Source organism: Coenobita brevimanus, chromosome 71 (genome assembly GCF_032717465.1).
Source record: "Coenobita brevimanus isolate Jiangsu-jjx chromosome 71, ASM3271746v2, whole genome shotgun sequence".
NCBI classification, from domain to species: domain Eukaryota; kingdom Metazoa; phylum Arthropoda; class Malacostraca; order Decapoda; family Coenobitidae; genus Coenobita; species Coenobita brevimanus.
In genome coordinates this window covers 29,708,799-29,831,081 of record NC_137024.1, presented here as the reverse complement: position 1 = coordinate 29,831,081, position 122,283 = coordinate 29,708,799, and the positions used below count along the sequence as shown (strand labels likewise).

The window sequence follows — 122,283 nt, the reverse complement described above, 5'->3', positions numbered from 1 at the left end:
CAATAAGTACGGGCTGAAACTTTTAACACGTGTGCCTAATATGCGACGAACGGCTGTGTGTGTGTGTGTGTTATTGGGTACGTGGCCGAGTGCACTGTCTGTTCTTTTGTCGTCCGCTGTGTATGTGTGTGTGAAAGCTTGTGTTTATATTAGCTGAACTTCGAAACTATTGCTGACAGAAGTGGGAGAGTAAGTATACAAAGGCTACGTCAGCAATTAACCCCTCACCATGTCATTACAAAAGAAAGTTCAGTCCCTAAATGGCAACTTTACTCTGACTAACGCCCGGCGATTTAAGTTAGGGCAACTTCCTCACCACAGGAAAAAGCTTTCTTCGTTCAGTTGAAAACAACCGACTTTTTTTTCCGCATGTGTGAAGTAATAAAATCGTCTGATATGAACAATGAAAAATTAGATCTGTACGGGAAGAATCAACAGGTAACAATGATACTATTTAAAATATGAATATACCATACAAATAAGTATATTTCGTGAAGAAAGAACTGTGAAGGCACTAGTGGAAGTATGATTTGTTCTCTAGCTTTCTCTATGGATGTTACACACACCATCTGTAACAAAGCCTTCCATAAGAATATATTTTGTTTGGAAATTTAAATGAACTTTGTCCAAAACATACAGTCTCATCCACTTGCGCACACTTTGAGTGACATGTGAAATCGATTCTGCATTGTTGTTGATCAACCTGTCTGTCTAGCAGAGCAGACCCATCAACCGCAGACAAACAACCGCCCCTGCATGGCTGTCCCGTGCAGTGAACCGTTGTTACCTTGCGAATGACAGCACCTCACCACGGCAAGGCGCGGGGAAAAGTGTGGAGGATTGGTCCCTGGGTGGATGGTGTATTTGCGTCTCTCCACCAGTTAAAAGGGACATCACAGCAGGCTCCACTTCACCAGGTAATCTGGTTATACGGTTATCACCCAGCAATGTAAATGCTTTTTCTGGGTTACAGGAAACCATTCCCATGCTGGACAAAAATGGTTGGGCTCATGTGCTCATACACACTCAAACAGGCCTGAACCATGCACACACTAGCAGAACAGAAAGAATGGGATAATAAATCAATGTGGCTGTAAATCTAGTCATTATTCGCGTACACAGTACCTGTTTCTGCATCATATAAAAAAAAAAAAATGACACCTCGCCAGTTTGTCGCCATGAATATCATGATAACGGGTTCCTGCCACGCCAAGAAGTAAAATAAACGTGCAGCCTACTTTTTAACTGAAAATAGCTATAATAACCGGAGGCAAAGGTTGCAACGTTTCAGTACTCGTTCTTACAGTGTGCGAAAATCGATTTTTGAAATATTTATCTTTTACTTCTGTTCGTCATCTATGCCGTTTCAACGGTTGACTGCCGGGCACGGGCAAGGCTCGTTGGCCCCAGCATGGGAGTCCCGGGACGCTCGTGGCTGTCTTCTGTTGCCCAGTGCCATCACGCATCCTTTTGTATGCACACTGGGGCAGATCCGCTTTAGACCAGTCCCAACCAGTCTAATTTGTATGACACTATCTCACCAAAACAGCCACGGGATTTGACTAAACTGGTCAAGACCGGTCTGAAAGTCATATGAAAATGCGGCTCACAATAGACGTTATCGGGCTGGAGATTAAACTCTTCGTCCTCCATTAGCCTCACAGTCATCTCTTTGTTTACCTGGTTCTGTTCCATTTCAATTCACGCAGGTTTTCAAAATAACCATAGAAGCAAATAAATAAAATATGCATCCAAGTTAGGTTACTAATCGCCTTATCAACGCTACCCTTTAAGCCATCATACATGACATCAGTGAGCTGTACTCGACAATCCGAAAAAGCGCGAAACCTAACACAACAAAGCTCGATCAAATACTCCCTTCAAATCGACAGTGCATTGTTTCCCGATTAGCGACGGCTGCGTTGGGGGGTGGTGGGAAGGCATGGAGGAAAAAAAAAAAAAAAAAAAAAAAAAAAAAGCGAGGTTAAGCACGCAGTTTCCGACATTGCCCACATTCTCCCTTTGTTTGGCGTGGCGCTCTAGAAACTACTGATGGGCGTGGACTAAAAATATCGTACCCAAGTTGATGGGGAATATCCAAGTGCGTATTGGTGTAGTGGTGGTGACTGGTTGTGGTGGTGATTGTGGTGGAATCTGGTTCTATGCGGTCGCGGCAGTTGAGGTAATAATGACTCGGTGTGGTAGTGATGTTTATGAATGGCTGTGGTGATTGTGATGGCATAGTTACAGTAGTGGCTGTGGCTGGTGACTAATGCTGGAAACAGTGGTAAAGACGGTGGCTTTACTATGACAGTAGTAGTGTGTAGAACTGATACCTGATTATGTTGGTAAGTAAAAGGTCGTGCTGATCATGGAGGTAGAGTCTGGTTATAGTCGTGGGTGGTAACTGTCTTTGGTGGAAAAATGGTTGCTGAATCTAAAGTACTGGTGTTTGGCTATGACTGGCTGTAAACGGTGTTTAGTGGTGGTAGCGGGAAGTGACTGCTGGTGTGATGACTGGTGACAGGGACAATAGTAGTGACTGTGACTTATTACCGGTATGTGTGATCAAGTGGTGACTGTGGTGGTGTGGGTACTATAGTATGTAAAGATATTCACATGAAGGCAGTAGTAAATATTTTTTATGATAGTTGTATAAACTGTCAGAGAGAGAGAGAGAGAGAGAGAGAGAGAGAGAGAGAGAGAGAGAGAGAGAGAGAGAGAGAGAGAATTACTAAACGTGCGAATATTATGGTGCAATATGTAAACTAAATTTGGCTGATGTGCGCTGGAGCCTCCTACGCCTACGAGAAAACAGCCTGAGTCTAGCTAAAAGTGTAGAAAATGTGGGTGGATAGCATGCTTTGTCCCTCGCCCCACCCTACCCTTACCTATTTACCCCATAACCTTACCCCTCCAAACCGTTCCCTGTGAATTGGCATAATCTCTCTCTCTCTCTCTCTCTCTCTCTCTCTCACACACACACACACACACACACACACACACACACACAAATAAATAAATAAATAAAAAGTTTCGGGATGAAAATAATCCAAACATTATAATCCTTTCCTTACAATACTTTCGCCTTACCATAACCACTGAAGTTAACAGACAGACAGCCAGTTAACAATCTCTCAGTGTCAGTAACCAATACACAGAACAGTAAAAAAAAAAAAAAAAAAAAAAAAAAAGTCGATAAAGTGAAATCCAATAAACATCTAAGAGAACAGCTATGAGACAACCAGTGACATCCAACAGACAGCCAAAAGAACAGCCAAGAGATAGCCAGTGGTATCCAATAAAGAGCCAAAAGAACAACTATGAGACTGCCAGTGACACCCAATAAACATCCAAAAGAACAGGTATGAGATAACCAGTGACATCCAACAGACAGTCCAGGGAACAGCCAAGAGATAGCCAGTAATATTAAAGAGATAGACAATGGTATCCAAAAGACAACCAGTGAGAGACACGATAGCCTACAGCCAGTGATGCAAAAGACAGCCAATAACAGACAAGATCACAAGACACAGCTAGTAAGCCAGCAACCTCTATGTGACAGGTAACAGTAACACCTAAAATCCAAAATACGGCCAGTGACAGCCAACAGACTGTCAGTGAATTATACTGGCTTTTCGGTGATAGCAGCTCAGAGACTGCCGGTGAAAGTCAATAAACAGTTTGTGAATTTTAACAGCCTCAATGGCAGCCAACTGACAGCTACTGAATTATAAAGTTTCTCAATGACAGCAGCCTAGAGACAACCCGTGATAGCCAACGGACAGTCAGTTAATTTCAACATCCTCAGTGACAGCCAACAAACAGCCATTAAATTGTTGCAGCTTCTCAGGTAGTGCAGTGGATGTTGGAGCGACCCTAGTGAGAGAGGGCAGTGTTTGGAAACTCTCTGTACTGTTGTTTGCAGATGATACTGTGTTGTTAAGTGAAGACGAAGGAGAGCTGCAAGGCTTGGTGGATTAGTTTGGGAAAGTGTGTAAGAAACGGAATCTAAAGGTGAATATAGGGGAGAGTAAAGTTATGGTCTTCGAGAGAAGTGAAGTCAGTGAATGTACAGTGAGGTTGGATGAGGAGGAAATGGAAAATGTGAGTGCGTTTAAGTTCTTGGGTAGTGTGATGAGTAAGGATGGAAGTTTAGAGGGTGAGGTGCTTGAAAGGGTGCAACAGGGAAGAAAGGTTGCTGGTCCCTTGAAAGCAGTGATAAGAAATAGGAAAGTGAGCATGGAAGTAAAAAAGCTACTACATGACAGTATTGTCATACCAACTCTGACGTATGAAAGTGAAGCTTGGACCTTGCTGGATGGACACAAGTCAAGAGTGAGAGCAGGGGAAATGAGTTATCTGAGAGGAGCATGTGGAGTCACATGGAGAGACAGACTGACAAATGAGGACGTGAAGGAGCGTTGTGGTGTGGAATCTGTGGATGTGGATGTGATAGGAAGTGTTAGGAGAAACACACTGAGGTGGTTTGGCCATGTGGAGAGGATGGAGAGTGAGAGACTGACGAGGAGAGTGTGTGAATGAGGTGGAGGAGGGGAGGAAGGGGAAGGCAGAGGATGAGATGGAGGGATGGAGTGGAGAGGTATATGAGAGAGGTGTGAGCAGGGCAATGAAATGGCGAGGGACAGGGCGACATGCAGGCGATTTGTTTGTGGTCACCCCTTACGGGATTAAGGCGTCTGGCAATAGATAGATAGATAGATAGCTGCTCAGACACCCAGCGGATCGGGCGGCCACTGACAACCAAAAGAGCCATTTACAGTCAGCAGTCTCAAGACAGTCTCTGGGTGACAGCCAGTGGATTAGAAACAATAAGCTTAGTGATAGCAAACATATAGCTAGTGAATTATAACAGTCCCAGTGACAGCCACCAGACAACCAGTAAATTATAGCAGCTTCAGAGCCATAGCAGCAAAGCAGCCTTCAGACAGTCAGTGGGAGTCGGATCTTATAAGTCCCCTGAGTATGGGCTTGCGTGACCCGACTATTGACCCACCATTCCTTTAGCAAACTGTCTGCCCACCTGCCTTCTTAGTCTGTCAGTGTCTGTTAATCTTGTGCTTCTTGTTATCTACCCATCTTTCCAATCTAATATGTTTTCCTATATTTCTATCTAATTCATGTTGCTCTCTACCTTTTTATACTGTACTGTCACTGGTCCTGCCTGTCACTCGTCCTACCTATCCGTCTATCACTCAAAGTGGCTATATATCTAACTGGTTAATTACCCTTTGCTAATAACTCCCTTCATATCTTTACCAGTTTTATATCTTACTATCTAGGCTCTATCTATTGCCATCTATTCCTCTTTAATTACGATACCGAGTTATCGATGCATCTGCTTACATTCCATTACTCAGCAACTGTTGTTTTTGTTGTTGTTGCTGTTGTTACCAGCCGCGACATTGCTGCTGGTATTGTTTTCAGTTATTCTGTCTGCCTGAGTGTGTGTCTGTTAGCACGATAACTTCGCAACCGCTCAAGATATTACAAAATATTGCAGGCGTGTAGCAGGGATGAAAGTAGGTCAAGGTCAAGGTCATATTCCGAGCCGCGCTCGATATGTATCGGCTCGTGGCTGGGGTGATTCCCCCCTTGGGGGGGCCCCTCTAGTTGTTGCTGTTGTTGTTCTTCCATGGTCTTCTGGTCTAGCAGACTCATCGAGCACAAGCAAGAAATCGCATCCCCGTGACAGACAGCCCTCCGCAAGGATGTGAACAGGGTCCTTCCACAAGGCGAGGTGCAGTGAAAATGGAGGAGGCATAACTCCCAAGAGAATGAGCTGAGTATAAATATACAGGAGTAGTTGTCAGTTCGGACTTTGACTAAGGTACTTGGTACATGTGCTCTCTCTCTCTCTCTCTCTCTCTCTCTCTCTCTCCATTTTCATCTACATCTTGTAGGGATTCCTTTATTTATTTGGTGCGGTGCGTTGCTCGCTCACTAGTGTGTAGCACTTTAGGTATGTGAGCTAGTTACCTGTGTAGCACTTCAGCGAGTGTGGTAATACGCTACTTTATACGTTTGATACTCACAATGGGGATTGGTATTTAAAATGCAGTATAATGCCATGGAGGGTGACCTAACACCCCCAGAAAGAGCCCACCGAGGAGCAGCTACTGCACGCCGGGACTCAGGGCGACAACGACATAAGTCCATCTGGGCCGCGCGCCCCTATGACCCAGTGCTAGCCTGCTGCCACCATAGCAGGAATACAAGACTACCTTCCAGGCGAGCCGACCACAACCAACCATGGGGAGGAGCTGTTACTCCAGCTCTAGTCAGCACCCCTGAGACGGCCGGTAGCCGCTCAACCCTCCTACAGAAGACGGCCTGCAGCCGCTCTGGAGGAAAACAGGAGATAGCCTGCAGCCGCTCTGGAGGAAAACAGTAGATGGCCTGTAGCCATTCTGAAGGTGCTCCTAATGAGACGGCCTGTAGCCGCTCGACCCTCCTACAGGAGACAGCCTGCAGCTGCTCCGGAGGCAAACAGGAGACGGCCTGTAGCCACTCTCGCCTTCGTCAGGAGATGGCCTGTAACAGCTCCCGCCTTCATCAGGAGATGGCCTGTAACAGCTCCCGCCTTCATCAGGAGATGGCCTGCAACCGCTCTGAAGGTGCCCCTGAGTTGGCCTGTAGCTGCTTCCTCTCCCAGGCCATGGCCAGTAGCTGGGCCTTAGCGACGGCCTGCAGCCGCGCCCCCAGAAGGCCACGGCCAGTAGCTGGGCCTTAGCGACTGGCTGCAGCCACGCCCCCAGAAGGGCATGGCCAGTAGCTGGGCCCTATGGCAGGAGACGGCTGGTAGCCGCTCCTCCGTCAGGTGCTGACACCTGTTCACCAACCTATGACCCAGAGGAAGCCCCCAGCCTGGAGGAGTACTGGAGAGGCCCCGTGACTTCCACCGGGCTCTTTTTCCTGCAGCCGGATACGGAGAGGACTCGCCTGATGGATGCCGACGTAGGCTGATGCCGCAGCCCCCTCCTGACGGCGTCTCTGAACACCGGGGACCACAGACCTCGGGACCTCCAGACCGCCCCCAGGACCCCCATGCAGGACCTCCCTACATCCAGACACCGGAGATGTTCGTCCTCCGTCAGGCGCCTGAGCGAGAAGTTCAGGCAGCTATTCAGCCCCAGCCCCAAAGGCCGGACTCCTGCCCCAAGCCCCGAATTTGCAGGACCCTTCGCCACCAGCAGCCCCCGAACGAGAGAGGATGCCCCTACGCGTGGTCCCGTGGTCCCTGAAAACAGAGGCCCCCGGTGGAACCCAGTCCCGTCAGTTGCGAGGCTGAGTCACCTCCACCGCCCTTGTACCTGACCACCACGACACCCAGACCCGAAAAGAGTGACAGTGAAAGCACAGTGTCCGTGACCTAGTGAAGTGAAGGCAGAGCAGTGAATTAACAGTATAAAGGAAGTCCATGAGAAAAGCATCAGTGACAATATAAAAGAGTGGTGGAGTGAGTAAAAGTAACAGTGAAACCGTGAACACAGCAAGCCAGTGAAATACGGGTCTATTACAGTGAATATGCTACCAACTAATACGCCGCATTATACTAAGATCATACACAGACCCCAGTGTTAAAGCAATAATTACCAACAGTGAAATAATCCCACCCACTCCACCAATATATAAAACTTGGACTTCCTGCAGTAATAGTATATACCGGTAACCCCTCTGCCCTAAGTGTTATTCACTTTACCCGACTTTGACCTGAGTAGTATCCTGCGCGATACTAATAACCCATGGCCTACGAATTATAATTGTCCAGTGTATCTGTATTCGTGACATCTACCCGTTCCACCGTAGAATTTAGTAATACACGTGTAAGGTTATTGCCCAGAGTTTTTGTGTCCTGCCTCTCTCTTACTTTTCTAAGCTCCGGTCTAGAAAGAGACCCAGGGACGGGAAGCTGACCCTAAAACACCTAGCATTACAATATTAAACTCAGTTTGGGAGAGTGAGGAGTGTATTAACAAGATGTATTAACACTGTATCCAATACATTCACAAATGGTTCACAGGGGAGAATTACACAGTATTTGAGCTGGAGCAAGTACCGTGACTGCGATTATTGAGAGAGGGGTGGATACGTAAACTCAGGTGTCCGTGAGATGGATAGTTAGGTGAGATGGATAGTTGTAAATGCTTTAGAGTATCCGTGATGTGTATGTGTAAGCGAGGGGCACAACTGTTGCCTGGACGGGGTCAGGTGTGGAAAGAAGGCCTCAGGCAACGCCTCAAGCGCTTCTGTACACATGACGCTCACATAGGCCTTTAGTGCCGTGTGCACATGACTAGGTCGACTGTGATTCGGTAGCTAGACCTCTGGTCGTGGGCAACTGGAAGACGCACCTCACGGCGTGGCTTATATGTGACCTGATTGGATTAGGCACGAGCGACACCCTCGGCGTGGGTTTGCGGTTTTAGGAGGGTTACCGGGTCATACCAGCCTCGGTGCCATGGTGCCGTGTGCAGTGCGGAGGAAATGTGATGATTACGCATGGAGGCTGTGTGGTGCACAATAAGACTGTGTGGTGCACATATGCGCTACAATCTCCCCTAAACAGAAAACGGATCAACGCTGGCAGCCAAGTCCTATCCTGCGCTGTCAATACGTCAATAGTAATTTGAGAGGAAAGGCTTAGCTCTTTCTAATTACTCAGTCGATAGTTTAGCCAGTTACATATGACTGGCATGTGGAATATGGTTGAGACTAATTTTAAAAGGATCTGGCACGCAAACGCAAACACATACACGCGCATAATGGCACACACACCGATACGTACTGTACAATACAGTACATACAGGCGCGCACATATATACATACATACATAGCCTACATAAGCGCGCATACATACATACAAATGCAGTATATACAGTACATATAATTACACACATACTGTTGACATACCGGAACATACATACATAAAAACAAGCACATGCATATTCAGATACACACACACACACACACACACACACACACACACACACACACACACACACACAGAAATTTTGCTATAAAACCTTGCGCTTATATATATATATATATATATATATATATATATATATATATATATATATATATATATATATATATATATATATGCCGAGAAAATTTTAAAAAGGAGGAAAACCAACTTCGTGAGCAGGCAGGATTCCGAAGTGGGCATTCGACTACTGTGCTGATAATCAACACAATAAACTAGCTAGTCGAGAAACCTACAGGATAAAATAAACCACTGCGATTAGGTTTTGTCGATTACGAAATGGCTTTCGACTCAGTGGCGTACATCGCAATTATAAATTCATCGTGGGAACAAGGAGGAAACGATCACACTGTAATACTGCTCCAAAACTTATACAAAGAGGGAACTTAGTTAAGTTACACAGACTCAGGAGAGAGAGAGAGAGAGAGAGGGGGGGGGGTCAGGGAGATACAGTTTCACGAAAATTATTTATACCATGCCTTGAAAACATTTTCAGAACGCAAGAGTAGGAGAACAAAGGAATAAACATGTGGAGGAAAAAACACTGAAGATTTGGAGATGACTGTCACAGCCGAGACATTACATGAAATGTTAAGTAGGGCTAAAGACGAACAAGAGTAGAACTAATATTTAATGCAAATATACCAATAAGCGTCATCAAAATAAATGAAGAAACCCTTGACGAAGATGTGGAGTGCCGGTACAATTACTTGGGATAAATACTTAAAGGAATGAAGGACCACGAAAACGAAATAAAAAGACGGATGGAAAGCTTTTGATAAACGGACATCGTGAAAAGTAGCCTGCCAGTATGTATGAAACGAAAAATATATAACGAATGTATAATCCCAGCTATGACGTACGGTTGTGAGGCCTGGAAACTGACAAAATCAATGGACAACAAACTCATCCGTTCTCAAAGAGCAATGGAAAGTTCAATACCGCGAATATTTTGTGACACAGAAAGAGATTAACTTGGATGAGAGAGCAGACTAAAGTCAAAAATATTATTGAAATAATAAAAGAACAGAAATGGAGGTGCAAAGTCATGTAGGAATAAGGGACAACCGACAGAACAAGAGGCTGGCTGACTGAAGCGTAGCAGAAAAAGGCCTGGCGGATACTTCAGTCAGAACCCGGCAGAGACTGGCTCAGTCAACTTAGTCAAGGAATTCGTGAAGATGGCAGAAGGAGGTCTTTGTTCTGCAATGAACTTGCAAGATTGTGTGTGTGTGTGTGTGTGTGTGTGTGTGTGTGTGTGTGTGTGTGTGTGTGTGTGTGTGTACAAACAGTAAATGGTATCAAGACTCACTCTCTCTCTCTCTCTCTGACTAATGCAGCAACTAGGTGCGAGATAAGATAAGGGTAACCAGTGGTATGAAGGTCCTGTCAAGGTAAAACTGATAATCGATTCACTTTCTACTCAAGGTGACTCTATAGAATCCCCTTCCCCCCTAGTTATGAACATGCACCACCACCACCACCACCATCATCATCCGTCCCACTTACATGGGGCAGAAAGGGTCGCAGGGGTCCACGAACAGGAGCAGGAACATGCACAAGTGAGAGATCTGTCAGCAATGCGCCTTGTAAAAAAAAGTGAGCCACGCACCCACCCAGTCATCGCGTAGGCCTCCGAAACTCATGGCTCGACCTCACAGGCTGAACGATCCATATAAATTTGTGTTTCACAATGCCTGTGTGACGGTCATTTATCATCATCAAGACTCAATTTCCCATTAACCTCTTCACTACGATAGCGTATTAGTTTATTCTGGCTACTACCTCGGCAAGATCTCCCATCCTGGAGGGGTTAATGAAATGATAACCCCTCCGGCTCATTACATCCTACACTGAGCAAAATCGCCTGGCGATAGTTTTATTAAACTGACATTAGGCCCTCTGGTTGAGGGGGTTAGTAACTGGTGTGGGTGAGACAGCAGCAAGTAAAGCCACACCACAACAATAACAAAACAGTAACAAAGACCATCACAGCAACTACAAATGTCATGAAAGAATGGCAACTGTAACGAAACTAACAAATTTTACCTACTTGTACCATAACGCAAAATTTTCTGTATAATCTTGCTACCTTTGGATAGAGTCAGTTTCGGGGACATCTCTTGTAGTGAAGAGGTAGTGGTAAATAAAACACATATCTGATCTTTCCAGTTTGTACAATCTCTCTCAAGCTGGAAAAAACTGAAGCCAGAAAGATTAAAATATAAAGGGTGTAACTGTAGGGAAATGATTAAAACACAGTAACAAAACAACAACAAAGTTATTAGGATCCTAGCTGTCAAGTAAGTTCAAGATGAATATAATAGCTTGGTGGGAACAAGAATAAGCCAACAGAATGTCATAGCTTCACCTCAGTCATTTTGGTTTATTTTAGGCTGGCCGGTAAAAGCGAGGCGATGATGCAGTATCTTCAACAAGAGGAAAATAAACACGCTTTTATCTATAAACTCACCGTCTCACAGCGGAGATTACGACAGAGCGGTTTAGCTGAAACGTTTTTGTTTTGATTAAGAGAGAGAAGACAAACTGTTGGAGATTACGATAGAGCGGTAAAGCTGAAACGTTTTTGTCTAGAGAAGTTTCCGATTACGCATGCCACAAACTCTCCTATAGTGCGAAGTCGTGTGTGTGTGTGTGTGTGTAATTCACTGGGTCGGTCAGGATCACTTGATGGTCGTGATCGTCAGCTTTTACCCTCCCGGAAGGGAGCTGGGAGCTCATATAGTCCAATCTAAGGGCGAGGCTGTGACCTCCACACACGCACACACCCGTCCCCTTGCTCCAGGGGGACAGTAACCACCCACTTCGTCAGCGAAACTTTTTCGCAACCTGAGCGAGGCGCGAACTCCCGTCCACCAGTTGGCAAGTGAGAGCGTTACCACTGCACCAGCGAGCGGTGTGTGTGTGTGTGTGTGTGTGTGTGTGTGTGTGTGTGTGTGTGTGTGTGTGTGTGTGTTCTTACCTACCTTACCTAATTGTATCTTTACAGGAATGAGTTAAGCTCGTATTGTCCCGTGTCTTAGACCATATTTATCGTACATATCCTTAAATTTGTGAATTGTTTTGGCACACACTATTTCATTCGGTAGTGCATTCCATTGATCAATTGCTCTGTTTGGGAAACTGAATTTCCTTACGTCTTTATCACCTCTCTTCTTATGCAGTTTTTTGCAGTGTCCTCTTGCTGATGCTTCTCCATATGTTAAGTAATCATTTATGTCTATTTTCTCCTTTCCTGATATGCACTTATATAGCATTATCATGTCACCTCTTTTCCTTCTCTCCTGTAGTGTTGGTAGATTCAGTTTATTTAGTCTTTCTTTGTAGCTTAGGTCCCTTAAGCTTGGTATCCATCTTGTAGCGGCCCTTTGAACTTTTTCAATCTTGTCTATATGTTTTTCCCTAATGTGTGTGTGTGTGTGTGTGTGTGTGTGTGTGTGTGTGTGTGTGTGTGTGTGTGTGTGTGTGTGTGTGTGTGTGTGTGTGTGTGTGTGTGTGTGTGTGTGTGTGAGAGAGAGAGAGAGAGAGAGAGAGAGAGAGAATATCCGATAATTCTTCAAATCCTTCTAAATCCTCCTGCTACCTTACCTTCCACTCTTACCAATCTCTCTCTCTCTCTCTCTCTCTCTCTCCATTTTCCTCCCCGTCTACTTTTCCACACTTTTTTCACTCACTTCTCTTTCGCTTCCTTCTCTCTCCGTTTCCTTCCTTCTCCTTTTACTTCTGACCTGACTCCCTTGTCTCCCTTTCCCCCATTCCTTCTTCTTCTTCCTCTTCCTCTCTCCCATTTCTTTTTTCCTCTCCTACGCTTCCTCCCCCCCCCCTTTGCCCTTCACCCCTCCCTTATCACCACACCTCCCTTCTCCCACGAGCTTACTGTACACCCTTATCACCTCTCCTCCATCCCCATCCCCTTTTTCATATCCTCTGCTTCATTTCTTTTTGTTCTCCATTCTCTCCATACTCTCTTTTCTTCCCCAAGTGCATCTTCCTCTTCCTCACGTAACTTTCTCTCGTTCCTTCTCTCCACATCTGCATCCTCTCTCTCCTTCCTTATTGCTCAGTTCTTACATCCCCCATGTCCACTTTAACTCACCTTTCTCTCCCTTCCTTCTCTCTCACTTCTCCATCTTTCATATCCTTGTCTTATCCTCGTAATGGAGACGTAATATGGAGCTTCTCAACTCGCCCCCCTCCCCTTGCTATCTCTACACAATATCTTCACAATAAAGTTCACTGGCCATAAATCAAACATTCCACAACTAAATTAGGGTCAATAAACTTATACACGGTGTGCTTGATTTTTCAGTCTACTAAAAATATGGGTCCGTCCGTTCCTTTCACTGTATTGAGGGTTTTCACAAGCAGTCCAGGGGTCGTATTTATAAACCAGTGTAACCAGTTCATATAAGAAAGTCTCTGCAAAAGTTAATTATCAAAACTCGGCCTGTTTGGTCGTATATACTACTTTCATATTCGCCCTAATTCTGTGGTGAAGTGTTTGCCAGCTGTATGAGTGAGCATGACAGTTGAAACAAACAAACTTTTCCGTATTTTAATGAAAGATTAAGAATACGAGTCCTAAGCACCGGGCACGTGACACACAGGGCGTGGTCCTGAGGAATGACCACCTTCAGTCTTTGTTCAAGCCATAGGTATCGTGAGGCTACGTACTACTTATCATTTCTGTGATTTCCTACACCCGCTCCCCCCCTCCCCCACCCAATTCTCTCCAGTTCCCTTCCCTAATATCTTTCCTTTTCATCTTTCCTCTCCGTTTTCTCCTCCCTCTCTAACCTTCCTCCTTTCCTTTCCCCTTCCCTCATCTATCTCTTTCTCCCATTCTCTCTCTCTCTCTCTCTCTCTCTCCTTAGCAAACTTCCATCCTTCTTGTTTTTCTTTGTCTTTAACTCACTCGCTTTAAAGCCGCCCTCGGCGGCCTCCGCTCGATGTCAGAAGGCCAGAAATGAGTCGTAACTCGGGAACCGGAGGCCCGATTGGACTGGAAATTGTTTTATTCTTCAAGTTACAGCATTTTAACGGTACCTAGCTCTAACAAAAACTGCGCTACGTTGCCCCGTTTCTGCTGTGTTGCGGTAACAAACAAACCAACAAACATACAGAATCGTGTCATAATAATACAGTTTTGCTAGTTATAACCTTCCCTAGAAAGAACAGCAAAAAGAGGGCCCGTATGTCCCTCTCCTCCCCTTTCTTTGCCCATTTCTTCATGCTCATGGTAGACAGCACGTGGTGGGCCAGGAGTGTGTTTTGCCCGACGAGGTTACGGCTGTCTCGACACCACCACAAAATACACTCGTCTGACGACGGACCATTACAAACCAAGGTCCAGTGGAGTATTATTAAACCTTATTACCACCTATTCAACAAGGCAGTATCCTCGTGCCACTAATATCCCTGGCGTACTATAAGAAATTACACTCCCTTAGCTGTTACCTATGGGAAACTTAATGCCCTGGAGATGTCACTATGAACATCCCCTCCTTACCAACGCACCCATCGTAATTTCGACTATTCAGCACAGTGACATACTAATACTTTACTCTTACCCTCAAAAAAAAAAAAAAAATCCAAGATTTGCGATCTAGAGGATTTATAATTAAATATATATATATATATATATAAATATATATATATATATATATATATATATATATATATATATATATCCCATTGGATCCCAGGGGTGCTGGGCGAGGCATGGCGCTGGGAGGGTACTGAGCGTACCGACCTCCGCCTATCGGCTCATAGTCGCGAAGCTCGTAGGTCCCTACCCGGGGGTTCCCTACTTTATAAAGACTTGAAAAATCCCAGTTCTGTCCAATATTCCGGCCACCGGGCTCCAATGGGATATATATATATATATATATATATATATATATATATATATATATATATATACACACACACACACACATATATATATATATATATATATATATATATATATATATATATATATGTATGTATGTATGTATGTATATATCCTTCATTAACACTCACTGCAAGCGGTCATCCATGAGCTGAACAGAATAATTGGGAATCAGAAAGTAGTAAACTACAAAAAGACGTCCTCGGGACGAATGGGCTACCTCACAGGCTGTCATACACCGTGCCAGTGAAGTCGGACGGGTTATAATGAGGCACTGTCTTCATCGTCACAATCATAATTCCCAACTAGTTCAGCAAGATAACTGGAATTAAAAAAAAAAAAAAAAAAAAAAAAAAAAAAGAGAAGAACCAATGTCCCCCCAAAACGCGACATTTTTCAATATCCAGACCCATCTCCGGCTAATATAACAACAAAAGAACATGAAAACTGAAGATACACTGCGACAGTTCTGTTGGTTGGCTCACCCACGGTGTAGACTGTACTGTATACTGTGGGCAGCCTCACTAAACACTGGTGACAGAATGGTACAGCAGTGATACAAAACAACGATTTCCTTTATTTTATACTTACAGACGGTAAAGATAAATCGGGAAGGAGGGAGGGTAATGTCCACAGAAGGTAACGGCCGTGGGAATCTCAACAATGCGAATAACGTGGACGACACTAGAACAAAAGAACCGCCAACTCCACAACGCGCGCACCTACTCTGCGCTCACTCTCCTCACTGATTGACTGTCTCAGGGAATGGGAAAGTTGGGAAGTGGCAGGCCAAGCGCGAGGAGGGAGGGAAGGAGGAGGGAGGGAAGGAGGTGGATGAGAGGCGTGGTGGAGAGAGGGAGGGAATGGATGAAGATGGAATGGGGGGTAATGAATGGAGGGAGAAGGAGTGGGGGTGGAAGGAGTAGTTGATTCAGTACGATGACTGTTTTTTGCCTTGCTACCGTCACACGATTTAACTGAGCTTCGGCTAGGCAAGAGAGGCAAGATGGAAGCAAGAAGGGAGGACAGAAGGGAAAAAGAGGTTGAGGGTAGGGGTAACGAGAGAAGCTGGAAGAAATTGGAGTTTTTTTTTTTTTTCTTGGTAAACTGACAATATTATACAACTTATGCTAGACGTGGGGGAGATGATGAAGAGGAGTCAGCTAAAATAGACTAATACCTACTGATTGCACAAGGATCATTGTCTCATATCCACTAAACGGATTTATCACAACCCGTTCAGGTCAACCCTATCAGGTTGAGAATGTCTTTTCCATCCTAATCCTACTAACACCAGACGATCTTGTTAATTTTGTTCAGCCCTTCACTACTACTGTTGAATAAAATCGTTGAATTAAATCGTCTGATGGAAGTATTATATATATATATATATATATATATATATATATATATATATATATATATATATATATATATATATATATATAATACTTCTGTTATGATGTGGCAGGGGTAAACCAGCTGTGCTGTCGGGCCCTGCTGCGGATGTCACTGATTGCATTGCGAAGTTGACCTTTGTGCAGTGTGGTGCGGTGAGGATCTGTCCGTTCTCCCCTTTGGGGCTAAGATGTGAATGAATGTGTTTGAATGGATGAGTAAATGGAGTGTGTCGTCCTGTCTGGCTACCTCCCTTTCCTTGGGGAAGCAGCCTAGGTATATATATATATATATATATATATATATATATATATATATATATATATATATATATATATAAAGAAAACGTGATCTGATTGATGGGGTTAAGGAGGGTTGGTTCTGTGACCTCCACCTGCCTTCGTGAAGAGGAAGAGGAAGAGATGGAGCATTGAGAAAGTAGTGGGAGGGGGGAGTCTCATGGGAGGGGGTAGAGTCTTGTGGGAGGGGTGGAGTCTCATGGGAAAGTGTAGGTTAAATGTAAGCTCAAGGGCTTAACCTTTTACTCACTTTTCAACCATACATTCACGTCAGCACCGCAGGAAAAAAAAAAAAAAAAAAAAGGGGGAGGGAGAGAGCAGCTTGTGGGGTGGGGAACTAAGGTTTTTGTAAAGTTCACATCAGCCTTGGGAATGATATACAGACTCCTATTGTGTCTGGGAATTTTAACGATCATTTTCACTGATAAGCGCAGTCTTGCATAGCAGCAGAAGTTTTCATCGTTTCACTACCATGACGTGTTTTTTAATTATGGGTTGATATCGTCAGACGATTTTATTCAGGTCAGGGAAGACCTCTCATACCGAAGAGTTTGATGTAACTCCAGTGACTTCTTCCATACGATGTGTTCTGTATTAATACTATGTCCACATACTGGCATCGTGTTACGAGGTTACACCAGTTGAGTGGCTTGTACTATTCTTACTGTCCGTCAATATATCTATATATCTAAAATTAATCAGATATCCTCGACATGAAAGGGTTAGTATTTCTTCCATGCAGGTACAATGAAGCGCACAATAATATTAATATACTTGTACCCGCCCAGTTATGAAGCACACAAATCTGAAACGACTGCTATAGATTAGATTTCTAAAGTCATCGCTCACTGCCTGGTTATTTATCGTAATGGAGTGGACCAGTAATTGTGTCCGCAGTTGCCCGATAATCCTTCCAAAGCGTTCACGCATTTCCTTGAGCAGTATTCTTAGCACTTCTTAGATCTGTTTTTATTATGCTTTATATTACACTTCGATATTCTACTGTATCCTTGATTGTATCATAGTCACATCTTTTTAAACACCTCAGTACAATGACGTTCTTTTTGTTTTATTATTATCACTGCCTGACGATTTTAGTATATTTATTATCACTGCTTGACGATTTTAGTATAGTTATCACAATTTTTATAATTATAATATCATTATCATTATTATCATCATCATCATCATCATCAGACCCAATGGAAACTCTTCGCCGTGAGGGGACCGATGGAGCTTGTTTCCAACCCACCATCACGAATGATGCTCCCTAACGTAAATCAAACCTTTGATGGTTGGTGCTTTGGGGATATTCCCTGCGGAATATCCCCAAAGCACCCAGGAAGGAAAGGGGAGTGAGTCAGCTAATTCCACCACCCTTTAGCTCTGTCAAAACAGTGACTTTTTTTTTCATCCCTACTATCTTCAGACGATTTATTTAACGCTGAGGAGACTTTTTGAACTGGAAGGGATACATAAGACAAACAATGACACCAACGCTGCTAGGGTATTCTCACAAACTGAGGGGAAAATTTTAACGTCATAAAAAATAACTGAGGATGTACTAAAGCTGAAGAGATTAATCGATCGACTGATAAGATTTCTTTCAACAGTACAAAACAGTCTGCTGTTAGCCTAACAGAAACTGATGTGTGAAACAGCAGCCATCAGCGAAAAGGTCACTGGGAAATCTGGCAAAAAAAAAAAAAAAAAAAAGTGTCCTTTTTTATGATAGTGGATGCGCTTGCCAACCTGGATACATAACGTGTAGCCGGCGCCAGAAATTTCTACCCTACGCCCTTGCAGCTTTATCCGGAATATACAAGGTAGTGAACTTCTCATAATAAACGGGTTAACCACATAATTTTAATACCGCTAAAATTTTTCCTGTCGTTATGAAAAAATATGATTATGGTAATATAAGCCTCTGAAATTTGTGGTTCCCCTCGTTTATAAATTCTCAAGCTTTGCTTGTGGTTCTTATCTCACCCACATGTTCAATCTGAATTAGGGTTTTGATAATGAAAATGATGATGGTAATGATAATGATGAAAGACGAAAATGACGAAGGTTATGATTAATTTTTTCATGGTACATTGGTTGAACATACTCTCTGAACCTTCCCCGCCCCTTCCTGGCCAGTGACTACACCCAAATATGTCAACTCACCTACACCCAAACCCACACAGCAAGGCTACTTTCACTGCACTTGCCTACACCCACAGCCAAACCACTGCTAAATATGGCGTTAAGTACCCCGCTCCCTCCGACAAACACCATCACGCCACCCCGTTTGCCGACGATTCCATGTCTGTCTGGAATTCGTGAGTCCAGGCATCTTGAAATGAACAGTCCTTGATTTTTGGATTTCTTTCCAATTAAAACTCCCTCTGTGTGTGTGTGTGTGTGTGTGTGTGTGTGTGTGTACAGTCAATATCATTACATACTTGCGTTACGTGATGGCAGGCATACAAAAACAGGAAGTTATTAATGTTATTCTGCACTGCGAACGCTTTGAAATATGCAGTCACACGTCCACACCAGAAAACCTGGAACGCCCATCATCACAGGCTGTATTTTTATCTCCCCCTTCCCCCGCATAGGACTTTCGAGAGATATTTTGTTCCACAGCACCGTCGCCCCTCACACAACAGCCATTTTCGCAGGGTGTGCTCGTCTCGGCCTCCTCCAACACCCACCATCATCCCTGTCTAAAATCTATACCGCTCACCCCTTTCCATTTACTCCACTCATTTTCTACCCTCTCACATACCGTAGTGCTTTAAAAGAAAAGTTTGCTTCCATCGCCAATTCTGCTTCTCATACAATCCCAGCTCCGCAAGGGTATGATCATTCCACCTTGGCCGCACCACCCACCACCATCGTAAACTATCTCACCCACCTAATTCAATCCTTTTTGATATACCCAACTTATTTTTTGCTCCTCTATCTACACTTTACACCTTACCACCCTACCTACAATACTTATCTTCAACGCATACACTTGTCCCAGCATGCGTCAGTACACATCATCATGTCAGCCCATTCTTGTTCACGCACTCCACCCATTTTTGCTCTATTAAGAATATCAAAACAATGACTGCCTCGTGTACTAAGCGACGTTCAGCGGGTCCCAGGGTACTGTATATTCCCACACTGTGCCCCACCATCCACTATTATCCTAGCACATCGTGCCTGTTCACCTCCATCCACAGCCTAGAAAGACTGAAGTGATGTACGGTAATTAAAATTTTTGCACTGGCAGGGCTGATTTAGGCATTCGCCTCTATAATCATGACCTGAATCGATCTGCAATCATGTCCATCGATCTGACCAACTTAGAAAAGACCTGAGTGAGTTGAAATGTCATATCTTTATTTAAATCGGTACGGCATGCATAAAAATAACCTGAAAAGACCTATATTGATCCAAATAGTGCTGACCTAATCTGCGTGGGTCTTAACATGGCTGAAATCTATATTATAATAATCTGATTTCTGTATGTTTGTTGGTTTGTTACCGTAACACATAAAAAACGGCGCATTGTAGCGCAATCTTTGTCAGAGCAAGGTACCGCTAAAATGCTCTAAATTGAAGAATAAAACAATTTCCGGTCCAATCGGGCCACCAGTTCCTGAGTTATGATTCACTTCTGGTCTTTTGACATCGAACGGCTTCGGGGGCCTTTAGGTGCATCATTTTCTTTGTGGGCACAGAAGTTACCGTAACACACCCAAAGCTGCGCAACGTAGTGCAATTTTTGTTATAGCAACGTACCGTTAAAATGCTTTAACTTGAAGAATAAAACAATTTCCACTCCAATCGGGCCACCGGTTCCCGAGTTATGACTCAATTCTGGCCTTTTCACATTGAGCAGAAAGGCCGCCTTTGGCGGCCTTTAAGCGAGTCAGTTATAATGACAAGAATGGATCACAGGTGATCAGAATGAATTTGATGCACTAAATTGATATGTCTGGACCCGACTACACACGACGGCTCTGGATGGACCTAACTGGACTCATATGGACCTACAATAACTCTTAATGACTTGACTAGGCTGAAGAGGATGTAATGGACCTGACTGGATTGACAGCAGTATTGATGTGATTACAGTCGCTTTGCAGCTTATTCCGAGTGAAAAAAAAAAAAAAAAAAAAAAAACATTACTATGGTTCTACATACTTTCCATTCCATTCCTTTGTGACAAACAATTTTTCTCGTGTGGATCTATTGCTACAACTCAATAAAAAATTTATTTTATGGCAATTTTAGGTCGTTAAAGTACAAAGAATATATAGTTCGTCCTAATTGCACTTAACTAGTCCTAAAATAATCCTGCACTGATCTGACTAATAAAGAGCTTCAAGAATTTAAAGACATAACAATAAAAGGAACCGTAATGTTCCCGTATTAGTAATCCTAGTTTGCATGAGAACATTAAGCTTTTCTTGGCTGTGAGACGATAAGTGGACTCTCTCTCTCTCTCTCTCACACACACACACACACACACACACACACACTGAGCCCTCCCTGCATACATTATGAGGATGACACGTGCACGCAAACAATGGATACGCAGTCACACTATAACCCCCCCCCCTCTCTCTCTCTCTCTCTCTCTCTCTCTCTCTCTCTCCACACGCTTCCGACAAGTAATCCCTACACAGTGCTGTTCGTAAGTACCTACTGTACACACCAGTGATACCATGATCTCGGTTTCAAACCCCTCTTGCAACAGAGAATACTTTGAGTTAGAATATCGTTAACCTGAGAATACTTAAGTTTGAATATCGTTAACCAGAGAATATTTAGGTTAACCAGAGAATACTTTTAGTCAGAATACTGTTAACCCCAGAATGCTTTAAAATATCGTTAACCCTGGAATTTTTGGTACTAAAATATCGTTAACCTGAGCATATACTGTACTGAGTTAAAATATCGTTAACCTGAGAATACTTAAGTTCGAATATTGTTAACCTGGAATACTATGAGTATATCGTAAACCTCAGAATACTTTGTCGGAATATCGTAAACCTGAGAATGTTTTGAGTTAGAACATCGTTAACCTGAGATTATTTTAAAAAATGTCTTTAACCTGAGAACACTTTGATTTAGAATATCAATAACCTTAGAACACTTTAGCGAAAATATCATTAACCTGAGAATATTTTGAGTCAGAATATCATTAACCTGAGAATAAGTTGTTACAATATCCTTATCTCCTTCGATGTACTGTACTTTTTTTTTTTTTTTTTTTCAGTATTTGATTCTTTCTGCTCCCATGGGGGTTTATTCAACTTAAGAGCGGCGTTTTGCAAGGAAGTGCTTAATGAGGATTTTTTCTATGCTCTCACGCTCTACAAGTATATCCTAAGCTTCATAAAACTGTGAGGAGACAGCAAAATTATACTAGAAAAATAAATAATCGGACTGATGGGGTTAGAATAGTTTTCCATGCTTTAATCCTTCACTACAAACTCCTTTCCGAGTAATCGTCTGATATCAGAAGGAAGAATGAAGGTGTCATGCTACAGAAATGGAATGATGGAGACTGGATCTAAAGCCTTTCCCATCCTACAGTGAATAAATTCGTCTGACAGTCGCAGGAATAAAAATACTGGGAGGACATGGAAAAAGTCGAAGCAGCCCTGAGCTGAATCAACCCCTTGAATCTTATGATGTGCTGCCTTCACTTTGCTTGTTACCACCGAACGATTTTATTCAGTTCATGACAGACTTCTATATTTTCACCTTAACTTGGCCTAGATTTTTGTCACTGTGGGAGCTTATTTCACGTAGCTCAGTGGAAAAATGCTAGGACTCAACATTCTTTCCCTAGTACTTTTTGGTGAACGGTATTAAATGCGACCAGTCGAGCACTGATCTCATCATTCGAGGCGGAGAGATGGCACTTTCAGGCCAAGTTAGGGTAAATGGATTACAGAAGTGAAAAGATTAAAAAAGTAACATTCTATCCCTCCGTTTTCAAACGTCTCTCCAAAGATGAGAAATATTATCTTATGGCAGCAACAACAGCATAGGAAAAACTTCATCTGAGTGGGGTGGTTAAGTCGTGGCGAGAGGAGAGGCCCAGAATACAATAAGAACATCGTCACTGTTGTAAACAAAGGGTCAGTTGATGCACACAGACACGTTATAAAACACACCCAGCCAAACAACATAGTCTTCAGTGAGATAGACTTAGTAGAAGTAGTAGTAGTAGTAGTAGTAGTACCTCTGCCCAGGAGGTTATGTTTTCACCACTGTCCGTTTGTTTGTTTGTTGGTTGGTTGGTTTGTGAGCAAGATTACACAAAAACTACGGGGCGGATTTCCATGAAACTTGGAGGAAGAATGGGCTTTGGCCCAGAAGAGACTCCAATAAATTTTGGTGCGGATCCGGATAAAGGTGCGGATTCAGCATTTTTTTTTTTTTTCACTTTCTTTAATACTGCGAGATGGGGCGTTTTTTTGACATTTTCGTAAATGTTTCAGTGAATATTACATGGATGTTGATGGCGGAGGTATGCGCTCTACTGACTGCCTTTCTAGTTATTATTACCTCCGCCAAGGAGGTTATGTTTTCACCCCTGTCTGTTTGTTTGTTGGTTGGTTTGTGAGCAAGATTACACAAAAACTACTGGACGGATTTCCACGAAACTTGGTAGAACGATGGGCGTTGGCCCAGAATTGACTCAATGAAATTTTGGTGCAGATCCGGATAAAGGTGCGGATCCAGGATTTTTTTTTTTTTTCACTTTCTTTAACATTACGAGATGGGGCGTTTTTCGGCAATTTGGTAATTTTTTCAGTGAATATTGCATGGATGTTGATGGCGGAGGTATGCACTCTACTGAGTGCCAGTCTAGTTATTATTATTATTCTTAGTAGTAGTAGTAGTAGTAGCAGTAGTAGTAGTAGAAGTGGTAGTCTTCAGTGAAATGGCCTTCTTCTTCTTCTTCTTAGCAGCAGTAGCAGTAATAGTAGTAGTAGTAGTAGTAGTAGTAGTCTTTGTGAAATTGCCTTCTTCTTCTTCTTCTTCTTCTTCGTGGCAGTAGTAGTAGTAGTAGTAGTAGTGGAGGAGGAGGAGGAGAAGGACGACGACGACGACGACGACGACGAATAATAATAATAATAATAATAATAATAATAATAATAATCCACCTCACAACACACATGGCGGGTATCAGTGCCCCGTTAGTGGATGAGTTTCTAGACCTTGAAAACGGGCTTCCCATTCTCGTCAACTTACGACATTCCCTATACAGAGGGCCGGTATCAGTGCCCGTGTGGTGGAAAGCGTTGGTGAAAACGAGCAAAGACGCATTATCATCAGTTTAGGAGGGTCACTAGCACCTCCTCCCTACCTCGCTGGCATGGGAGGCTTCGTATCACTTCTCCCTAAGCAATTTATTTTGCACATTACACTTTGATGTTCTCTTGCGCATCACTCTGTTTTTCTAATATCGCCTTAGTTTGCATCAGTAATGTACACAAGAATATTAAGGTGTAACAGGCAAAATGAATCTCTTACGAACAGGTAATACGAAAGCTCTTATCCGAACAAGAGGCTACCCTAAACCGGTCTATGGCACTGTGATATTCACCTGTATGTCACTGATGCCAACTACGTCGTTAATTAGGGTATATAAAAGACAGGCAACAAAATAATATGGTGAAATACTCATAATCTCTCGCTAAGACAGAGGTGTTACAAAGCCTCATACCCCGCAAGTTATATAGTCCATGTACTTTAACCAATATTAGACATACTGGGTGTCTCGCATATACCGGTAATGTTCCATTTCCATTCCGTCGGGAGATTTTTCGTGTGTTGAAAGGACAGCTCAGTCAGTATTACATTTATTTCTTAATCCCACTGCTACACCCATCCCTACACTTGCCGACAGAGCCGTCCCCACAACACACAAGATATTACCACGTGTTTCCAGTGGAGTGTTAGATACAGACCATCCTATGTATTTCCAGACAGCCCACGGGGGAAGGAACACATTCAACACAAAGGTCATTTGTCTGTCCACATGTCGCAGATGCTATAAGGTAGTCTGCACAGCCATAAGGCAGGTTGGCTACCTACCTACCTACCTACATACAATACATACATACATACATATATACATGCAGTACATACTCGTACATAAACAATGAACATTACAAGATCCCTTAACTTGGGTATCTGTCATTATATTAGACATACGTTGCTGTCGGGGAAAGAAAAAAAAGGCTACCTGTCATCTGTGTCACGGGGTTTTTATAAAAATGACGATGTTTTTAAAATAAATGCTTATATATTATTTAAATTGATATTAATATTCAATAATATTGAAGAGCAGAGACAATGATTGTCTTGCTACATCAAGCAACGATTACTTTACGCTGGCTTGTGCACGATTCTCTGAGAACGAGAATTTATAAACTTTCTCAACAGTACACAGCAGAGACTAATTACTCATAATTGCTGAATTAGTACTGTTAGCCTCTGGAGAAAGTTACTTCACCCCTGACAATAAATAACTAATACTAACATCAGGTTCTTGCCGATGGTTAACTCCTGGCACAACGGATTTTAAGTTAATACAACAAGACTGGTCTAAGTACCAGTTATGAATAGTAAACGTCTATGCAAGCTAGGAGCTATGTGGGAAATAAGCTTAATTTGGAGAAATGAAACAAGATTTTACTTTGCATTAAGCTCAAGAAAAAGAACTGTTAAATTTATTGATTACAAAAAAATAAATTTAACGTTACATTTCAAATCAAATCAATGAGACCGCACTCACTCACTCACACAAAAGCTAAATACTTACGCCTAGGAAAAAAAAAAAAAAAAACTTAATTAAACTCTTAAGACTAGGAAAACAAAAGGAAATACTGAACGATGAATGCTTTGTATCACCAAGGGGTGGGAGTTTGGAGAAACTGTACTCTGTGGAGCTTGGGTGCTAGCTGACCTCTCACACTTCTGGAGCACAGGACCTCTCTCCGTCAAAGCCACAACTAGACTGAATTCAAATGATGTATAGGCAGGACGCACAAGCCACCGGAAGAAGGCGTGGCTAACGGTTGAGGCAAGCAGGGGCAAACAATAAAGAAACAATTGTATCGCTCAGTAGAGCACTTAGTGACGTGCATTAAATCGGTCACTTTTGAAAGTGACGAATGTTTTGAAAAGTATACTCCGAAATGGAGAGAGAAACGGTTAACTGAGCGATACACAGTGAGTTTTCCACTAATAGTTCGTGGCTTCTCACAAAAGGGAAATGTCGCGAATTGATTCGTGACATTACGCCCCTACAAAATTAAATTTTTTCCTTATGGGAAAAAATTTGTGGATATATATATATGTACACATCCTAACTCAGTCACACAAGATTCACACTGTGGTGTGTGTGCTATCCTGCTACGGGAGAAAGTCACAGTCGCCAGTGAGCGAAAAAACCTCGTATTTACATTAATAGAAGCAAGCTTGAGGGAAAAACTCCGTGACGACGGTGAAAATCCTGTACTCAGGTCAAACTGAGCAAAAATTCGCTACATTTACACTGACAACTAATTGTTGTGTAGCGTGGTGTATGTAATACACGGTGTAGGTGTGACAGTTGTAGTGTAACTGTACCTACGTGTAAAATGACACAGTAAATAATAATATGGCGACGACGAAGGCAGAGGAGAAGAGGCGGCAGCGTGCGGCAGACGATCAGCTGATCCGCACAGCAAAACTGCTACACCCATTGCTGAACCTGCAAAACCAATTAAGGTGGAGCATCAAAAGTGTCAATGAGACAAAATTCTTATTACGTTACAATTACTCTCTCTGCCTAGCAATCAGTACATGCTACGAAAAGTACACTCGAGGTCGCCATTAATTTTAGCACACAATTAGTGTCGGCAAGTTGAGAATCCTTGTGCAAACTTGGGTCTTCCATAGCCTCGAACTGCACACGGGTCCTCAACCTGTGCCTTAACCTACAGTTCTTATATTAATAATGGGGAGCTGAGAATCCTTGTGCAAACTTGGGTCTTCCATAGCCTCAAGTCGCCTCTGTGGAGTTCTCACTTCCCCCTTAACCTACAGTACTTATATTAGTATCGGGGAGCTGAGAATCCTTGTGCAAACTCAGGTCTTCTATAGCCTCAAGTCGCCTCTGTAGAGTTCTCTCTCTAACTTCCCCCTTAACCTACAGTACTTATATTAGCATCGGGGAGCTGAGAATCCTTGTGCAAACTCGGGTCTTCCATAGCCTCAAGTCGCCTCTGTGGAGTTCTCACTTCCCCCTTAACCTACAGTACTTATATTAGTATCGGGGAGCTGAGAATCCTTGTGCAAACTCGGGTCTTCTATAGCCTCAAGTCGCCTCTGTAGAGTTCTCTCTCTAACTTCCCCCTTAACCTACAGTACTTATATTAGCATCGGGGAGCTGAGAATCCTTGTGCAAACTCGGGTCTTCCATAGCCTCAAGTCGCCTCTGCGGAGTTCTCTCTCGAACTTTCCCCTTAACCTACAGTACTTATATTAGTACTGGGAAGCTGAGAATCCTTGTGCAAACTCAGGTCTTCCATAGCCTCGAGTCGCCTCTCAACTTCCCCCTTAACTTACGGTACATAATATGTATGTACAGGCCCTGGACATAATGTGTCCTGTGGGACCAATGGGCGAGACGTCAGGTCTGCACCCACTTCACCACTACCCTGTCTCTCAACTGTCTCGGAGATTACAGGTGTGGTTATGAACGGCACAGGGAGGACATATCCCTGATTAGTGGTGCTACTTTGACACACACTGCAGGAACGGACAAAACTATCTATGTCCCGTCCCATCCCTGGCCAGAAAAAGTCAGCTCGGATATGGCCCTGGGTCTTCCTTTTGCCCATGTGACCTCCTGAGGCTGAACAATGACCCCATTCTAACACTGCTTGGCGGTACTTGGCGGGGACGACAAACTGCAGTCGAACCTCGCCCTCGGGTGTTCGTGACTCACGGTAGAGCCGTCCTTGTTTGCGAAGGAACTTGGCTCGACCTCCCCGTGAATACTTAATCACTCGACCCTTTTGTTTGTTCTGCACGGCAGCAAGTGTCGGGTCAGAATGTTGTTCTTGTACAACAAGTTGACTACACATCAGATCTTGCGGCGTAGCGACGGTCAACGGAGTGACGCGATTTGGAGCCTTAGCCATGGCTCGTGTTATCGCAGCAGCCGAAGTCTGAGTAGCAACATCTACGGCACAACTATTTTTGATGCCAGCGATGTTGCCTAATATGAGGTCAAATAGAGGTTCTGGCATGACAACTGCAAGTGTCGTACCAGTATAAAATGGAGATGCCACCTGGATACGTGCCTCAGGGAACAATCTCACTGATCCATCAATAAGTCTAACTTGGATCTGTCGACCTGTATACTCATCAGGCCGAACTAAACTCTGCTTAACAGAGCAACCTGAGGAACCATTGTCCCTCAGGACATTTACAGAAACACCTCCCACAGACCCTGGCTGAACAAGAAAGGCAGTGTTGCTGGTGGAAGGGTCTGAGGAGGTAGCAGCCAGTCATTCATGAGACTGCGGAACAACCGATGCAGCAAACGTGGCGCCCTGGGAACTAGGTGTCTGAGGAGAGTTCATGGTCGGAGGGGGACTTGTGAACTGTTGGGAAGTACCTGTACTGGTAGAGATGGCACCACCGGGTACTTGTGGAATGAAGGCTGCATTTGACTCCTGCCTCCGATACACTAATTGACCTGACTGAAGGTTACGTGGCTTGTCCTTGTATTGCTGCTGCTGCTGCTTGGGGAACTGCTGCTGGTTGAGGTTCTTGTTGTACCGCTTCCAAGCAGGCTGCTGTGTATTTTGCCCCTGGTCCTTCTGTGGTTTTGGACCTTGGCCATTACTCTGAGAACGGCCTTGGTGCTGGGATTCAGTCTGAGACGGCTTCCCAGATTTGGCAGTATCTTTTCTGCTCCAGGTGTTTTGCTTACGAGCTTGATACCCGTATGCAGTAAAGAATGCGTCAACCTTCTCTGCCATTTGGCTGGCATCTTTCACCTGGCAGATCTTAAGCTGTGCTATGAGCTCAGCAGGCCACGACCTCTCTAGCTGTGTACGCAGCATAAGGTCAATTATCCCCTCACGCGTGGAAGGAGTTTCATCTTTCTCCATCCACTCATTTAAGTAAGCTGTGAGACGATCAAGGAACTGAACAGCTGTCTCCTTGTCTTGGAGACGAGCTCGCATGAACTGAACTTTGGCGTCGTCTACTGTGAGACCATACGCCTTAATGAGTGCAGCTTTCATCATCTCATATGTGAGATTGTCTCCACGAATTCTGTGGAGAATATCGAGGGCAGGGCCCTCAAATAAACTAAGAAATTGGATCCGCTTAGCTGCCTCATCCAGTTGATACATGTCTGCCATGTCCTCAAAACGAGCTATGTACGGCTCGATTCGCTCGCTTTCCTTGTATGAAGGAAGCTTGATGCGTGGGGTCGCCAGGACATGTGCAGGGAGAACGCTCGTGGAGCTTGGACCAACTGCACCAGACGTGTCTGAAGCCAAGGAATCTCGCTTGAGCTTCATCATTTCATATTCGTGTTTTTCACGTGCTTCTCGCTCGGCACGTTCGTGCTCTCGTTCTCTGTCTCGTTGTTCACGCTCATATTCGCGATGTTCACGCTCGTATTCGCGCTCTTTCTCATGCTGCTCTTGTTCATATGCACGCTCTCTTTCACGTTGTTCACGCTGTTCTTGCTCGTATTCGCACTGAATCTTACGCTCTTCACGGGCATCATTCTCACGCTGCTGCTCCTGATTATGCCGTGAGAGTATATACTCTTTAATTTCGGTTGGGTCCGAAAGACCCATTTCTTTGGCTTCCTGTAAAAATACAGCGGTAGCCATGGCGCTAATTTACTAAGTAACCGAAACTGAGTACTGACTGCTTAGCGACGAATACTAATAAACACAAGTAAAGAATACAGACACAAGCTAGTGGTGACCAGTCTTATCTAGTTAACTCGAAAAGAATAAAGCAAAAATGCAAATAACTGAGAAGACTCAATAATTAACACAATGGGTACGGCGGCTACCCAGGAGCGAATAAAATCGTCTAGCGTTACCCAAAATAAAGTACTAAATAGAGTTAAGTACTCTATGAATTAATAAAGCAAAAATTCACTTGCTAAATCAACGGTAACCACCAGTAAACTTGTGCCTATAAACTTTAATGATAAATTCCTAAATATGAACGAGTGAGCACTATCTCGTGAATAGCTTTATAGCTAGGAGTTAATATCCTGGCGAGGTCGCCAATTGTCACGGGGTTTTTATAAAAATGACGATGTTTTTAAAATAAATGCTTATATATTATTTAAATTGATATTAATATTCAATAATATTGAAGAGCAGAGACAATGATTGTCTTGCTACATCAAGCAACGATTACTTTACGCTGGCTTGTGCACGATTCTCTGAGAACGAGAATTTATAAACTTTCTCAACAGTACACAGCAGAGACTAATTACTCATAATTGCTGAATTAGTACTGTTAGCCTCTGGAGAAAGTTACTTCACCCCTGACAATAAATAACTAATACTAACATCAGGTTCTTGCCGATGCTTAACTCCTGGCACAACGGATTTTAAGTTAATACAACAAGACTGGTCTAAGTACCAGTTATGAATAGTAAACGTCTATGCAAGCTAGGAGCTATGTGGGAAATAAGCTTAATTTGGAGAAATGAAACAAGATTTTACTTTGCATTAAGCTCAAGAAAAAGAACTGTTAAATTTATTGATTACAAAAAAATAAATTTAACGTTACATTTCAAATCAAATCAATGAGACCGCACTCACTCACTCACACAAAAGCTAAATACTTACGCCTAGAAAAAAAAACACCTTAATTAAACTCTTAAGACTAGGAAAACAAAAGGAAATACTGAACGATGAATGCTTTGTATCACCAAGGGGTGGGAGTTTGGAGAAACTGTACTCTGTGGAGCTTGGGTGCTAGCTGACCTCTCACACTTCTGGAGCACAGGACCTCTCTCCGTCAAAGCCACAACTAGACTGAATTCAAATGATGTATAGGCAGGACGCACAAGCCACCGGAAGAAGGTGTGGCTAACGGTTGAGGCAAGCAGGGGCGAACAATAAAGAAACAATTGTATCGCTCAGTAGAGCACTTAGTGACGTGCATTAAATCGGTCACTTTTGAAAGTGACGAATGTTTTGAAAAGTATACTCCGAAATGGAGAGAGAAACGGTTAACTGAGCGATACACAGTGAGTTTTCCACTAATAGTTCGTGGCTTCTCACAAAAGGGAAATGTCACGAATTGATTCGTGACAATCTGTGAGCCAGGTAGACTGTAATAATACTATCAGATGAAAACTTGACTATTATGTATCCATCCTGGATGTCTCCCAATGCTGGCTGAGTGACATGTGAACTCAAGCTGTGACTCTAAACAACTTTTATTAATAACTTTTCCTTCTACAATCAATACTTTCTGAGATTTGAGTTTTCGACACAGACAGACAGACACACATACATTTCATACAAAAATAATGACCATCGACTTCGTCTACCTGGCTCAATAAAGACATGTTCGTTGACCGCGTACCAGCGTCTTGCCGGCATAACAGTAACAATGGCCTATGATTTTCCTGCGTCAACTAGTTAACCCCTTGAATCCGATAAAGGGTTTTCCGTCAAATTCTTTCTATCTTCAGAAGTTTCTTCAGCCTAGGAGGTTCTTTTCGAGCTTTGCGGGTTAGATATGGCCTTTACCAACCCCTACAGCACACAAGATTTTCCCTAAGCTGATTAAACTTAGCAAGAATCAAACGGAATCATACGTCATTAGACTGACAGGGTTTCATAATATATTAGTTCCGTGATCTGTTTTGGCCAGTTTAGATGATGATGATGGATTACTGATGATATTTTAACAATGATGGAGGAAAGAAGAGAAAAACATAATGTAGATATAGACAACTGGATGTTGAAATAAAAAGAAAATGCAGAGAAGAAAGAGGAATGGTTAAATGAAAAATGCCAACAAGTAAAAATATTACAGAGAACTAACACTAGGAAAATGTATAAAGTTACTGAAGAGATAAGCGGAAGAAAAAGGAAATGCTAGAAGTTCAGTAATAAAAGACAAAAATGGAAACATTTAAATGGATAAACAAGAAGTATTGATGAGATGGGAGGAATATATCCATGAGCTTTATGATGATGAGAGAGGAGTCAAACCCGAGATTGACGGAGAAATGGGCGGACCAGTCATTATAAGAGAGGAAATTCAGAAAGCTATGAGAAATATGGGTAAGAATAAAGCAGAAGGAGAGGATGGAGTGGTGGTTGAGATGATGGAGGCAGCCGGAGAGTTTGGATTTTAAAAAATAACCACTTTGGCAAACAGAATGTGTGATGCTGGATACATCCCAGAAGCAATGAAAGAAAGTGTCTTCGTGGCTATACCAAAGAAAAAATGGAGCACTGGAATGTGATAAGCATAGAATAATAAGTGTAATGAGTCAAACGGGGAAAGTATTGTTAAGAGTGATAGGGGAAAGAATAAGGCGAAACATAAATAGCTATGTGGCAAAGGAGTAGTATGGATTTCGAAGGAGCAAAGAGACTAGAAATGCTATTTTTGCATTGCGAATGTTGATAAAAAGATCTCTGGAAGTACAGAAGAATTTATACTTGTGTTTTGTGGATTTTGAAAAGGCCTTTGACATTGTGAGGCATGAAGAGATGGTGAGAATGTTGCGAATGGTTGGGGTAGATAATAAGGATATAAGAATCATTGTAAACCTGTACTGGAATCAAAAAGCTGCTGTTAGAGTCGGAGAGGAGAAGACAGAGTGGGTTACTATAGAAGGAGGAGTAAGACAGGAATGTGTTCTGTCGCCAGACTTGTTTTCTTTATACGGACAAGTTGTAATGGACGAACTGAAGGATCTGGAAGGGGTTAAGGTTGGTGGTAAGAATATTAATAATCTGAGGTATGCTGATGACACGGTACTGGTAGCGGAATCGGAAGAGAAACTGCAAGGCCTGGTGGACAGATTAGTGGAAGCATGCCAACAGAAAGGGATGAAGATTAACATAAGGAAAACAAAGGCAATGGTACTAACCAAACGGAGAGAAACGATAAATATCCAACTTAATATCCACGGAAGCTATACAGAGCAGGTGAGAAGTTTCGAATACTTGGGTGTTGTTATATCAGATGACGGAGGAAGTGAGAAGGAAATTGTAAGAAGAACTGGTATTGCTAAAGGAGCTTTCGGACGAATGAGAAAAATTTTAACTATCACAACTATGGATATGAGGACACGCATAAGAGTGTTTAAATGTTTTGTCTGGTCAACGCTATTATACGGGTGCGAAACGTGGACAGTAAAGAAGAAAATGAGAGCGAGATTACAAGCAGCTGAGGCATGGTTTTTGAGAAGAATGATGCGAATATCATGGATAGAAAAAGTAACAAATGAAGATGTTCTGAGAAGGGCAGGAGTGGAAAGAGAAATGATGAAGACTATAGGGAAAAGACAGATGGAATTTTTGGGACATGTTATGAGAGTAAAAGAACTTGAAAATGGCTGTTTACTTGGAAGAATAGAAGAAGAGCAAGAGGAAGACAACGATTAAAGTATATGGATTGTATAAGACGCAATTTACAAGAAAGAATCAGCAATGTTAATCAGATAGCTGAAGATAGAGGAAGATGGCGCTCCACGGCCGCTAACGTCACATGACCGGCACTTCGGTAAAGGCAAAGGTAAAGGATGATGATGATGATCTACTTATGCTATACATCTAAAAAATTCCGTGCCATTAATCAGTCTAATCGGTGCAGTCTTTTACTCGGTATGAGGTGGACGGAAGCGAAAGGCGCAATCGGCATGGGCTGTAGTGGGTGGCGGGACACAGGTGGAATATACCCTGTGAATATGGGTGTAGTGGGTCCCAAAGAAGGGTGAGCAACCCCAGCCCTCTTTCTATCACCCAGTTGCTTTAATATCCTGTATTAACAAAAGTTCTTTAGTATTATTTAAAAAATAATAAAACTAAAACAACTTTTCCTATCACAGCCTTCTTTTTGATAGTCGGTATGGGTTCCGTCAGGGAATCTCCACTGGCGATATTTCTCACCTACCTTTCAGACGCCTGATCATCCTCCTTTTGGGACTTTGGCGAAAGCTTTGCCACAGCACCTGACATCTCAAAAGGCTTTCGATCGAGTCTGGTATATATCTTTAATTTCCAAACTGACCTCTCACTGTTTCTATCCTTCTGTGCCTTCATCTCCAGCTTCCTTTCTGAACGTTCTATAGCTGCTGTTGAAGGCCACTGATCTTTTCGTAGAGCTATCAATGGCGGTGTTCCTCAGGGCATCGTCCTATTACCAACTCTTTTCTTTCTACTCATCAGTGACCTTCTATGCTGTGCATCTAACCTTATCCACTCATATGCTGATGACTCCACCCTTCACCTTTCCATTCGCTTCCCTCAGCGTCCATTTCAGCAGTTACTTCAACAAAAAAGAGATGAGGCTATGGCACACCTAATGTCTGACATGGTTCATATATCTGACTAGGGTAAAAGTAATCTTGTTGTCTTTACTGCATCAAAAACTCAGTTCTTACATCTTTCAGTCCGACAAAATCTTCCGCAAGAGTATCCTCTAATTTTTATCATCCAACTCAATCCTGTATCATCTTTAAACACACTTGGGGTTTCATTCCCTCAGTTTTTATGTTGGAAAAATCATATTACCTCTCTTGTAAAATCTGCTTCCAAAAGATTAGGTGTGCTAAGCCGACTGCGTGCCTTCTTTACCCCTCCACGGTTGTGGACTTTATGCATGGGTTTTATTTGCCCCTGTGTAGAGTACAACTTTCATGTGTTGGGGGGCTCCCCACATACAGCTCTCCTCTACAAGATGGAGTAAAAGGCATTTCGGCTCATTACCTCTCCTCCCCTTACTGGCTCCCCTCAACCTCTGTCTCTTCGCCTCACTGTTGCATCTCTATCCCTTTTCTATCACTACTTCAATGATCAATGCTCCTCTGAGCTGTCCGCTTACATCCCTCCACCAATACGGCGGATGCACTACACCCGTCTAGCAACAAACTCTCATTCTTTTTTTGTCCAACTCTCTAATGCAAGAGTTAACTGTTACTCCCAGGCCTTCATGTACGTAACAGGTCAACTCTGGAACTGTCTCTCTCTGTCCGTATCTCCTACTGTCTATGACTTCCAGTTTTTACAATGCAGTTTGTCCTGGTATCTCGAAAAGGACGGATCTTGAATTTGGCTCTCTGTTATTACCTCCGCAAAGGAGGTTATGTTTTCACCCCTGTCCGTTTGTTTGTTGGTAGGTTGGTTTGTAAGCAAGATCACACAAAAACTACAGGACGGATTTCCACGAAACTTGGTAGAAGAATGGGCTATGGCCCAGAATAGACTCCATTAAATTTTGGTGCGGATCCGGATAAAAGTACGGATCCTGGATTTTTTTTTCACTTTAACATTGCGAGACAGGGCGTTATTCGACATTTTCGTGAATTTTTCAATGAATATTGCATGGATCTTGATGAAAAAAAAAAAAAAAAGGCATATTTAGGATGTGGCATCTACGAATGTGTACAGTTTGGCGCGGACCCATATAAAATTCCGGATCTAGCGGATTTAGATATGGTTTTACAGGGGGGTAGTCTTTTTCCGGCTGCATGTTGGGCCTTGGCGGAGGTATGCACTCTATTGAGTGCCATTCTAGTCTTGTTTTTGTTTTTTTCTTAGGGGGAACAATCCTGCGGCCTCCTGGCCTTTGGTTCCTTCTTCCTTGCCTTAAAAAAGAAAAAGCTGGTATTCGAGGCATTCACTGTTGTGATGTCAACAACATCAAAGTAAAAACAGACGGAGAGAAGTGGGCGGGATCAGCAAGGATGGAGGTGGGGCATGCTAGTGGAAGGATAGGCTATAGCTATACTGTAAAATGGGTGTTGTTGATGGGCCGGTAAGGTGCAAGTCAAAGCTGAGGGGGAAAAAAAAAAAAAAAGTAAACTGGGTGGAAAAGAGTGGTCGAGTGGGTAGGATGGGCCAAGGTCGTGGAGGTGATGAGGCAGTGGAGGGACGAGTGCTCCCTGTGATATGGACCTTGTATAAAGGGCAGTAGTGGCGGTGTGAAGGCATGCCACAGATATCGCATACCGTATACAAGTTTATGTGGGGGATGGAGGTAGAAGAAGAATGGGATGGTGGACTGCAGTGGGCTGAACGGGCTGGGATGGTGGTGAGGCAAGAGGAGGCCATTACATCCGTTAAGATGAGCGATGTAGGTTGGCCAGCATGGGCGTGCCACTGAATATAGATCAGGGGTTTCTCCAGACAGAAACCAACAAAAATGTTATCATGCACCACGATTCTATACCTGTAATTTCACAACACTGGTAAATAAACAAAACAAAGTAAAACAATAACCACCTTCATAGAATTTCCACGAGTTAACCTTTTTACGGCTGGACAACTCTAGTATATTATTCCAGCTAACGTAAGTTGATTTTAGGCAGCTACGAATTAGCCACAGGAACCTAAGCTGCGACATACTTAATTTGCATTGTATTTCGGCTAACGTGAGACGATCTTACGGCACTCAGCACAAAACTACTGTAGGGCACCAAGAATAAAAACCATCACGACTTAGTTTTGGCCAGGGATAGAGAGATTTTATTGCAATTTACGACCGACAGTTTTATTCGGCTCATCTAACCTCGCCGCAGCCAAAGGGTTAGTACTGATACCACTAACCCTCTTATGGTCGGGACAACTCTAGTATTTTATTCCAGCTAAAGCCAGTCAGTGCTATTTATCAGGATGTAAGTCATATGAACTTGCGAGTGCTAGAGTAACAGCCACCTCAATGTGGACCTCAACGCTAGTCCGATGAATTTCTAATTTTAATCATGCTACCACCAGACTATGTTAAATACTGGAAAAGTTCTCTAGTAATGACAGGGTTACTGAAGGCTAAATCCAACGTCTGAAGTTTGGAAAGTCTTCTAAATCATCTAGAGAGAGAGAACGAACAAAATACAAAAGCACGTTATCGTTGTGAAAGACATAAAACTGGAGGCTTAGCTCCTGTCTGGTAGCGTATTCCGTATTTCATTCTTGCTGCCTCCAGATGATATTATTCATCTCACGAGAAAACCTTTGCTTCTTCAGTTGAATTAAATCGTGTGGAAGTAGCAGGCACATACTAATGTATGTCATCTGATTAAAAGGATTAAAGAGAATGTCAGCATGGGAAACATCAGGTAGTTGGTTTACTCTGTACTCGTTTTAGACGCGGATGCATCTCCAGGACCCATGAATCTGTCAGTCACCCACTAAGGATATTCGGAAATCAAGTGTTCAGTTCCCGTAGAATTTAGCAGTTTTGATGCTCCGTCAAGTACATCGTACTTAGAGAGAGAGAGAGAGAAAGAGAGAGAGAGAGAGAGAGAGAGGTGCAATAAACACAGAGCGACCCAGCAACAAATCACTGACTTCTCTCCTTTCCGTGTTATAAGGACGACTCTGTACACAAGCCACCTCTTGTTTACACCAGGACCCATATACATACAGGGTCTAACCATACCGACCCCAAAACGCGTCGCGTTTGCGCATGACGTCATGGCGAAGACACCAGGTGAGGTCTTCCGAGAAGGGGTTGCCATATAGTGAAAAGTAGACTCAGTTGCTCAGAGGTCACGGCGCCAAACAGGTCACCTCTGTCACCTGCACTTTATTCCATTGTATGTGGCCAGTGAAATAATGCCTACCAATTGTGCATTGTTTGGCTGTAACTCTTTACTGAAGAAAGGTGGGGATATAACTTTCCATATTTTCCCCAAAGATGAAGAGATTAGACGTAAGTGGATTCATGTGTGCAAGAGGAAAGACACAATCCGTATACTGCTCGCATCTGCAGCCTTCACTTTGATCAAAGTGCTTATAAAAGAAATCTAAAATATGAACTTCTCAAACTGCATATTCCAAAAAATCAAATACGCCTTGAAGAGCACGCTCTGCCAACGCTGAATCTGCCATCAGCTTCATTAAATGATAAGTCCCTTCCCCTTTCTTTCTCTCTCTCTCTCTCTCTCTCTCTCTGCGTAGGTGCATAACCCTGTATATGGTGGGCTTTGCTCTTTATAAGCTGTACAGTATATCTCCCCTCACGGGGTTAGTGCTGCAGAAATGTGGAAAAGCACGTGATGCATTGCATTTACCAGCCCAGGTAAAATAAATTGAGGCAACTGGCCACCGCACTAGTATGAGTTGCTAGTATTCATATTTACCCACCATTATTTTGTTCTACCCACGTACTGTAGGTAACCATTACTGAGTACCCTAGCAAGAAAGCAGTAGTGTTGAAAATTAAGTACGGTATATCGCAGAATGTATTTGTTTAAAGCAGGTTCGTAACGTAGTAATTCCATCTGGAAGCGTTTGCAAGAAGTATGTTATCATCCCCCCCTTCCTTCCCTCCCTCCCTCCCTTCCAGGTCGCAAAAACAACGGTGCCAGGTCGTTGGAAATGATTTATACAGCCACTTTTCGTTCTCAAAGAGTGAATAATTCGTAAAAACTATATAGCTTTTTATGTACATGAAGCCACAAAGAGTACATGAAATACATTCACATATATTTAATAGCTCGGATTAAGAGATTTGTTATTTATAATTACCGATTTGGTATCTACGCAGTCTCTCTCTCTCTCTCTCTCTCTCTCTCTCTCTCTCTCTCTCTCTCTCTCTCCATGATATATGCGGAATATATACATTTGACATACTGTGGCTTAAAACCAGCATAAAACCTAAGCCTTACCAACGGTAATTTAAAAGACAACTAGCAAGGCATTGTCAGTACTAATATATAGGCATGTGTCTCTTCCTACTGAAGTAATTAGCCTTTTTGTTCGATACCGAGTATTTTTCAGGATGCGGGTATTAAACAGAAATTTGGCTAACTCGACACGAAAGCTGCAGATTAAGATATCGAAGTTAAGGAAATGAAGCCTGCATAGTAACATATAGTCAATACCGGTAGCAGTACCAATAAACATCCGGTATCATTTATAACAAGATGATATCCATGTATCCTAATAAATGTCACTATTAGAGTATATTGTGTTTATTTGTAAATCATGTACCTTTAAATATGAGAAGGGAGAGGTTAAACAATCATTTGAATTGAGGAAATGTGTGTGGGGAACAGAGTTGTGTGTGGGAAGGGTGGGTATGGAGGATGACAGACAACTGCACCTCACCGCGACTTGAGGCCTCCCTCTGAGGTCCCAAGGGAGATGGTGGGTGGGGAGAAATGGGGGGAGTGCCCTGTCTCAAGCGTGACGTCAGTAAATCTGCGTAGTAGAAAGGTGTGAGAAGACCCTATATGTATATGGGTCCTGGTTTACACATCACTTTCACAAAGCATTCTGTCACGGACATTACAGTATTAATTGCTACTCTCTTCCCTCATCCCAAACTGACTTTTCTCCTAATACATCATATCACATCATATCATCATCACCATCATCATCACCTCAACCCTATTATTCACCTGAATGATGGAAAAAGGTAGGATCCTGAACCAACGAAAAAAAAAAAAAGTATAACTATCAAGCAACGTTACCAGGTCTCGACGGACAAAGGGGGCCGAAGTAGGGCCATGCCCCCCTTCCCCCTTTTTTTTTTTGGGGGGGGGACAATGCTGCACACTGTCCACAAATTTAATAAACCGAAATTGCAAATGGGAGCCAATGGGGAGGCCAAGCGTCTGACTGGGGAGCCCGGGCCCCCCAGACCCCCATAGCTAGGTCACTGACGCCCAGTGAAATGGATTACACGCCGGTAATTATTCATGCATATCTTAAGCCTTCAAAATCCTGGCTCCAACTCATAAGCCTAACTCTACTTATGCACATATTCATTAAACAATATCTGTACATAAATAACCAAAAACACAACCACTTTACTACAATGACACCATATTCTGATTACCTCGCGACTGCGCAACTCAAGGACGTATCTCACTGAACGAAATAAAATCCTCCAAAAACCTCTTCACTGTGATTATAGGCTATTACCGGACTCGCAACAGTCTATCTTACAACCAACTCCCTATTGAAATTCTGGATGAACAAGAGAAGTGGGGTGTTTCTGTTCTCTCCTCTCCTTATCCTTCCTCCGAAAAAAACAAAACAAAGTATTATAAGTAGCCATAATAGTTTTCCCTCGTGGCTAAGATTTCTACAAGAAAGAACAAGACACCGGAATTTTCTACACTCTCTTTAGTCTTCCTGCAAAACCAAAACCGATTCGAAATTAGGAGATGGAGTTTATCGTAAATCTGTTTGTGCATATCGCCCCTGTCGCTTCTTGCTGTGCTATTCTACTCCCCCCCCCCTCCCTCTCTTAAATGAAGCGCAGTAAGCTAACCACACAATTCTCCACAAACGAACTGAAATTTAAAATGAGAACTACGTAGTTCAAATAGCACTGCGTCATCTGGGAACGGGCACCCATCCAGCCACTGACCAGACACAACGGACCTTCTCTTTCACAGTACAACACACATACTGTACCGCTCCACTGGCACACTACTACACACGAACGTATATACACAAAGACAAACATACATAAAGATTCAAATGCAGGCTCGTACCGTATAATCACACACACACACACACACACACGGCTCAGTGCTGGAACCAATTTTGTTTTTAGTATATATGAATAACACAGACAGTAACATTGGACATGGAAGCTATTTAAATATATTTGCTGAGGATGCAAAAATACAAAGGAAAATTACTAGCACAGATTCTTGCAGAGAACTAAAAGGAGAATTTAATAAACTTCATGAATGGAACAATAAATGGCAAATGAAATTCAGTGTGGACAAATGTCACGTAATTAACTTTGGCAAAAGTGGAAAAAAAGCAGACTGAGATTATAAGTTAGGAAGTTCAACTCTACACATATCGGAAAGGGAGAAGGACCTATGAGTAATTATCAATAACAGACTATCTCCGCCTGACCACATCAGTGAGAACATACGGAACATGTATACACTGCTTGTTTACACGAGAACTGCATTCACATACATAAACGAAGACATGCTGAGAAAGATAATAACATTATTCATCAGACCATCCCTGGAGTATGCATCAGTAGTCCGAAATTCTCATCTCAAAAAATACATACAGTACCGGTAGGTACCATACGACTGAAAACGTACAAAGGGCCGGTACAAGATGGGTTCAAAGCTTAAGGGATCTAAGCTACGAAAACTAGAAAAAAAAAAAATCTACCAAAACCGCAGGAGAGAAAGAAAAGAGGAGACATGATTATGATACATAAATGCATCTCAGGAAAACAGAAAATTGACATAAATGAGTATATAACATATCGGGGAGCATCAGCAAGAGGACATTTAAAAAAAAAAAATAGAGGTGATAAAAACGTAGGGAAATTCAGTTTCCCAAATAGGGCAACTGATCAGTGGAATGCACCTACCGAATGAAATAGTGTGTGCCAAAACAGTTCATAAATTTAAGGATATATATGAGTAAAACGGTTTAATACACGGGACAGTATGAGATTCCTGTTAAGGTAAGAATAATTCTATCTATCTATCTATAGCCCGACGCCCTAATCCCGCAAAGGGTGGCCGCAGACAAAACGCCTCCAAGTCACTCTGTCACCCACCATTTGACTCCCCTCCCCCCAACTCACCCCCCCCTCCCTCATATACCTCTCAACTCCATCCCTCCACCTCATCCTCGGTCTACCCCTCCCTCTCCCTCCCTCCACCTCACCTACATACACCCTCTTAGTCAGTCTTTCATTCTCCATCCTCTCCACATGTCCAAACCACCTCAGTGTATTTCTCCTAATCTTTTCAACCACATCCACATCTACCCCACAACGTTCCTTCACTTGTCTTCATTCGTCAACCTGTCCCTCCACGTAACTCCACATGCTCCTCTCAAGTAACTCATTTCCACTGCTCTCACTCTTGACTTGTTCCTTTCTTGCAAGGTCCACGCCTCGCTTCCATACGTCAGGGTAGGGATCACAATACCATCATGCAGTGACTTCTTAACTTCCATACTCACCTCCCTATTTCTCATCACTGCTTTCAGTGTACCAACACACACACACAATATTCTGAATACACGTACAAAAAAATATACTAAAATATATCGTCATTATTATCATCGTCGTTGTCCTGAATTTTTTCCACCAATGGTCATAGCGACAGGCTCAAGAAACGAAAGAGAATGTACGAACTTTCAACAGCATGCCCAGTGATATGGACGAGTTACTTAATCACTCACTCTTTCAACCCATTGTAATCTTCGCTTCACCTCACTGGCTAACCATCTCCACATATTTTGGAGGTATTTCTCTTTACAGATGCTCTTCACATACACCTGCTAGATAATGCCAATTCGTCGTCTATCAAGGTATAGAAGTGGTGACACACCCTTGCCATGTGCTTATCAGCGCATTTTTCATCCAACCAATACAATCCCTATCAGCTTCCCGGCCTCGTCAACTTCCATGCCCCACGTTCTCACACACTCTTTTATATAACGTGTTAACATCAGATCCATCCATCAGCCACAGATCAGTACGCTGATCCCTAAATTGTTTTATTCTTGCCAGCACCAGATGACTTTCTTCATTTTTGGGAAGGCACTCTCGCAGGGATGGGGATAATAACAACTGCTTTTAACCCCTTCAAAAGGATAACCCCTTTTATATAACATTCTTGCTACCGCTTTAAGGCCATTCCGCTTACGTAAGTCAGCATTATGTACTGCACCGTATACTATCACTTAAATCTAGCCCGAACCTTGAACATGCAATTAGATGTTATTAAAACTAGATATGGAGACAATAATACATGGAGGTGACCCTACAAACAATCTCCCCCCTGTGTGTGTGTGTGTGTGTGTGTGTGTGTGTGTGTGTGTGTGTGTAATTGTAGGGTAACAGCATTGGTCCACTGCAAGACCAAACCTTCTCCACGGAGGGTAATGAATTCCAGTAGTAAACCCCCGTTACTGGCGATGTACGAATAAGGAAGGAGTGTCTAGTGCGAGTTCACGTGGTATATTGGATGTCTGACTGTATGTGTCAGTTTATGTTTGCTATGAGTATGGACCGAAGGGGTGCAAACATATGCATGCATATGAATGGTCATGCCACCAGAACCCACTAAAAAAATTAGTATACAGTATAAATAAATAAAAGAGGGCGCAAAGGATCCGTAGGTCACCGCAGACCCAACCCACAAACGACAATCAGCTAATAATGATAAAAATCGCAGTTTAGTAAAGCGATATCGAGCTTAACAGTGGTTGTACATATGTAGTCTCGTGTTATCAGTGGTTTATCTCACAATTCACTCTCACTTCACCTCCACACCTGTTATCTTCCCTCATCCACACAAGGTCAGCCTTATTCCCTCTCCATTCTCACTGTTCCCTCCTTCCCTTTTTCATCCCCATTCTTCCCTCCTTCCCCCTCCATTCTTATTATTCTATCCTTCTGGCTTTCCTGTCCTAATCTTCTACTCAGAGAATTAAATATAGCCATAGTATTCTCTTTAACAAACAGCCTCGAGTGGACCACTGGGTTTATTGCTCGTTGTTTTCCTTAAATTCCTTTGTATTCCTGCTCTCTCCAGTCTCTTCTCTCATTCCCTCTTCATTCCCACTCTGTTTTCCTCATTCCCCCCTTCCCTTACCATTTCCTTTCCTCCATCCTCCTGAAGATGCCCTTTTCCCTCCACTCTCGGTCCTTTCATCCGCTTCCACCCTTCATATTCTTATATCTTCTAACTATCCCCCTTTCTTTCCATTCCCTCTTCACCTTCTTCATCCTTATTTTCCATCGTTATGTCACTGTTCTCATTCTTCAATCTTTTCACTACCCCATTCCTTTCTACTCTTGATCTTTGCCTCCTCCATCACTGCTCAACCATTCCACTCAGCAGTACCACTGGGGACCTGAATATAACTTGCGTGTCATATTCAAGGAGAAGATTGACCTGACAGAAATTGACAGTCTGCCAATGTCCATCGTGCAGTCGATAGGCATTAATCTTAAGTCTTCTTCCTCTTCTTTCCACTTTCTCTTTACCTCCACCCTTACTCCCTCCTTCATCATCAACCCCACTACTCACCCCTCATGCTCCCCCTTTTTTATTTCTCCATCTCCTCAACTTTCTCTTAATCCTTTTCCTTTTATCTCTCCTCCTTCCATTCACTTATTTCTTCTCGTATCTCCGCCCCCTATTATTTCTCCTCCATTCATTCACGTTTTCTACTTTCGCACTTCCCTTTTCTTCACTTTCATATACTTCTCCCTCCATCCCCTACTCCTCCTTCCCTTCTTCTTCCCCTTTACTTGTATTTCACTCTCCCTTCTTTCTCTTCTCCCCTCCTCATTCTTTCCACTCATATACTCTCTACTTTATTCTGTCCTCTTTAAGGTTTCTCATCCTGAAAATCTTGCATTCATCCACTCATTAGTACACTTTCTGCTCCCTCTCTTCCATTCTTCCTCTTCCTCTTCAGTTTTCTTCACCTCCATTCTCTCCTCCTCCTCTTCTATTTACTTTCCCTTCCACTTCCCCCTTCTCCATTCCTCACCTCCCTCTTCTATTTTCTTTTCCCTCCATTTCACTCCACCCTCCTTTCTTTTTGCTTCCTCTACACTCTCTTTCGCCCACCTTTCTTAGCTCCCTCTAATTATCACACTCCCCTTCCCCCAGCCCAGCACCAAAGATGAAAGCTATATCCGTTATGACGTCATTTGAATTCATTCTTGCTACCTCCAGACTTCATTCAGCTATAATGACTCCCGTAATGAAGCGGTTAAACACTCTCCATTAACGTTTTCTGTACTTCAAAGTCCATTTTTAGTTCACTCTTGCTACAGCCGGTGATTGTCTTCAACTCAGGAAATACTTATGGTACCAAGTGGCTTAAGCAAGAATCCTCTGAAACTGCAACATGCTGTTTGAAAATATGATGGAAAAGGTTAACGCTCTGGATCCCCCCCCCCCCACTTTCTGTGTGTGTGTGTGTGTGTGTGAACAATGCTGAACAAAAGAGCAATCTCAGCTATTCTTAACGCTTAACGTCGCCACCCACAATGTATTCCTTTGTCCCTACTGACGAAAATAATGGGATGGTGTGTGTGTGTGTGTGTGTGTGTGTGTGTGTGTGTGTGTGTAGGGAATGCACGCATGACTGTAAAATGTGTATAGTTTCAAAGGTATAGGAATGTGATAAAGTTTGATAACTGATATGCATACGTAACATGTTGTAAATGTCTAGTTATAAACCTCACAGGAAACGATTTGTCGCTCTCCCGTGTTTAACCTCCTGAACAGGCTATGGATACATATACTTATGGCGTAAGCTTACATTACAAAGCAAATAAAATAGATTATAAAAACAACATCCATGCAGTGGACTGGAAGTCAGGATACTTTCCAAATTAAGCCCCCTAGTACTTTTTCACTCTAGCTTAACTTGCAGCTGTATGCTGTTATTGCTTTTCATTTCATATTTGAAAGTGGAGGTTCGCCATTGATTTATATGGAATATTTACTTCGCATAAAATTACTACGCCGTAATTGTAACAATTATTTAAATAAGGATATATAAGTTCACTCTTCCTAAAGTTGGAATAGCAGCAACTATTGTGTGTGTTAAGCATGGTAATGTAGCGTCATGTTTTAGATTATAATGTGACAGTATAATGACAGCCAGTCAGCTGATATCGTCTGCTACCTACTGTCAAAATGGCATGTCGACACTCACCGTCTGCCCGCTGTCTTCCGAAGTCATCGTCTATCCCGTCCATATCCTTCCCAGTGCTGTCTGACGTGGATGTCCTGGTTGCCATCTAGCCGCGTCTGCTCTCAATTAAGCAGGAATCATGAATGATGTAGCTGCGAATTTCTCGGGACGACGGCTCACTCAGCGGTTCACTCAGCTGGCACCTGCACTATTGCCAGAGAGTAAACAAATTGAAGCCTGACAACTTGACAAGAAGATATATACATTTCGCATAGTATTCCTTAATAAGATTACACACTGATAATATATGATAAAGCTAAGATATACACCAAGTTTACTGTCGCGGGTAATATTTTGTATAAAGATACTTACACACTGTCAATAATATGACATCTTTTGTAGGTGGCAACAATGGTCAAACCTGAGTCGGGGATGTATAGCTTGTGTTTTCAAAGAAAAGTCACAGATGAATTGTATTTGTGGCTGTATTAGTACGTCAGAGATGAGATAGGATACCGATACAGTGGGATATATCCATCTGGCGTGTATAATAATAGAAGAGGTGAGGAGAGATACTAGCAGCCGGTACAACACAGCCATAGCTGTGAAGCTGTCACCATGAAGAGAGTAGTGAGCTTTTTACCCACTGTCAGCCCTCTTCACCTGGACAGTCTCACCACAAGGTAGGCAAGTTATTTAACATGTACTGGATTAGAGTACATTTGAATTTAACTAGTGATAGGTCGGGCATTTAGTGTAAGTGCTAGTTAGAATCCTCAACGTTCCTACAGTCAAATTGTAATTACTCATTACACCAGAGGCTAGTGATTATGCCTGTCTTATTATTACTTTATGAATAGTTATGTTCATTTATAAAGAAGTTAACTAGCCATCAAATTCCTGGTGCAGTACTTAAGTCACTTTCAAGCCTGTGCCAGCGGTCAGTATTAGTCAAGCATTAAATTTATTAGTTTTAACTTATCAGAGTTGTGTTTTTTGTTGAATTCCTTTGTACAGTGAGCTCTCACATAATCCAGGAATATTGTCCCTGGAAGCTCTCATGAGAATTCTGTGTTACAGGACCATATGTTTGCATGTTAAAGGGTTTCATGGTACCTAAGCCAGCCCCAAGTTCCAGTGTTAGGGCAGTTTTCATTTTTTTTTTTTTTTTTCCAGGACATTTACCTACTTAATAAAGACTTCATTACATACAAACACTGCAGGATTCCTCACCTTGAATGGAAAGAGGTTGTGGGCTTGCTGGTGGGAGGTGGAGTGGGGTTCTGAGGCACAGTAGGACTTCTACTGGTCCTTAGCACAGTCATCCTGCCGTGCCAGTTCCATAGAGTCCTTTTCTGAGGAAGAAGATGAGTTGTGTATGTCCTGATTCCTCTGTTGTCACTCTTCTGCTTCCTGCACAAACCCCTCAAAGCCAACAGAAACATCTGACAGCATCTTCTGGTTGTTGTTGTTGTGGAATCTCTCAACAAGGAAAGTAGTGGGTGAGGAGAATCTGGTGGTGTGGGCAAATTTTCTCTTGCTGGATGTCTTCATAGGCTTGCATTGCATGCAACAGTGTCCAAAGTTTCATCCTTTTGTATGTCATCAATTCATATACCAGGATGGCTTCCTCGAGCACTTCTGCACCAGCCAAGATGTTGATAAGAGCCATCGACATAACTGGTGCAGTGGTAGTAGTAGTAGTAGTTGTTCCTAAGGCAGTCTGGCCGAACAGCCCCGAGTCCGTAAGGAAGGCCACGGCCGAGACTGGGCATTCCCATAGAGCTCTCAAGGAGTGAATGCTGTGTTGTTGGCGTAGGTGATTGTGTGCAATGCAGTCTTCCATAATGTGCTTAATAGCATGGGGTGTTGTGCTACATCTTGGACAAGCATCAACAACAGGGTCATCCAGCCTCTTCTGATAACTTAAAGAAAGCTAGATGATGCCCACATCTCAGCCTGGCCAGGTGGACCCTGTCCTCACGAGGGAGATAAGATTCAGAAGGGTGGATATCAGGAGGCCATGCATGCAGCTGTGTGTTGTCTTTAAGTGACTGAATGGAGTGGCGAGTGATTTGAGTATGAATATGCTTCTGGAAGCTGGTCTGAGGCAGGCGAAGGGTGAGAGATGACAGTATTTGTGTATGATATCGTGTGCTGGGTGTTGGTTTGATGTTCTTTGGTGTGTGTGTGTGGATGTGCTGCCATGTAATGTAGTAGATGTTGTGGGTTTCTGGAGGCTGCAGTGAGAATTTGGGTGCCTCTCATGTCTAGATAATCCTTGACTTTGAGGACTTTGGTTTCTTGATGTTGGTGTCTGTGGCTGTAGTAGCTGTGCAGCCTGTGATTATTTTTAGGGCCTTGTATTGTATGGTCTGTAGTGTGTTTTGGTGAGGTTAGAAGCCCAAGCAGGGCTTGCATAGTTCATCACTGAACATATATTTTGTTTGCATACAGTGGTGGTAGTTTCGTTGTTGTGTCCAAATGTTGTATGGGCAAGTGACCTCAAGGCATTGAGTCTTGGTGTTAATTTTTTTTTAATGTTTGTGATGTGTTGTTTAAATGACATTGATGTATGTTACACCAATGATTTTGCATGTGTGTGTGTGTGTGTATTTGGTAGGGGAGTGTTGTTTATGATGAGGTGTGGAATGTGACTGTGTTCTGCTGTCCTGTTTGTGAGAAGGGTCATTGTAGATTTTTGGCTGAGGCTATTTTGAGCCTGTTTGTGGTGGATCATTCATGTAGTGCATTGTGGTAAGATTGGAGGATGTGTGCAGCTGTATTTTGCATTTTGGTGTGTATTTGTAAGTGTTATGTTGTCTCCATAGGAAGCTATGTGTATCTGTGGTGTGTGGGTACATTGTGCATGTATAGGTTAAAGAGTGTAGGGGACAAAACAGATCCTTGGAGGATGTCATTTGTGAAGTTTCTGATGTTCGGAGACTGACAGGCAAATGTTACATGTGCACATCTGCCTGCTAAGTAGTTTGCCAGCCATCTTTTTGTGTTATTGTGCGTGTTTGTGTTGAATACCGGTACTGTATATTGTTTGTGAGGTTGTGGTGGGGGATGGCATCAAAAGCTTTGCTAATGTCTAGTGCAACTAGGACTGTTCTATATGGTGGCCTAGCTGAATTCATGCTATCAAAAACTCTCTGTGTAAGGTCTGTAAGCAGAGTCTTTGTGGAGTGTAGTGGCCTAAAACCTGTTGTGATGGGGCTAGGGGCGTGTGAGGTGTAATTATTTTTTAGTACCAGTCATTCAGTGACTTTGGAGGGGTGCAGAGGAGCGTGATGGGGCGGTGTGAGGAAGGTAACATGGGGTCTTTGTTGGGTTTAGGGATAGTGATGATAATGCCATGCTTCCAGGTGTTGGTATTATGTTGTAGTTTGATATGTTGGTGAGTGCTTGTACGCCTTATGGTCCAAGGTGTTCAGTGTATGTTGCTTATGTTGTCTGGTCCACAGGCAGATGAGTGCTCAAGGTTGCTAATGATGTGCTTCATCAGGTTGTAAGTGAAAGGTGCGAAGTCTGGGTCTGTGGGGAACTGTCTCTTACATCAGATGATACGTTGGTCGTCGTGATGGGGGTTTAGATGGCTGACATGTGAAAAGTGATTGATGAAGGTGTTTGCTTGTTGTTTATTTGAAGGTATGGTGTCTGTTGTTGTGATGGCTGCATGTGATTGCGTAGTGTTGCTGTTGGAGAGTGTGATGCTGTTTAGTGTTTTTGTAGAGTTTGCTGGTGTTTGTTTTGTGGTCAAATATTTGGAGATATTATACTGTAGTTGTTCCAGTTCAGTGTTTGCTGTTCTGATATTTTATTGTTTATCCGAGTGTTGAATTCTTGTATTTGTTGCAGTGGTTGGTCCCTCTGCCTGATCTTCCTGGTCCTCTGCCTCCCTAATGTTCCCGGTCTAATTCGTTGATTCGTTGCATGGCACTGTCATAGTGCAGCATCATGGTTGGGCTGGACCAGGTGGCCCCCCAAAAAGAGCAAATATCACACAAAGCATGTTTGCAGCCAGACCGTGGGGAGAGGTAGGTTCAACTGGGGCAGGAATGCTCAGTGGACTGTGATGACACCCCACACAGACACATGATAGCAATATGTCATAGGCTGATGCATTCCGCTCTGTTTATCACTTACTGCATTCTGTGAATTCCAACCGTAATTTTATGCCTTGAGCTGCGTTCCGTCTATCATTGGCCGCATAGTATGACTTTGAAACATAAACTGGGGCCTCCTGCTGCGTTATGTCCATTGTCAGCACGTAGTCAGATCTTTAAAAAAATGAGCAGCTTCCTCCGACCACGTTACAGCAATTTTTTCTGCATTCTGACATTTTGGGACACCAAGTGGCACCTCCCATGTTATGAGAGGTTCGTACACTACGGTCGTGCATTATGTGAACACTGACTGTATTGTTCTACTGCATGCGTACGTTTTTTTCTGCTAATACAATCATCATCATCATTAGCCATTTGAGTATCCTTTGCAGGACTAACCTATCGCGACCGAAGTCGGGATGATACAACCAATGTATCTCTACCAAGTGGCTTGGGCTGTCTGGTAGAGTTTGTATGTAGGGTGAGAAGTGCTTGTAAGTGTAATTGTAGTGGCTTTGGATGTGTGTGTAGTCTGTGAACCAAGTGTAATCGGCCTGCGCAAGTCGACTGGGTGCAAGCGTACTTTATAGTATGCGACACTGGTTCAACCACAGCACTCCTTGTATCCGCCAATGCAGTACGTGGCTGGGTAAACACTCCCAAAGTTTATTACCCTGGCGGCGCACACTCTACATAGACATCTGTAAACCCTTTACAGCACCGTACTGCTTTAGTACAAGGAGTCTCTGAAGCTGAGTAAACTCAGTTGGCATTAACATATGAGGTATGTGGTGACAGACCCCATTATCTTGAGGAGTTTCCAAAACTGAATAAAATAATTCAACTGAAGCATGAATATAAGGAAGGTGTCATCATGCTGAAGGGGTTTGTCAGTATTGGGGATTAATCACAACAGTTTTGGTTCTGTGATCAAATATTGAAGTTAGTTCTCAGGTACTTTTTGGCTTGTAGTAAAGGTGAGGAATTTGTTGGAATAACATCTGCACCATGTACCATAATATATGCACTCTCCATTCATTGCCTTACTGTATAAATGTATACTTGGTTTTGTAGAATAGTTATTACTGATACAAATTTAAAAAATGAGGATAAACAATGGAACAACACTGAGGTACAGTTTCATCAACAGTACAGTAGTTGCTGGTATATTATTTTTTTTTGTTTTTAATTTTTTTTTCTAATAGTCCTCTGACAGTTCTATTTTTACTGGATCAGTGGAAGTCTCTTGTACTGTATCCTGTTTTTGTTGTTCACGTACAAGGAATGACGCTGTTGTAATCTTGCTTTTTTTTTTTTTAATTATTATTATTATTATTATTATTATTGATATATCAGCCATGCTGACTTCATAGTGGTATATATATATATATATACAGTAATCACTCCAATATCCGGATCAATAGAGCCATCGGTAGGTTCGGATATTGGTTTTGTCCGGATATTGGGCCCCAGCTTATGGACTTGTACTTACGGACCCTAACACAGAGAAACACCTATACAACTCCCTCCGGACATGCATAGCACCTATTTAACACCCAAATCACACCAATAAGGCACATAAATGACTGAAATAAATGCAATAGACACATAAAATGTGGGTTTAGAAGTATGTTCATACATTAATAAACATTCTGGTACTTATGGACTCTAACCGAACCTAACCTAACCGAACTCTGAAAAACACATTCCTACTGCACATGCATGAGGTAAGTTTAGTATGGAAAGAAGTACAGTATGACACTTTCTGGTAAGTATAGTATGGGAAAAAATACAATATGAAACATTCTGGTAAATATAGTATGGAAAATAGTACAACATGAAACATTTTGGCTACTTACAGCAAGTCCCTGGCCACCTCGATGAATAACCGCCTCCTCTCGGACTCTGACAGTAAGAACGATTTCCTGAAGCACTTGCACTACACTCTTCCTGAAGTCTTGCACTGAACTTAGTCACTAACACACAGAAGTCCGTTCTTTTCACAGTGTTCACTTTAGTCCAAATAATGTTCCATTAAATTTAAGTGTTGCACATTAACTTTTCCCAAGTTTTTTTAAGTTTCCAAAGCCAAAACAAAGAAGGTTAGTTACGTTAAATTTCTTTTCTACTTAGTCTTTTCTCCCAACTTGAAAACCTTAACACAACACACCGTTTTTTTCACTGCACAACACTCAAAATTCCCGTGTGGTCTAGTGGAGAAGTTCTTGCTGTTTATTCACTGTCAGAGCCCGAGAGTATCACTGGCAGGCGTCCAAGGGGTGCATCGGTGGGTAGTGGTGATGGCGTACCGACTACAGAAGACTCTGAAGACAGCCGCAAACTCACGTCGAGCGGTGACTCCACTGTAGCTGATGTGCTGGGCTGTGGCTCGGAGCATGAGGGCCTGTCTTGGGGAGGCAACGGAGTGGAACCAGGGCTTGGCACAGCGGGGGTCACGGGCCTGAAAAAACTGTCAATTGTTGACTGACGCAAGGACCGACGATTCTGGCGATTGATGATGCGCTGCCGGAAAGCACGCACTTCCTCCACGAGTCCCAAGGGCCCCATCTCCCTGTCGCAGTCCGGGTGTTCCAGGTAGTCTAGGACGAACTCTAGATGTTCCCGGAGTGCGCTCAGCTTGGGGATGGCTGGAGTAGTGTCCTGCTGGGCGGAGTCTGCATCATCATCGCCTTTGTCGTCGGAATCTTCAAGTTCGGGACTGACACCAGCAACCGAAGACGCGATCTCGATATCAGACAACGTCTGATACCCAGGATCGCCCTCGTCGTCGTCCAACCACTCACGAACATCGTCCACATCAACATCGTCGCCGTGCGTACGTAGCCATGCATGGAAGTCATCCACGTCAAACCCTAGGAAATCGTACTCCACATCTGTTCCGAGAAGCAGACGAGACCAACCATTTTCAAGAGTTTTCACAGGGACTTCCTTCCATGCACTAGCCCAGTTGTACAGCGCAGACTTGATGTTGTAGCGGCGAAGGTTTTCCAAAGTCCGCTTGCCTCGAGTGTCACGTCCTTCCCTGCGCTCGTCCTCGTCCTCGAGAACCACCATCACCTCGTCCAGGAACTTCCGACGGTACAGGCGCTTTGTTGCCACGATCACTCCTTGGTCCATTGGTTGAATGAGAGCAGTCGTATTAGGTGGCAGAAACATGCACCTAATACGGCCATTCTCAGCAACCAAGTCCTTGTCGCACGGGTGGGCAGGTGCATTGTTGAGGAGAAGGAGAGCCTTTACCTGGTCGCGAGGAATTCCCAGTGTCTTCGTCTGGTAATGTATGACCTCCTTGACGAAGTGATGGTGAAACCAGTCTTTGAAAATCACAGCTGTGAACCATGCTTTCAAAGAATGGTACCATACGACAGGAAGGACATCCATCACCCCACGAAGGCACCGAGGCTGCTTTGCACGGCCAACAATAACGGGCTTAAGCCGGTGCATGCCGTTAGCATTGGCACAACACAAAGCAGATATCCGTTCCTTAGAAAGCTTGCGGCCAGGTACACACTTCTCCGTCTCATCGGCGAGAGTATTCGTTGGGACCGAGCGATAGAATAGGCCAGTTTCGTCAGCGTTATAGACTTGACCGAGAGTGAGGCCCTCCCTGTCGATCAAGCCTTTCACCTTGTGCCGAAACTCGTCCACTCTATCCTCGTTAGTGTCCAATGCTTCGCCATGTGCTTTACGGTTAGTAAGGCCATGTTGCAACTTGAACGCGAAGAGCCAACCCTCGGATGCCTTGAAGTCTAGGGCGTCGTGAAGCCTTGCAAACTTCTCAGCAGCAGCCTTCAGCTCCGTTCCACGTACCATCACACCAGCTGCACGTTGCTGTCGATACCAAATCAACGTGGAGCGGTCGATCTCTGCATACTTGGGGGTAAACATAACCTTCCTCTCCACGTTGCATTTGCTTCTCGACGAGAAGTCAGCCGTGTACTGCATGAGCTTGTCTCGGGAACGCTTGATATCAAACAAAGTCGACCGGGCCAGGTTGAACTCGCGGAGAATGCGAGAGGAAGACCAACCCGCATCAACCTTCTCCAATATCTCCCGTTTCTTCTCCAGAGTCAACACCACTCTCTTCCTTTTCTCAGGAGGCGGGGCCATCATCACACACACTAAGAGTAGGGCAGAGAGCAGCAGGAGGCCTTGCAGCAAGTACGGCACCACCACAAAAGCGAGCACGTGGGCAGCCATGGCGAAGAGCGTAGGCCTTGTTGCGGTGAGAGACAGGCGGGATGTGGGGAGGATGCAGCGGCGCTCTATCGGACGTCGGAGGAATGACGAACCAAAACAATGCTCTCACGCGGCGCGCGCGGCAAGTTCAAATTACGGACGGCAAAAAATCGATTTTTTTTTCCAATTTTTTTGGATTTTCGGACCATTTGGGAATGTTTGATCCCAGGACGATAAGGTTCGGTTAGTGGGGATGTTCGGTTATTGGGCGTCCGGATATTAGAGGGATTACTGTATATATATATATATATAAATATATATATATATACTGTATACACCGGTATATGGATATGTATATACGCTATATTTTTTAACCAGATCCAACGTTTTTACATGATTGAGTCAATTTGGCAGTGACCTGTTTTCTGTTATTATTTTATTATACCTGTACATTTAATTAAATTTATGAATGGTCTGAGCACACACAACTTCTGCTGTGTGTGTTTCTGTATGTATAGCCTAGTAAATATGTTATATTTTGTACTGTACTTTATATGTTCTCCTTACGTGTCGTGGGGTTGGTGGAGGATTAGTGCCCCTCCCTGTAAAACAATTAACTCTAAGCCCTTGGCCACCCCGTCTGGGATACATGGCGTCTGGCAATGAATGAATGAAACTTTATATGTGTGTGCTACCCTCTGTCCTCATGTTTCTTTATGTGCACACTAATGCCCCCTCATGGTGTGTGCATGTGTGTATGTGTCCATGGCAGGAGCGGTGCATCAGCGGGTGTGTGGCTGGTTGTGCTCATCCCACTGGCCTGCTCACCTGGCCTCTACCACACCTACGCACACTGCCAACCCACACCACGCCTCCTCTCACTCCTGGCCATACAGGTAGTGTCACTGTCTGTTTTTTTAATACTGTACTGTATTTATGTTCTTCAAGGAAATGCAGAATTGATGGGACAGTTCGGTTATTCTAAATCTTTTATTGCCCCATCAGGTACCTAGGGGCCATTACAGCCCATAATATTATAGTCAGGTGAACTTAATTTGAGTAGAGAATTTTCTAGTCTTTGTAGTTCTTAACCTCAGGAAGAAAATAAGAAGAATGGGCATAAAATATTTGTTTATTTTGTATTATTACGATATTATTATTAACCAGGTGAATTTAGGTGCACTGCTTAATTTCTCATATTCAGGTTGGCGTGTCTGGGATCCACCTATACAAACAGATCTGTCTGAACAACAGTCAGTATAAACAACAGGGAAGAGTGGGAAGAGGCACTGGGGGAGCAGCAGTAGGAGAGAGAGATACGCAGGTGCCAAGAGGAGGAACAGGAGGAGGAGCTATCAAAACAACAGAAGTGGGGGACAATGAGCATGGCAAACCCATCCATTCCTCCCCAATCTTGCTCAGACTTATCACACATCCTTACATGCCTGCTGTCATCACTGCTGCAGCCATTGCTCTGCTTACTGACATTTGTAAGTTAAGAGCTAAGGGCTTTTTCTGCTTGGGCTGTATAGATTCAAGAATCTATTCCTTTCCATTTTTCTTTCCGTTTGCCATTGATATTATCCATTATGATATATAGACTATGCAGCATGTGTTAATATTAAAAACTACAAATACAGTAATAACTCGAGAATATTCAGGTGCCTTATAATATGGTAGATGAGGCCACCATCCACTCAGTTGATGTAGTACTAGCTTCACATGACACTTCTTTGAGTGACAAGCCTAATGGTTTCTTGTAACCCAGGAAACCATTTATAATACTGGATGGTAATGCCACAACTAAATTAATGCCTGCTGTCGAATGGATTTAGGCACACCAGGTGGTCCATCAGTGATTACAAGTGAGGGGTGGTTAGGGTTTATTGCTCACATAGCCAGTACTTTTCAGGGAAGAGCAACTGGGTACTCTTTCCCTAAAAATCTGGACTAAGTAATCAAGGTTTGTGCCCAGTGCTCCTGATGGGGCAGTAAAGGATTGGATGGTAGACAGACAAAATATGCAGGATTAAATCAATCAGTCATTTGTGCTGGGAGGGGGTTGGTGATAGCCAATACCCTCTTCAGGCATAAAATGATCCACAGGTATACATGGCGAGTGATGAGAAGGGTGGGTGGTGAACTGAATGAAAGGAAGGCAATGATTGATTATGTGTGTGTGGATGAAAGGATGCGAAGATGTATATTGGATGCAAGAGTTTATAGAGGTTGGGGGAGTGGACTTTCTGACCACTATTTGGTGGTGGCCAGAATTAAAGTTCAAGTAAGATGGAGGAATAGAAGAAGGGAAAGACGAGAGGAAGGAGTAGTTGCAAGGAGAGTGGAAAGGTTACAAGAGGATGAGAAAAAGGCAGAGTATAAGAGAGAAGTGGAGGAACGATTGGGCAAATATGAATTGGAGCAGATGGGGGACGTGGAAGGTGTGTGTAGAATATTTACAGAAGAAATATGTGCAGCATGTGATGTGGTGTGTGGAAGGAAGAGAAGACGGAGGGGGGTGCAAGGAACAGCGTGGTGGACTGAAGAGGTGAAACAGGCTGTGGCACAAAAGAAGAAAGCATACAATGAATGGATGAGAAATAGGGGCGTGGAAGAGGTTGAGAGGCGGAAGAGAGAGTTATATGTAGAAAGAAAGAGAGAGGTGAAAAGATTAGTAAGAGAGAGTAAGAAGAGAGTGGATGAGGAATTTGGAAGGAATTTGAGTGTAAAGTGGAAGGACTGTAAGAAAATGTTCTGGAGAGAGGTGAAAAGAGTAAGACAGGGTGGAAGTGAAGTTAGCAGGGGAGTGAAAGATAAAAATGGTAGATTACTAGTGGAGAAGGGAGAAAAAGTGAGCAGATGGAGAGAACGCTTTAAGGAATTGTTGAACGTAGAGGATGGAAGTAATGCGAGTATAAGTGGCTGGGGAATGGCTGGGAGAAGGAGGGAGGTGAGAAGACAGGAAGAAATCAGTAAGATAGAAGTTGTGGAAGCAATGAAGAAAGTTAAATCAGGGAAAGCCCCAGGAATTGATGGAGTGTGTGGTGAAATGCTGAAGCATGGGGGAGAGATAGTAGTAGAATGGATGTGGAAGATGTGCAGATTGGCCTGGGAGGAAGGTAGAGTCCCGGAGGATTGGAAGTCAGGTATAATTATTCCCTTGTACAAAGGGAAAGGGGAAAAAGAAGTGTGTGGTAATCATAGGGGCATTTGTCTTCTTAGTATAATAGGAAAAGTGTATGGTAGGATACTTATTGACAGAGTTAGAGAAAGAACAGAGAAATTAGTTGGAGAAGAACAGGGAGGCTTTAGGAAGGGAAGAGGTTGTGTAGATCAAATATTCATTCTCAGATCTTTAGTGGAAAAGTTTCTAGAGAAGGGAAAGAAGTTGTATGCGGCTTTCATGGATTTGGAGAAAGCATATGACAGGGTGGATAGACTAGGATTGTGGAAAGTGTTAAGAATATATGGAGTAGATGGGAAGTTGTTGAATGCTGTGAAGAGTATGTACGATGGTGCGAAGGCTGCAGTGCGTGTGGATGGTGAACTAAGTGAATTTTTCTCTTTGAAAGTTGGGTTGAAACAGGGATGTGTCATGTCTCCATGGTTGTTCAATCTGTACATGGATGGGGTAATAAAAGAGGTACAAGGTAGGGTAGTGGATGTTGGAGTGACCCTGGTGAGAGAGGATAGTGTTTGGAAACTCCCTGTACTGTTGTTTGCAGATTATACTGTGTTGTTGAGTGAAGACGAAGGGGAGCTGCAAGGCTTGGTGGATGAGTTTGGGAGAGTGTGTAAGAAACGGAATCTAAAGGTAAATGCAGGGAAGAGTAAAGTGATGGTCTTTGAGAGAGGTGAAGTCAGTGAATGTACAGCGAGGTTGGATGGTGAGGAATTGGAAAATGTGAGTACGTTTAAGTACTTGGGTAGTGTGATGAGTAAGGATGGAGGTTTGGAGGGTGAAGTGCTTGAAAGGGTACAGCAGGGAAGAAAGGTTGCTGGTTCTTTGAAAGCAGTGATAAGAAACAGGGAAGTGGGCATGGAAGTGAAAAAGTTACTACATGACAGTATTGTGATACCAACTCTAACGTACGGAAGTGAAGCTTGGACGTTGTTGGAAGGACACAAGTCAAGAGTGAGAGCCGTGGAAATGAGTTATTTAAGAGGAGCCTGTGGAGTCACATAGAGAGACAGGCTGACGAATGAGGATATAAAGGAGCGTTGTGGTGTTGATGTGGATGTGATAGGAAGCGTTATGAGGAACACACTGAGGTGGTTTGGCCATGTGGAGAGGATGGAGGGTGAAAGACTGACGAAGAGAGTGTATGTGAGTGAGGTGGAGGGGGAAAGAGGGAGGGGGAGGCCGAGGATGAGATGGAGAGATGGGGTGGAGAGGTATATGAGAGAAGGGGGTGTGAGTTGGGAGCAGGGGAGTGAAATGGCAGGGGACAGGGCGACTTGGAGGCAATTTGTTTGTGGCCACCCCAAACGGGATTGAGGCGTCTGGCAATAGATAGATAGATAGAATCAATCATTTCCTTTGGCACCTCATCTGATGCATAGGGCCTCAATGAACTCTCTCCACCAATATCTGTCTCCTGCCATCTCTCCCAGGTCCCACCAACACTTCTCCCCTGCTTCTTTTTTCATTGTCCTCAACCAGGTTTCCCTCGGCCTACCTCTGCCTCTTCCTCCTCTAGCAGTCCACTCTGGCACATCCTATATTAAACTGCCTTCTTTTCTATATACAGTATGTGGCCCAGCCACTTCCAGCGAGACAGTCTCACATATTCCTCAACTGGTTCCTCTTTTGTAATATCCCTTACTCTTTCATTTGTAACTCTGTCCTGCCACTTTACTCCAGGAATCCTTCTTAGTGTTTTATTCTCTGATCCTAATACTTTCTGATTTGTTTGCAACTGTACTGTACCATGACTCAGGCCCATAAATTAAAATTGGTGTAACCATGGACATGTAAATTTTAACTTTAGTATGTATCAAAAACATAGTATTATTCAATACAGATTTCAACATTCCAACAGCTCCCCAAACTTGTCTAATCCTCTCCTTAGTTTCATTGTTTAATGATCTGTTAGATGATATTATCATTCCCAGATACTTAAAATTTTCTACATTCATTAAGTGGTAGGTGGGGACATTCACCATCCACTCTCAATGTAGTGCTGCTTTGGGTGTCTGCCCCTTCCTCTCTTCCTTCCTCATCTGTCTTTCTTTCCTTCTTTCTTTCCTCTTCCGTCTGCCTACGGGTGTCTTTACACTCCCTGTTCTGCCTTTCTTTCCTTCATTCTTTCCTCTTCCTTCTGTCTATGGGTGACTACATTGAGTGACAAGCCAAATGGTTTCCTGTACACCAGGAAACCATTTGCTACTCTCGGTGGTAACCATGTAACCAAATTATGGCACCTGGTGGTTTAGTGGGTAATTAATCCATACCATGCTGGATTTAAAAAAAAAAAAAAAATGATACCCCTCTATGCCGGCCGATTTTGGATTTCTTTTTTCTGGCTAAATGGGCTTAATACATTAATATAAGATCCCTGGCACTGATAAAAGTAATCACTAAAGCAAGATACCGTTTTTGCCAGTGTATAAGTCCGACCTGTGTATAAGACTACTCCCAGTATTTCCATACAAAATGCAGGTTTAGAGGTATGCTCTGTGCATAAGACGAACCCCAACTCTTTAGACATTGGGAGATTGCTGCCCCAGTAACCCCAGTCCTTTATCACTCTTCCCACTGACCAGGGAAATGAAACTGTTAACACAGTGCTAAGCAACACAGCTTTTGGTTAGGTTTTACAGGCTATCTTGGCCGCGTATGCCACCTCAGTTATCAAAATGGGTTATACATTTAATATTCTAGTATAAATTCATACTGCATTAAAAACTTAAAATCATTTTACTGTGAATTTTGTACAATAAGTTAAAAGAAAGTTACATTTTGTTAAAATCGTCACTTCAACTGTCAGTGATTAAAAACCTTCAAAATCAGTATCATCCACATCTGACATCATCAGTTCATCAACTTCATCCTGGGTTAAAGTTTGCAGTTCTTTGTCGTAAGGATCAAACTCTGAATTTAAAGGTGTAGGTTCAGCATCGACTTCCTCTTCCTCATTCGCCCACAAAATGTCATCTTGTATTCCATCCACTGAATTGGATATTCCACATTTTTTGAAAGAGTTGATGACTGTTTCCCCAGAAATATCATTCCATACCCAGATGATAAAATCATACATCACATTTAGAAGCATGCATATTCCCAACACTTGTACATGACTTTTTACCACTGATCATCCACTCGTTCCATTGCTCAAGGATGCAGTCTTTGAATGGTTTATTCAGACAGACTTATAGTGGTTGGTGGTAGGTGGTGGCGACCATCATCCACTCACTTGATGCAGTGCTGCCTACTTCTTTCTTAACCTTAATCATTCTTTTTCTGTGCCTGCCCTCCTCTCTTCCCATTTCTCCCATCTTTCCTGTCACTTCTTATTGCTTTTCTTTCCTTTCCAGGTGGCTTTACATTGAGTGACAAGCCAAATGGTTTTCTGTAAGCCAAGAAACCATTTACAACGCTGGGTGGTAACCATATAACCAAACCATACATCCTTCCTACGTGTCAGCAAGTGGGTTGGTGGAGGGTTAGTGCCCTTCCCTGTAACACAAATAACTCGAAGTCAAAGGCCGCCCCTTACGGGATTATGGCGTCTGGCAATAGATAGGTAGATAGATCAAGTGGTTGTAGGACTGAAGTTAATCCACCAGGAATAACAGCAATGTCACTGTTGTTTATCACTTGGTAATGAACTCTGTTTCAGATCTGGCAACCTTGTGCCTGGTGATACTGTAATTTGTAAACAACCCAGCCAGTCGCTGCTGAGACACACGATGGTGTTAATGGCGTGGGTTCAACAGTTTACTCATCTTTCGTATGCCCTCATGGCCGTATCCATGGAGATATACAGTAATCCCCGTACTATCCGGACGCCCACTTTCCAGACACCCCACTTACCGGACATTTTGGTCCCAGGATTCAATATCCCCCATAATCGCAAAAAATTCGAAAAAAACCCTACTTTTTTTTTTCCCCCGTAATTTGAACTCGGTGTGTGCGGCGCAGACCAGCTGTGTTTTGGTGCTTAGTTTCGCCGCCGTCCACTAGAGCTCCCCTGCATCCTCCCCACTTACCGCCCGTCTCTTGTTGTGAGTGCACGCTCGTCATCATGGCCACCCACGTTCTCGCTTTTGTGGTGGTGCCCTACTTGCTGCAGGCTCTCCAGCTGCTCCTCTGCCTCTTGTTAGTGTTTGTGATGATGGTCCCGCCGCCTGAGAAGAGGAAGAGAGTGGTTTTGACTCTGGAGAAGAAAAGGGAGATATTGGACAAGGTGGACGCGGAATTGTCAACCTCACGCATCCTCCGTGAATTCAACCTGGCCCGATCTACATTGTTTGATATCAGGAGATCCCGCAACAAACTCATGTAGTACACGGCTGACTTCTCGTCAAAGAACAAACGCAACGCGGAGAGGAAGATGATGTTTACTCCCCGGTATGCTGGTCAACTGCTCCACGTCGATTTGGTATCGACAACAACGTGCTGCATGGCACGGAACTGAAGGCTGCTGCTGAGAAGTTTGCAAGGCTTCACGACGTCCTAGACTTCAAGGCATCCGAGGGTTGGCTCTTTGCTTTCAAGTTATGACATGGCCTTACCAACCGTAAGTCTCACGGTGAAGGTTTGGACGCCAGCGAGGATGGAGTAGAGGAGTTTCGGCACAGGATGAAGGGCTTGATCGACAGGGAGGGCCTCACTCTCAGTCAAGTCTACAGCGCTGATGAAACTGGTTTATTCTATCACTCATTGCCAACAAACACTCTAGCCGAGGAGACAGAGAAGCGTGTACCTGGCTGCAAGCTCTCCAAGCAACGGATATCTGCTTTGTGTTGTGCCAATGCTAACGGCATGCACCGGCTCAAGCCCGTTATTGTTGGCCATGCAAAGCAGCCTTGGTGTCCTTGTGGGGTGATGGATATCCTTCCTGTCGTTTGGTACCATTCTTTGAAGGCATGGTTCACTGCCCAGATATTCAGAGACTGGTTCCACTGCCATTTCATGAAGGAGGTCATACATTACCAGACGGAGAAACTGGAAATCCCACGCGACCAGGTAAAGGCCCTCCTTCTCTTTGATAATGCACCTGCCCACCCGTGCGACAAGGACTTGGTGGCTGAGAATGACCGCATTAGGTGCATGTTTCTGCCACCTAATACGACTGCTCTCATCCAACCAATGGACCCAGGAGTGATTGTGGCAGCGAAGAGGCTGTACTGAAGGAAGTTCCTGGACGAGGTGATGGTTTTTCTCGAGGACGAGGACGAGCGCAGGGAGGGACGGAACACGCGAGGCCAATGGACTTTGGAAAACCTTCGCCGCTAAAACATCAAATCTGCAATCTATAATCGGGCCAGTGCATGGAAGGAAGTCCCTGTCAAGACTCTAGAAAATGGTTGGTCTCGTCTGCTTCTCAGAACGGATGTGGAGCACGATTTCCTAGGTTTGACATGGATGACTTCCATGCTCATCTTTGTGTGCATGGCGACGATGTTGATGTGGACGAAGTGCGTGAGTGGTTGGATGACGACAAGGGCAATCCTGGGTATCAGATGATGTCTGATATCGAGATCGCATCTTCAGTTGCAGGTGTCAATACCCAGCTTGAAGATTCCGACAAGGACAACGACAGTGATGCGGACTCCTCTCAGCGTGACATTACTCCAGCCATCCCCAAGCTGAACGCACTCCGGGAACACGTAGAGTTCGTTCTCGACTACCTGTAACACTTGGACTGCGACAGGGAGATGGGGCCCTTGGGACTTGTGGAGGAAGTGCGCGCTTTCAGGCAGCGCATCATTAATCACCAAAATCGTCGTTCCATGCTTCAATCAACCATTGACAGCTTTTTCAGACCCGTGACCCCCGCTGTGCCCAGCCCTGGCTCCACACCATTGCCTGCCCAAGACAGGCCCTCATCCTCCGAGCCACAGCCCAGCACATCAGGCACAGCGGAGTCGCTGCTGGACGTGAGTTTGTGCCTCTCTTCAGAGTCGTCTGCAGTGGGTAGTCCATCACCACGTCCCAGTGACGCACCCCTAGGCCACCTGCATCAGCTACTCTCAGACTCTGACAGTGAATAAACAGCAAGAATTCGCCACTAGATCACACGGGAATTTACAGTGTTGTGCAGTGAAAAAAACAGTGCATAGTGTTAAGAAATTAGAATTCTGAGTGCAAAGATTTTAAGTGCAGAGTGCAACAGTGATATTATTGACGTTCATTGGAGCGCAAATTAGACTAGAGTGTGTAGTGTTAAGAAAATGGATTTATGAGTGCAAAGACTTAAGTGCAGAGTGCAACACTTATTTCATTAAGGTACAATGGAGCACAAGTAAGACTAGAGTGTGCAGTGTTAAGAGAATGGAATTCTGAGTGCAAATGACTAAGTTAAGTGCAAGACTTCATGTACAGTGTACTGCAGGTGCTCCTTTTTACTGTCAGAGTCTGAGAGGAGGCGGGTTATTCATCGAGATGGCCAGGGACTCTTAAGTACAGTACCCAGAATGTTTCATATTGTACTGTATTTTCCATACTTACCTCTAAAACCTCATTTCACTCTTTTATGTCCCTTATTGGTGTGAATAGGGTCTTATTTGCTATGCATGTGCAGTAGGGAGGTGTTTTCGTGAGTTAGGCTAGGTTAGGGTCCATAAGTACCAGTCCAGGAGCCAGGAACTTGTTGTAAGTACCCAGAATGTTTAATATTGTATATACTCACCTCTAAAACCTCATTCTCTGGTTCTTTTGCATTTATTTCAGTCTTTTATATCCCTTATTGGTGTGAATTGGGTCTTAAATAGGTGCTGTGCATGTCCAGTAGGGAGTTGTATAGGTGTTTTTTTTGGGTCAGGCTAGGTTAGGATCCATAAGTCCAGGAGGCTGGGGCCCACTTTCCGGATGGGACCACTTTCTGGACATGCCTTTGGCTCTATTACATCAGATAGTAGAGAGATTACTGCATTTTATCAATTTGCTATATAGAGAACAAGTTCTGTTTGATAATGATGTTAGTAATTTCAACAGTTTTTGACAGTACAGGTATACCCTGGTTTAACGATGTAATTAGTTAGGTAAAACCCCATCGTTAGGTGAGGTATCGTATGTCAGGGTACTTTTAACATATTAAGTAATGTTGAGTGTTTACCAGCCTTGGGTTTTTCCCCGAACCAAGCCCAATGCCCACCCAAATGAGCCCAAACAAAAGTTTAAAGCCAATTTAAATGGCCTAACAGCTGTCAAGGAAGCTAACATAAGCCTAACACCTGTAAATAACTCATTAAAATCAGCAAATAAAATCTGAAAATCATCAAATATGTCTGGAAAAAATCAAACTTAGTAAATTGTACCCCAAAATGATAATGTTCACCCCACCTATGACTAAAATACATTATTTGAAGTCTAAAAACAGTTTATAAATCAACCTAAACACACAATTTTAGTCTAAGATATCATTATGTGGTTAAAAAAATCAAAATCCATTGTTAAACTGGGGTTTGGCCATCGTTAGGTGGTGTATGGTGGTATTTCTATCCCCATCATTAGGCCGGGGTATCACATTTAGGGGTATCATATCGAGGTATTACTGTATATGTACTATATTCAGGGAAACAAGGGTCATGGTGAGTGTTTGGCGATGTTCCCTATCATGCCTAAGGATCCCATAACTACAGGATGTAGAGGTTAGGATACTATACCTGGTGATTAGGACGACCCCCAATTTGGGGCATTTTTTGTGAGGTTCAAGAGTTGCCCTATACACAAGGAAATATGGTAGTTGTTGAATCGAGTCTGGTTGATGCCATTGTACCTCTGAAATCTTCAAGGTTACTGAGAGAGCATATTGGCTGTGAGCTTGTGAACCGGTTTTGGGTATTTTTTTCTGGCTAAATGGGCTTAATACATCAATATAAGATCCCTGGCACTTATAAGAGTAATCGCCAAAGCCAGAAAGATGGTTGAAATGAGTTAGGCTGGTGCCACTCTTCCCCTGAAATCTTCGAGGTTACTGAGAGAGCAGAGCATCTGTGAGCTTGTGAACTGATTTTGGATTTTTTTTTTTTTTTTTTTGGAGGGGGGGTTAATGGGCTTAATACATCATTATAAGATCCCTGGCACTAATATAAGTAATATAAATAATCACCAATGCTTGGTGGATGAGTTTGGGAGAGTATGTAAGAAACGGAATCTAAATGTGAATGTAGGAAAGAGTAAAGTTATGGTCTTCGAAAGAGGTGAAGTCACTGAATGCACAGTGAGGTTGGATGAGGAGGAAATGGAAAATGTGAGTTTGTTTAAGTGCTTGGGTAGTGTGATGAGTAAGGATGGAAGTTTAGAGGATGAAGTGCTTGAAAGGGTACAACAAGGAAGAAAGGTTGGTGTTTCCTTGAAAGCAGTGATAAGAAACAGGGAAGTGAGCATGGAAGTGAAAAAGTTACTACATGACAGTATTGTGATACCAACTGTAACATATGGAAGTAAAGCTTGGATCTTGCTGGAGGGACAGAAGTCAAGAGTGAAAGCTGTGGAAATAAGTTATTTGAGAGGAGCATGTGGAGGCATATGGAGAGACAGACTGACAAACGAGGAAGTGAAGGAGCACTGTGGTGTGGATGTGGATGTGATAGAAAGCATTAGCAGAAATACACTGAGGTGGTTTGGCCATGTGGAGAGGATGGAGAGCGAGAGACTAATGAGGAGAGTGTATGCAAATGAGGTGGAGCGGGGGGAGAGGTAGGGGGAGGTCAAGAATGAGATGGAAGGATGGAGTGGAGAGGTATATGAGAGAGGGGGTTGTGAGCTAGGAGCAAGGCAGTGAAGTGGCATTGGACAGGGTGATATGGAGGCAATATGTTTGTGGCCACTCCTTACAGGATTGAGGTGTCTGGCAATAAATAGATAGATAGATAGGATTTGGATGATGGTTTCGTTGAGGATAGTAGTGATTCTACATCAGGTAATGATGATGATGATAGTGGTGATGAATCACAACTTGAGACTGCAGAGGAACCAGATGATAATCTCTCAAGTGCAGAAGTTGATGGCAGTGATGACAGTGCTCCAGTTGGGTTGTTGATCATTCTCCATTTAGTAGAGCACAATTGCCATTTACTGGAGGTACAGGGGTCAAAGTAGTTTTGCAAAATCCTCAGGATCCACTGGAGATTTTTATGTCTTTTGTAGACAAGGATATAATTGAACATATAGTGAGAGAAACATACAAATATGCTGCCAAGGTCTGTAAAGAAAAGAGAAGGAAGGGGAAATTGATGAGAAAGAGTAGAGATCTGATGTGGAGGGAAACTAATGTTGAGGAGATGTATACCTTTTTAGGTTTGGTCATTTTACAAGGCATAGTAAAGAAGCCTACAACCCACTCATACCGCTCCGCCAGCCAGATGCTTGCAACACCCTTTTTGAAATGTTGATAAGAAATAGCAACTGTTCCACATTGTGGTAGAGTCTATGTATAGATTATGTTAAGACTTTACATGTGGAAGAGTCTATAAATAGATTATGTTAAAACCTTACATAATGCGGTGTAACTATATTTATTTTCCAATCCTGTGGTTAGGGGCATCTTTATAAGGACGATTTTTTTTTTTTTTTTTTTTTTTAGGTGCTTCTCAGTGACTGTTGCTGCCAGCTAAGTGTTAAATACTCCGAAATATGTATACAATATTTTGTTTTTTTCCAGTCACTTCTTGCAGTCAGAGTTCAACAGTTAACTATATGTGTTGAATATGTACCAAAATTACTTGACTTGAGATCATGAGTTTGTTATAATATAGGTGGAATTGCAGTGTTGTCTTTTTTTTTTTTTTTTTTTTTTTTTTTTTTTTAGGTGTCTGACTCTGGGCATAGGTTTCACAGCATGTTCTCAAGGCTCAGTAGTTCTCCTACATACCATACATCTCCACATGTCACCTCATTGTGTCCATAGCGGTGGGCAACTTCACCCTTCGTCTCACCACTGTCAATTCTCCATATTACATCAAACTTTTGGGTGTAAATTGATATTGGCTCCTTCTTCTTCCCCTTCCTCTAAGAAGTTGTAGGCTTAGGAGGGTTACGATTGACCATGGTAACACTGGGCGGAGGAAGCACATGGGAAAAAAGAAAATCCTCTCTTAAACCACACCATAATCATAAGCTAACAATGGAGAGGAGACAGTGCACTGAGCTGGGTGCCAGGGCATCAAGTGCGTACGTCCTTCATGCATGGCATGGGAGGGAAGTGCAATGATTAGCTTGTAGTAAATGCTGTGTTTGGATATGATTGATTTAGTAATTGCCACGCTTGACTACGATTGGTTTACGCCCAGCTAGACAAACGGGCTTGAGGTAATGGTGGTGCGTATTACATGAGGCATCTGAAGAGTGTCACTTTTCAGGCTGCGTTCACAAGTTTTGTGTGAGTGAATGTATGCTGTAATGGTGGGGCAGTAACGATGCCAAGGTTCACTTGGAGGGTGTCACTGTAGCTCTCCTGGCAGGGAGCCCAGAGGTAGCTGCAACAAGGCCATGGTTGGTGGCCTATGGGTTCCTGATCCCCTGTCTGGACCTGGGGCTATGCAGAGGGGGGTCTGTGGTCTGTCTCCTCCCTTGATACTGACATGACCAAATCAGTACCCTGTGCTGTTAAAAGCAAGCCTGAGGAAACCAAATCACCATAGGAGTTCGAAGTGGCATCGTGGAATGTGGGTAACTTGAAGGGTAGAAAGGGGAAAGTGGGGAGTCCATAAGCAGGAGGCAGGTTGATGTCTGCTGCTTACAGGAAGTTTGGTATGGAGTTGAGTCAACAAGGATTATTGTTCGGAAGGAACATAGGTATAAGTTATTTTGGAAGAGAGGTGTGGACAGGTCCGGTGGTGTGGATGTGCATGTCTCAGAGAAGTGGGTGGATTGTGTTTTGAATATATTGAGAGTGAATGAAAAGATTATCCATCCATCCATCATCCAATTCTGTGTTGCCCCATGAGGAGCTTAGGAGCCCTGGGCTAGGCAAGTTGGTGCTGACATTGAAGATGAGAGTGACCAGCCTTGCTCATCCCTGAGTGGCATTACATGAGCAGTTAACCCCAATCACCTCATGGATATAAACCTACACTGGCCCAATCCGATTGGAGTGCGTTAATTACCCACTAAACCACCAGGCACCATAATTTGGTTATATGGTTACCACCCAGCATAGTAAATGGTTTCCTGGTGTACAGGAAACCATTTGGCTTGTCACTAAATGTAGAGTCACCTGTAGACAGAAGGAAGAGGCAAGAATGAAGGAAAGAGAGACAGAAGAGGAAGGAAGGATGAGAGGAAAGGGCAGCTGCCTGAGAGCAGCACTGCTTTGAGTAAGTGGATGGTGAGCCACCCACCTACCACCAATGAAAGGATTAAAGTATTGAAAATGTTGTATGAAAAGCTCCCGTTACGGTACTATCAGCATATGCTCCACAGGTTGGTTTGGATGATGAAGAAAAAGACAGATGTTGGGATGATTTGATATGTGTGTTTGGCAGTATGGGGGATGATGAGATTATAGTTTTGGGTGGTGATTTAAATGTTTTTTTGGGTGCAACAGCTCAAGGATATGAAGGGATGCACAGGTGATACGCATTTGGTATGATGAGTGCAGAAGGGGAAAGAATACTTGAATTAGGGAGGGGAGGTCAATGAACATGATTGCATGTAACACACTTTTCAGGAAAAGAGAGAGTAGGCTGACTCTGTATGAGTCTGGAAGCGTTAGTAGCTAGATTGACTATTTCCTGGTCAGGAGGACTGATAGGCAGTTAGTGAAGGATGTTAAAGTTATAAGGAGCAAAGAGTGTGTGCAGCAACACAAATTACTGATATATGAATTGGTATTAATCGATCCAGTAGTGAAAGAGACTTATGCACCCAGAAAGAAAATATGGAAGTTGAAAAACCAAGCAGTAAGGGATGCCTTCTATAACGAGATAAATAAAGTGGTGGCTGAATAGGGAGCTGTAGACAGAAATGTTGATGGGTAGTACAGAGCTCTCAAGAACAGTTTCTTAAGAGCCAGTGATTCAGTTTGTGGATGGACAATGGATCCACCAAGACATAAGGTAATGTTGTGGTGGGATGAAGGTGTAGGAGGCACAGTTAAGGAGAAATGAAGACTCTTACAAGAATGGAAAAGGGGTAATATCAGAGAGGAATACCTGACTGCCAAGCATAGGGCCAGAAAGGAGATATACAGGGCAAAATCGGAGTCCGAGAGACTTACCGAATAGTCTTAATGTTGCTGAAAGGAAGAATGTGGTATTTAAGGTGGCAAGACAGATGAAGAGAGAAAACTGGGATATGATACGTGAGCAGTGCATGAAGAATGATGAAGGAAAGATAGAGGTGGATGGTGAAGATATTAATGATACTTGGAGACAGCATTATATCCAGTTGCTGATTGAGGGGTTTGAATGGTACAAGGAAGCTCTGAGTCAGCGAAGCCTGTGTTTGGTCCTTGGCCTGTGATTGGCATCGCTACTACAAGCAGAGCACTTGGCGGGATGTACTTAGGGAAGGTGGCGGGTGTGTCTGGGTTGGCTGCTGAAATGTTGATGGCCACAGGAGATGTAGGAGTGGGTTTGGTTACTGGTTTGATAATTATACAGTATATGAGTGCAATATTCCAGATGACTGGCAGAAGACTGTGGCTGTAAATGTGTATAAGAGGAAGAGTGATAGCTAGGAGAGAGGAAATTATAGAAACAAAACTTTTGGACCAGGTAATGATGGTAATGGAGAGTTCTGTGAGGTATGATAAGGGAAAGAGTGAATACTGATGAGATGCAGTTTGGTTTTATGTTAGTCAAAGGGACCGCTGATGAAATTTTCAGTGTCCAGCAGCTTCAGGAAAAATACATAGGAAAGAAAAGGGAGCTGTACAGTATTCTGTTTTAGTTGATTTGGAGGAGGCCCTTGAGAGTTCCTAGGAAGATGGTGAAGTGGGCAGTGAGAAAGTTTGGGATCAAGGAGTGGCTGGTTAAAGTGGTTATGACAGTGAATGAGGGTTCTGGCACCCAAATGAGAGTGAATGGAGATTTGATTGATGAGTTTTCTGTGAATTTTGGTATGCATCAGGAGTGAGTCTTGATCCTCTCATTGTTTATTGCAGTGCTTGATGATCTGTCACATGACTTCAGAAATGGACTTTCATGGGAGATGGTGAAGGAAATATTTTGGAAGTAAAGAGATAGAATGTGGTACAAAGGTTTGAGAGAAAAACCCAATAAAACAAAAGTGATGATATCTAGGGATGGTAGCATTACTGTCAAAGCAGAGGGAGTGTGGCCATGTGCAGTTTGCCACAAGAGTGTGGGAAATAACTCAGTCTTGTACAGCATTTGCATAAGAGATGTTTTACTATAGTTAAGTTGTGAAATGTTGCTGATTTTGTGTGTGCGGTTTGTCGGAGAGAGCATGTAGAGATTGAGAGATATGAAAGGGATTGATAATGCAGGAGAGTCTCGAGTGTGTGGATTTTGCTATTTTGGGGACATGTTATTTGCTGGAAGTAGGGCTGGAGCTAGCTCTGTGGCTAGGATGAGGTGTGTTTGAAGGAAGTTCAGCAAACTGTTGTCTCTCCTGACTGAGAGGGCTCTCCCTCCTTACTACAGGGTCCTTGTATGCAGCATGTGTTAGGAGTGTATTGCTGTATGGTAGTGATACCTAGGTAGTAAGGGAAGTGGATATTTGTAGGTGCAAACATACAGAAATGATAATGATTAGGTGAATTTGTAATGCATCCTTGAATGAGAGGCCTTGTGGGGGTTAGGTCTGTGATTGAAGAGTTTAGACGAAGGACTGGACTTGAATGTATCAGTGTTGTGAGGAGGAGGGGTAGATTTAGGTGGCTCAGACATGTTGAGGGGGTGTGGAAGGTGAGAGGTGTGAAGGTTGAGGATAGGATGCAAGAGGCAGACCAAAGAAGACCTTGGATGAAGTTATAGTGTGTAACCTTAGGAATAAAGGACAGAACAGGGAGGCTGTCAGAGATCGGGCAGCACAGAGAACTGCCTTTAGATGACCAAGGCCGACACATGCAGGCATGTTGGAGCCTTCACAAATGAAGTGAAATTATATACTTAAATACAGTATAATTATATAAAACAATTTCTGCAACACACTAACTTTATGAAACATTAAAGTTTTATTGTGTGTATAAAGTAATTCTTTCTATTTCCCAAGATTTACAGCTGGCCTCCACCAAAAATTAATACCTGTAAATTTCCCTCAGGAGTAGAGCAATTTCTCATGCATATTACAACTGCCATGTCTTGTTTATCAGTCTTAGCTTTAAGTTTCAGAGCCTTGAGTTCCCTAAACAGTATGTTAGTCAGTAATATCATCATAGTATTAATATGGATTTATGCATCTGTAGATGGTCAGTGTGCAGCCACCCTTTTTAGGATGAAAGCATCTGGCCATAGGTAGATTGAGACAGTATGCAGCTTCTGTTCATGTGAGGTCTTAACTAGTATGTTTCATGTAATAAATATTCAGTTTTTAAAGTTAATTTGAATGTATAGAACAGTACTGTACAAGACAAGTAATATCCATGCCTTCTTAACTTCAGATCCGGTAGTAGCTGTAGCTCTTAGCACCATGAGTGCTTGTGTGCTATACCGGACCACCCACTGGCTCTTCCAGTCCTTCCCTGGGAGCTTTAGTCTGGGTGAGGGTGCACTGGCTGGGCAGACAGCAGCACTCACCTTCACCTACTCCATTTACAGTCTCGGGGCAGTCATCGTACATCCTGGGAGACTCTCACACTCGCAGCAGATTAGTGCATTTATTCAGGTATAGTCCGGGACAAAAGTTGGCATACTCATCCACTGTGTTACTCCATACTTAGGGCATTTCTCTCACTTTCCTCCCTGATGCATCATATCAGAGAGAATCATCTGTGGGAAGAGAAATACAGTATAACAAGACTCAGCTTAGTAGTGTTATCTACCAGAATGAAGTGAGAGGTAGAAGATATGAAATATAAGGTAAACTTTTGTCCCCTATTGTACACTATTTAAATGGGTTGATTATGTGCCTAGCACCACCTGACAGTTTTATTCAATGTAGCGGAGATCTCTTGTATGGAGGTGGTAGGAAAATCTTCATTAACTCTTTGGTATAAAGATATCTTTCTTACATTTTGTTCTTGGTACCACTAGGTGATTTTATTCAGTGTAAGAGGCACCCTTTGGGTGACTGTACACTGAGTGATGATCCACATGGTTTCCTGTAAAACAGGAATATTTCCTACACTTGGTAGTAACCATGTTGCTAATCAGATAATACATATTGGTTTAGTGCATTCAGGCACTCCAGCCAGATTGAACCCATAAGGGTTTATATCTAGGAATGATTGGAGTTTATTGCTCACATAATGCCACAGAAGAGAAAGTGAGGCTGGTCACCCTCACCTTTATTGTAAAGACTGAGTAGCATAATCGCAGGCTGTTGTGCTCCTGATAGGGCAAAAAAATGGATTGGATGATGGTTGGATGGATGGTAAGGAGAGACCTCATGTACAGTACTGAAAGGGTTATTGAATTAACCAATTCACTCCGATGATGTATTATACAGTAATTCCTCACTTAATGTTGTAGATGTTTTCCAGAAAACTACTGTGTTAAGTGAAAATCATGTTATGTGTGGATTGTGTTCCAGGAGGAAAGATTACAGTATATTCTCATGTAAAAAAAAAAAAAAAAAAAAAAAAAAAGTCACATTCAGGGCTGCAAATAATTGTCAGTATAATTTTTTTGGTGTGACTAGATGGATCAGTTTATACTGTATGTTAAAGATCATAACCAAGATAAAGAAATAGTAATATGTTGAGAACTGTGCTAATTTGAGTTGTATCATCTCAGACCCATTATTGTATATATTGACAGCCTGATAGTGAATAAATGTGTTTTATGTGGTACTGTAATTGCTCCTGTATTAAGTATCACAAAATCTGTATAGTGAAAAACATATTAAGTGAAAGAATCTTAAATGAGGAATTACTGCATACTGTATTCAGTTGTTGGTACTATATTATCCTGTCTTTTTTTTTTTTTTTAGCCCTGTGGGAATGTACGGTATAAATCTTTTTAATAAAATGACCAAGGGTGCCAGAAGCAGGTGGGCAAGGGAGGCATTGCACAACCTGAAATTTTAGTTGAGGGGAGGAAACGGGTTTATGACCCTGATATTTAATTGTGAACTCATTATGGATGTGCCATGCAGCACTAAAAACAATCACTAAATCTGAATCTATTTGCTGCAGTAGGGTAAAACGGGATAATTTTTGCTGTGAATGGTAGTTTTTGCTAAATACAAACTGCCACATATGGAATATTGACATTTTTATTGCTTTATTTATACATTCAGCCCTTCTGCTAAAGATACCTATAATTGTTTTTGTCCAGAAAAAATTTTTGGCCCACGCCACAGATTTTTTTTTTTTAGTGTCACCGCGACCCCTCCCAACAGGGTAATTTCGCTGTTGTTGTTATAATTGTTAGAATATTTATTATTATTAATGTTATAATACCACACTACATATCATACACAACTGATTATAACTAGGCTTAGGTAGCCCAGGCTACTGTACGGTAGGGCCTATGCCATGTATTGGGCGAACTTTACGTCGATGGCATTCAAAGTTGTTTCGCTGATTGTTTCATGGTTGGTAGGTTGGTCAGGAGGATTCCCATGGCACCAGTGCATAGCAGGGTGCTGTTTATCTGTGTGTGTGTGTGTGTGTAGGGGGGGGAACAATGCAAACAGTTCTGAACCACTTTTAACCTGAAACATGTAAGTGATGGGTAAATATAATGATTTTTTTTTCCCAGTTCTTATTGATGCAATAAATGCTGCAAATTCACAATAAATATTTTCATTTCCCCAATGTAATTTTTTTTTTTGCACAGTGGCTCAGAACTTCACATGACCTTGTTAGGTTGGCATTCTTCTAAAACCTAAGCCTAACAGAAGCTGAATCTATGCAGTAGTTTGGGAGCTATAGGCCATTGAATGGGAATGACTGGCATTGTGGCAAAATTACCCCATGTTACCCCCTTACTCTTTTGGGTTTTTTTCTTTAAGTAGTTTCTTTAAACTATGGTAATCAGTCAAGTACCTGCTTATGTACAGTATAGCACTGAAATAATTTACATCATAAAGAATCTGAAGATAAACAAGAGGGTGATAAAGATGTAGCCTAATTTCTTTCTGCAGAGGATTTTTTGCTGTAATGCATCATTTCCTCTGTGAATTACCTCCAGGAGGTGGCTGCATGGTGGAAGAGTCTCCAGTTATCTTTGTCATGCACTTCTTACATACTAATCTCCACATTCCAGTCCTATTACACAATTTTCATGTATTCTTCCACATGGTTCTCCCAGCATGACCTATTACAACTGCACCTATAGTTTTGCTCCTATATATCATAATTGCAAGTTCATTTACACATACATGGATGCACACACACACACAGGTTTCTGACAGAGGAGCAGCTCCGAGATGATTGTGGGGAAATAATGCTAAAACAGCAGCAAAAAAAGGAGGCCAGCCTATTGTGATTATGTGAACTGAATGCATGAGTGGTGGTCCTATCTGATACTAGTGAAAAAAAGAGAGAGGATTCGGTCAAATAGGAGCACAAGACACAGTACAAGTTTAAATTTTTCGTACAGCTGTATAATGGCGGAAGAGTCCATTGTTTACATCCAGTGCAGGTGAATTTGCGGTATTCTCCAATGAAGACCGGAGTGGAGGGAGTATTAAACTGAATCAAATAAGAGCAAAAGGTGTAGGGAAAATAGCTAGCAATGCTCAGGAGTCAAAAGAGGTATGGTCAGTAATTAGAGAGTTGCAGGAATGAACAGTACAACAAGAGAAAGAGATTAAGGAATTGAAAAGCAAGGTGGAGACCATCTGGTCATGTAGTGCAGAGCAAGTGAGAAAAATATCAAAATTAAAAGTCAGTAGTGATTCATCCACAAATGAAATAGAACAGCTTAAATGAGAAAATAAGAAGTTGGAGGAAGAAAGGGATAAGATGAAAAGTAAACTCAAAGAGTAAGAATAAAAAACAACGAAGATGAACTTACAATGAGCCCTTATGTTTCGTGTGATTTGGGTTCGTGAATTTACCACCTCCAGCACACAACATGTCTACTAAATAGCAAAACTCTTCCACACACTCAAGAGGTTCACCAGCAAGTTCAATCCTTTCATGCCTGACAATATCCACCTGCTCTCCCCGACATGCCATACACATAAAATCAGCATTATCTCGCAGTCTACCTCTGATACTACTACATCTCTTGTGCACTCATTTATCACAAACACCGCACAGTAAAATATGATGCTAGTCACAAAGAGGTGCCTTGGAAAGGGTGTGGAGCCATAGCAATGTCTTTTTTTCTGTCACTGAGCTACATGAAATAAATTACAAAATGACTAAAATCTTGGCTGGCCAGGTTAAAGTGAAAGAACTCCAGTATGACTATGTTTCCAAGAGGTGTTGTTGTTGATCAACCCCAGTCTGCCTGGCCAAGTAGACCCATCAACCACAGGCAAGCAACTGCCCCATCAGGGCCATCCTGTGCAGTGAACCAGCATCTGCTCGTGGCAGACAGTGCCTCACAACAGCGAGGCATGGGGAATAATGTGGAGATTTGGCTCCTGGATGGATGCCACATTTGCATCTTTCCAAGAGGTGTTGTTGTTGATCAACCCCAGTCTGCCTGGCCAAGTAGACCCATCAACCACAGGCAAGCAACTGCCCCATCAGGGCCATCCTGTGCAGTGAACCAGCATCTGCTCGTGGCAGACAGTGCCTCACAACAGCGAGGCATGGGGAATAATGTGGAGATTTGGCTCCTGGATGGATGCCACATTTGCATCTTTCCATCCAGGCAAGAGACACCATAGTAGATTCCACTGCACCTGTAATTTGCTTATGTGGTTACTACCCAGCTTTGTAAATGGTTTCTTGGGTTACGGGAGACCATTGGGCTTGTCACTTTGTATAGAGCCACCTGAGGTTGAAATAGAACATGAAAAGTGATGGGAAGGAAATGGAGAAATAGGAAGAGTGGAAAGCAGACACCGAGATAGAATGAGAAAGGGGAAGGAAGAAGTAGGTAGCATTACATCAGGTGAGTGGATGATGGTTGCCACCACCTACTAAAGCACATCAGGATGTGCCTGTATCAAGATTAACATATAGGTACAAGGCAGGCAGTAATGGAATGGGTATGAAGAGTTATGACTGATAACAGTGGAAATTTAACTTGGTGATTCGCAGTTATATTTTCCGACTGTGAGCATAACATGATAGTTCATTCCTTTTGGTCCAGCAGTCCTCATTGTGCCACAGGCCTTCACACATCACCTTGTTGATGCAAATACCAGTTGTCCCTACTGAATACGAGTACAGTACATACTAGGGTTGTTTTATTTAGGACCAGTGTAAATTGATAAAGAAATGTAGAAGTTTGTGGAAGATGAGGAGTAGATAAGTCTTTTCTTTGAAAGATATGAAGGGTTCATTGAATGTATATATATGAGATAGCTAAATCTGGTAGACACACAAAGGTTGAAAGATGATGATGGTATGGAAGTTGAGGAAGTGAAGTAAAGGCATACACCGGTTTAACGATCTAATTGGTTAGGTAAAACCCCATCCTTAGGCGGGGTATCGTATATCGGGGTACTTTTAACATGTATTTCAATGTGGACCATTTACCAGCCTCATTTTTCCCCCCAAACCACATCCAAAGCCCACCAAGATGAGCCCGAAAACAGGTTTAAAAGGCAATCTAAATCTAAATGGCCTAACCCAAGCCTAACACCTGTAAATAACTCACTGAAAGCAACAAATAAAACCTGAAAATCGTAACGAATAGGTTAGAGAATATCAAATACCTCTCATCATCTACTTTTTGTAAGTCCATGTCCAGTCCTGGTCATCATCCTTGCTATCCTCCCTGAGGCTAGGGGACATGTGGTGCTCCCCAACACTCAGTCCTCCTCCTCAAAGCTCTCAAATCCTATCTCTAGGGGAGGGTCAGAGGGGGTTGGCGATGGAGTGCGATGCAATGACTCAGGTGGAAGCGATGGGGTGTGATGTACTGGCTCAGGCAGTGGCGATGAGGTGCAATGCAATGGCTCTGGGGGTGACGATGGAGTGCGATGCGATGATAGAGGAGGTGGTGTAGGAGACAGCTGCGATGTCTGGTGGGGTGGCGAGGGAGACTGCTGCAATGAATGATGAGGTAGCGATGAAGTCAGTTGCGGTGGCTCTCGTCGTGGCAAGGGAGACAAAGACAGTGGCCGAAGTGGTGTGGGAGATGGAGGATGGGACGAGGAAGGCAGTAATGGAGTGGCAGAGTGCCTTAGTGGAGACACAGGTAACATGGGAGATGGCAATCGGCTGGAGGTTAGGTCCAGCACAACGGGCCGAGCATGTCCTCGGCGGGAAGTGTCCCTCGGCGTTTCTCTGCTAGTTGAAGGTTGGGGAGATGCTCTGCTCATCGAGGGGTGGGGAGATCCTGTGCGACTTGCTGGCCTGGTGGGGCCCTGCTTATAGAATGATGTGATCGTTATCTGCCTGGCCACCCTCTTCTTCTCCTCCAGCATCATCCTGTACACTTTCATACTCTCCTCAAGCCAATTAGCTGTGTCCCTGCATTGTCCTGGGAGGGGGTCATGTGTTTTCATAAGGTCTGTAAGCTCATCCAGCTTTGTTTGCATCTCCTTCAGGATCTTGATGTTGAGAGCTTGGGCCTCAGGCACAACCTCTTCTTCCTTCTCTGCCTCCTGGTGCACCCACTCAATCTCCATATTGAGGAGCTCCTTGTTGCTGAGCTCCTCTCTGTGGCTCCCAAGAACCTCCTCCACATCATCCTCGTCGACCTCCCTGAAGCCCGCCTCGTGCGACAATTTGACAATGTCCTGTCGCACATGCTTGACAGGCGGAGGTTGCACACCCTTGGGGAAGCCGGTGAAGGAGTGAACACATTCTGGCCACAGCTTCTGCCACACACCGTTCATCGTCGCCTGGCTCACCTCATCCCATGCTGCAGTTACAGTATATTCTCCAGGGCGTGGCGTATGTTGTACCCTCTCCAGAACTGCTGTACAGTTGTTCTGTCGTCACTGTCGCAGGCTCGTACCAACTGCTTCATCATGCGGAGGAGGTAGTAGGCCTTAAAGGCAGTGATCACCCCTTGGTCCATTGGCTGCAACAAAGATGTGGTGTTGGGGGGTAGAAACACCACCTCAATATTGCTGGCCCATTCCTTCATTGCGGGTGGGTGGCTAGGTGTGTTATCCACCACCAGGAGAAAACTGTTCGCCAGATTTTCACGAGACGCATATCTCTTCAGCACACCAGAGAGGTACGAGTGAAAATTTGACGAACAGATATCTGAAGTCAACCAAGCCTTCTTGTTTGACATCCAGATAACCCGAAGGTTTTCCTTAACATACCCCACCAGAGCTCTGGGGTTCTTGGAGTGGTAGACTAGGTGCGGCTTTAACTTGAGGTCGCCCTCGGCGTTGCCCCCCAGCAGCAGTGCCAGCCGGTCCTTCAAGGGCTTGAATCCTTGCATAGACATTTCCTCCGTTGCAAGATATGTCTTGGAGGACATTCTCTTCCAAAAGAGCCCAGTCTCGTCAAAATTCAAGACTTGCTTCACACTATAGCCTCCCTCCATGATGATGCGTTTCAGCTCATCAGGAAACGCTGCTGCTGCCACTGTATCTGCACTCACCGCCTCACTGTACATCTTCTCGTGGTGGAGATTTGCCCGCCTCTTAAAGTGGTCAAACCACTCATGGCTAGCCTTAAAGGTCTCACTTTCATCAAGCTCACACCTTACCTCGAGCTCGTCCCAGAGCGAGAGAGCCTTATTGCAAATAATAGCCTGGTTCATGGGTGCCTTGCGCCGGTTCTGATCTTCCACCCACGTCTGCAGCATCCTCTCCAACTCCTCCATCGCAGGCTCTCGCTGGCAGGTGATACAGGAGGTGGATAAGGTTGCAACATCCCTAGCAGCAGCCCTAATTGCCTTCTTCTTGATGATGGTGGAGAGCCGAGGTGATAGAACACGCACCTTTGCCTTTGTCGTGCCCCTTAAGGATTTCCAATTTCACCTCTAGTGACACAGTCTTACGGACACACTTTGCGGGAACATCACCAGCACCACCACTAGCAAGACGCCTACCACCACGACTAGTGCCTCCACTAGCACCCCCACTAGCCCCACCATGTGCAGCACCCTTACCAGACATGATCACACAATATCGCACTGCACACACAATTAGAATCACTACACTACTCACGGCACTGCTCGAACACAGTTAGGATGCACTACGATAGCAACTTAGGTAATGTTGGTGGTGCAATACGATACGTGGTGGGCAAGCGTAAGGGAGATCCTCACTCTGAGATGGTCGGTACGAGAAGAGTGATATGGGTGAGCGCAGGGTGAGTGATGGGTATGGGGCCTGCACGAGCGTTTCTGCACATCCTGGGAGACGGGCAGGCTCAGCTGGCCACGGGAACGCGCGCTATTCAAAATTTCAACCCGTCGTCTGCGGGCACAACATTGGAGGGCCCATCGTTAAACCAGGGCTCGCCCATTGGGTATCAGGGCCTGGGGCAATTTGTACCCGCATCGCTAAGACGAGGTATTGCATCTAGGGGTATCGTATATCGGGGCATTACTGTTGCTTGTACCATAATTAATGAAAGATGGCAGAAACTGGTGGATAGTTTTAAAACGGTCTGACAATGCTGCGGCCTTTGCCAGTGCCGTTTTAAAATGGTTTAAAATAAAAAATTTCACTGTGACCGCATTTTTCAAGATTTGCGGGTAAAAATTGGCAGGCATGTATGGTAACTGTTCCTCTACCATCCCCCAGGCTGTCAAGGCCATTCATTCACTCGTTCCCCCCTCACGCTCGCTTTGCCTCACTCTGCCTGTGTGCCTCACCCAGTGCTGTACATAGTGAAGGCATTTTGTAAATATTTTCATTTTTTTTTTTTTTTTTTTTTTTTTTTTTTTTACATAGTTGTAAGTATTTTCTTGTAAGTGTAAGGAATATATAGTGAAGTCAAGTTGTAAATACCTTGTTGTAAATGCCAGGACTGTAGGTAATGAAGTCAGGTTGTACCTATCCTCAAGTAAGTGTCAGATAATGCATTCGCAGTGAGAAAGACACGCAAATTGTGATAGATGCTGAAGTAATAAGTAATCAGAAAAGTGTACTGAGCATTGCTACACCTTCCCAGCATAAATACCTGAGTATACCTTACATAGGAAACGGCTTTCTCTCATGTATGTGGTGAGCATGAGAGCGGCTATACCTGTAAACTAGTATGCAGGACTAAATAAAACTCATTTCCGAGCCTCGGTGAGCATTTTAATGGCGAAATTCATTGTTTCCATGTCAAAATCTATCATTTTAGCCAAAAAAATAAAGGTTGAAAAATGGCCGGCACTGGGGTGACCCATAGGGCTAAAAATAGCTGGCACGCGGCAGGTTAACAACACATAGCTACCACACTTTTGAATATATTTTCCTAAATTTTTGCACGTTATTTCATTAGCGTATGTAGATTATGCCTCTAATGCATCATTAATAGTGATCCTATGCAACCTTTATAAGGTGCACAAATGCGGAATAAAATGGCAGCTGAAGCTGGCAGCAGGCTAGGAATGATGATGGCAGGCACTGATTGGCTAGTGAGGGGGGGATGTGGTAAAATACTGCACACTCACTAGCTGCATCAGCCTGGTCTCGGAACAGTTTGCCTCTCATACATCACCACTCAAACACACACATACAGTTCCTCAGTGCGCACTTGGGAAGAAAGGTTTAGGATAACAGGGAATTTTGGCAAATTAGAGGCGAGCTGGACTTACCACGTTTTCATGGTCGGATAGGAGGACTGAAGTATATGTAGCAGTCAAAAAAAGAAAATCAGGGTCATAATGAGTTTGCCCCTCACATTCTAGACTCCTCATATGTAAAAGTTATGTATGTGGATGGTTTGCTTGTGAGGCAGAAACAGGCCTGTTCATAGCCAGAATGATAAGTGAAAGGATTTGTGGCCTCATTTCAGTGTTTTTTTTTCTAGATAGTTTTATTTTATGTCTTCCTTTCCTACTTTCCAGTTCTGATCCAACCCCCTAATTAATGAAAAATAAGATGGAAATGATGGCAATAAGTTTTTTAATTCTAAACTATACTGGACATTTTTTTTTTCTCCAGTGTAGTGTACTCGTACATCAGAGTTAGTGTCTTGTAATGAAAGTTCAGTGATTGATATTTGTATGGATATTTTAATTTGGTAATTGTACTTGTCTATGACCAAGCAGTTACTGTACAGGTATGTTTACAAACTTAGACATATTGCATTTATTATTATTTTATTACAGTAATATGATCAAGTTTTTACAAGAGTATCATATCTTTATCTTAATATTAGGTGGCAGTAGTGGTTGTTGGTGCCCTGGTGGGAGGTGTGTACAAGCTGCCACTACTACGGTCGGCACGAATGTTTGTGCCATACGTGTTCATATGGGGGACGGTGGGTGTGGGGTGTGCCTCACTGGTGGTGAGGGAGTGGGTGCCACTGTGGCTGGTGGACACCGTGATGCACACACCAGTCAGGATGCAACTGCTGGCATGGTGGGGTGGCCTCTCACTGATGGCCATCGCTCTCACATCGTGGGCCAGGAGGTGAGCTGACACTGATTTGAAATCTTCTTGTATTTATTTCCAATCTCTTTTACAGATATACCAGTATGGTACAGTTACTTCATACTGAAAATGTTTCACTTTTATTTAACACCATTTCCACTTAAAATTGCTCATCTGTTTATCTGTCTATAGCCCGACGCCCTAATCCCGCAAAGGGTGGCCGCAGACAAAACGCCTCCAAGTCGCTCTGTCACCCACCATATGACTACCCTCCCCCCAGTTCACTTCCCCCTTCCTCATATACCTCTCAACTCCATCCCTCCACCTCATCCTTGGTTTTCCCCTACCTCTCCCTCCCTCCACCTCACCTACATACACCTTCTTAGTCAGTCTTTCATTCTCCATTCTCTCCACATGTTCAAACCACCTCTGTATTTTCTCCTAATCATCTCAACCACATCCACATCCACATCCACCTTACAATGTTCCTTCTTCATTTGTCATCCTGTCCCTCCATGTCACTCCACATGCTCCTCTCAAGTAACTCATTTCCACTGCTCTCACTCGTGACTTGTTCCCCTCTTGCAAGGTCCACACCTCACTTCAATACGTCAGGGTAGGGATCACAATACTATCATGCAGTGACTTCTTAACTTCCATACTCACCTCCCTATTTCTCATCACTGCTTTCAGTGAACCAACAACCTTCCATCCCTGCTGTAGCCTTTCAAGTACTTCATCCCTAAAACTTCCTTCCTTACGCATCGCACTACCCAAGTACTTGAATGCACTCACATTCTCCATATCCTGACCATCCAACCTCACTGTGCATTCTGTTACTTCATTCCTCTCAAACACCATAATTTTACTCTTGTTTACATTAACTTTCAGATTCCTCTTCCTACACACTGTCCCAAATTCATTCACCAAACCTTGCAACCCCCATTCATCTTCACTCAACAGTACTGTATCATCAGCAAACAGCAACACCGGTATCTTCCAAATCTCACCCTCATTCATTAGAGCCACCCCCACATCCACTGCCCTACCTTGCACCTCCTTTACAACCCCATCCATGTATATAATAAACAGCCATGGAGACATCACACAACCCTGTTTCAGTCCCACAATGAGATCAAAGAACTCACTCAGCTCACCATCCACTCACACTTTAGCCCTAGCTCCTTTGTACATACTCTTCACAGCACTCAACAATTTCCCCTCCACTCCATATCTTCTTTATATCTTCCACATACCTTTCCTGTCTATTCTGTCTTAAGCTTTCTCCAGGTCCATGAAGGCACCATACACTTTCTTTCCCTTCTCTAGATACTTCTCCATTAAACATCTTAGAACAAATATCTGATCTGCACACCCTTTTTGCTTCCTAAATCCTCCTTGTTCTCCTACTAGCTCCTCTTCTCCAACTAGCACCTCTGTTATATGCTATCAGTGAGTATTCTACCATATATTTTTCCAGTCACACTAAGAAGGCAAATACCCCTATGGTTACCACATACTTCTCTCTCCCCTTTTCCTTTGTATCAAGGAACAATTATACCTAATTTCCAGTCCTCTGGAATCCTTCCCTCTTCCCAAGCCAGTCTACATAACTTCCATATCCACTGCACTACAATCTCACCCCCATACCTCAGCATTTCACCACACACTTCGTCAATTCCTGGGGCCTTTCCCATCTTGATCTTCATCATTGCTTCCACTGCTTCTGCCCTACTGATCTCTTCCTCCCTCCTCTCATCTCTTCTTCCCCCAGCCATTCCCCAACCACTTATACTTGCACTTCTCTCAGTCTCTACATTCAACAAATCCTCCAAGTGCTCCTTCCATCTCCTCAATTTCTCTCTCTTCTCCACCGACAATCTATTGTTCCTATCTTTCACTCCCCTACTATTTCCCCTTTCACACTGCCTTACTTTCTTTACCTCCTTCCAAAACAGTTTCTTACTCTCCCTCCATTTCACACTCAGATTCCTCCCAAATTGTTCATCCACTTTCTTCTTACTCTCCTTCACCAATCTCTTCACCTCCCTTCTCCTGCTCACATATACCTCTCTCTTCTCTCTCTCATCTTCTCCCCTACCTCTACTTGCTGGCCATTCAGTATATGCCTTCTTCTTTTGTTCCACAGTTCGTTTCACCTCATCATTCCACCATGCTGTCCCTTGCACACCCCTGCATCTCCTCATCACTCCACAAACCACTTCACACGCTGCGCCTATCTCTTCCGTGAATATCTTACATACGTCTTCCACCCCTTCCATCCACTGTAACACATATCTTCCCAGTCTTTCTTCCACTATGCTCTTATACTCTGCCATTGTCTCACTATCTTGCAGCTTCTCCACTCTTCTCACAGGAGCTGTTTCCTTCTGTCTTCCCCTTTGTCTTTTCAACCATTTCCTTTTGCAGCCTTACCTTGACCATCACTAAGTGATGGTCTGAGACTCCATTCCCCCATCCTCTCCACACTCTTGCATCCAACACTTGTCTTCTCATTTGCTCATCCACACACACTTAGTCTATCATTGCCATTCGTTCAACAAGTTCACCATCCATCCTCCTCATGACACTCCATGTATACCGGTGGATCATCTTATGCCGAAAGTAGGTGTTAGCTATTGCCAACCCCTTACCAGCACAGATGTCCACCAAAGCACTACCATTCCCATCTACTTCAGCTGGCACACCCCACTGACCAACCACTCCATCCACTCATACATTCCCAACTTTGCCATTCATGTCTCCAATCAAAAAAACTCTCTCGCTCTTCCCAAATTTGCTCATACATGCTTCTACACTTGCCCAAAACTCATCTTTCCCTCTCGTCACTTGGTCCTCTGTCGGCGTATATGCACATACAGTCGCCCACGCTTATATACCTACTTTCATCCTCACCCATACAGTCCTTGCACCCACTGTTCCATACTCTCTTATATTCTCCTTCCACTTCATGCTTATCTTCAGACATACTCCCTGTCTTGCCCTCTCATTCTCATTAACTCCCTTACATATTCCTAAACCGTATTCCCATTTTCTCACCCATTCATCTTTCCATTTAGTTTCAGTCAAACCACATACATCCATTCTTGCATCCTCAAGCACCTGAACAATCTCTCTCTCTTTCACTTCATCATTCACTCCTCTCACATTCCATGTCCCCACCCTCAGAATGTCCTTTGACCGTTCCTTAGTCGTCAATGTATGGTCCGTCCTGGTCCGAGGTGCTTTATTCACTTGTTTAGTTTGTTCCTTTTATGGGGTGGGGCACTAACCCACCACCAACCCTTTTAGTCGCCTCATACGACAAGCAGGGATATAGGGGAAGTATTCTTGAAACTCCCCTACTCCCAGGGGTAGGAGTCGTAAGTAAGTAATGGGTGTATTTTTTGTCCTTGCAACTCTTCAGTCATGAACTAAAAACATGTTTCACATGAAGTTGTTCCACATGAAGTAACATTTCACCACCTGTTCTTTAGGTGAGGATTGGCTGTACTGTCAAAGCAAAACTATTACATGAGGTTTCAAAATGAAGATTGAATGGTATGTAAAATATAGAGTTTGGATTGACATGCTGATTTATTTAATAAACTGTAAAATCTTATATAGTATCACTGGGTGATAGAGGAGAGAGATTGCTGTCCAGGAGTTTCTTTCATGTTGTAAAAGGTGATGAAAAGGGGCAGGAGTGAGGGATTGAAAGCTTGTCTGTCTGTTGGTGTACGAATATAATAACCCAGCCACATGTACAGTAAGTTCTCATTTGAAGGAGTCTTTTTTTTTTGGGGGGGGGGGGAGTACAACTGTTTTGCCTTATTAAATCAGTAATAAATTATTGAAAAATTGCCTTCCATTCATATATTTTATTTTATACTACCAGACAGTCATACACAACTTAGAAGTGTCTTGTAGACATGAAGCAGGCCTGTTGACCCAAGGTAAACAACAGTTTCTGTGGAGCTGTCATATGGGTACAGCACTGTACATTGCATACATTATGCAGGTAACTGTAGCCCCCATGTGGTAGACAGTGCCTTGTCAGTGTTGGACCAGGGTCCCTCCCCATGGCTAGATGCAGCGAACTATGAGGATGTTTGGCATCTGGTTGGACACTGCAACTGTGTAGCTCCTCTCTTGTATACAGCACCACCATATGTAGGCTCCTCTTTAGTGCCATTGTCGTGCAGTGGAGGGATAAATTGAGATGAACGTATATTTAACCTGTCCATTATTAAATTCTCCCCTGAGATGAATAAAATCATTTGGTGTAGCAAGAATAATGGGAAAAACATTGTTGGAGGTAATAGTTAAATTCCATAGGTAGTACATGTAGTAGTAGTAGCTGTTCCCTAGGCAGTCTGGCCAAACAGCCCTGAGTCCCTATGGAAGGTCATGGCTGAGACTGGGCTTTCCCACAGAGCTCTCAAAGAGTGTATGTTGTGTTGTTGGCATAGGTGATTGTGTGCAATGCAGTCTTCTATAATGTGCTTAATAGTATGGGGTGCTGTGTTGCATTCTGGACATGCATCAGCAACTGAGTCATCCAGTCTCTTCTGGTAACTTAAGAGGGCTGGATGATGCCCACATCTCAGCCTGGCCAGGTGGACCCTGTCATCACAGGGGAGATAGGATTCGGAGAGGTGGATATCAGGAGGCCATGCATGCACCTTTGTGTTGTCTTTAAGTGACTGAATGGAGCGGCAAGTGATTTGAGAGTGAATATGCTTCTGGAAGCTGCTCTGAGGCGGGCGAGGGGGGAGAGGTGACAGTATTTGTGTATGATATCGTGTGCTGTGTGTTGTTTTGATGTTCCTTGATGTGTGTGGGGGTGTTGCCATGTAGTGCAGTGGATGTTTTGGGTTTGTGGAGGCTGCAGCGAGCATTTAGGTGCTTCTCACATCTAGGTGATCCTTGACTTTGAGGACTTTGGTTTGTTGATGTAGGTGGTCTGTGGGTGTGGTAGCTGTGCAGCCTGTGATTGTTTTTAGGACCTTGTTCTGTATGGTCTGTAGAGTGTTGTAGTGTGTTTTGGTGAGGTTAGAAGCCCAAGCAGGGCTTGCATAGTTCATCACTGAACGTATATATTGTTTGTATACTGTGGTGGTGGTTTCTGTGTTGTGTCCAAATGCTGTATGGGCAAATGACCTCAGGGCATTGAGTCTTGGTGTTATTTTATTTTTAATGTTTGTGATGTGTTGTTTAAAAGACATTGGTGTATTGTATGTTACACCAAGGATTTTGTGTGTGTGTGTGTGTGTGTGTGTGGTAGGGGAGTGTTGTTTATGGTGAGGTGTAGAATGTGACTGTGTTCTGTTGTCCAGTTTGTGAGAAGGGTCATTGTAGATTTGGCTGGGGCTATTTTGAGCCCGTTTGTGGTGAACCATTCATGCAGTGTGTTGAGGTAAGGTTGGAGGATGTGTGCAGCTGTATTTGAATTTTGGTGTGTACATGTGACTGTTATATCATCTGCATAGGAAGCTATGTGTATCTGTGGTGTGCAGGGTGTGGGTATGTTGTGCATGTATAGGTTAAAGAGTGTAGGGGACAAAAAAAGAGCCTTGGGGGATTCCATTTGTAAAGTTTCTGATGTTTGAAGATTGATAGGCAAATGTTACATGTGCAGATCTGCCTGCTAAGTAGTTTACCAGCCATCATTTTGTGTTATTGTGCATGTTTGTGTTGAGTATTTTGTTTGCTAATGTCTAGTGTGACAAGGAGTGTTCTGTGTGGTGGCCTAGCTGAATTCTTGCCATCAAAAACTCTCTGTGTAAGGCCTGTAAGAAGGGTGTTTGTGGAGTGCAGCGGCCTAAAGCCATGGTGTGGTGGGGCAAGGGGGGTGTGAGGTGTAACTAGTTGTAGTACGTCATTCAGTGACTTTAGAGGGGGTGCAGAGGAGTGTGATGGAGCGGTGTGAGGAAGGTAACGTGGGTCTTTGTTGGGTTTAGGGATAGTGATGATAATGTCATGCTTCCAGATGTTGGGTATTGTGTTGTGTGAGTAGCTGTAGTTTGATATGTTGGTGAATGCTTGTATGCCTTGTGGTCCAAGGTGTTTGAGGTGAATGTTGATTATGTTGTCTGGTCCACAGGCAGATGAGTGCTTAAGGTTGCTGATGATGTGCTTCGTCTGGTTGTAAGTGAAAGGAGCATAATCTGGGTCTGTAGGGAACTGTCTCTTTACTTTGGATGATACATCGGTCGTTGTGATGGGGGTTTAGATGGCTAACATGTGAAAAGTGATTGATGAGAGTGTTTGCTTGTTGTTTGTTTGAAGGTATGGTGTCTGTTGTTGTAATGGCAGCGTGTAATTGTGTAGTGTTGCTGTTAGAAAGTGTGATGCTGTTTAGTGTTTTGTAGAGTTTGCTGATGTTTGTTTTGTGGTCAAAGATAATTTTTCCAGGTTAGTGTTTGCTGTTCTGATATTTTATTATTTATTTGAATGTTGAGTTCTTGTATTTGTTGTACGGTGTCTTGTGTATGGGGTGTTGGGGAGTGTTGTAGTGTGTCCCGTTGTCTGATGAGGCCTTTAATTTCTGGTGTGAAGTTGGGGTTCTCTCTCTTTCTGTTACCTCTAGGGATGTGTCTTTTGTCTGCATTTTGTATAGTTGTATTGAAAGTGTGCACAGTGGTGTTGATGTTTGTCATGGGCGTACTGTTTAATGTTTTGAAATATTGTTCTGTTTCAATTGTGAAGGCCTCCCAGTTGGCTCTCTTATACTTAGTGTATGTGTATCTGTGGCCAGCTGGGGTGATTCTGGTTTTGGTAGTGATGATGATTGGGAGATGATCAGATCCAAGGGTTTTGACCACTCTCCAGGATGTTGTGGGGGTGAGGTTTGGGGAACAGAAGGTGATGTCTGGGGATGATTGGAGGAAGAGGGCTTGGTGTGGGATATGGGTATGTTGATGTAGATTATTCAGTATGAAAAGGTGATCTGTCTGGGATTGTATTACCAGCCTTCTGTCTGTGTCAGGATTGTTTACATGCCAGGCTGATGCCTTGGTGTTGATGTCACCATCCAGGATGATGTTGGGTATGTTAGTGATGTGGTGTATTTGTGGAGAGTAATTGTGTGGTACTGTGGGGGACGATTTGGGGGGAATGTATGCGTTGGCAATTGTTATGTGTGATTTGTTCCGTAGGTAGACTGTATCATTATCAATGTAAAATGCAGGTTCCTCCAGTCTGCAAAACCAGTTGTATAGAAAGAGTTGTGATATTTTGGAGCACATTACATGCCTAAAATGGGGACTACCTGTACTTGAGTTGCATGACAGCATAGGAAGGGAGGGCTAGAGTTGCATGACAGCATGGGAGGGGAGGGCTATGGTACCCAAAATTTTGTTTCTCCTCTGCTTCATGTTCTCATTGATATTAAAGAACAGTGCACTGAATATTTCCCTTTATGTAAGTTGGGAAAATAGGGTTAAGAATACTGTATAACAATTGTTTTCTTATCAAAATTTGGGTGGTTAGCATAGTGCTGTGTGCACATAATATCAGTTCTGCAGTGTTTGAAGATTACATTATAGGGTTAGGAATACTGTATAATAATTGTTTTCTTATCAAAATTTGGGTGGTTAGCACAGTGCTGTGTGTACATAATATCGGTTCTGCAGTGTTTGAAGATTACATTATAAATTAATTATGTGAATGGATGATGATAATAATAAAGTTTTGGGTTAATGGAAAGTTGAAATATCTGTTAATTAGACTTTTTGGGGCTTGAGGAATGTGTGCTCTTGATAATTATCCCACTTTCCGACATCCCCATTCTTTGTTTCTGGATCCTACCTCGCCCCATCTTTTGATACAGTAAAAGATTATGGTGATGATTAGAACTGTATACAGTTAAGATAAAGGTCAAGTGCTGTGTGCATCAGTTGAAATCCATTAGAGGCAAGTGGGGGTTTGCTCTTGCTCACCTTTAGTGAGACGAGGCAATATAGTTTTTGTTGGTGTGTCTGTATGCATGTCTGTGTATCAATTACTGACATAATTTGAAAGTTGTGAATGAATTTTCACCAAACCTTCAGGAAATAGCAATTATGTGAATGTGCAGAAGCCTATTAGTTTTGGTGAGGATTTGATCCCAGACTTCAGAATGCCAGCTGCCATATATTTTTTAATATCAGTTGGCCTTTTGTGAAACATGGTGACTGGATTTTGCAGAGTTTTGCAAATTTTCTTCAGATTTGGTTTGTAGGTAGCTTGTTCCTTAGCCAGCAACATATTTTAGCAGGTGATAAGCATTCAGCCCCCGAATGCGTTTGTTTCATTGATCGTATAATGCTACTAGGGGTACTTAAGTTGCTTAAGTTACGCTTAAATTATCTCATGTCTCACCTGTACAGGATTAGTGTAGGCTATATCCAACCTCTTCAGTTGAAATTTTTTTCCCCTGAGCTGAATAAAATTGCCTGGAAAAAAAAGAAAAGTCATTGTAGTGTAGGAGTTAATACCATGCAGTCGTGGTGGTCTTTTTCTCTGAAGTATCGTTTTTTACCTTTTGTTTATTCTGTTTATATACAGCTTTTATTTGTGCTATCTGTAGATAAACTTGTACTGAATGGGTTGAGCAGTCTTATCTTAGGTACTTATGCTTTACAAGGGGTAATATGGGACTGGGTATTGCTATTTGACCTTCAGATTGTCATGGGCTGTGTGCCATGCTCATAAAAATTTGTGTTGTGGTGCAGGCGGCATGGTGTTGCAGTGACAGTGCTGAGGAAAGTGTACCATGTGGTCATTGTGCTGGTCTTTATCCCAGGCATTCTGCTTGACCCCACTTTTACACACTTTGCTGCTGCTGCTGCCACACTCCTCTGTCTTTTGCTTGAGGTAAGGAAAGCTCTCACAACAAGGCTTATAAGATTGATGATTAGCAGGGAAAATGGTAGTTGTGGTTTGGATTTACGATAAGCTTTGGTTATACAGTATGTCACTTATTGTGACACTCACTCACTCACTCTGTCTGTCTGTCTGTCTGTCTCTCTCTCTCTCTCTCTCTCTCTCTCTCTCTTTTAAGCTCTCAAGGCCACAGCTTTTGTTGCTGCTTAAACTCAGTCAGTCTGGTCAAGTAGACCTATTGACCACAGGTAAGCAACTGCTGCTTTGACGCCATTTAACAGGTGCAGTACATGACATACACCTTGTAGGGATCTGCCACCTCTTTGTGGTAGACAGTGCCTCATCAGGGTCAGATTAGAGTTCTTCCCACAACAAGATGGACAAAAATATGAGGAGGTTTAACTCCTGGGTGGATACTGCAGGCATTCCATCCAGGTACATAGTGCTACCATGTTCAGGCTCCTCGTCAGTGCCAAGTAAATTACAGATATATTCATCATCATCATCATCATCCGGACCTCCTTTCCCACCCTAGGGCTGAGTGAGGAGTAGCAGTGTCCAGACAGCCCAAATTTGCCCAGTCCAGTGGACCATGCTTCCATGCACACACCATTCAAGCCCCTGGAATCCTGGCTGTATCTCGTATGCCTAAAACATTCACTACGTTCTGTAGCTTCACATAAACGTATCCGTACGTGGCTTTCATGAAGCAGTGTTAGTGCCAACTTTAACATATGGATATGAGACTATGGTGTGGCATGAAAATGAAAATTCAAGAGTGAGAGCAGTGGAGATGGGACTGCTGAGGAATGTATGTGAAGTACAGAGGGTGGATAGGATATGAAATAAAGTGATTTGTGAAAGATGTGGAGTGAGGAAGTCTGTGGACACCAGAATTGAAGAGAGTGTACTGAGATGGTATGGTCATGTGGAGAGAAAGGATAACAATAGAATGGTGAAAAAGGTATATCTGAATGAATTTGAAGGAGGGAGGAGGCGAAGTAGGCCAAGGAGAAGGTGGTGAGATATGGTGGACGAGTGTGCGAGGAAGCGAGGATTGGAAGTCGGTGAGGCTAGGGGACTGACGAGATTGAGCTGGCTGGATCAGTATTGTGAGGAGAAGCGTATGATCAGGGATTTGGCACCCCTTTTTACAGATATATTACATGTTAAATTAATGTTGCAGCCCATAAAGCTGCTTTACTACTGTCCCCTAGTTCACAGTACCATCTGTGTGGAAAAAGTTGTGATATTTTTTAACATATCCATAACTTACAGCCAAACTTGCCTGTATAGTGTATTTGCCAAATATGCAGTTTACCCATAGTGGCTGCCAGAGAACCCCCTTCAAACCTCTCTCCTCACCTTTCATCCTAGTATTGTTTGATTATCCCAAGCCTCCATCCCCCATACATTTACTCCTTTATTTCATCTTACTGTCTCATTCTTTTGTCTGCTTATGACTGAAATTTTAGCTTTGCTCTTTAACATTCTTTTTAAAATAATTACTGCACAGAAAATCTGAGAAGTCAAGTTTGGTAAGTAAATACAGTACTCGGTACCACCAAAGTCAGCATAGTAGGAATAGGAATATTGAAGTAACTAAGATTATGGTTTTAATGATTGCATTGGATAAAATCTGAAGTAGAAGCCAGGGCAAGCTGTATATAAGTTTCGCAAAAGGCCAGGAAGAAGAAACAGATGGTGAGTGTATGGTTATGAGAGGTTAGATGTACTATACTGTACAGGACTTTGCTGAAGGTCACTAACAGGAAGAGATCATTGTACTCCTGTATGTGATGTATGGTGGAAAAAGGGTAACAGATAAGAGAATGGTAATAATTGAAAGGATGATGAAATTATTTTGCACAGTATTTCAAAGATTTTCCCGTTTTAAGTACATCAGTAGCAGTACTGATGTGCAAGTACAAGTGTGATATACCTACACAACAGTGTCAGAATAAGATTTCTGTGGTAAAGTGAAGTGAAAACATCAAGTACTGTTCTTGTATTGCAACATTTTTTTTTTTTTTAATGATATAAAGCTTGCCAGTATCTTCAGATTCATATTACTAGAGGACCCAGTAGAAGATTCAGTATTTCTTACAAGTGTGCTATTGTCAGGTCATTCGAGTGGAGAGGGTGGAGCCATTCGCAAGCATAATTGGCCATGCATTTGCTCCATTCTTGGATGAAAAGGATGGTGGTGCCCTCATCCTGAGCCACATATATCTGCTGGTTGGAGTTGCCTCACCCCTGTGGCTCACCCCATGCCCACTGGAGGATGCTGGAATGGAGGAGTGGCCTGCATCACCCCACTCAGTACTGCCCTTGCTCTCAGGTGTGCTGGCAGTGGGGGTGGGCGACACGGCTGCCTCAGTGGGTGGGACATACTTTGGACGGCGTCGATGGGCAGGCACTAAGAAAACAGTAGAGGGTAGCTTGTGTGGGGTTGCAGCCCAGGTGGTAGCAGTGGCAGGCTTAGCAGGGGCTGGGGCTGTAGCCATGACACTCCCAGCATGGGGGCGGTTGGTGGTGGCAGCTGGACTTGTGGCAGCCCTGGAGGCTCTGACAGATCAGGTAGACAACATTGTCCTACCTTTGTTACTGTACACACCTCTTATGGACCTATAGGCATCTTATGTCTCATACAACTCTCAGGAAAGTTACTATTCCAAATTTAAAAACTGAAAACAAGTGTAATATACCAAATGCTAAAGAAGTTATTAAGAGAGAGAGAGAGAGAGACAGACAGACAGACAGACAGAAAGAGCTCTGTACAGTATATATGTAGAAAAATGCATACTCTTGTGAACTAGTACAGTACAAGTTGTGTGTTGTATTGCATTCTCTAGGTTTTGTTGGCAAAGTTTTCATATGTGGCCAGTTTAACATATCCAGTAACCTTGAAAAATAGTTAAGGTATAATTTGTGGGGGAAAAAAAAAAATGTGTCTTATATTTATGTACATTTATTTCCAGCTAAGTAAACATAAGAATCTAGCAGATGTAGAGGAGTGGACATGTTTTGTTCGAACAACAAAATGTGCCATGTCTGAAGTTTGGGGCATTCGGATCACATATGTCCGTTTTGTGTGTGTGTGTGTGTGTGTGTGTGTGTGTGTATATCCAGTATATACTGTATATATATATATGTATATATATCCTGTAAAATGGGGCTGTTCGACTCACTTTTGGCTGTTTTTCGTTGTACTAAGGTTTGTAATGCAACATTTAGGGCATTTAAAAAGCATTCCTGTATAGGTAATGAAACACAAGTAGTCCAGCTTCATATGTGAAAATGGATTTTAATACAGAAAAACACAGAGAAGATATATATGAAAAATAAAAATAATGTTTATCAACATGTGATGTGGGGTAGTTGGACTCTGTGGGCTTTTCTTCAATGAAACATTCAAAGTTTTTATTTGAATCACTCCAACCTTCCGTGCCCTCTTGCCCAGTATTGTCCTTTGGTTGTGTGCCATCAGGAGATCCACCTCTCCACTCCCCCTACTTCAGTTTGAATCAAACCATCCAGAAGTTCAGTTATATATGTCAATTGGTCCTCCTTCAATCCATGACTGCTGCTTGTGTTTATCCTTGTAAACAACATATGGACTAAGGTGCTTTCCACAGGCAGTGATGGAGAACATGATGGATGTTGAACTCTTGACATATTTGTGACATGCCCCGTATGCCTTATACCATGCCAGAATTTATGGAGCTTTCCCTTAAGCTGCGTTTTTGTCGTCCAAACTGATGGATTGGATTCGGAGCCATCTTCTGTGAAACTAAGCTGCACCGTCTTTGTCGGCCAAAGCGCTACAAAACCAGCCCAAGCATTTGGCATCAAAACCAAGACCATCTTCGTATCTCACCCAAGCATGGCCAGGAACAGTCTTGGTGCAGCTTGAGGAGAAAGAAAATGGCCATCAATGACAAGTGATAAATATCATAAAATTAGCATGATATAAAATTTGGGTACAGGTGGCTAATAATAACAACATATAGATCCACTTCAGCACAAATAGGGGCTGTGTGTAAATTGCATATTCACCAGATGATCTTCGGTAAACCACTCGGTTTACATTGCAATTTGCAAGTGTAATTTTTTTGTCCTACCTATCCTGGACTGTTTTTGCTGATAGAAATCAAGCGCCCTAAGACGCGCTTCGAATCCCAAGCTCCAGCTTGGACGACAAAAACGCTGCTTTAGGATCATTCGTGATGTTGGTTTCGTCATAGTTAATGATGTTTGCAGGAGGTACTCCCCTAGGGCTGTCTTCAAGCTTTTTAAAGTAGGCCACTATGACCTTTTCAGAGAAAGCAGCCTGCATCCTCAAAATATTTTGGCATATCCTAGAGACAGCTGGACTTTATGTCTCTTCAGGAAGCCATGTACCCAGTCTGTACTTGGGAGGTTATTCTTGAAATAAGGGATGTAGTGTCTACAGCTGTCCAGATAATAGTTGATGAAGTTGCAGCAAATAAATTGCCCCCAAGTGCCATGTAATATTGCCCCAAGGGGCCAAGTCAAATTGCCCCATTAGTATAAAATCATAATACAGTACTTCATAAACAAAAGCAGCTAACTTACTTTGATAGGTGGATAAACATTGATGACACGTAGTTTGCTATACATCCAAGGGACAGCTAAGGAAAATACAATTAATCTTTTCTTCATTGCTGTAAATCACAGCTCAAAAAAATCTGAAAATAGCAGGAATGAAAAATTGATCAGAGTTCACATACCTTCAGCAGTCCATCCCCGAATTTCATTTACAATATTATTTAGTGATTTTAGAATATAATACCATATGAAAAAATCAAATATACCCCTATTTACACTGTCTGGACTACCTGAATCTTATTACCCCTTATTGAGTCCAGTTGCCCCACGTGAGTCGAATAGCCCCATCTTACGGTGTGTGTGTGTGTGTGTGTGTGCGCAATATATATATATATATATATATATATACTGTATATACATATATATATATATATATATATATATATACTGTATATACATATATATATATATACAGGTATACTGTATATACATATATATATATACACTAGTATATACAGTATTATATCTTGTGAAAGTTCAAATGTAATTTGCATGTACAAAGTCCTGAATTAAGAACAAGTCCATAGTAGTCTATAGTAATGGTCACTGTTTTGTAATCAACTCTGTACCCGTAATGTACCGTACTTATGCCTGCGTACTTTGTCTGTTGGTGAAAGATACAGGCCAGTTTCTCTCAGTCTTTTGCTTGCCTAGTTGTTTCATAGTTATGCCAAAGTATTGTACAGTATATAGAATTTTTAAAGAGCTTAATATGTACAGTATTGTACTTTCTTTTTTAAGGTATGATTTATGTAAATAAGGAATTTTATAGTGCACACAATGAAAAACTTACTTTATTTTTATCTGATATGCCACAGTATAGTACCGGTACATGGCAGCCAGTTTTTCTGTTGTTCTTGGGATAGTCATTCCTTCCAGTGCTTCATATATCAGCAAGGCTGAACGGCTCTGTAAATGCTGTTTTGATAATGCTTGTTGAGGTGTTCTTCCACCGGGTGAATTAGGGGGCATGGTGACTCAGTGGTATAGCGTCGGACTCGGGACCAGGGGGTTGTGAGTTCGAGCCATGCCCAGTAGCTGCCATGCCAGGAGGGTTAGTGCCCTCCTGTCACCTAGCAGGGCTATACGATCTAATAAGGTCTAGCTCAGGGAAACATTTCCCTTCCTTACCACTAAGTGAAAAGACTACTCTTGCTAGTATCATCAATAGTTTCTAAATATAAATATACACTGGTTAGATGTGTAGTACATGATATTTTGGGTTGTGAGGCTTAGGTAACCTGGGCCATAAATAAAATGTTAATGTTGTGCTTAAGTCCGTCTCTTTTATGGACAAACAGGGGCACGGTGGCTCAGTGGCAGAGCATCAAGGGATTAAATCCCTTTATGGACAGGCACTTGTAACTAATACTTTAGATACCAAAAGTATTTTTATTGTTTATAGCCATCCAAGTACTGTAAATAGTAACCATAGCTACTTAAAAGTTGTTTTAACAGGAAAATTATATCTTTTTCAACACTTGAGTTTGGCTTTTCTTGTTCATTGATCCCCTCACCTCTCAAGGGGCAACAAGGGACCAGCTGTTTGTTTAAGACTGAAAAAGGGGTATCCTGATTTTTTTTTATTTTTTTTTATTATTTTTTTTTTTTATAGTGTTTGACATATTATGTCACTTGTAGCCTTGTCATGGCTGGAAAGGATTATATTGCTATAAAACCTACTATGGTCTTGTTAGCATCACTCTGTTACCTTGTTGTTCTTTACACCTTCAGACCTTCTTCAGATGTTTAGGAAGTGAATCACTGAGGTCCTTGAATGTGTGGGTTGTTATCTTCTACCATAACTCTTCTGTTGCAACCTTGAGCTTGGACAAGGAACTTGTTTCACATTTCTTGAACCCCTTTTTTTGTATGACCATAGAATTTCTATGTGGTTGAGGTCAGAATTGCCTGGACACTCATTAAATGAGGAGACTTGGCAGTCATTGAGCCAGTTTACCACAGACTTGGCTGTATGGCAGGGGACTCCACCATGCTTAAAAATCTTGGAGTGGCATGTTCCAAAAGAATCGGACAAATTATCACACAATGGTCCAAATAATTATCACAGTTCATATATGGGTTTCTCAGAAGGACAACTAGCTTGCCAGAGCCATAAATCCAAAACACCCCTAAACCTTACGCGATTCAGGGTGTTCCACAGTGCCATGTGTGTGCCATAGATCCAGGGGGTCACTGCCATGCTTCTGGTAAACATTTCCACTATTGTTTGATGTCACAGAAAAAATTGCCATATCACTCCAGTGCCCCATAGACTATTGAGCCTTTCTCCACAAGCCCTATTTTAGTGCAAGACTGAGTCTACATTTGCACTGTGTAGCACATAAAATAGGCTTTTTCACTATCTTATAACTTTAGTACCCATGCTGATGCAGCCTCCTGCCTACAGTTCCAAATGATACATTTCAAAGCACTTGTGAGTTGTTTGCTTTCAACCTCCGTGCTGTCAGTGTATGTGCGCAATATATACAGCTTTATTGATGTAAGAGTCCTTGGAGATGTCTCACAAGGCCTGCCAGGTTGATGTTTTGTTGCCGGTATCTCCACACCACTGCAGTCTTGAAATTTCTTCATCCAGTTGTGCATTGAATGCTCACATACATTGGTTGCCTCAACTATTTCCTATGTTTTCTGCACAGTCTTGTGTAGTCTAGTGATATGGGCACTGACTTAAGGAGAAAGGTCCTCTCTCTTCCCCATAGTAAGTCCACACTGGACCAAATGGTGATGCAACTATGGGTGGTACAACCCCACACAGCTCCCCATAAATAACATATTTACCCACTTTGACAGCCATGCAGCTGGTGAGGCATGAGTTGGTGTGGCCCACCATATCATGTGACCAACAGGCTCCAGCATGTATGCAGGTATTATATCTTCCTCTCACTAGTAGGGTGGGGGTATTGGTTTGGTCAAAATAGTATGGCTGGTACCATGACCTGGCATAATATTATGTCTAGCATTGTATATAATTCCTGCTTGAGGTCTTTCTGTGCAAATACCATTTTGTAATAATTTTTTATGATAAACATCAGTAACTAATGAATTATTTTATGACATCATTCCTCTCTTGGAGGGGCTAAGTCATTGCCCCTAATAATCAGTTTTGGTTGAAGCATGTAACCCAAGGTGACCAAGTGGTATTCCTGACTTCAGTGGCCCTTGGAGTGGGCCTGACTACATGACCTTTTGGTCAACAATATGAAATCAAACCCACTATCTAAAGTTCCCATTGGCAGTAAACATCAAAGACACTGCTGCTGATAGGTCTCCACTGGTTTACAGATCAGTTGACTTAATTCAGAATATGTTGAAGCTGCTGTAACATCCAGCAATTAAAATTAACTTAGATGGTTGTATACAAGTCACTGCCATTTCTCTTTACCCTGTGTACTACCCCATGTGCAGGTTATTGTTATATCTCAGTACTGAGTCACTGGCCTATAATGTCAGGTTAACCTGGTGGTTCAGTTGTGTGTGTTCTAGACTGCAGCTATTATGTGCACTGTAATGACAAATTATGAGTAATGTAATGTACAATTGCAGACAAATAAACTGAGGCTATCTACTGTACTCTCTAATAACCATGGTGGAGTGCTCTTCTCACATAATAACACAGTAACACTGGGTGCAGCCTTGGACCTTCCAGTAATTCATCCATCCATCCATCCACCATCCAATCCTACGTTGCCCCATGAGGAGCGTAAGAGCCTGGGGCTAGGCAAGTTGGTCCTGACTAGATGAAAGTGACCAACCTCACTCATCCCTGAGTGGCATTATGTGAGCAATAACCCCAACCATCCCTTGGATATAAACCTTCACCAGCTAAATCCGATTGGAGTGCTGCAATTACCCACTAAACCACCAGGCACCATAATTTGGTTATATGGTTACCACCTAGCGTAGTAAATGGTTTCCTGGTGAACAGGAAACCATTTGGCTTGTCACTTAGTGTAGAGTCACCCATAGGCAGAAGGAACAGGAAAGAATGAAGGAAAGAAGGACAAAACAGGGAATGTAAAGTCACCTGTAGGCAGAAGGATGAGGAAAGTATTAAGTAAAGAAAGAAGAGGAAGGAAGGAAAAGAGGGAGGAGAGGAAAGGGCAGACACCTGAGAGCAGCATTACATCGAGTGAGTGGATGGTGAGCGCCCCCACCTACATATCACTACATATTCAGATATAGTCCTCCTGCTGTGCCGAAATATAATAGGTAACAGATTCAATGAAACAGAGTCTAACGTGTTTTTTCCCCCTTGTGTGCAATGTAAACAGGGTTACATTATTTCGGTATTCAAATTATCTCAGCTGAGTGATAGCTGTACCCAAAGGCCATACCACATTGAGTGCACTGATAGATATGAAGTCAAGTTAACTCTTCTTAGTACAGCAATCTCTTAATTATCTGGTGTAATTCAACCCCTACCCCGAATAAAGTGAAACTCCAGACATTGCATCCGTATCCTTAATAGGCTATCCATTTGGTGTTGAGCCAGATAATGTGACACAACCCTACGCTATCTGTCTCGACCCTCTATCCTAAAAACTTTCCATCAATATTACCTATGAGCAAAAGAAATTAACATAAAATACAATACAGTATTGATACAGTACATATAATACAATAATACGGTACATCCATCCATCCATCATCCAATCCTATGCCACCCCATGAGGAGCGTAAGAGCCCGAGGCTAGGCAGGTTGGTTGTAACATTTAAGATGATAGTGTCCAGCCTCATTCATCTGAGTGGCATTACGTGAGCAATAAACCCCAACCACCCATTGGATATAAACCCACAAAGGCTCAATCCAAGTGGAGTGCCTTAACTACCCACTAAACCACCAGGCACCATAATTTGGTTATATGGTTAATACCCAGCATAGTAAATGGATTCCTGGTGTACTGGAAACCATTTGGCTTGTCACACAGTGTAGAGTCACCCATAGGCAGAAGGAAGAGGAAAGAGTGAAGGAAAGAATGACAGAAGATGGAGTGTAAAGTCACCTGTAGGCAGAAGGAAGACGAAAGAGTGAAGAAAAAAAGACAAGAGGAAGGAAGGAAGATAGGAATGGGCAGTCACCTGAGAGCAGCACTACATTGAGTGAGTGGATGGTGAGTGCCCCCACCCACCACTTAATAACCATAATCATACTGTACTTACCTAGTGTTGGCATCGATGGAGAGTAGAGTAGTACACTATGCAGTACAGTGCACTTACTCCTATGTGCTTTAATGGTGAATGGCTCCCACAATGATTACTCCAGCTAAGTCACAGCACTGGGTGGTAGACACTGCAAGGGTCACAAATGCACAACACACACACACATCCTAGCTATCATACAGTATGCAGCATTCATGGGAGAGAATGCAAGAGTGACAAGTAGGCTTGGCATGTCGGGTGGGCCGCTCCCACAACACATTGTGATTGGTTGGTGTGTTGCGGGGTCTGTCCTTGTGCCGACTGGGTCCCATGTCTGAGCCGGATGATAAACATCATCTCCCAAAAATGCATAGTACTGCCAATGGCTTCCCATTTCTGAGCTGGATATTGTTTTAATAGAGCCGAGCAAAATGCGCTGGATATTGTGTTGGGCCGGATACTGTGACAACAGATAACTGAGAGATTACTGTACGCCAAAGAGCAGTGAATGTTCCCTCCTCCTGACCTCCCCCAAGAATGGTGATCCCTACCTTCTGATGTTTACTTCTGTCACCACTACCACTCATCCTATAACACCAAGAAAGAACAGTGACTTGGAATTTTTTATGAGTATGAATTACACACACATCAGAAAAATACAGCATAAAAGTTATGCCATGTTATCTCATAAGGAATCCCTATACAGGTACTGAAGTTAGCCATGGTACAGCTGATGTTTTGTATGGACTGGAAACTAAACCAGGTGCTGAAACCAGCTAATTAACTTCCCAACAGTTGCTGGAAGCTGTTGCAGAAAAAAAAAAAATGAGATGTATAATAAAATATGAGATTCCTGCCTCTATGTACAGTTGTTCAGAAGAAAGATCACTAAATGACTGAAAGTTTCCTGCTTAAGAATGATAACTTTATGGCTTGTACCAAGCTAGCAGCCACATTTCACTTTCATTGTGGTACTTCCTAGGGTTCATGGTAGCCGTCCATCAACTAACTATATCCATGAAAAATATCAGTAACAGCATTAACACCACTTGAAATTTCAAACAATATCATGTTATTTGCATCATACTGACTAGGCTGACCTGTTACTATATATGGCCAAAACTCAACAAATGTGTATGAGAAAAAAAATCATACAGGATATTCGAATCTAGAATCAGTGCCTACTATATTTTTTGACATGAAGACATGATTCAGGATTACACTCAGAGAGGAGGATATTCAGCGCAGCAGTAAAGTGAAATAACTGAAAATCCAAAGTTGTTCCCTGTGTTACCAGGTAAGATGAGCACCCCACTATGAGTATAGGAGAGCAGGCGGCCAAAGTTTATTTATCCATAATTGTACATACATGCCAGTTCCTGTATAAAATATGTACAGACCATAATCAATCAGTTCCATCAGTGTTGCAGATGAAGTTCTGTTTCATTAGCTCAAATTATTAATTAGTTTGTACATAACTGTTACTTTAACTCATCAGACTTGTGCATCAGCTGTCATCATCATCATCATCATCCAGACCTCCTTTCCTACCCTGGGGCAGGATGAGGAGTAGCAATGTCCAGACAGCCCAAATTTGCCCAGTCCAATGGGCCATGCATCCATTCACTCATCATTCAAGCCCTTGGAATCCTGGCTCCATTGGATACGCCAAAAACATTCACCGCGTTCTGTAGCTTCACATAAACCTATCCGATAAAGTCAATCCGGACGCTGCCAAATTAAAAAGGGGTGCCAAATCCCTGATCATGCACTCCACCTCACAACATTCATCCAGCCAGCTCGATCTCTTGTCAGTTCCCAAGCCTCACTGGCTTCCCAACCTCTCTTCCTCACACACTCATCCACCATCTCTCTCCATCTTCTCCTTGGCCTACCTCGCTTCCACCATCCTTCAAATTCACTCAGATATACCTTTTTCACCACTCTATTGTTATCCATTCTCTCTACTGACCATACCATCTCAGTACACTCTCCTCAATTCTGGTGTCTACCGACTTCCTCACTCCGCATCTTTCATGGATCACATTATTTCGTATCCTATCCATCCTCTGTACTCCACATACATTCCTCAGCAGTACCATCTCCACTGCTCTTACTCTTGACTTTTCATTTTCATGCCACATCATAGTCTCACATCCATATGTTAAAGTTGGCACTAACACTCCTTCATGTAAGCCTCGTGCAGCTGCAACACTCAAGCCTCTGTCTCTTGTCATGGCCTTCATTGCACCAGCTGCCTTTCTTCCTTGTGACACTCTACTTTCAACTTCCTTTGCAGATTTTCCTCTCTTTTCTATCATTGTATCCAGGTATTTGAACTCTCTCACCAATTCCAGTCTCTCTCCAATCACTGTAACATCGCACTGTGAGTCACTGTCTCTCTCAATAACCATCACTTTACTCTTCTCTACATTTACTCTCACGGCACAACATTCACAGACATCAGCAAAACTCTGCACTAGCCTACCAAGTTCTTGTCCAGTATTTGCAAGCAGTACTGCATTATCAGCATACAACATTTTTGAGATATTCCATCCATCATCATTCATTACCAATGCCATCTCTCTCTCCATTGTGTTTTTCTTCTCTCATCACCCCATCGATATATATATTGAAGAACCATGGGGACATCACACAACCTTGTCGCACACCCACACCGATCGTGAATCATTCACTTAGATGCTCATTAACCCTTACACATGCTTCACTACCATAATTAAAACTATTGACAGCACCTAGCGGCTTACCATCTACACTGTACATGCGCAAAACTTTCCACAGTCCTTCTCTGTCCACTTTGTTGTATGCTTTTTCCAGATCCATAAATGCCATAAACACCATATGGTCCTTCTCACAAGCCTTCTTCGCTACCTGTCTCAATGAAAATATTTGATCCACACATCCTCTGCTACTCCTAAAGCCACCCTGTTCATCACACACTAGGACTTCTGATATCTCTCTTACTTTCTGTATAATAATTCTTCCATATACCTTCCCCTACCACACTCAAGAAACTTATGACACAATAATTCTTGCATTCACTTTGCTCACCTTTATTTTTGTACAGAGGTACAATCAGAGCCTTTTTCAACTCTGCTGGCACAGTTTCACTTATCCATGCCTTCTTACATATCTCCAACAAGCACTTCATTCCACTCTTTCCCCTACACTTAATAATCTCTGCATACACCTCATCAACCCCAGCTGCTTTCACATTTTTCAGCCGCTTCACAGCACTATTCACCTGTGCGGGTGTCACGTCTCCAAGCACTGCATTCCTTCTCTGCACATCCCCAAAACCAATCATGTTTACAGCTGCTCTGCTCTCTCTGTTCCCATTCATCAGGCTTTCAAAATATTCTTTCCATCTGGTCCTTACTTCATCCCCATGGGTTAATAATCTACCACCTACATCCTTTACACCATCACATTTCTTTCAGTTTTCACTTCTACATTTCCACACCTCTTTCCTGAATAACTTCCTATTTTCAGAGTAGTTTGCATTCATTTTTCTTCCTAGATCATCATTTACCTCCTTTTTCCTCCTCACTAGTCTCTTTATGTGCTTCTTCTTCTCAATATATTTAGTTCTTATTTCAACCTCTGTCCTGTAACCACTTGAGCCACTTCTTCCTCCACTGCTCTCTCAACCTCATCATTCCACCATGCCATACCTTTCTTCTTTGTTGTTACTCTTGCCACACCACACACCACTTCAACATTCCTAACTAAGCAATCCCTATATGCATCCCACATGCTGTCCAGATCCATTTCATTCCAATTCACTGATTCTAATTCTTCCTCTACTTTGGTCCTGTAATCATCTGCCATTTCTTTGATCCTCAGTTTCTCAACTTTCAGTCTTTCTCCCTGACTACTCTCTCTCCTGATCCATCTCACTCCTCTCAACTTGATCGTGCATACCACAATCATATGATCTGACAGACCTCCATATCGTCCTCTCATGGCCCTCGTATCAACAACCACTCCCATCATCGATGTCTCTACAAGCACGTAATCAATCAGGTTTCTTTATCCTTTTAAACGCGGCCATGAACAGTCGACCCCCCCCCCCGAATGGCGGGGTTGTATCGCGGTCTGAGTACCTGTAGGAAAATATTAGCCAAAAATCAGAGATTAACCCTAGAACATTATACTTGGTATGGCAGATAGTACTTACATTCAGCTTTCTCCAGAGACAGGTGTTGAGCCTTTGTGGACTACCCAAGGACTTGTGGAGACTTGCAAAGCTGGGTAACCAAATCTTCACTTTCACACCTCCAGCAACCCGGTTTCCCCTCTACCACAGCCTCATTCTGTCACAGTAAACTTTATACTACAACGTAAAGGTAGTTTGGAATCCGTATTTGTACAATAAGCACTGAAAATAAGGCTAAAATCAACGGAGCATACGGCCGACATGCAGCGCAGCGGCGGTCTTCCCGTCACTCAACAAACATTTCCATTTTCACAGCTAAAAACATGTATACTACATTATTTTCAATCATATTACTTCCCAAAAGATCACCGCGGCGCGCTTTTTATTCTGCCTTACGCCCGTCACTTTATTCTCATTCCTGTCGGCTGCTTGCACTGACTCGGAAGAGCTAGAACTCGCCATAATGTCACTTTGAAAGCCTGCGGTAAACTGACGGTAAACAGGGGCAAACTGTGCGAAAAAAAGCTAGTGTTACAAGTGGGGAAACAAGCGTTTCCTATTAGCATAAACTGCTTGTGAGAGGAGAGCGCAGATATACAGTTCTCAGCAGTCAGAGCGCTGCCATGTATCACAGCCAGGCTGGCCGGGCCGTGGTGGGGGGGGAGGGGGGAAAAACGCGATACTTGGCAACAACGGAGGTCAGTAGTACAAAGGTAAAGTATGCTAATCGTAGCTAAAGGGTGGTGGTACTGATAGACAATACCAGCTGGAACATCCTTGCCCGCGTTTATTCAAAATTAACTCGAATCGCAAACGCGACGCTCCGCCGTTATGTCCTTTTTGGTGAGCGTCGCAAACGCGACGATCCGCGTTTAAGGGGTTAAACACGATCCCTGTTCCCTCTATACCATGTATATTTATGTGCCTCTTTCTGTTTGAAATATGAGTTACCAATGCACAACTGCCTCTCCTGACACATATCCTTTAGTTGCTTCCCACTATCATTTTCTCCTGGTACTCCATTACAACCCATTATGTTATCCTCAGGACCAGTGCCTACTCTTCCATTCATATCACCCATTATGATCACATTATAGCTCCTGGGCATTTCTCCCACTGCTTCATCCAGTTCATCCCAAAACCTGTCTTTCTCTCTCTCACTCCTGTCCTTACACAGTGCATATGCTACAATTACTGCCACTTTCACCATCTCAAACTTGAACTTGACATAAATACACTTCGAGCTGACACATTTGTAGTCTCTCATTCCACTCCGCCACACCTCATTCATCAACAAAGCAACTCCTCCCTTGCGTCTTCCTCACCCATTCATGCCTGATCTTACACATTTCACACCCTCCCACTCCTCCAATTCACACCCTTTCATCTTCATTTCACACAATGCCATCACAGCATATCTTGCCCTCTTGAACACATTCACCACTTCCACCCTCTTGCTCTCCTCATTCACACCTCTCACAAGCCACATGGCCATGCGAATCTGACCATTTGGTTGGGGCCCTGGGCAGGTATTGGGCTCTCCAAGGCTTTCTGAAACATTTGCCATGATTAAGTGATTTTGGATAGGGGAATCTGGAAGACACTTAACCAGGGCAAAAACCCCGGTTATATGGTTACCACCCAGTGTAATAAATGGTTTCCTGGGTACAGGAAACCATTTGGCTTGTCACTCTGTGTAGAGATCATATGGCATCTATACACTGAGTGAGTGGATGATGGGCTCCCCCACCCACCACAGCTGTTTGTTCGTTTCGTTCGTTTTTAAAGGCTTCAACATGCTTGCATGTGTCGGCCTTGGTCACCTAATGGCGGCTCTCCACGCTGCACGATCCATTGCAGCCTCCCTGTTCAGTCCCTTAACCCCGAGGTCACACTTAATGACCTTATCCCATGTCTTTCTTGGTCTACCCCTCATAACCCTACCCCCAATATTAACACTTCTCACTTTCCTCACCCAATTATCATCCCCCATCCTTTCCATATGTCCAAACCATCTCAATCTACCTCTCCTCATCACAACACCAATACACTCCAGTCCCATCCTACCTCTCAACTCTTCCATCGTAAACCCAGCCCCTTCAGACCTTGGATGCAGGGACGCACTGTACATCCACCTAATCATTGTCATTTCTGTACGTCTGAGAAGGCGAATACCTTCCTCCTTCACTGCCCAGGTCTCACTACCATACAGCATTACACCCCTAACACATGCTGCATACAAAGACCCCTTAGCACGTAGGGAGAGTCCTCTGAATGTCAGGAGAGGCAAGAGCTCCCTGAACTTCTTCCAACCACTTCTCACCCTAGCCACAGAGCTAGCTCCAGCCCCACCTCCAGCACACAACATGTCTCCCAAATAACAAAACTCTTCCACACACTCAAGAGAATCACCAGCAAGTTCAATCCTTTCACGTCTGACAATCTCCACCTGCTCACCTCGACACGCCGTACACATAAAATCAGCATTATCTCGCAGTTTACCTCTGATACCACTACATCTCTTATGCACCCATTTATCTCACACACCTCACAAAATGGAATTACTTCCCACGCCCCTGTGGCAAACTGCACATGGCCACTCTCCCTCGTCTTTGACAGTACCGCCACCAACCCTAGATATCATCACTTTTGTTTTATCTGCATTTACCCTTAAAACCCATGTGCCCCATACCATCTCTCCTCCGCCTCCCTTTCATTCTCTGCAATCAACACCAAATCATCAGCATACAACAACTCCCATGGAAGTCCGTTTCTAAAGTCACGTGAAAGGGCTTCAAGTACCATGATAAACAACATGGGACTCAAGACTGACCCCTGATGCACACCGACATTCACGGAAAACTCATCACTCAAATCTCCATTCACTCTTACCTGGGTGTGAGCACCCACATACATAGCCATAACCACCCTAACCAGCCACTCCTCCAAGCCAAGCTTTCTCATTGCCCACTTCACCACCTCTCTAGGGACTCTGTCAAAAGCCTATTCCAAATCAACAAAAACAAAATAAAGATCCCTTCTCCTACCAATATATTTTTCCTGAAGCTGACGAACAATGAATGTAGCATCAGCGGTCCCCCTACCTGGCATAAACCCAAACTGCATCTCATTAATATTCACTCTTTCTCTAGTCATACTTTCTAAAACTCTCTCCATTACCTTCATTATCTGATCTAAAAGCTTTATACCTCTATAATTTCCTCTTTCCAGGGCATCACCCATCCCTTTATACACATTTACAATTACACTCTTCAGCCAATCATCTGGGACAACACACTCATAAATAATCCTATTTATCATGTCAGTGACTAAACTCACCCCTATATCACCTGAGGCCTTCAACATTTCGGCAGTCTACCCAGACACACCTGCTGCCTTCCCCACCCTCATCCTGCCTATTGCCTCACTCACAGTAGCAGTATCAATCAATGGCCAAGGGCCAGACACTGGATCTGCTGGCTCCAAACCTTCCCTGTCCCAGTCATTAATAAAATGGATATTACTGTACTGCAACAGGTTTAACAGTGCGTTAATGCAGTAAATTAGCATTAAAATGGATATTACTGTACTGCAACAGGTTTAACAGTGCATTAATGCAGTAAATTAGCATCAGATATCTTTTACAACCATTAATCCAATAAATACTTATAAGCAGAGACTGCACAGCATTTTGGCACAGCTGTCTTCATAAGCACAGCAGCCAGTTGTGTGTTCAAGTAATGGTAATATTGTCTCCAGTGCTTCCAAGAAATTAGCAAGCCAGGAGTAATGTTCTGTTACCTATAAGGAAACACTTCAATCAGCAAGTACAGCAGTTTAAAAGAGACCAGAAATATTTAATGTCTTTATTAATAAAAATGTGTATAAATCTACCTCTAACATGATTTGCCACAACACCTACACTCCGCTTCTTAGAAAATTGCACATTACACTCACATTCATAGACAACATTTCCTGTCACTAAGTTAAAATAATCAGAAACAAACAAGTACAATGTAATATTCTTTCTTGTACCAGGTACTTAATAAAAACTATTCCTGTTAATGCAGATCTGTCTTTAATTAAATCAAATCTTAAAAAAAAAAAAAAAAAAAAGATCCATGTCACGAAAAGATCAAGCAAATATTTGCGAGGGATGTGGGTCCAGAGTGACTTCTTCAGGGTTTGATTTTATGATAGCTGAACACAGTATATAACATTAACCCCTTCAGTACGAGGACATCTTGTAATGGTTTACTGCGTTCTTGCTCCCACACGGTTATAATTAGCTTATGGGAGACTTGTTATGAAGGGGTTTTTGAAAAGTTTCCATTCAAACTAGAACAATGATTTCTTTTTATTTACTTTGCTCCTACAAAACTTTTTTATTCAGCTCATGGGAGGTCTCATAGTGATGGGGTTAAAGAGTCGGGCAGCTCCTACACTACATTTGTACCTTTAGGCTTAGGAGAGAGGGGAAGAGATATACAATAGTAGATACTTGAGGAGGAAGAGGAGATTACATAGAATAGATACTTTATTAATGCCTGACCAAGACCAAGACCAGCCTCACAGCCCTCCAGTAACCTCACCTTGGTTCACATCATAGTGCAGGACACTCACAGTGCAGGGAAGAAAACTGCTCATTTGCTTGGGAAATCTGGCCAGTCAGACCCTCTGAGTAGGGCACAGTCACTTCTAAAATCTTATGAGCTACAAAAAATGTGTAAGTAATATGTATTTCAGTGTCACCCTCTGAAGAATTTACCTGCTACTGCTAAGTATAATATCCAAGCAATGACACAACATCGCACATACACTTATATAGCTTAATATGAAGAAAGTAAGTAATTTGTGATTGCACTGACTCTCAAAGTCCCCTTTGCAGACTTTGTACATTATGCATATGAGAGTCCAGATAAATATACCTTCAACTCTAGTATGAAATACACCATAGTGCAAAATGGATTATCTGGCAACATAACAGTCAGCAATATACAAATAAGCAATCCACATAAGATTTAGAACACAAGTGCATACAACCTGAGAATAAGCAGTGAAAACTTAACACTCAAATCCTAAGTCTTAAGAATTTTGTCATCACATTCCTCTTTCAAAGGATGCTGGTATGGCCTCAAAAAACCTTGATGTGAAAATACCATGAGGAATCCAAACTTCCATAACACTGCTCACAACACAACATCTCAACTAACCAAAACTGCAGATGGAGGGAGTGTTGCTCTGCCAATCACTCCAACCTGCATGATACTTTGGATCATACTCTCAATGGCAGATGAGACTTCATAACGCTCCTTCCTCAGCTGTTTATTTTCTACAGTATACCTCAACCCCTTGTGACTGACAACAAGTTTTATCTTCTTCTCTTGTTACCACCAAATAACCTGATTCATCTTGCAAGGTCCCATTTTAGTTAAAGGGTTAATGAAGGTACAATTTAACCTCTCCACATAAAAAAATCTCTTTTAAGATGAGTCCAATCGTTTGGAAATACTCATAACAGACAGCCTCTTACTGAAAGGCATTAATATTCTTGTATATGTTGCACATAAGCATTTAGACAAGGTTGGCATCAGTAACATGCAAGAATTTAATCCCCACATGTTGGGAAAGCTCTAGCATTCTATTCCCGCTGATGCCAGTCAACTGTACTCAGGTAAGAGTGAGTCAAAGAAGCCTTAGTCAATATAGTTGCTATTAACCCTCTCATGGCCAGGACAACTCTAGCATGAGTACTGCATTTTATTCCAGTTACTGTCAGATGATTATGATCAAATAAGAGTGTCACAGGAACCTAAGTGTTGAGGTGTAACATGCCAAGTACAGTAAATCACTCAGTTATAAGTGTTATGAAATCTCCACACCCAACAAGAATATATTCCTTTGTAATGGCTGTGAAAACCCCACTGAAAAATACTCATGGCAACAAGGCACAGTACATTAAGTTTTTTCATTCTTAACCTTAAATAAATATGAAATGTAACAACATGCCTCATTACAGTATAGCTTTGGAATCTTTTCATACTTTTAAAAATACTGTTGTAATTTAAATATGTTTTGTGATAATGATAGTAAAATGTCTGCTCATATTCTGCTATTATTACTCTACCATGTTTCTAACTCTGGGAATGGCAATCACTTTGGGCCATATTCTCATTACTTAATGCAGCTCTCTTGCACTTCTTAAAAGTTTATTTCTGCATATGGCATATGAACATTCTCTCTCATGCTATGTTTGCAACATATATCAAAATTAAAATGCCATACATAACAAACAAGAGAATGGTCTGTTGCTGTATGCATAAATAACTAAGGAAGAGGTGCTAGAAAGCCTCATAAGTCAATAAGGATATAACCCTACGACACAAAACACATCAGTTTCATACAAATAATTTCTAAATTTCTCTTATCAATCACATCACATGGAGAGCAAGAGGAACACTTAAAATTCTACCTTATAATAGTACAATAGTAAAAACATGAAAGAAAGGTGAACTGATATCATATATCAGAGTCAAACTTAAGATACATAACCCTAATAACTAAAACTATCTTTACATCCTGGGAAATGGATACTGCATTGATAATGAAAACACAATTAGTTGCAGAATTTCACTACTGGCATACTTAGCAACAAGGCACTTCCAAGAGATCATCAAAGCCAGGTTACTCACTGTTGGTAAGTTCTTATGGTCCATGACTCCTGGATACTTTGTGCTTCTATATTATTACAGCATTTTGAAAGTTCTGTTGCATTTTATATGAACTATGTGAACTTCAGTTGTGTTGACTCACTATACCTGTACTAGTAATCTAAGTACTGAACTAATTCTACAAATGCATACTGGAAAAAAAGTTAAAAAGCTACCAAAACTACTTTACAAAGCTGCTCATCGAAGTGGGATCATTTACCATTAATCATCCCATGAACAAATTCTACCAGTAACATGAATCCATGTACTCAAAGATCTAATGTACTTATGGCACAGTAGATTATTCTTTATTAGAGTGATATAATATATGGTGGAATATGAGCCACATTTTAGTTAAATTTCACATCAATCAGAATTTTACAAAGCACACTTAATATTATGAGATGAATCTAAACATAACTTAAAAATTATAAATGCCCAGAGTTACTCACACAAAATCTTGGCTTGAGAAATGGAGTCTGCTGAACTTTGCTTACTTCTAATTCTTGCTGCTGACCCGCTGTGATGCGGGAGGTGTGGCGTCCATCTGTGGGGGGCCGGTCCATCAGCCAAGTTCACTAACAGAGGTGGCTACACTGAAGGAGAAGTTCTGTGGTAGCAACTGGATAGCGGGTGCAGTGGCAGCAGCCCCTGACCCCCCACTCTTGCTGGCCTCCTCTTTTTTACCCTCATCTGCTCTGGTATCGGGTCACAATATTTTGGCAATGCCTAAAGAATCCTTCATCATATATTCCCGTAAAGCCCAGAGAGCATTGACAACTGTACCATGGTTGCCAGGACCATTGGCCAACCAATGGGCAGGCAAGCGGCCAGAGTCATTGATCACGGTGTTGTCTTGTGTTGCCATCAGGTGACGCTCCCAGTTGCTCACAAATGGTTTGTCCAAATTTTCTATGTACCTGAAAATCACACACAATAAGCATAAAATAGTAAATAATTAAACTTTTATGTAACTTTCTCTTCTCTAGCAAGTGCAGTATTATCATTCTAACCGAGTACTGTATCCCAAATTATTAAAAGATGGAGTGGATGATGGATGGGTGGATGGATGGAAAAAGTTTACTGGACAGAGCTGTTCACTACTTAAAATCATTTAACCCTTTTAAAATTTGTGCTTGCAGAAAACACACTTGATAGTCCTTCAATACGGTTAGCTTAGAGTTCCACCGTTCAAAAAATATACTATAATGTACTGCTAAAGCCAGTGTAAAACTGGGCAGAAAACAGTTAACATGTTAGCCATTTTTGCAAGCCGAATGATCAACAGTCAGTGGGATTCAGCTTGCTATGAGGTTTGTTGCTGTGACAAGGACCCAAATGAGCTAAATATCATTTTTAACATGTTTTTTTTACTGTGAATGAAATATTCAATTAGAGTAGGAAGTAAGTTTAAATGAAAGCAGCTCGCAAAAGTGGCCAACATGTTGGCCACTTTTGCCCACTGTGACTCCACCTTAAACAAACCATACACTTAATATCTTCCTAACTGTTTACGAAAGTAATTTTTTAAAACTATGGCTCGGTAGCGTGATGGATGTCTAACTCTTCGCTCAATCTAGGAACGAACTATTTCAGGGAGTTATGTTACAACTTTTTGACACAAAAACACTCATTACCTAGGCCACACTATAAGGTGAATCACATGGTGTGTAGGGAGAAGCTCCGCACTCCGGTGCTAATTGCTTGAGATTTCCTTGGAGGGCTTAATCCCTAATTTTTAAAATACCTGAAATCCCTAAAGCACCTGCCATCTCCTGGGCGCATGCTAAGGCTTCTGAGCAGTCATATTATGTAAACATTGTGTAGCTCTCATTTTCTGTTCTCCCTCCACTGGAGTAAGACCTACTGCTGGCTCCTGCTTCAGGTCCTCACCATCCAGAGTTCCTCCTTGGCAGTTAATGGGTAGTATCCCTGCCCATCACATGGGAGACCGGGGTTTGCTTCCCTGCTGGGGAGCCATCTTCCTTCTTCAGTGGTGAGTACATGGAGTTGAGTTTACTCTCGGGCCTCAGGAGTTCACTGTTTCCAACTTGATCCTTCCTTTTTCGACATAGTTGATTTTATAATTTTCTTCTTCGTTACAGTGTTCCCTTTCTCACTGGGCTTTCGGGCTTCCCTTCTCTCCATTCTTTTCAGGTCCCGTGAAGATGTCGGAGAAGTCCCACTGTGCCTTCCCTAAATGTTCGGCATCTTTCTTCAGGGATGGTCACCCACACTGCCTCTCCCACTCTACCACATCTGGGACAAGGCTTTCAACCCAGATAGCTGCCTGGTGTGCTTTGAGTGGTTTTCCTGCCTTCAGTCCGGAGTAGCCACGGAGGTGGATGTCTTGTCACTTCCGAAGTCCCAGCTCCTGAGGTCCATGTGATAGGCAGCCCAAAAACTGGCGAGTAAGCAAGGGTTTACCTTGCAATGGTTTCTTCCCATCATAGGAGGCTGCCCGCGTAGAGCAAGAGGCAAGGTACCCCAAGGGAATGCCATCATAACTTACCCCCAGACACCTGGATTTTGACCCAGGGGGATGACTCTTTTAGTTTCCCACCAGTCCTGCTGCCAGTCTCAGCCCCGCTACCCTCGGCGCTCCCCACACCACCTTCGTCGTTCCCAGCTCCACCTTTGTCACTCCCAGCTCCCTGTTCAAGGTTCCCCAAAGGGTCAGCTAAAGGGGAGAGTACTGCGCTATCTCCCCCAGGGTGGCACAGGCGGGACAGTGTGTGGTACACTCCCCCCATGGCCTGGCCAGTCCCCGACCCCCCTCCCAAACTCTCTGTGGGGAGGGGGGGCAACCTGGGAGCCTCAGTTGCACTGCTACTGAGGCAGACCTTGGAACAATACAGCTTCACCCCTCATCCCACAGACGGAGGTGCCACAGATCCTCCTCCTCGTCACCTCTAGTAGCCCCTCGCCTCCCCCCTCGTAGCAGAGCTCACTTCGCATGGGAGGGGGTGACTCCTGACCAGTCAGAGAGCACGGCTTCGTTTCCTCTTGCCATGGAACTTCCTCCACCAGGTGACTATAACCATGCCCCCCCCCTCCCCCTACCCCAGGACACCCTTCGCCTGGACGCATCTACCCCTGGGTTGGCACATTCCAGTATTGAGGGACAACTTCGCAGGATCCCTCTTCCATCAAGGGGATTCTCTCCCCATCTTCTACCCATGATGGGATCTGGAGGTTTGCTGGGTGGCTACAGAATCCAGGGAGGAAGTGTTCAGTTCTGCAGTGCCCCACTATCTAAACGGGAACCAACCAAGGTCCCTTCTGGCCCTTCTCCATCCCAGGCCCTAGATGCTGTGGTACAACTGGCATCCACAACGGCCCTTAATAAACCTCCTCCTTCATTCTTTATGGTCAGGGAACCACAATCGCCCGGAAACCTGTCCTCGTCCTCCTCTGGCTGACCTCAGATGGATCTTGGCGGACAACAAATCTGGGCCTTGTCTACTGCGGGCAACTCACGCAAGCCTCCCTGCCTCCCCCTCCACCCCCCGGTTCCCCTCTTCCCGGACAACGAGGCTATCCTGCCAGAAAGGGAGGAGCTTCTCTGGGCTCCTCGCCTCCTGGCTAAGGACTTGTCCTGGCAGGCTTTGGCTATATCTTCAAGCACTCTGGCAAATGACAAATACTCCCACTGAGTTGCTGTCTCCTTAATCTTGGGTAAAGTGGAATTCAAACTCATTGCCAAATGGACCACAGCCATGGTGGTCACTCTCCAAAATGTCTCTACAAAGGGTTTTTTTATTGTCCTAACATGGTGACACTGGCCGAAGCTATGGCCTCCACTTCTGGTGCCATGACCTGCCCCACCATGGAGGCCACAACAGATGCCAGGATCAAGGCTTGGAGTGAGGCTTTTCACATCAAGCCCAAAGAATTTAAAGCTGGCCTCATCTGTTCAGCGCCATTTGCAGTGACACTTATCCCAAGTGATCAGATTGATAAGTGCCTGGCCTCCCAGTCCCACATAATCAAACCAGATACAAGGGGGCCAGCCTTCAAGACAGCCTTAGTCAAGCCCTCTCGCCCTTCCCTCAGGTCCTCTCACCAGAAGAAAGTCCGCCGTTCTCCTCCTGGACGCTTTTTTCGCTGCTATGAGGAGCAAGGCATTAAGGATGAGGCGTGACCAAAGGTTACCTGGGCGGCCAGGGTGATGAGGCGGGCCTCACCTGGCCCTGGCTCCACCAACCCCTCCTTGCCTCCCTGACCAGCAACCACCTGGTCATGGCCAGAATACGGAGACACATTTAAGTAGATGTTCAGAAAGGGAGTGGTGGAGAAGGTGACAGGGAAAGTTTTCCTCTCTTGCCTCTTCATCATTCCCAAGAAGAACTTGGACATAGACAGGCTGATCGTGGATCTCAGCATCGTGAAAGACTTCATCGTGACAGCTCCATTCAAGATGACAACCTCTGCCCAGGTCCGCCTGCAACTTCGTCTGGGCTTGTGGCTCATAACGGTGGATCTGCAGGACGCTTCCTGGCACGTCCCTATCCATTCGCAGGTCAAGAAATACCCGGCCTTCCAGATGGAGACGGAGGTTTTTCAGTTCACCGTGCTGCTTTTCGGTAACTCAATCACTCCTCAAGAGTTCTCCCACTCACGAAGGTAGTGGCATCAGCACCAGCTGCACAAGAGGCCGAGGTCATGACAAGAACATAAAAAAGGATTACTGCAATAGGCCAGTTGGCTCATGCTGGGCAGCTCCTAATAGAGTAATTGAACTACAGTACTAGAATGAGATAAGGATTAAAAAGAAGATGGCTCTCCCCCACCCTCCAAACCCTCCAGCTGAAGCCAGCAGGAAAAAATCAGAAGGAACACCACGCAGTATAGAAAAACTCGGGTGGACATTTTATAGGAGAGTGTGAAAGGAGAAAAAGACGATTGGCTGCTCACGGCTCCATCGGCAGCCGAGCTGGAAACATCAGTCATGAAGACCCTCGCTACAGCTCGCTCCATGGGCTTCAGTGTCAACCTGGAGAAGTCCTCTCCCCCCCCCCCCTCCCACCGAATCCCTAGATTGTCTGGGTCTTCAGTGGGACTCAGGACGAGCGCCCTTCGTCTGTCAGAGAACAACAGGAAACAATAACACTGCTGTCTCTTCTGCGCAGTGCACTCCACCTCATTTACCTGCACAAAATGAAAGGCCCTCATGGGCCCCCTGAACTTCACAGCAAAAGTGGTGCCTCTAGGGAGGCTCTGCCACAGGAGACTCACTCTCCTAGGCAACCAAACTTTCCTCAGTGCAAAGAGAGATGAACTACGCTCCTTCTCATCATATTACAATGCCTGTTTTGCCCCTGACTCACCCCAGAGTCCCTGAACTGCTGGTGCCCCCAGACACACCCGGACCCAGCAGTCACAGCCACCACCGATGTCTCAGACAAAGGCAGGGGCTATAAATCACTGAAGAGCCTTCAAGACTCCAGGAAATGGGACTGATCTCGCTTGGGAACACATCACTGTCAAGGAACTGTGGGTGGCAGCTCGTTTCACCTCAGACAACCTGGACGTGCTATCCCCGACTGTGAGGTTCCAAATGGACAATGCAACCGTGGTTTACCGCATCAACCGCTAGGGAACCTTGCGGTCAGAGAAGCTCCTGATGACGGTGGAGCTTCTCTTTCACAAGGCCGCAAAGAGACAGATGGGAGGTAAATCTACCTGTTCCCTCAGCCCCGTTTCTCAATCATGGTGGGAGTTTGTCAGAAGCTCCGCTCATTTTGGGGCAAAGTCCTGCTGGTCCCTCCCTGGCCGGTATAGCCCTGGTGCACCGACCTCTCCACTGGGTGCACCAACCTCCTCTTCCTGGGATCGAACTGCCTCCAGAGCTCTCTCTTCCCTAGGATGACGTCAAGCCTCCAGCTTCATGTGTGGAGTTTTTCCATTCCACTCCAATAACCATTAATGGAGGAGGTGGTGAGGGACGCCCTAGCAGGCCTCAGACCATCATCAACTCAGCAGTACAAGTCATGCTGCAAAGCCTTCTCCTGCACCGCCAAGGGAAGGAGTGCCGACCAAAGCACTGGTACTTACTTTCCTGTCCCACTTCATGCATGACTGTGGAAGGACACCGTGCACAGCGGTGGTGCATGTGGCTGCCATAGCGAACCATCTCCGTGTTGGCTATGGCCTGGAGCTTGACGAGAGACTGCTTACCCTGGTCAAGGGAGGCTTATTCCACCTTTATCCTCTGCCTGGAAGGGTTTCACCTAATGGGTCACTGCAGAAGGTCCCCCAGACTTCCTGCAATCAGACCAATTTATCTCCCTTTCTTCTCCCTAGGACCTCCTGACAGGGCATTCTTTCTCCTAGCTCTAGCTATGGGTTTCTGCTCCTCGCAGCTCCAAGCCCTCACATGCTACCCCACATGGACTACATTTGCAGATGGGGATTGAACCGCCACCCCCTGCCCCTCCCCGAAGACGCTTTCAATAATGAAAGGGCTAATTTTAGAATGTGCCCTATTACATTTCTCACCTGGTTTGTGGACACGGCCCACCACCCACTTGCTCTGTGGCCACACTCAGGAACCACATCTCCAACACACCAGCACCCCAGAACCAGCACTGTACGTTCACTCCGCCTCCCTCATGCCCCTACACACCCTGACTTTGGCAGCTTGGATAAACGGCCCGGTAAGAAGGGCGGATCCCATGGCCAACCCCAGAGCTCACAACGTCCAGGGCCTGGCCTCAACCATCCTACTCCTGAGGTTTGGGAGCTTAAATAGACAATGGAGGTGGGGTAATGGTCGTCCACTCCCACCTTCGTCAACCGCTACCTGCTACATCACTCTGTGTAACAATGACGGTCCTACCGCACCTCCCTCATGCTTGTCAGTACACAAGCAAGGAGAACAAAATGTGCCTACTTGTACTCATCCTGTTAAGGAGCCTCAGGCAGATAGATAAAGTTTACTCTCCTTCACCCAAGGCTCCTGCATTACTAGACTGTGCCAGTCATTCAATAATTAATTTTAAATTTGGGGGTTTGTTAAGGAGTATGGGGTAGGGTATTGGAGATTCTCCTTCCTTTCCCCCAGACATCCCACTGCCTGCCCCTGTACAGTGTCTGCATGGCTTGCTTACTGTTTATACTGAAAGAACACTCAATGCCAAAGTTTTTCTTTCCCCCTCTCTCTCTCCCCCTAATATAAATTCACCTGCCAGTATTTTTTCACCTGTCATGGCCTGAGGCATGGGCAGGAGATCCTACTGCCTGCCTGTCCTTCCCTCAAGGCCTGAAGGGGAGTTCCCACGCACCCCACGCCATCACTCAGCCACGCTCTCCAGAGTGCGAGGCTTCCTTATCCGGGGTAGACTCTGTCACTTCCTTTCACCTAACAAACCTCTTAAATATAAATACAGTATTTATATATATATACACACACACACACAGGCAAACACCAATTTATGATACCCCTAGACGTGATACCCCAGAATAGTGATGGGGGCAGAAATACCACCCTACCCTGCCCATTGTAGGCTTACCCCCAGTTTTGTGATAGGTTTTAATTTTCTTTGTACTGATTTTGATAATATTTTAAACTAAAATTTTATGGTTAGGTTGATTTGTAAACTGTTTTTAGACTTAGATTAATGTGTTTTAGCCATAGGTGGAGTGAACACTGTCATTGGAGGTATGGATTCTCGCTCACCAGAAGAGGTACAAAACAGTGTGGACAACTAGGTGACTCAACAAAGAATATTTTGTGTTTGACCACTGAACTGTCATCTAACCTGTCATGGAATACATAATTATAATTTTGAATAAATATCAATAACTTTGAAAGCCTCAGAGAGTAAATATTTCATGCAATGATGAAAACTGTGACATTGATAAATCATGTGTTTACATTTAGTCTGTTCAAGGAAAAATGCTCTAAAAATGCAAAAGGAATTTCTAAACAAATGTTGGAAAATAAGAGAGAAGAAAATAAAGAAGCTTAGCAACCAGAACGGTAGCTAAAACAACATAAAGAGAGGCCACTGAAAAGGCTCTCTCAATGTCATCATCGATCGATAAATCATGTGTTTACACTTGGGTTGTTCAAGGGAAAACACTTTTATTTAGAAATTCCTTTGTATTTTCAATGTTGGAAAATAAGAGAGCAGAAAATAAAGGAGATCAACAACCAGAACCGTAACTTAAAGGACACAAAGAGGGGCCTTTGAACAGGCTATCCAGATCGCATCATTGATCGACAAATCATGTGTTTACATTCAGGTTGTTCAAGGGAAAACACTTTGAAAATACAGAGGAATTTCTAAAAAAATGTTGGAAAATATGACAGAAGAAAATAAACAAGCTCAGCAACCAGAACAGTACAAAAAAGGGCATCAAGAGGGGCCGGCTACCCCACCCTCATCATCGATCACATTCCCAGTCAAAACATCGACAATTTTCCGTCAAAACAATTCACATCTTGGATGATTCTGCGTCATTCATACATTATTATTGTACATAACAGAAGTTTATCTAACTGTCCCGGGACACTGTGATGTTGGGATTGTATACAATGCTGCTGCTTCTTCTCTACCGAGTTTGAATATGAGTCGGAGATTGCATTCTCCAATGACCTTGTAAATGCGAGATGGGCACTAGTTTTAGGTTTAGGTTAGCTTCTTATACAGCTGTTAGGCCATTTAGATTGGCTTTACACTTTGTTTTGGACTTCTTTTTGTGGGTTTAGGACTTGGCTGGGGTAGAAACCCAAGGCTCAAAAATGCATCCCTACTGTATATTTACATGTTAAATCTACCCTCAACTGTATCGTCAAACCAGGGTATGCCTGTGTAAATATACAATATATATATATAAAAATCATCATCATCATCATCATCATCAGCCGTTTGAGTATCCACTGCAGGACCGGCCTATCCCAACCAAAGTGGGGATGATACAGCCAATGTATCTCTACCAAGTGGCTTAGGCTGTCTGGTAGAGACTGTATGTAGGGTGTGAAGTGCTTGTAAGTGTAATTGTAGTGTTGGAGTGGCTTTGGATGTGTGTGTAGTGTGTGAACCAAGTGTAATCAGCCCGCGCAAGCCGACTGGGTGCAAGCCTACTTTATAGTACACTCAACCCTCGGCTATCACTCCCAATTGGTCCCGCTATGGTTGCGCTATAGCCGAAACCGTGATAGCTGAATTGAATAACTTATGGTAATAATTCTGATTGGTGCCATGACCTCAATATTTTCCCCTAAGATACCTTTTTTGTACCACATATTAATATACAATAGTCTAAAAATGACCATGTTTTATGATGTGATCACAATTCTTATAAATACCCCTCACAGTTGATTCATTGATGTTATGTTTCTTCCCCACACTTTGCTTGGTCTCACCATTCTCTATAAGTTTCACATTTCCAGTTTATCTGCGTAACTTATGTTCTTCCTCTTCTTTATTTCCCTGCCAGGTGCCGCAGCATTATGCTGGGTGATGGTAGGGGGACAGGGAGGGGGTACATTGGCCATGGTCATATCATAAAACGTTATTGTTCTTGCTATCACTGTTCACGGTCTGAGGGCATACACTTGAATGGTTTGGCGGGCAGGAGACTCGGTCAGGCAGCCAATCAGCGCTTGGCTGGCACTGACGTCACACAACCAATCACGGAGTGAAGCTTCTGTTGGCTGGGCGGAGCACTGAAGCCTGGCCTTTTTGAAATTTTTGAACATTTGCGGTGCACGATAGCAGGCATTTAGTGCATGATAAAGGTATTTGGGTAGTTTTTTTAATAGGCGTGATAGCGAGATACGCTATAGCGGAACCCGTGATAGCCGAGGGTTGAGTGTATGTGACACTGGTTCAACCACAGCACTCCTGGTGTCCGCTGAGCAGTACGTGGCCAGGAGAATGCTCCCAAAGTTTTTTTTACCCTGGCAGGGCGCGAACCCTCGCTCTCTAGTGTACGAAAACGCACACTTTACCATTGTACCACAGAGGCTCATATATATATATATATATATATATATATATATATATATACAGTATATATACAGTAAGGTCCCGGGTTACGTCAGTATCGACTTACGTCAATTCAAGGTTACGACAGTCGGTCCGTGAGAGGAAATTTTAAAATATAAGAAAATAAAGAAAAAATACGTAAAGCGTGGGTTTTAAAGTGTTGCTGTGTACCGCGAGATGTCCCTGGAGTTTTCCCGCCTCATGCTTGACTACCAACAATCGCTCTCAGTCTCACTGCTACCACCGCCTGATACAGTGATACCGTCATTTTCTTGTGTTTTTCGCCATCCTGATTCCATGATGCCTAAGAGACAGCTTCCTGGTGACCATAACGACTCCAAGAAATGCAAAACCATCACATTATGTGAAAAAGTCGATATTATTGAGCGTAATGAGAAATGAGAAAAGGCATCAGCAATCGGGCGTGCGCTAAGGATGAGCCGTACTACCGTAGCAACCATCCTCAAAGACAAGGAACGTATCTTGACTCACGTTAAAGGTGCAACTCCCATGCAATCAACTGTGATTACCAAGCAAAGATCGGGACTGTTGATTGAGATGGAACGGATGCTAATGCTGTGGATTGAGGACAATAATCAACGGTGCATGCCTCTGAGTGAACAGTTAATCTGTGAAAAAGCACGCACACTGTACAAAGACCTTAAGAAAGAAAAAAGTGAGGAAAGTGAGACCAACGAGACATTTGTGGCATCAAAAGGTTGGTTTACTTGTTTCAGGGCTCGAGCAAACCTAACCAGCAGAAGAATTTTCGGAGAAGCAGCCAGTGCAGATGACGAAGCAGCAAAAATATTCGTTAAAGAGTTGGAGGAGTTGATTGAGAAGGAAGGCTACATTCCAGAACTTATTTTTAATGTTGATGAAACAGGACTAAACTGGAAACGAATGCCTAACAGAACCTATATTGCTAAAGAAGAAAAAACCATGCCAGGTCACAAAGCATCCAAAGAGCGCCTAACGCTACTTTTGGGGGGAAACTGTGCAGGCGATTTCAAGCTTAAACCGC

The 122,283-nt window shown here is 43.3% G+C and overlaps 2 protein-coding genes across 2 annotated transcripts in view; one reads left to right on the top strand and one right to left on the bottom strand.

Annotated features, from left to right (window-relative positions):
- Positions 1-46,143: 46,143 nt before the first annotated feature.
- On the top strand, positions 46,144-93,210 carry Dolk (Dolichol kinase). The gene is made up of 8 exons (XM_080277816.1): positions 46,144-46,208; positions 54,610-54,733; positions 55,042-55,090; positions 55,190-55,327; positions 71,576-71,799; positions 81,494-81,747; positions 90,426-90,567; positions 92,701-93,210. Exons 1-8 carry the CDS (start codon positions 46,144-46,146, stop codon positions 93,208-93,210), a joined length of 1,506 nt encoding a protein of 501 aa, XP_080133942.1.
- A 15,209-nt stretch (positions 93,211-108,419) lies between these two features.
- Positions 108,420-122,283, bottom strand: part of polybromo (protein) — a 740,816-nt gene continuing 726,952 nt past the window's right edge. Inside the window, exon 33 of the mRNA XM_080277986.1 lies at positions 108,420-112,181. Coding sequence (XP_080134112.1) covers positions 111,971-112,181 — 211 coding nt within the window. The 3' untranslated portion in view covers positions 108,420-111,970. The remainder of the gene's footprint in view (positions 112,182-122,283) is intronic.

Coding starts and splice junctions, on each gene's coding strand:
- Dolk (XM_080277816.1), top strand. CDS start 46,144: ATGAAGAGAGTAGTGAGCTTTTTACCCACTGTCAGCCCTCTTCACCTG. Junction 55,328..71,575: donor TGCTCTGCTTACTGACATTT/GTAAGTTAAGAG, acceptor TCTTAACTTCAG/ATCCGGTAGTAGCTGTAGCT. Junction 81,748..90,425: donor CTCACATCGTGGGCCAGGAG/GTGAGCTGACAC, acceptor GTTGTGGTGCAG/GCGGCATGGTGTTGCAGTGA.